Source organism: Carya illinoinensis, chromosome 12 (genome assembly GCF_018687715.1).
Source record: "Carya illinoinensis cultivar Pawnee chromosome 12, C.illinoinensisPawnee_v1, whole genome shotgun sequence".
Classification (NCBI taxonomy): domain Eukaryota; kingdom Viridiplantae; phylum Streptophyta; class Magnoliopsida; order Fagales; family Juglandaceae; genus Carya; species Carya illinoinensis.
Window position 1 is genome coordinate 27,912,209 of NC_056763.1, and position 121,777 is coordinate 28,033,985.

A 121,777-nucleotide genomic window follows, 5' to 3' on the forward strand; every position below is an offset into this window, starting at 1 on the left:
TCGAACAAAGCCCTAACTCTCTCTCATGACAACTCTCGACAAACCTTGTAATGGCTTTGGACTCTTCTCGTCACTATTAGGTATGATTTTCTCCCTCTCTTCATCTTCATTCTCCCTCTGTCTGGCTAAGTGAACAATCCCGATTTCCCTTTCTCAAAGTTCTTGATCATGAAATTTTTTTCAAGGGATTTGATCTTCCACGAGGACGGTGCACTGCCTCCATCGCCATTGACTTAGAAATCACCATGGCCGCTGCATCACCTTGTGTTTTCTGTATAGACTACCTAGGGTAAATTAAACATTGGTCTCTACAAATGTTATTTTACTAATTCTCTCTCTCTCTCTCTCTCTCTCTCTCTCTCTCTCTCTCTCTCAATGAGATTCATTTTCATCCCGAGACCTCTCTCTTCTCCCTCACATAGTTCATTTTCTCCCTCCCTCCCTCGACTTGAACAGAGCCCTAATGGAAATAAATAATAAAAAAAAAATTCATTCAACTCTCTCTCATGACAGCTCTCGACAACCTTGTAATGGCTCCGGACTTTTCTCGTCACTATTAGGTATGATTTTCTCCCTCTCTTCATCTTTATTCTTTTTCTATCTGGCTAAGTGAACAATACCAATTTCCCTTTTCCAAAGTTCTTGATCATGAAATTTTTTTCAAGAGATTCGGTCTCCCACAAGGACGGTGCACTTTCTCCATCACCATTGACTTAGAAATCACCATGACCACTGCATCACCTTGTGTTTTCTGTATAGACTATCTAGGGTAAATTAAACATTGATCTCTTCAAATGTTATTTTACTAACTCTCTCTCTCTTTCTCTCTATCTCTCTCTCTCTCTCCACCAATGAGATTCATTTTCATCCCAAAATCTCTCTCTTCTCCCCCACATAGTTCCTTTTCTCCCTCCCTCCCTCCACTTGAATAGAGCCCTAATGGAAATAAATAATAAAAAAAAAAAACTCGTTCAACTCTCTCTCATGACAGCTTTTGACAAACCTTGTAATGGCGCTGGACTCTTCTCATCACTATTAGGTTTGATTTTCTCCCTCTCTTCATCTTTATTCTTTCTCTATATGGCTAAGTGAACAATCCCAATTTCCCTTTCCCAAAGTTCTTGATCATGAAATTTTTTCCAAGGGATTCAATTTCCCATAAGGACGGTGCACTTCCTCTATAGCTATTGACTTAGAAATCACCATGACCACTGCATCACCTTGTGTTTTCTGTATAGACTACCTAGGGTAAATTAAACATTGATCTCTTCGTTTTGCCTAGAGATTTTTATTACATAGATTTCAATTTTCTAATTGTTCTTTGGATGCTTTGTTTAATCTAGATTAAGGTTTTGATTTCTGAACTAATTTTAAGGTTGAATTTAGGGTTTTGATTTTCTGATTTTTGTAAATGAGTCCTCTGATTTTTGTAAACATGTAGGAACATAACTAAGTATTTGATTGCTTTGTCATCTGGTTTTACTTAATCTAGTTTACCTTTCGATTTTAAGTTCTTGGTTTTAGATTAGGGTTTCGATTTTCTGCACCTATGTAAATATCTTTAACTTACTTCTGGAGCTCTCTGAAAATCATGTATGAATATAATCACAATGTTTGGCGTATCATATAAATATTTAATGTAATTAGCATGTGATGTATCATCAGAAATGTTTGGTATAATCACCATGCTACTATTATCTAATTAGCATGTGGTTCCTATAGGAATTTTTGGTGTATCATCACAATGCTTAGCATCATAATGTTTAGCATGTTTTAATTGGTTTGGAGTTGCTATTAGGAAACTGTTTTTAATCTTGAGGTTTTTTCAGTTACTATTTTGAAGATGTTTGATTGTAATTTGTTATTGGTTTTGCTAATGCTCTGATTTTGATAAATTTGTTTTGACTGTGTCGTGACATGTTTTGATATTGTTGTATTGCTAATTGCTATTAGATATAGATGTTTTGTGTACCTCTTAATGGAACTATATTTTTTTGTGGTTGGTTTCTAGTGAGTGGTTTCGATTGGATCAATTTTGTTATAGCTTATTAATGGTAGAGCTGCTAGAAGACTTGTAGCTAGTTGTTACTGGTGGAGTTGCTGCTTAGTATTGGTGGTGGAAATTTTGGTGAAGCTGATGCTTGTTTTGACTGTGTGGTGGAGTTGCCGCTTTGTATTGGTGCTAGAAATTTTGGTGGACATGCTACTTGTATTCCCTTTTGGTGGAGCTGCTACTTGTTTTGACTTCTTTGTAATAATAATAAAATACTAATATATTTGACTCAAAGATGTATAATCTAACATAAATTAAAAAATATATATATAGTAAAGTCAATCTCTAAAAAATGTAATTTTGCATAGACATATAGAAAAACCAATTCCAATCCTACGAGAAGACAACAAAAAAACAAGGACAAATATATCTTGTCATTAAAATGGTGTGCCCTGAATATTATAATAAAGGAGTGCTCCAAACCCAAAGTCACTGTCGAATTTAAGGTATGCATATAAAGTTGTAAGATCTTATGTGTATAACTTGTGATGACCCTGCTTTTATACATACGAGATGTTTGATCAGTAGTCAGGCAGTTCTATCAATGTTTTGAATACCGTATTGGATGGCGTACCGGTCAAGGCATTGGAACGAAATATTTCGATACCGGTACCGTTTCGTGTACCGTTTCGGGATAGTCGATATATAAATAAATTATATATATAAATATATATATAAATTATATTTCAAAATAATAATTTATATATGAATAAATTATACATGAATACATATGTATATATAAATTATAAATAGTCTAATATGAATTGGGGTAAAAAAATAAGATTATAACTTAAAAAAATGAAAAAAAAAAAAAAACATGAAGGTCGAAATACCGAAATACCGGTCGGTATAGGCCGGTACGGCCGGTATTTTAACCGGTACGAAACAGGTACCTTACCTGTACTGGCCTGGTGACCGGTACGGAATGTACCGGCCGTACCGGTACGGTACCAAAAACTATGAGTTCTATACGTCTCTAATTAAGCTCCGTTTAGATGTTAATAATATTTTAAATAATAACATAAAATAATTATATTTAAAAAAAAATTCTTAAAATTAGATGCTGCATGCGACGAGAGAGGGATATTTGGATTAGGGTAATGATAGGCCAATAACTCATTCACAATTTATAAATAATTTCAAATATAATAATATTTTTTTATTATATTTAAAGATTTCAAATCATAAAAACAGTCCAAATAAATTTTAAAATAATATTATTTTATTATATAGTAGTATATAAGTTATTAATAATATGTTAACTTATCATTTTCCTTTGGTTAATGCGAAAGGGATGAGAATTGCCCACAGGATATTACAACACAGATTTTGGAAAGCAACCCTTTATACACATTAATAGTCTAATAGATATGGGCATATTGTCAAAAAGTTGTAACTGTACAAATAAAATTACGTACTAATATATATATTAATGTAGATTTTTTTATATTTAAAATTTAAATTAGTATTATTTTTAATAAAATTTATTTTTTAATCAATTACATTATATTGATACATATATTAGTGCGTAGTTGTACTTGTAATTAGATTTTTTCTTAACTAGTAAAGCTATAAAATTAAGAGTACTAATTCTTAATTTACTTTAGAGTAATTTTTTTATCATTTCAATTCTCATCATTTTTTTATTATCTTATAATATTACATTATAAAATGATTAGAAGAAGCCAAATGAGAAGAAAATAGATAATTAATATATTTTTTCTTTGCTTTATGCCCGGAAGGAAGGGTATAAAATATTCAGACAAATTAAATTACCAACCCATATATTTGGCTAGAAAGAAAAAAATATATATATATAATTGTTACCATAAATAATTTAACAAAACAGTTCCGAACTTGCCAGGATATATTCGAGAGACATTAAACCAATAGGTCTCACGAAAAACTGGTATTCTAGACCCACACCTCCTGATTTACAGTACGAAGAGAGAGGTTCACACTCTCAGTTCTCCGTATCTGCTGACCAAATGTATGAATGGAATATTGATGGATTCTCTGAGCAAGAAATTCTCAATACTCTGAATCGTATGTCCATGGTTGCTATTGCTTACTACAACAACAAACTCAGTCAGACTGAGATTGTTGATATCCTGACCAGCGGATTTTCAGGGATGCTTCGTTCTTGGTGGGATAAACATCTCACTACCGAGGATAGGGAAACCATTCGTTCTGCTATCAAAAGAGACACAGATGGTTTACCCATATTGCCACCCGAGGAAGACCGAAGGGAAGGAACCCATGGGTCTCCTGATGGTGTCAATACCCTGATTTTTACCATAGTTAAACATTTTGTTGGAACCCCTTCCAACATCACAAATAGAGTTTCTGATTATCTGAATAACTTACGATGCAATAAAATGTCTGATTATCGTTGGTATAAAGATGTTTTTATGTCTCGTGTTATGCTTAGAGAAGATTCTCAAAAACCTTACTGGAAAGAGAAGTTCATTGATGGATTGCCTCGTTTGTTCGCCATTAAGGTAAAGGACTCACTTACTGATATTACGGGTTATCTGAATTATGATAATTATACTTACGGTGATATTGTAAGTATTATTCAGAAACTTGGTATTAGTATGTGCAATGATCAAAGGATGATTGCCCAACAGATGAAAGATAGAAAGAAAGCCAAATATGAGATGGGAAACTTTTGTGAACAATTTGGCCTTCCTCCTATTGCTCCATCTGTGCAGCGCAGAAAGAGTTCTAAAAAGTTTTCAAAACCTCGCAGGAACTATAACAGATCCCGTGAGGAGTTTTATAAAAAATCTGTTTCAAAACCGGTTTCAAGAAAGAAACCATTTCAGAAAAAGGTTTCAAAAGCCCCTGCAAAGGGAGCATGTTTTAATTGTGGCCAACCTGGACACTATGCGAATAAGTGTACAAAGAAGCCACAAGGTTTTAAGAAAAAGCTTAATGAGTTAAATATCAATTCCGTTGATCAAGAAGATCTGTTTCGTTTACTCGAACATGGATCTCCTACATCCACGGATGATGATGAACTTAGTTCAAGTGGATCTGATTACCACTCGGACTCTGATCATAGTAACTCACCAAATATCAAGTTTGGGTGCAATGATTCCTGTTGTGCTTCTAAAGTCAAAACAATCAATGTTTTAGACGGAGGAAGAGAACAAGGAACTGTTTTGAGTAAAGAGCAGGAACATGAAAACATGCTCCTCTCGATTATCTCACAAATTCAAGACCCTGAGCTTAAAGAGAAATATCTCAGAAAGCTTAAGGAAACGATGACTCGAAAAGAACCATCGACTTCCAAGGGCAAGATTTCTTTTGAAGAAACTTTGGGACGTTTTCAAAAACAAAAACCCAAAGATATTTCATTAAATGATTTACAACATGAAGTATCTCTTGTAAAAAGAGAGATTACTGAACTCAGAGAAGAGATCAAGAATATCAAATCTGAAAATGCATCTTTTAAACAAGATTTAGCATGTTTAAAGTTGGATAAAGAATTTGATCATGAAAGTCCTTCTGGTGATGAGTCAAACCAGTCAGACCATGCTGAACCCTCTAATCCAACTAAGGAATGTTGTTTGATTCACCGTTCTGTCCCGCAAAAATGGTTTTGTTCTATGATCTTTTTGGTTTCAGCAAAAACATTTTCATTCGGACCTGGATCCGAGATTTTGAAGGGCGAAGCTTTCACCTCAATCCCTTTGACAGAAACAAGGATGGTTTCTAAAGGAGGATGGCTGGTTTTCACAACTTTCCTGCCTTCTTCTTTAGTAAAACTGGTTTTTAAAACATTCAAAAATTTCTTTGAAACATAATGATTTTCAAGGAAGTCGAAGAATAAGATGTGCTTGCTATCTTTGTACATCTTTTTCTTCCATTCTTTTCGAATCTTCTGTTTCTCAGAAACTGAATAAATCCTATGATAAGTTTTTCGCTTATCACGGTTTTCTTTTGACATAAAATCAGCATGTAAATTAACCATATCAATTACAAACAATTCAGAATCTAAATCATCCAATGCTTTATCCAAAACCATTAAGCTGGAATGGACTGGAGCAACCATATCAGAAGCTGTAGGAGATGTTGATTCAACATCATCTTCTACTTGTACTTCTTCCTTTATGGATTTACCTTTGGATTTAAGATCCTCCTTGGTTGAATAATAAGCAGAGGTAACCTGGGACGAAGTTGAAATTCCTTCCAACTTTATGTCTTGGCTTGAGGGTTCTTCTTTTGAATGAAGTTCCCTAATCTGAATCGGACGATTGGGATTTTCGCGATCCCTCAAGAATCTTTCGAGATTTTTATCTCTTAGATCTTGGTCCGAGCTACAAGAAGACCTAGAACCAGCGAAAGAATTTCTCCTTTCAGACTGGTCAAAAGAAATCTTTACAGTACCATCAAGATACTGTTGGATGATCTTAAGGTCTGAGTTTTGAGCTGGTATCTTCCTGGGAGGAAGTTCCTGCTTGAGTACCCATTCATTTGGAAGAGTTACATCTTTCCAAAAGAGCATCTTGGGTGTTGTGATGTTAGAGTTCGAAGTTGAACTATACATCAAAACGGTCTCATTTTTTGGAGACTTAATCTTAGCCTTTGGCTCAAGGCTAGTACTTAAGACTCTGTAATAGATGCGGTAAACTAAGGATATAGGTCTGCTGCCTTCAACCATATCAAAACCAGAGGTCTTAATACTCAAAGTTAGAGAAGACAAAACATTCTTATCAAACAAATCGACAGTTAAATCAGGATAACAATTAAAATGAACTGGTCCGTCTATTAGGGATGTTTGAATGATCCCTAAAATACTATTATTGTAATTTAAATGTCTACCATCACGTAAACATAAAAGAACACAAGCATCAATACCTTTTCTTACTAAAGGTACGACTGCAATTTGAACAGATGCAATATGCATAAACTTATAACCCTTTTCTTGAAAAGATTTTATTGTTTTCTTTTCAAATAGAACACAATGTTCTTGTGTTCTGGAAATAGGAAATGTTTGTTCTATTGTTTTGACATGAAATAAACTTTTCATTTTAGATTGAATCCAAGTGCGGTGATAAAGAGAATCAATTTTGATCTTTGGCATATGCCATTGATCAGAACTATTTGAATCATTTTCAGAAATCTCACAATCTTCTTCATTAACAATATCAGGAGGCATACCTGACTGGGAACTGACAGATGAGTTAGATCTAAACATCTTACTCACCTTGGTAATTACTGAAACAAAACTCTTGGGTACATCCTAAATCTAGGTCTTTTCGTTTTCCTAGCTGCAGGACTCACACATACCGGAGGGCCACAAGACCAAAACACAACCTCTATATCCCTTCAATGTCCTTCACACGCCTACCCGGCTAATACGGACTACAAGGACTCCGGAGGTATCTCGTAGGGCCTATTCGACTGCGGTGGTGTACAACAGGAAAGAGAGAAAATAACTAGAAACAGAATGAACTTAGAGTGTTTCCAGAAAAATATATATATATATATATATATCTTTTTTTTATCGTAGATTTGTTATTTATAATTACATCCGTTAATATGATATATTTTAGGTAATTATTTAGAAATATCGAGTTTTCATGAAGAAAATCCGAGTTCTATCGATAAATGCTCTTTAATTTCAATATTTCACCGTGGTTAAGAAACGATTACAACAAAAAGAGAGAGGTTTCTTTCGCATGTAGTGGTTTATTTGCAGTATCGTACATTCGTCTTCGAGGAGTCTGGTTCGAGATCGAAAGAAGTGCTGGAAATAGCAAAACAGGGAGAGACAAGATCTTTAAGAATAAAGCATTGCGCCACCCCCTATAAATGCGAATTGGACTTGGATGTTGAAATCTCAATTTATCACATGGAATGAATTGGACCACCGAACCACCGGTGCTGCCAAATACATCACAAAAAAATTTTTAAGTTACTGTTGATCAAACAAATCAATATATTTAAATTGTCAAGAGTTTGATGAATTGTTTTGATGATTTGATGACATATAATCTGATTTTTTAAATAAAAAATTTAAATTTAAAACCTTTCATCCTCTTAAAAAAAAAAACTCATATCATACCTGGGTTTAATTTTTTTTAAAAAAATAGTTAATTATATAATTAAAATTATATTTAAACCAGAATTTCGTATTCTCAAAATAACGTGGAAGAGTCATATACCACCTATTTTTATTACTCGATATAGAATATCACATGCATTATTTGCTAGACAATTCCTTTTAAGAGATGGGGTATGGGAATGAGATCTTTCCTTTGCCCCCACCCTCACGAAAACCCTTTAATTACTTGTTTTGGACATGACCAGCGACCTCTGTGGTGGATTATGAGGTTAGGTAAAGGCTTTCAAATCAGCAATTGAGAATCCCTGAATTTCTGTAGTGTCACTTCTTTTCTTCCTTTCATTCCATGGTTTTTCACTTAATTTTAAGAAGCTTCCCGAGTTTTCAATATTTTCCTGTATTGCCCATTGGACTTTTTGGAATTTGCACTTAATTTAAAAAATTCCCAATTAAAATCTGACATGTGCCACGTTAACAACCTCGTTAAAAATAATGAAAAGCATTTTAAGAATTCAAAATTTTTGAAAAAACTAGAAGAAGAAGTTATAGGAAAGAGTAATATTATATATAGTCGTAAAATATATAAACGTTATGCAATTGTTTTAAAAAAAAATAGAATTCACGATTAAAAAATTTAGTTTTTTTTTTTCACTAGATTTTGTATTAATTCATTTTTTTTAAAGAGATTACGCAACGCTTGTATAATTATAATTACAAATATCATTTCTTTATAAAAAACCAAAAAAATTTGATGATTTCAATATTGAAAAAATAAATATTCTTTTTATTTGAATTCATTAATTTTGGTTAAAAGTTAAAATAATTTAAGTATAACTTCACGTTGAACTAAGTAAAAATAGTCAAAATAATAATATAATATTATTTTTTAATAATTAATTTTATTTTTCATATTTTACCACTATACTAAGTATATATTAATTAATAATTTAAAAATTATTAAATTTTTAATTAACATGTGATCAGTACTGTTATCATTTGCTAATCCAATCTCAGTACTCCCAAACGAAGACTCAACTGTCATATATAGTAAGCAACAGTTGTAAGGTTGTAACGACATGGCTTATGACGTATGCCCCTTTTCAGCCTGTAACCACATTGCGAACATAACGCATTTCGAAGCAACTAGAGTCTAGATTCACCCAACAATTTCATGTCATTGTACGCACACACTATTAAATAATTGCTTTAAATTTAATTAATTAATCAACTTCTGAATTATTTAAACTATTCATTTCCCATAATGTTTTGACTTCAAAATGTTTTTTTTTTTATTATTATTATATAATCGCATATTGCATAATCACATAAACGTGACTAAAAACCAACAATAAAATTAAGACATGATTACAACTAATCACAAGTCAATTATTCAAATGTAGTCTTGCAATTTTATTTATTATCTTGTATTTTTATTATTATAATTATGATATATTTTAAGTGATTTTATAAATTAATTATTTAAATAAGAAATTTTTTTAAAATATAAAACTTAAACCAGTTTAGTTTGATGAGATGATAATATACATTCTATTAAAAAAGATATCAACAATCTTTTCAAGTATATTTCATTGTAATATTTATTTAAGGTTCTCTATATCGTTTATTTTTTGAAAAGAAATGATATTTATACTATTAAAATAATCAAATTTTACACACTTATTTTTAAAAAATAAATAAATAAATTGATGGGTTGGTAATCATAAGCCAGCAAGAATAAATTGAGAAAAATCACCATTCTCTTTCATTACAATGGTCAAAAAGATGTCGTACGAACGAGAATCTTGGATTGTATGAATAACTCAACAGTGATATTTATGCTATTATTTTTAAATCAAAAGTATTTTGGAGTATGGGAATTATCATGACAGTAATATGTTAAGATTATTTCCTTAAAAAAGATATTTCAAATTTAGAAATTACATCATAAAAGGAAACGAGAGGATTAATATTGATATAAATAATTAAATAGGATTTATGAATAATATTATTCTCTAAAGAAAGCATATGCTATACAAGAAATATTTATAAAGGTGCCTCGTGATACCTCTTTTTGTATTTCATTTCTCGATCCCTCTCTGTCTTACATATCGAAAAGATTTCCCATCTCTCTCAAATATTCTTGTGCAGAGAGCCCCTCCCACCAAAACACTTTTCCATCTACAAATAACTTCTTGCTCTGTCTCTTCCAGTGCTTCTACTCTGGCTAGTGATTTTAGCTTGGGTGGACCGACTGCGTACGTGAGAGGGAAAGTGAAGAAAGCGGAAAAGAGGGGAGAGTTTTTTGAGTTTTGTTGTTATTTTTATTTGCTGAGTGTTCGGGCCTGTGACATAGATACGATAATGTCGGGTTGCAGAGACGAAGATCCTCGTATCCATGGCATCAAAACTAAGATTGGGGTCGTCCCCAATTTCCCAAAACCAGGTTCGGCTAGTCATTTCCTCTTTCTTTCTCTTTTCGCTCGCAGAGAAAATGTAGGAAATGAAACTACATGCAAGAGATTTTTTTTCCAGGTATTTTATTTTTCATATTTTACAACCCCAGAAAAGAAATTCAACTGGGCAACACTTTGTACGGCTATTTGGCTTGATTGAAGTGGGTTTCCATTTTCCTTTTGAAGAAACAATGGCCCATGTGTCAACAGAGTTGAACATTTTCTGTCCCAAAAAAGAAAGTAAATTTTTTTATATTTTTTCAGTCTCGTTTCTGTTTCCGCAAATTCCCGGGCTACCACATAAAGGGTTGCTTGTATTCGTATTCGTTTACTACTTGTTTTCTTTTTTTGTTTATTTTGTTTCGCATTTCTGTTATTCAATGGCCAAAATGGCAGGTATTATGTTTCAAGACATCACTCCTCTATTACTGGATCCGAAAGCCTTCAAGGACGCAATCGATTTGTTCGTTGAGCGATTCAAAGACAACAACATTTCAGTTGTTGCAGGTGAGAGAGATTCCTATATATTTATTATTTTGGTAAAAGATTTCATTTTTTTGGGGTTAAGATTTTGATCAAAAGATTTTTTGGAGAACTTTTTACATCACTTTGATTAGCTTGAAGGTGGTGGGCTCCATTCTTACGTCAAAGTAGGCCTGGATGATGCAGAAAGTGCTCTCTCTTTCCCTCTTAACTTTCAATTGCATAAGTTTCTGGTTGTCTTTTTTGAATGCTTTCGAGGGACATTATAGAATGGAAGTGACTATGGGTTTTTGCTGGAGTGATTTTTTGTTTGACTATAAACTTTGGTAGTGGGGTGGCCATTGATTACTCTCTCTGAAGTTTTATTCTTACGCGGCTCACATCTCTCTCTCTCTCTCTCTCTCTCTCTCTCGACATGTGCTCTGATTCAATTTGCATGAACGGTGGTTGGTGATGGATGCCCACCTTGTAAAAATGTGGACCCGCCCGATGCGAGGTTCAGTTGGGCGGGTGTTTCTGCTCCATTGTAATATGGTTTTCCATTTCACTGTTAATTGACTTGGTTCTATGCCTGTTTATTTTCTTCCTCTGTCGCGCTTTATTTTTTTCAAGGGGCTTGTCTCTTGCCATCTTTTCTCTGGTTTTCCCTACCTTCAGGTTCGACTTCTTGAGATTACCTGGAACTCTAATAACTAAATCATCCAACTATTTTATTTTTCTTCTTTTTAATCCTTGAATTTTCAATTGCCCTTCAAACGATAATAACTTGTGAGATCACAGATATTCCGATATTCCGTTATTGAAATTTGGAAAATATCGACGAAAATGAGAACCCCATGACAAAATAGGACTTGCTATTCTGGCTATAGTAGCTTCTTAATGAAATGCATGCCGCGTGCAGTGATGGTTTCACACTCTTAAGAAAATCTCTTATGCTAACCTTTCTCCCACAACTTGTGAGGAGTTGTAAAAGTTATATAATTTCATTATTGACGGGGACTTGGGCTCTCATTTTTGTTGTAAGTTTATTTCTTTTGTTGTAAATTTGGCCTCTCATTTTCTCTTTTTACTTATCAAAAAAAAAAATTTGGCCTCTCATTTTTGGCATATCGGATCCAACGATGATTTGATTCACAATCATTATATATATGCATTCTTTCCTCGTGTGCGCATCAGGATCTTTCCCTGGTTTGCTTATATGAACTTTGTCAAGTGCTCCACAAGGATAGTCCTAAATTACGGCGTTTTAGGTTGAAAGCTGAACCCTTGAAATGATGTGGAGATATGTTATGTTCAATCATTGCCAAGACATGTATCTGTTCCAATATCTTTTCCCATTGCAGTTTTTCAACACTATTCAGTCTTCTGTGTTAATATCTCTTAGACATTTCTGCAAGCGTTATCAATATTCTGTACTTTCAACAAGTTTTTAGTAATTTTATTTCCATGAAATTTTTTTATTGGGCAATAGTATTTTTCTAGAAGGAATGCTTAAAAAATTGAGAAATGATACATGCACAACATATTTCACAATACTTTACACAACCCATGTTGTAAAATAGGGGTATTTTTGTAAAGCTATGTTAATTTTATAAGATATTTTACGAAAATACCCCTCCTTTTACAACATTGTTGTGTAAGGTGGTGTGAAATATATTGTGTTTATCATTTTTCTAAAAAATTTGTATGCTATAATGAGCTAGGCTTGACAGTTGTCACCCTTCTGATGTTTGCCTTTATTACTAGTGCCACTACTACAAATACTAGTTTCGTTTGGTAGTGGACTTCTAATGGTTAATGTTATGTAATTAATTCCACTTTGTAGTTTGTATGAATATAAAAGTTAACTTATTGAGATAATCTGCCCGTTTATGTTGTCAAAATTATACAAGGCTCTCAGTGCTGCACCACTTGAATTGAAGCGATCTCTCTCTCTCTCTCTCTCTCTCTCTCTCTCTGTTCTAGCATATGGCTAGTCAATGGATTATGAATGAACTGTATATTTGCTACAGGGGGTTCCAGATTTACATGGTTCAAAAAGCTTTCTGCATTAATTCATGTTGTTTTTTCTTCTGCATAATTGATGTTACATGGATAGCCATTGCTTAGTTGGCAGTTGGAGTGTTAGACTGAATAATCTAATGTGAAATTGCACTTAGCATCCTTGAAATACCTCCGGTTTTACAATGTACACCCTCAACTATCAAATTGCTAGGGTGCTTATACCTTGAACTACCTCCGGTTTTACAGTAATTGATGTTACGTGGATGGCCATTGCTCACACATGCCATTTCTTGTAATTATTGTAATTATTGTCTTTATATGCAAAACTACTGAATTTTTTAACAACTTATCCTTTGCATTGTGTTGTAAAATAGAGTGCTTTCTTGTTTTGTTTGGGTTTTTCCAGGAATCGAAGCTCGGGGTTTTATATTTGGTCCTCCCATTGCTTTGGCTATAGGGGCAAAGTTTGTTCCCTTGAGAAAACCAAGGAAGCTGCCCGGTACTTTAATCTTGCTACTGTTATTTCCTGTCTCTTTCTGCATGAATATATTTATTCTCCAATTTAATACTGCCCAAAAGATCTCCACTTTTATGTATGTTTAAGACGCTTTTTCTTTACATGGGTTGTTGGTTCCTGGCAATGCTATGGATTCAATGCATGGCTTTTCTTCAGAAATTTTTATGTGTTGCTTTTGCCTTATTTTATTTATTTATGTATTTTAATGTGATCCTTGAACCCGTAATTTGGCCTCTTGTGGTTTGCAACTTTCTTTATATATTTTCCCTGATTACAAATTAGTTTACTAATGGATCTATAGAGTAATATTCAGATATGGCTCTTACAAAACATATCAGGGCTTATCCAAGATGTCTTTGAGTCTCTTTCGATTTTGCCTTTTGCCTTTGGCGGCCTCTTTTTCTCAAGAATCTTATATATATGTATGTATGTATGTATTTGAAATCAACTCTGAAGATGTTGTGGCTGCTACATAAATTAGTCTGTTGTTCATATTTTTCTAATTAAATCGATCTTAATGGCAGGCGAAGTTATTTTTGAAGAGTATGTTTTGGAATACGGAAGTGATTGTCTTGAAATGCATCTTGGAGCAGTTGAACCTGGAGAACGTGTTTTGGTGGTTGATGATTTAATTGCTACTGGTGGCACACTCTGTGCAGCTATGAACTTACTAGGTAATCACATCATTTTTTTAGGTCATTAGGCAATCACATCATAAACTCTAAATACAGTTTTTGTTGGGGTTCTTATGATTTTAAATACTTCACATGTGCATAAATATTTTCATGCTAATTTAGCATTGGTATAAATTTATGACTGATTCATATCTTGTAAGTTTTTTGAACATTTGGTACATTTTTTTGGGAGATCCATTTCATTTGATGGGACTGTCAGGAATAACAATGCTAAACTAGCATGACATTCATGATATTTAACATGTTAATGTAGCATACCCCCATAGGTTGGCTCAAGTGGTAAATGCCTTGGTCTTGATTGTATGCTTCCTTCAGATCTAAGATTCAAATCTTCTTCGGTACAAATAATTTCTAAGGGCCATCAGACTGCGGGAACTTCCCCTTGAATTATCCAAACCCGAGATATACTTGCAGGAAACTCTTTGCCGATGGCTTATGCATCCCTGGGATTAGTTATGACTTTGTTCTTGGACACCTGGTGCCATTAAAAAAATGTTAATGTAGCATTTAGACACTGCAAACTTAATCGAGCCAAAAACATCAGCAAGCAGAACCATTGGAGATGAGACCAAATTACATTTCCTATCCTTATAAGATAATGGATTGTGAGTGAGATCATGGATTCAGTCCTGTATGGGTTTGTACATTGTGTTTTATTTTATTTTTTATTTTTAAAAAAAGAAAAAGAAAAAGGAAAATATGTTGGTACTTTCTTGTGAGGGTTATCATTAAAATTGGGATACCGTCCTTTTTCTTAAAAAAAATGTTGGCACTTTGTTGGCTCAATAAATTTACTTGCTTGGTTGAACTTGGTGCGCTACTGATTTTCACATTCAAAGTCATATACTGAATGTGAAAATCTTTGTGATTTCGTTTTGTGGATGATGGTCAAATCTTTGTGCTGATTACTTTCAGTCAATATTGACATAATTGCTTTGCTCCTCAGAACGTGTTGGAGCAGTAGTAGTTGAATGCGCATGTCTAATAGAGTTACCGGAGTTAAAGGTGATCGTATTGCTTCAACTCTTTCTTATTTTGTTTCTTTTTCTTTTCCATTATAAGCCATCTAATGATTACAGAATTTGCTAATGCTACTAGTCATGCCTGTAACCTAGTTCTTCTTGAAATATTAATATATATTTGCATGATAATGTTAATTTGTGCTGGTTTAATTTTATTGGAAATTGAGTTTTCACACCGACATCTGTTATTATACGCATGGATGTAACTAAAACTTTCTGGACATTGCAGGGCCGTGGGCGTTTGAACGGTAAGCCATTGTATGTACTAGTGGAATACCAATGATCATGGCTGATGATGACAGTTTGCCCGCTTTTGCTCACCATGATGTCATTTACAGTAGGATATTATTTGGGTATTTCCCATCTGGAATCTGATTTTCAGATCCCCTCGCCCCCTTCCCTTCCCTTCTCTTCTCTTCTCTTCTCTTCGTCCTTGGCCCCTTTTTTCGGCTCCATTGTTAATGGATTTTGATGTACCTCATTTATTGATACCCTAAATTCCACCTATTAGCATAGAACATTGAATTATGGAAAGGGGTTGATTTGAGAAATGCTTGTAGTAGAGCCACATTTTTTGGTTGAAAATGAATTCATACAGCCTCTCAAGGGTTTCTTTGGGGTTGGAATAGCTGTCATACCATCAGATTGTAGGTCGACCTATTTGACTTTGAAACGGACAGAAACTTCGGTGCACAAGTCGTTATCTCTTGAAATATTTGCAGCCTGATAACTTGCTTCTTCAATCTTCAGTCATTCTCGTTGTTGCGCATATATATCAGGCTTGCTTGCTGAAAGTTTGGGACTCTGCAACAATGCAGAGATCAAGTACACACCACATCAAGGCTACTACTCACACTTTAAAATCTCCTCATTAACTAAACTTGAATGGGCCTGCACATGCCTGAGATGTTCAGGTTATGAGACAAAAGTGAAGAGGAACAAAAGGGAGCCTACACAAAGCAAAGCTAACAATGCTGCTCGATTCTTGAGGTTGTTTTCAATATGAGAAGTGCTGTAGTCACAAAGAAATTTTACAAAATTATTTTCTAACTCAACTGGAGTTCAGAACTTTAGGCTTCTGAATTTTGTATCAACCTTAAACAAGCAACTGAGTTTTGTGGTGAAATCATCCAAAATTCAGAGCAGCTGTGTTTGAGAGTTGCCAAGAGCTTGAATGTCCATATAAAGAAAGAAAAACTCCCGATTAAAGCCGCTGCATCTGATTAATTTAAACGTAATCACATCCACAGACGAGCTGTATGAATTCAAAGATAATCTTAACTAGTTAAGCAACTCATTCCCCAATTCGAGAAGTACAAAAAACGAATAATCGCATTCGAATTTAGCCGTCCCAATGCGCAATTCTCCTCTTTCTTTTATTTATATATTTTTATAAAGAGTTTGCACGGACACTGAGTCGCTGGTTTAAATGTTGAGCTGAGTTTAATTTAGTTTTTTATAAATAGTAATGAGTTGAGATGATAGAATGAGTGCCTATAAAGTCTATTTAAGATAAGTTTAGATATGTTTATATATTAAGATAAATTTAGTACTATTTATAAGAAGTTGAAAAATATTATAGATTTCGTATGTAAAGAAGTGTTGAATTAAAAAAGATTGTAAGTTTCACATGCAATGAGGTTTTAAATTAAGATGAATTTAATAATTTGAGAGTTATGTATTTAAATGTTAAACTCAATTTAAAATTAAACTGAATTGAATTGATCTTAAGATATTCCAACAATCAAACTGATCCTGAATGTCTATAAACAGGCATTATTAGGTACGTTTGAATATATTTTTTTTAAAAAAAAAAAATCATAAATAACACCGCTGATTGGTCAATTTAAATAAAAAAATAGTTTGCAAAGTTTTAAAGTACACAAATTTCAAGTATTTAAAAAAAATAGAAAAATTCAGAACTTATACAAAAAAATCTTACTTTTTAATTGTAGACTCTAATATTTTGGGCGGAAAACTTTTATATAAAATTCTTAAATCACATATATTCTAAATAACACGTGATTTGTGTTTTTTGTCATTCTATCTAAACGTTTAAATATGTTTTTTTTAAATATGAAGACACAAATAACAAATCACATGTTAGTTAAGCATAAGTGAAATGAAAAAATTTATTGTAGTATCTCTCTTTCAGCTATAAAAAAAAATACCATTGTTTTCAATATTTCCCCAGAGAATTGTTGCAATTAAATATTGATTCAAATAAAATAAATATGAGACGCAAAAATAAGAAAAGACAAAAAATCGTAAAATGGTTAATTAGCATTTATCAACCCAATTTTTCGTAACTTACAGAAAATATCCAAAAAAAAAAGGAAAAGAAAACGAAAAATTGTGTTGATAAATGCAAAGAAAGAAAAAAAAAAAATTAAATACGACGAAAAAACAAATGAAAAATATTCCTAGTATTTTTACAATTTATAGATGATAAGAAAGCAAGGCAGCACCGCACGAGAATCCAACACTAGCAACTCCCCATTCTCGCCGCTCACCGAGTCGAATCCTACTCGCCCATCCATTACCAAGTCGTTCACCCGTTGTTGCTTCGACACCCGACCCGCAATTACCCGGCACACCAGCATTGCTCTCATCCCCCTCCCACTACCCGCCCTCTCGTGGGCCCCACCGCTACTCGAAAACGTGCAAATCGCTCTGCCCTTCCGCCCTGGAAAAACCCACTCGCCGCCCCTTGAGTCATAAACTCCACCGCCCGAGGTGGGCCCCAGGCAATGGAACCGCATCACCTCGTTCCCGTCCGCAACGCACCTCGCGTTCTCCTCCCACGTAGCGCCAACGGTCGGGCCGCCCGAACCGGCCCGGGACTTCACCGTCTCGCGATATTCTTCGAACCAGGTCACGGTTCTCGAACCGTTCTGGACCTTGAAAATCATCTCGATCCGACCCGTAAAGGCTTTGGGGCTCCAACTAGTGTGGAAGATAATCTCGACGACATTACGGGAAGGATGGCCCTCATGCAGCTCCATCAGTGCCGGAAGGTACGGGTCCGGAGCACGGACAGGCCGAGCAGCAGAGTCACTGAGCCTAGAATGGTTGGGCGGGGTAGAAACCGGCTCGGCCTTATATTTGGAACCGGGTTGCCGCTTAGGCGACGAGGATTTCGGCTTCTTCTTGGGCTTGTGCTTGGTGGAATCAATAACGTCCTTAATGCTCTGAACGCTCTTTCTGCAACTGGTGCCCAGCATGAGTTGCTTCGGGTTGGGGTGGTGAACGTCCTCGAAAGCTCTGGACTTGCAGTGCAACGACTTGACCCACCCGCTCGCCATGCAAAAACCAGGGTTCGGATTCTCCTCCCTCACTCTATTCGTGTTACCGTGGTTCTTCTGCCGCTCTCATCTTCTTCTGTTATGAATGTGCTGAGCTGTGTTGTTGGGTGCCAAGTAAGAATGGGATGGATTGCCATGGCGCGATATTAAATGGTGGGTTTGACGTGGTTAGAAAATGCAGATGTAAAATGACTGAGTTGCCCTTCTGATGGCCTCAGAACTACCCACGTGGACGCTGTCTCTTTCTCTCTTTCTCTCTTCGAGAAGAGGAGATAATAGGAACAAATCTCATTTACTAGGGCAAACAAACAAAATTTCATCGATGGGTTTTGTCTGGTGTGTCTCGTCAGCTTATCATGTATTAATGCCAAGTCCAGCAGTAGAATGAAAGTAATCGAGTTTATTACTAGAGAATTAATTCAATTCATTTTTTAAAAAAATTTTACAATATTTATAAACTTTATAATTATAAATATTATTATTTTTTATTATATTTAACCTTATGCGATAATGCTAATTTTTCTTTTTGTTTTTCAAATTTTATTTTTACAAATTTATTTATTTATAAATTTATTTTTATAAAAAAATTTTGGCAGTTCAAACATCTTTCTTAAAAATCAGGAGGTCTTATTTTTGCCTCCTTCAATGCCTCAAAAACAATCCCTACACTGGTATTTCGTCGTCACAAGATAGAAGAGGAGAAGGAAAGAAAGAGAAAGAGAAAGAGAAAGAGAGATGATGTATACATAATACTCACACATGACTACTACTTTGATTTGATTTGCATTTAACTTGTTTATATATTCAGATGGAGGAGTAGCTAATCTGGTGAGGTAATTTTCTAATAAAAAGTTTGATGTGCCTTTGCCATCTTACTTTGAATGCTTCATTACTTTGTTGCTTCTTAAAATCAAAGCAACAATAATAATTAATTATTATTTCACTCGTAGGTTGGTGAGCTTTGAGTTTTCAATGAAACAGGAAAAGCCTCCTCGAACGAGTTTTCAATAATTAAATTTTTTTTTTTAATGGTAAGCTAGCTATTAGGAAATGATTATGGGGGTGGAATGATCTTGTATAGGAGTTTGAAATGAAATAGAAGGAACAGTTGGCAATTGAAGAATGGGAAGAGAATAGAAGATGGCATGCAGAGAATGCGTCTAAAAAAGCACTGAAATTTAAACAAGTAAAACGACAGATTTTCTTCCACTTCTTCTATATAATATGAACACTTTAATCCCTATTATGGGTTACAAGACAGCAATCCAGGGTGCCATTGGGATAGCGGCTTGTAGGTGGATTAGAAGGAGACAATTACATTGAGGTAATCAAAGTCTATAAATAATTTTATAATATTAATACTGCATTTCAAATTCAAACCCTTATAACTCTTTCAATCTAATTTTAAGTTAAAGCTAATATTTAAATATTTAATTTTTAAATAATTAAATTCATTTCAATTTAAAATTTTTTTATATGTGAAACCCATAATTTTTTCAACTCAATACCTGTTTATACGCAGAATTTATAACATTTTTCAACTTTTCATATATATCTAAATTTATATTAACTTTCAAACACATATGAATTTATTAAATGGTACACATAAAACTCACTCCTTAATCTTAACTCACTACTACTTTAAAAAAAAAAAAAAAACAAAATTCAATTCAGTTCAACGTTCAAACGGACCTGAAAACTCGACGATTCGTGATTGAAATGGGCTACCCGTTTTGGCAAGGTGCCAAAATTTTAAACCATAAAACATGTCTATTTGCTTTAATTTATAGTCATCATGAGGTTGTATATGCTGTTTAATTAAAAGAAGTGCATAGAGCAATATATGTCTATATGGTGGGTGGGACTGGGAGTTGGGGCCGCGGGTGGAGTTTTGCCAGCCTTTGGTCTCACGCCTCTTGAATCATCAAAATCTGAGACGTCCCGGGAACTGCGTTGTCATGTATGTGTATCTGGGCGTGCTGCAATTTAACAATCCCAGAACTTCACTTTCACCGTGGACAGTACGTAGTAATTCTAGTATTAAACCCATAACCTCTCACCTTTTGACTTTCTTTCTGTCAAATTTTACAAATTTTGTGGGCTATTAAATTAGTTCGGTTTTAGAATCAATATAACGTCTATTTGAATGGTTAAGAAATAGATAGATACTTTAAAGCAATTTTGACAACCATCTGTCAAGTTTTAATATAAAGTACCTAAAAAACATTTTATTGTAAAATAAATTTAATATATTATATTAAATTATATTAAATTTCTTTATAATAATAAGATTTTGCTAACATTAAATATAGTGGAATTCACATATTGCATCTATTTTTCTGAATCGTACAAGATGTTTGGGTTAAAAAACTGTAGTTTGAGTTTGAAAAAATGAATTTGTATTTGGATTTGAATTTTAAATCAAGAGATTTAAAATGTCTTGATTTTAAAATTAAAAGTCATTATAAACTATTTATTAGTATGATTTCAATTTCATTTTTCAATACATAAAATTTGAAATCCAAGATTTTATAGCAAAGAGGATTTTCAAGTGAGGAAGTTAATTAAGGAGGTTGATATGTATGTTGTTTGATTGACATGGAGCCGTGAACCCATTAAATTGAGTTGAAAACTTTAGTCCTGCGACAGAGAATTCAACTCAAATAAATGCACCTCTTCCTTCCTACCTTTGCACAATTATTGTGCGATTTTTCATACGTCCTAATCCCCGCCTCCCTCGTCGACAACGCCATTTATGCTGTCTGCAAAATTGACCTTTGGCCTTTGGTAGCCTCCTTTTTTCCACCATTTTGCTTAGGCTGTCAAAAAAATGTTTATAAATTCATTTGGAGAAAAAAACTCGAGGATTGACAGGGACCGAAGCTGTGTCGAAAAAGATTTTCCTGTCAGTTTATACAAACAAAATTGATTTCGACTAAAAAGGTTGAGAAATTATAGATCCCTTCTTTTAAAAGTTTTTGTTTTGATACAAGTGAAATTATTAATTATCTTAAAATATTAATAATAAGATATATATTTAATTATTTATGTTAATGACGTATTTTGTATATCTTTAAGTTGGACTATTCAAAAAATCGAGTCTAAGTATACTTGCACACACAAAACCATTCCCAACTCCAATAGTTCGGTAGGTCGCTGGAGAGAATCTCTAATGCTTAAGCCAGTCTCATTTGGAGGAAAACTTTTAGAAGAGTGGGAGTATTGTTTAGCTTACCTTCCTATGGTGCTTGAGATGGATACCCATACCTGTCCTCAAGGTAGTTTCGTACCCTCTCCTCTCGAGTGGCCTTTACCAGAATCTCATAAATGTGACTTGGCTTGAGAGGCGATCGGATAATGCTGTCCCATCAAGGTGGCGTGCTACTTCTTCCTTGGCGATAGGGGTGCTGCGTGCATTTTGGGTCACGACCCACCAGGCCCGTCAGCTTGACTAGCATCCTCTTAAGCTGGGGGTACCTACAATTACATAGCCCGGAGTTGGATGAGCTTAGGTCTTGCCTTGGGCTGGATGGCATCCCTACCTGGGTTGGGCCAAACTCCGAAGAGGAAATTTTTTCCTAACAATTTATATTTTGATAGTGAGTTGAATTAAGATGAGATGAAAATTAAAAATTGAATAAAATATTATTAGAATATTTGTTTTTAGAATTAAAAAAAATTAGTTGTTTATTATACTTTGTGTGAGAGTTTGAAAAAATTATAATGATTATATGAGATGAGATGATATCAGATAGTCTCTCAATTCAAACAAAGCCTAATAATCAAATAAAGACATTTCTTTTCGAGATCCACCATAAGAAAAATACTTATTTGTAATCAATATTTACTGTAAAAATGAGTATTTTCTATCAAAATGAATCTATTCTCCACCATAAATAATTACTCTCTTCGCAAATAATTCGTTATACATACTCATTTTTCTTGTAATAAATTGATGTCAATAATACATCCTATCAAGGGGTGATGATGAAAGAAAATTATAAATTGAGAGGGCATACACCCTAGAGGACGAAGAAATTAATTTTTGTAAAGTTTATATTATAAGAAGACCTCAAAATATTAAAGTTTTGGGGTAAAAACTTTTTTTTTTTTCCTAAGCAAGCTTGATAGGGCAAATTATTGACATACGTATCATCTAAAGATGATAGCGATGTTCAAAACATGGAGGCGGATGGACAGTCATCGAGGCGACGTGGCAATAGCCAACGTCGTAAATTTATTCGACGTGATCATATTCAAGGACACGAGCCGACGAGCGCCTATTTCGTGATTACTTTGCTGAAAATCCAGTATATCCCTCGAATCTATTTCGAAAGAAATTTCAGATGAGTCATCCCATATTTCTTCGTATTCTAAATGAAGTAGAGTCTTACGACTCGTACTTCGTCTAGAGGAGAGATAATGTCGGCCGACTCGATTTATCTTCTATGCAAAAAATTACCGCAACACTTAGAATGCTAGAGTATGGGGTTACTAGAGATTTTATGGATGAATACGTATTGGTGAAAGCACCGCAATGGATAGCCTAAAAACATTTACTGAGACAGTACTAACTGTTTTTTCAGAAGAATATCTAAAGTCTCCAACTGCTAATGATATAGGCCGATTGCTTGCAGTTGGTGAACAACGAGGATTCCCAGGAATGCTGGGAAGCATTGATTGCATGCATTGGAAGTGGAAAAATTGTCCCGCAGCTTGGAAAGGTATGTACTCCGGCCACATCGATGAACCAACTATTATTTTAGAAGCAGTTGCTTCATATGATCTCTGGATATGGCATGCATTTTTTGGTATGCTCGGTTCACATAACGATATTAATGTGCTAGAGAGGTCTTTTATTTTTACAGAACTTGCCCAAGGGCGTGCTCCTACAGTCAATTACACTATCAATGGCCACCCACTATACTATGGGCTATTACCTTGCGGACGGTATTTATCTCAAGTGGCGAACTTTTATGAAGACGATTCCATCACCACGTGGGAATAAGAAGAAAAATTTTGTGAAAGCACAAGAATCCGCAAGGAAAGATGTCAAGTGTGCATTCGGAGTATTTCAACAACGATTTGCTATCATTCATGGATCTTCCCGAATGTTTAAAGTGAAGGAACTAACGAATATAATGAAAGCATGTGTTATTCTATATAATATGATAATTGAAGACGAGCGTGATGATAGTGAGAGTCTGAACATTGAATATGATTAACTTGATGATAATCTTCTCGAATTGTCGCGCAATCATACAACTGAGCTTACAGACTTCATCCAGCGTCATCATGATATTAGAGACAGCTCAGCACATCATCAGCTTCAAGAAGATCTAATTAAACATCAATGACTTTTATATTCACAACATTAGTTAGGGTTGCTTTAGATTTTATTATTTCCTTAATGTAATTGGTGACCCATGTTTAAGTTAATCTGATTTGCATTTGTATTTCGTTATTGTTATCAATTTCACGAATATATTAATGGTAATCAAGTTTGTTTCTGAAAATGTCGTTGAGTCATTAATTGCACAACCCTATCATACTTCCCATATTATCAAATACAAAAAAGATTAATTACATGTAGTTTTACACATATATAATTGTTACAAACATAAAATAAGAAATCAAATACAAAATAATCAATCCAAATCGTCAGACCGACTGCGTCTCGCCATAACCTCCCTCTGGAGTTGCTGGAAAAACTGTCGCTGCAATTCTGGCATGACACTCACATCCATCATCATAATGCGCTGATCTGATTCCTTCTTCGCGAGCTCCACTTTCTCAGCCTCCAACCGCAGCCTTTCGTCCTCTTGACGTAATTTTCTGGCCTCCGTCTCCTTGTCATACGCCATCTTCTCGGCTTTAAGACGAAAAAACTCTTTCTCCTGAGCGCGTGACTACTCCAACAGAGTATACTTCATCTTCCTGAGTTGGAAGTTCTCCTCTGCATGCTGGCCTTGGGCCTTTCATTTTCCTTTCTCAGCTTTCCTTCCAATTGGTCGGTCGGGTTCGATAACTTCATTCTCCATCACATGATCCGCCTCGAGATCAAAAATTGAATCAACTATAGCTCCAGAACATCGAGTTGGGGTCGGGGATGGGTACATCTTCTTCCTCCACTTTGGATCCTCCTTTGTGGCCCGCCAAATCCACTTAGGTTGGTCCTTCAACAGGTGCCAACAATGCTCGAACTGGAATGGGCATTTCTCGAGTGATTGGTACATAAGCTTCGCCTTCTCAAACTTGCATGAGAAAAAAATTAAAATATTAAACCAATGTACCAATCGAGAAATTAAACTCAAATTACTGAAGTAATGATTTGGAAATTCTACCTTATCTTGTTCGGTCATGCCACTTTGATTTAACCCTTCAACTTGGGCTAGTTTCGCACAAAATTTGTTTGTAGCCTTTTGGATCACCGACCACCGGTGAATTAATGATTTTATTGTCTGCTCATTTGTGGTTTCTTTAAATTGTTGAAAGTACTCAAAATTTTTTTCCCAAAGTTAGGAGACAAGTAACTTGTCTTCCTCGGGGGTGAAATTCGCACCCCTCATTGATTTCCTAACGTCGATAGACTCGTTAGGGGGTAGAGGTGAAGAGTCATCAAGGATCAATAGAGATATTCCACATTGCCCACCATAAGTGGGCTCGAGTTGAGGATCTTCACTTAGGAGGTTGGTGAAGTACATATGACCAGGGTCTTATGAATCCATCTCTAATAAAACACTTATATGTTAGAGCCCAAATAAAATAATTAAGTTTACATCTTTTGTTCGGGGCTCAGGAACTGAATGGTGACATCAAAGATTTTTGGCCACCCACTCATGGCTGCAACACCGATTGCTAGTACTTGTTGGCCGTCCGGGTTACCTAGCCATTGAGGAGATGGCCAATCATATCCTGTATCCCCACATACGGTTGTCATCATCATAGCCGATGGGGTTTACTTTACACATTAATTATATTCACAACATAATACAAAACACCAATCAAAACAGCATGCAAATCACAAATAAAAGAAATAAGAGCATCCACATCCGAATCAAGTATTTATTATAATATAAAATATATTAATTAGTCAAACGGCTCAAAATGGTGTAAATATTGACAGTATGCGTAAGTAAGGCCCCGAACATCGAATGGCTACAAAACCCCATCCGAACCCCGATTGCATTTTGTGAAAAGTATCACAAACTGCAATATGGTCATCCAGATGAGGATTACCCCGCCATAATGATGGGTCCCTAATTAACACTAGTGAATTAACCCCCCCTATAACACCATCATCATAGCCTATTGGAATGCTTCCCTAACCCGATATATATGAAACACTGCAAATGATATACAAGAATGGAACAAAAATTAATTAACGGAAATGGCTATTAATATGAAAACAGAAACTGCACAGACCAATAATATTAACATGGAAGCTCAAATAAAATAATCTGAAAACAAATAATAACTTCCCCGATCTTCTCAGTTCATCACTGTATTCAACTATCAAATTTGTTCAAAATGAAGGGTAAATGAATATCCACCAGCCACAAAAAGTCACGTATGGACTGAGTACACATTTTCAAAAGAAATTGGAAAGGTATAAGTGCAAAAATAACTACCAGAAAATTTGGGCCTCAACCCATTAGATAGTATAAGTCCAAAAATCAATCGCTACATCTTCACATCTAAATGAGATACCAAGGAAAATTAATGGTAATATTGCACATGTTATTGGCATAACAAATATCACACCTATCAATTTAGGATGCAGAGAACCACAAAAATCAATAGAATTTAACTCAAATTTTGGAAGATTTCTCAGCTTGCCAAACTCAAATTTTCAGTTTATACAACTACATAACCAAATATGTTCCACATAGAAAGCCACAAATGAAATCAGTACAATAAAATAGTGGCATGGTAATCGAAACAACACTCCCAAAGTAGAAAAAATCTGTCCAGCGATGTTCAGAGCAACAAGGATATCAACAACCATCCGAATAACCCAAACAGAGTAACAATAGCTATGATTTTCAGACCCAGTTAAATTGCTCATCAAATCTAGTATTTTGAGCAAGAAAAGATTACTAAATACATAAAAAAAAAATCTGCATAGAAGAACATACATAACCACAAAGTTTCAGATCCAAACAATATCAATTTCGGCCCTTCAACAGATATTAGTAGAGTTATCAAATCTCAGAGAAATGGTAATCGAAACAACAAATTCTCAGCAACCCAATTTCTCCAACCATTTTCAGCGCCTATTTTGAGCAAGAATAGCTAGGGTTTTCAGACCATACATACAAAAATCTAGAGGTTTAAGCAATAATAGATCACGGTAAATCACTACAACCATGATGAAACCGAGATGAAGGATTTTGTTTTTAAGATAGAGAAGCTCGGTGGCCAACCATGGAGGATCCCGATTCTCACAAAGTCCAGCCATGGAAGGTGCCGAAACATAGAAAGAGATAGGCCAATAGGTGAGAATCTAGCCATGGTGGAAAGCGAAAGTTTAGAGATTACCCACATTCGGTGCAAGATTCGTGTGATTGCGAGGGAGGAGTCGAGGATGTGATTTCGCATGGCCACCCAACTGTCTAGAGAAGAGAAACGCGAGACCAAGAAAGAGAAAAACAATTTGGGGACAAACAGTAAATGCACAAATATGAGATATTACTGTACAAATCGGAAACCCAAACCGCATTTTAGGAATTGGGATGGAGAGCCATTTTTATCAAAACCCTAAAATTTATCCCCAAATTTTAGGGAAAATCTTGGTATGCAGATGCTGATGGGGATGTTCTAACAGTTTAATATCGAGTGATACGTGATAAGTATACACGTGTATCTTATAAAAATAAATTTATAAATTTATATAATATTAAATATAAAAATATTTTATAAAATAGGTTGACGCATCATTTTCCTGACAAAACACGTAGAGTGTGCACTCACCAACCTACTATAAAGATGTGATTTGGGAAGGCCATACCATACGAAAGATAGACACCTCGGACATGAGGTATACCTCAGTAGGCAGTATAAAAGTCGAGCACTAGGTCAGAATTGCTCTCTACATTCTCTCATATGTAAGAATTCTATCCAAAAGAGTTAGAAACTGATTTAGGTATCAAAGATATTTCATCAACTCTGAACCCCCAAATTTTCTTGTGTTGCAAATGATCAAGACCTAGTAATTGGAGTGTAGAACATGCGATTTACAATACGATAAAATTAACTTTGTAAAATTATTTTATGGACCACCCATTTCTGATATCCTATATCTAGCTTTAACAATCAAATCAACCAGAAGCATAACAACATAACATGATGGACCACTACATTAAAAATCTTCACAGCAGTCTTTTATGCCATACAAATGTAAGATGGGACCATTTATTCGAAGGAGCACTCAAATTGTTTTGGTTTTTAACTTTCTATTAATGGCATTCCAGTAAAATCAATAATGATATATTAAAAGACATACAAATGTAAGATGGGACCATTTATTCGAAGGAGCACTCAAATTGTTTTGGTTTTTAACTTTCTATTAATGGCAGTCCAGTAAAATCAATAATGATATATTTTTTTTGGGAAATAAGAATTGATTTTGACTGCTCAAAGGTGGAAATACTAGAAATCTTCGATAGAATGTGACACATGGAGATTTACTGTATGGGAGTGGGACCGTATCGGTATAATGTGAATGAAGGGATGAATGAAAGGAGAGGGTTTGGCTGGTGGGACCCGTGTTACAGATGGTCCCTGATGTCTACAAACTTCCAGGATGTTTACGTGTACCTTGGAAATGTGCTACTACGACTTTTCTCTTCTGTTACAGATCAATGGAAGTTGACTCGTGACATTGCATGATCTTACAGTTACAGTATTGTCTTTGCTTCCAACTTCTCGCTCGTGAACTATTCCAAAAATTTATGTAAAGAAAGAACAAGAAAAACAAGCTATCCAGCAAAATAAAGAGCCATCTTGTCGTTTTTGTTGGCTCTGCGTGCGTTTCAGCGTCTTTAATTTGAAGAAAAAACGAAAAAAAGATTTTGTTTTTCTTGACGCATTTGAATGTTGGTGTCCTACAATAGATCGTAAAAACAAGACAGCATTGAACGGGAAATTGCTGCAACTCTACATTTTCCAATGATGCCTGCCTTCTATCGGAAGGGTACGGTTGACGTGGACGCTTATATATAAAAGAATTGTTATGTAAAACTATATAATTTTAAATTTAATTTATAATAAACATAATTTTACCTTAAATTATAAATTTAATTTTATATGATTTATTTGTAGTAAAAAAATCTCTCTTTAAATTTTTTTTTTTTTTTTTTTTGAATTGTTGTGATTTGTATGACAACAAACTGGGCTGGGCTGGGTTGGGTTGGGCTTTTTATAAATAAAACGGTCACGTCTCACAATCTTTTGCCGGTTGTTCCCTTCCACTTCCGTATCTTCTCCCACATCACTGGCGACACCAATCACCAGTCGCCAAGTGCCAAGGTCTGCTGTTTCTCAAATATGGACCCACCACAACCAGGACCACCGGCGGCGGCACCCAAATCCTCTGTTACGCTGATCGGGCAACTGAGAAACCTGGACACGACCGTCTCCCGGCAGCTCCACTCCCTGACCCAACCCGTTCTCCCATCCTCTCTCCTACTCCTCCTCGAGCTCTCCGCCGACTTCCGCCTCTTCTTCCCGATCTCCCTCTCTCTCCTCCTATCCCCCTCTCTCCTTCGCCCCTTCCTTCCCCCTCTCCTCCTCGGACTCCTCCTCGATCTCGCCCTCATCGGCCTCGTCAAGATTCTCTTTCGCCGACCCCGCCCTCCACATAACCACACCCACAGCATGAAGGTCGCCGTTTCCGTCGATCACTTCTCCTTCCCCAGCGGTCACGCCTCCCGCGTTTGTTTCGTGGCTTCCCTCGCTCACCTCTCAGCTGCTGCCATTCGCCAGGACCATCACGAGGGTAGTAAGGCCGTGAATTTCGTTCTTCTCGTTGTTTGGGTGTGGGCGGTTTTGATCTCGGTGTCTAGGGTTTTGCTCGGCCGGCATTTCGTTTCCGATGTCTTCGTCGGGGCGTGTTTGGGTGTTCTTGAAGCTGTCGTTGCTTTCCGCTTTCTCAAGTTTTAAAGCATCTCAGGTACTGTAATCTCAAATTGTTGGGGAAAGATTGGTACTTTTTTTTTTTTCCCAAATCTATCCATTTTGTGAAATTGTCATCCATATCATCCGAGGCGATGCAATGCAGTGATGCAGGACCTCTTCTTATTTTGTGTATTTGTCCTTAAGAAAAAGGAAGTATTCAGAAGTGGCAGGCTTGTATGTATGAACTCAATCCGCGTCCACTGTTGGATTAGCTTCCTTGTCTTAAAGGAGGATCCACCTTTCTTGTAAGCTTCTTCTTTTCATTTTTTTCTTAGTTTCTTTCCTTCAGTTGACATGTGACCGCATAGCATTCTTCAACTTACACTTCTGGATAAACATTGTTTGGGTTTTTTTTTTTTTCCTGGTTAAACATTGAATGGAGTTGGTATTAACTGTTAGGGGTTACCATGAATTTAGCTTTAGGAAAAGTTGAGGGTTTAGGATTTCGAAAACCTGGAGAAAATGGTTGCTGGGCAGCTACAAAAGTTGAGGCCTTACTCTTAAAAGAGAAAAGGGTGCTTTATGTTGGATTGCTAGCGGATTGGTTTTCAAAAACAAAAAAATCTCATTTCATCTCATCATTACAATTTTTTCAAATTTCTATACAAAATATAATAAATAATTTAACTTTTTAAATTTAAATACAAAACTAATATTAAAAAATTATATTATAATAATATTTTATTAATTACAATTCAAAACATCTCATCTAACCAAACATGTGGTTAATCCAATGGGACTATCTTTCTATTAACTATGTAGATATAGCATCAGATATACAATTTTACCGCCTAAGAATTTTTCTATAAGTTCTGCCCCAGATTTGCTGGGGGAAAACCTTACTTTCCGTTGCCAAAATAGTACGCTGACTGATGCAGAGTGCTTAAATTAAAGAACCTGCCCAGATTTGGTACCAAAACATCTGCTGCACAGTGATCGATCTATGTTAAGCTTTTTTTTGACTTGTAAGAACTCTACTTGTGCCGTTGTTAAGTGCAGCATAGCTATAACATATATGGATTTGAAAAGGAAAATTAACCATATACCTGTGATGAGGACATCATATTTGGAATTTATGGTTGGGCTGGGATAAGCTGGGCCGGAGTCTGCCTGGGCCCATGAGGAAATGTCTGTCTTAATATCTGCCGAACACGTCATAGAGGACCATTCTCATAACCTGGGCCTGATTTTCCAATCAAGCTCTGGGATGACTTCTAGCCTCTCCACTCTCCAGACTGATGGAGAATGAAGTTATGAACTAGCATTTTGCCCCACGTGTCCAGCTGGATCAAGTTGAGAGACGGAGAGGGAAAAGATTCTCGCTGGAATGGCAGCAGAAGGATTCTTGAAAGCCCGTCAATGAGGTTTTTGGTTCCTTTTTGATAAATGTTTGATTCATTCAAAACCATAATGAACCTGGGGCTCACTATGAGACAGCCTTAAGAAGGTTTTTGATTCCTTTAGGAAAATGTTTGTTTCATTATGTCCCTAATATGGACCTGGTATTCACCATGTAGACAACTTCAGCAATATATGTATGTTATACGCCTAAGATGAGAAATCAGGATGTTACCTGCATGATTTTTTTATAAGCATGCGTCATCTTGTAGTGCTCAATTTACTTATAAAAAAAAATGTGTACGGCTTAATTTTTCAGAGTGAAAGCTGAGGTTACTGACCGGTGCAAAACTGCAAGTGCACAGTATCGTAGTTTTATAGTAAAGTAATAAGTAGAGTATCGTCCTCAGGGATTGGTACCTTACTCTTGCCAAATACCAAAATTTTACTAATCTCAATTTTATCTAGAGGAATCGCTAAGGTTTTTGTAGTTGCAAATAAACTTAGATCAACTCAAAGAGAAATAAGCAAAGAAAATAAAACTGACTTTCAAAGATCAAATTCAATGGGGAAGAAACCTTCTAGGAAATCGATTTCACCATAATTCTTCACTATGCTTTTCTCATCCAGCTAATTTAACTTAAACCTCTTTTGTCTATTAGCAGATCTCTAATTCATCTAAAAGCCTCTTTCGATAGTCAATTGGAAGTGATTCTAGTTTATCAATTCACACAAGAGTATGCAAATTAAATAATCAAGAACGCAATAAGACCAATGATTTAATTACTACACAGGTTCATACAAGTCTTTCGATCTCTATACTTACCTATGCTGAAATATCCAAGATCTACCCTATGATTCCCTCTTTCGATAGCAAATCACAAGATTAATAATTATCTAATCAATGGCCAGTTAATTAGAAGCATTAAACTCAGAATAAATCAGATAAACAAATAGAGAATTGCATTAAATTAGCATGGACAAACAAGCATAGTTCGGAATTAGGTTACATCGTTTTCCTAGAAAGAAGAAAGTTTAGCTCATACTAGAATTGGAATTCAACATAAACGAATTCACCATAATTGTTCTGAGAAGATGGGAAGAAGAAAATAAACACTGAAAAATCCTCCTTGCAGCCTCAACTGGTCGTCAAAAGCTCAAGAGAACGATTCAACGCCTTTCTCCCGTCCGTGCTCGTGTATGAATCCAACGTACGTGCAATAAATTGGAATTCCGTCTCCAAAACAAATGATTTGAATCCCTCTAGCTATGTTTTTCTCTCCCAAAGAGTGTTCTCCAGTCAAAAACCGCGGCTCTAGAGTGAAGAATGGCCTTTTATATGGTCCCACGGCGGAAAACCTAAAATCTGTCAAAATACGATGTTCGCTCGAGCGGGGTGTCGAGCGCGCGTCGAGCGTTCGACTCTGCCTGATTTCGCTCGAGCGTCCTATCGAGCGCACATCGAGCGTTCGACTCTGCCTGATTTCGCTCGAGCGCCTTATCGAGCGCACATCGAGCGTTCGACTCTGCCTGATTTCGCTCGAGCGGCCAATGTCTCCGCTCGAGCGATCTTCGTTTTTCAGCAACCTGCTCGAGCTCCCTGTCGAGCGGCAGTCGAGCGTTTGAATCTGCCTGAATTCGCTCGAGCGGCCAAAAGCCTCCGCTCGAGCGAACTTGTAAAATCTGCAATATGAAATTTTGCAATCCATCAAATACAATCTTGTCTGGGAATATGAACAAAATCCATGTTTGAACGAAAAAACAATTCAGATAATGATGGTTCACATTGGTGCTTTTCTTCGAGTGTGCCAATCAAATCTAGGATGATTTATGGCAACAGCTGTTTCGTCTATCTATCCCATGTGCTTAGCTGCTGTCAATTAGTCTTCTTTATTAGACATGTTGCTGACACCAAGGAAATACTGTGTTCCTATCGTTTAGGTTTTAGATCCCTTTGTGCTTCTCTGATTGGAGTGAAATTGATTTATTGCCTAGTCTTCTGTTATTAATTTGCCAGGTTTAGTTGATCATCAGTCCTACTTTGTTATAGAGGCAGAAAGTAATTGAAAGGAAAGAAATGCCAGGGAATCCTAGGGGAATAAAATCAATCTTCTCCTGCGAAATCATAGAAGTATACATCTATAAAGTGGTGTTTTAAAGTTTGGTCTATGAAAGACTGGCTGCGCAAGCTTTCTCGAGTTTAATTACGTACTCATACTGTGTTTCCCTTTTATTTCTAAATCGAAGTTTGGGTTAGACCCAAGTTATCAAGTGAGAGGAAAAAGAGGAAAGGTACATTGCATTGTGGACCTGTGGTATATGCTTAATGCAATCTAATGGTTGCATCATGGCTGTTACTATTACGATGGAAAGGTGATACATACCGAGACCAAAGAAAGCTAAAATTACCTATTCGAGTTAATTGATTTGACAAGTTGGTTGGACAATTCTTCGTGCAAACAGTTATAATCCTACCTATTTTACGCTGGAAAGAGGGGATATGCCATTACACTATCAGGTCATTGATGATTGAAGAGTCATGATTGTTGCTTTTTTTTTTCGTTACATCTTTTTCTTATCGATGTTGCTGAGAAAGAGATACACATGCATTCTTAGTCAAAGATATGCTCACTGTGCTTTGAAATTTCACATGCAGAAGTCTCTGTCCTTGGTATTTGTCTATCACAATAATTTAGTTGTAGCCTACATCCACGTGTGATGGGGGTCCTACCATGGACTCTACACTTTGAATATGAGGTCTGTGCCGAAAGGATTCTGGGCAATTTTGTTAGAACTATGCACCTTGTGGTTCGATCTTGTCAATTTGTTGGTCACTTGCATGCGTGCTTGTTTTTATTTTCTCTTTTCGTGATTGTGGGCTGGCTATATTGCCAACCAACCAATGTTTGATGGAACGGAGAGAATAGCTTTAATAGGAGCAGCAGTCAATCACTGAAAGCTAGCCTAGTTAGATTAAGCATGCGTCGAAGCTAGGATTGGCGATGAACAAGCTCGTCTGGAATGCAGAATAGGTTTGCTTTAATTTTAATATGGTCCAATCTTTTGTGAGCAAACAGAACTTTGGCAGTTAACCATAGGAAAAGGGAGGAGAATGCCTTAGCTTACAGCTTGATGTCATGGTTTTTTGTGAGCAAACAGAACTTGGGCAGTGAACCATAGGATGGGCCACAAGGGAGGGGAATACCTTAGCATGCAGCTTGATGTCTCGGTTTTTTGAACAACGAATTGTTAAATTGTATATCCGGACTCGTCAGGGTTGGTTTATTAACACTTCACTTCAGCTCATCTACTTTGCTCAAACTTAAGTGAACCATAACTTGTTGCTAGACTCCTTATTTTTCCTCTCTCTCCTTTGGATTGAATTGTTTTATTTTTCTGATATTATATTGAGATGGAAAAACATGAGAAATTGCCTACATTACCCAGTGATTGTATTTTTTTTTTATTTTTTATTTTTTAATATGGATCAGATCGAAATTGAATGGATCGATCTGAGAATGAGGTGGAGAGTGCATGAGGCATTGACGTAGAGAGTAGGGGTAACAAGCGATAATATTGTGGCTGAAATTCGAAACATCCTCACAGTTTGAGCATGTTGTCTTTGGAGATAGTAATAATAATAATAATAATAGAAATGAAGGAGAGAACCAGATCCACGGTAAAAAATAATAATAATAAATACCCAAAGAGAAAAGGAGATGAAAAAAAAAAAACTCACGGGGGAGGAAGACAAATTTATTTATATATTTTGGCTGATTACCAGAACAGGACGTACAAAAGGAGACAAAGTTTATGGAGAGAGGAGATGCATCGGAAGAAAGGAAGCTCCGGAGAGACAGCAGACCGGAGGAGTAGGTTCTTTAGCTGGAAGAGAGATGTTAATCATCATTAACTCACTTTATATATTTTGAAATAAAAAATAATTTTTAAATATACAAAATTGTAGTATAAAATAATGAGTAGCATCCATCTTCTTAGCTGAAATTGTTAGTTTGTATTAAATAATTTTAAATAATGTAAATTCTGCATGATACCTTCTTATTGATTCAGTTAGTGTGTCATTAACATAAAATAAAATTTCTAAATTAATCCCATTTGAAAAAAAACAATTTATTTAAAATTTTAGTATATTCTTTACCTATTTTATTAATATAATTTGTCAAAATAATTATTTTATATGAAAAAGTGATACAGTCATTTACATTAAAAGATAAATAAAAATGACTGGAAATTGAAATTTTGATATATATATATGGATCATGTTATGGCTACCGTTCCTCGCTCTCGTTGGGAGTTACCATTTTACAAGATTTTTTTTTTTACATTTTTTTAGATGTATTTTTTAAACATTATTAAATAATTTAAAAATAAAATAAAATTCACAACATGATTCAAAAATATTTTTTTAATTATTAAGTAACATTTTTTTTTTAGTGGTGGCTCAACGGGATGTATAGCATTTTTCATATATATATATATATATATATAAATGACAGTCGGCAGATTGTAGTATTTAATTGAAGGAAAATGATAGTATTACTGTTTCATTACTACTTATTTACTATTTTTTTTTATTTGATTGTTTTAATAATTTTTTATTTTACTTAATGATTAAGAAAGTGGATAATAATAATGTTATATATTTTTTTAATAATTATAGATGTTAAAAAAATGTTTAAAAAAATGGAAATAAATAAAAAAATTTAAAATATACATAATTAGTAGATAGATAGTAAATGAATAGCTACCCTATCATTACCTTGAATACCATAAATATTTAACTGTATAGCCTGAGGGTGGTTGTTCTAACTCGTACGTGTCTGTTGCTCCGACGCCTGGCATTAGAGCATGGACCAAATCCTTGTGCCTGAGCTGAGCTATATACTTACGTATTGGACCGGTCAAGCCTTATTGATTAGGCACCGAGTAAGGACAGCAATTTCGGAGCTGGGAAGCCTGCTCTGACTGTATGACATAGCTTGGGAGAGCAGCCACATAAATGAGAGATTCAAAAATGGGCGGTGCTACTCCCACGGTCCACTGCTGGGAGCTTTCGCTGTGGCTCCCCCGTTCATGCATTTTTAAGGTTTTTTTTTTTTTTTTTTTTTAATACATTTAAATATTTTAAAAATAAAAAATTCATAATTTATTAAAAAAATATTTATTTAATCATTAAGTAAAAATAATAATAATAAATAAATAAAAAAGTCAAAGCGATAGAAACCAATGGTGGTAAGATATCTTCCTCAAAAATTTATGGCTGTCACTGATTTTGTACACCAATATTTATATAGAAATATGTATTGGGGAGCTGTGAAAATGGCCAATGCAACTTCAAAAATGATTTTTGGAAAGGGGCTCATCGCTCAGAGTTTGATTACGTTAATACGTTGTGAGTTCTGACCAAAAAAGCTATACGACCACGGAGCCAAATTGGATTTGTAATTTGTAAACACTGAGGAGGACTGGAATTGCCTTACCGTGCATGTCTTTCTATTAAACCTGTGTACCATCCCTGTTGATTACTGCCACAAACAGAGGAACCTGGGCAGAGGGATTCAGAGAGCAGATCACAGAGACTGACTCCATTGAAGCAGAAGCGTTGAAAGAGTTCAGACGAGACGACGAGACTGCGCATCATTTGAAGCTCTGACATCTTTCCCCCACCATTTATTTATTTTTTTCTGGGCTGACGTAGTTTGCTCAGAGAGAGAGAGAGAAAAGGGGGGGGGGGGGGGTGTTTGTTCTAGGTTAAGAGTTTTAAGGGGTAAAAGAAAAAAGTGGTGTTACGTAAGCAACCAGTTCTAACCTAACCCTAAAAAAAAGGTGGGGGAAGGAAATATAAATGTCTGAGCCATAAAAGTTTGTTGTTTATGCAGAGCTACGTAAGTACAGTTTGTTTTTTGTTTGTGTCTTTAACATAAGGAACTCGGAGGTAGATTTTAATAAAAGTTATTACAACCTAATCTTGCAGTGCATTCAAGATCATGCACTATCTGTCAGATTCAAAGGCAGAGCTTCTTGATGAATACTATCCCGCTATAAAAAAAATTCAACAAGGCAATTCTTTCTGGCTCAAAAGCATAGAAACATTAGCTATTGGACCATTCTATGTCTGATAACTTCTGAAAGCTAGGTAGCCTTGATGATCAATACCGTCTTTCTAACACCAGGAATTAACGATCGTTCGTCATCTTTTCCTTGCCAATATGTGTCGGGATTTTTTCTGTGAAGTCTGTTTTTGTTTCTTTGTGGCTCAGTACTGATGACACAACTAGACAATGATATCTGTCGCCATTTTTTAGTAAGTTTTAAATGATGTTTTTCTATATATTGATTTAATTTTTTGTACGGCCATCATATTTTATCTTTAATTTTCATTTGAATGAAATTTTCTGCAGAATTATGTTAATTATCGAATTCGTGCGCGACTGATTCCACTTTTTATATTACTTTTTGTATTGTACCCAACAGCATGCATATGATTAGTATCGGTCACAAAGAAGAACCTAAGAGATTTCAACGAGAAAGATTCCAGTCCAATGTAGGATTATGTCGCCGGTAGGTGTCGTACGTGCAGCTAGAACTGTGTTTAGAGCCACTTTGGTTAATTGAATAATGATAGTCTGGTCAGTGGTTGACAACCAATTCACAATTTGAGCTTTAAAAAAATTTGAAAAAATTAATAAAAAAAATTATGTAAATTTATTTTATAATTTTGTAAAATAAAATATTACTTAACCTCCTCATTATTATTTTCTAAAGTCACTATTAGAGTATTTTATTTATTTTTATTTATTTATTTTAGTAATTAAAAAAGTGATTCTTAATAAAATTATATATATTTTTAAATTTTTTTAATGGTTAAAAAATGTTTAAAAAAATGTAAAATATAATAATAATAATAATAATAAATTTTATTAATAATAAGGTGATAAAATTATATTTTATTAGTTGTAAACTGGTTGTTAACCAGATGGAATGATATCATTACCTTTGGTTAATTAATCAATCTCAATTCATTTTATCTAATCATTACAACTTCTTCAAATTTTAATATAAAATATAATAAATAATTCAATTTTTTTAAATTTTAACATAAAATATAATAAATAATTTAACTTTTTTAAATTTTAAAATAATAATATTAAAAATAATATTATAATAATATTTTATTAATTAAGAGATCAGAAACTCTAGCGTATGGTCTAAAATTAAAGGTGGCCACACCGACCATTCAAGTCGATCAAAGACCCTGTCACCAACAAGGAAATTGAATCTCAACTACTGTACGTGGGCAAAAGATTGCTCGATCCCCACTCCATTTATTTTCTGGTTTTCGTTTTTGCCTCCAAAGAACGATATAAATTATAATGTATGGGCAGGCACATGCTATTCTGGCGAGAGACACGTTTTTAAAATGATCAAAAAAAAAAAAAAAAAAAGGAAGTTAAAATTGATATGATAGGGGAGCATAGAAGTATCGAGGACATGGGCAGCTGTAGCCTGTAGGGGCCGGTTGCAATTGGTCAAATGAGGTGCTTCCCAAGTGGAACTTTGGTGATCCCAATGGAGGAAAGTTGTTCGTTGTTTGGTACTCGAGAAACATGGATTTTATTGCCGGTTGTTCATTTGATCTTTCCGACTTTCAACCTACCGGCCTCCTGGTGGTTGCGTGCCATAATTCATCATCCCTTTTCCATAATTCATTCTTTTCATCGTCTTTCTTCTAAACTTCCATCGACTTTATTCTGTAAAAAGAGTTTATGGGTTTGGAATTAGCCAGTAGGTACCCTAAAGTTACTTAAAACAGCGCGCTTCAGCCCAACGCATGCATGTGCTTTTCAGAAGGCATATATGTATGCAGTACCGTTGAGAATACTGAAAAATATCCATCTTCAATATTTATGGAGCAGAAGGAATATTTGATCATCAGGGAAATGATTGATCCTCATAGACTTTTCATGATACTCCCCTTAATTAAACGGCATTAACTCATCGATCAATTTGTTGGAACAATATGGAAACCAGAACCCTAGATCAACTGAATTTACAGAGCTTAAGGTCTTGTGGTCCAATCCATTCATGGTTCTATATTAACCCATTAATTAATATATTTAAGTAACAGCTACTATATACAGCATCATTCATTAGGTATACGTACCCAACGTATCATGCGTAGTTAAAGCTGATTCTTATATAATTAATCATCCTAGTAATGAAATCATTCAAATAAAGCAATATCCCATATAACTTGGAAATGATATTCTCAGACTCGGTACCTCAAAATGGACAAACAAAACTAGCCATTTTCTCATTTAATTAAGACGTAGGCTAAACCCTTTTTCTTGTGGGAAGCAATCGAATGCTGCACTTTTATGACGTGAAAGTTTACCTGCCACCACGCATGTTAACCATCACGATCGAGAACATGATTTCCTCTACTGGAGAGGACAGCTCAACCGATATCACATCCCTTGATTTATGCCATAATCAATCACCAAATCGGTTCAACACCAATCACTCTAATTATATAGCATGATTATGCTCCGGCTTTGGCATCTTTAATTAGCTGTTTAGAGTCACTCACTTGCTGTAATCTCCTGTATATTTAAACTGATCTTCAAACTTTTTAATTAAGCCTTTTAACCATATAACCACATCTGCACCTCGACTGATCTCAAGATGACGATCAGTCTTAAATTATAACCATAGATGATAGAACCATCTCACTCTTAAATAACCATTTCAAGATGATGATCAAGTTGTAATGCTCATTAAAAAAATTATTCGTCATCCTGATCAAGCTTCGCGAATCCGGCCCTTGTCTGTTCAAAAGTTTGGTTAGATGACATGAATTGTTATTTTGTTATGACTGCTAATTATTTGAAGAAAATGTTCATCCATATATAAGGTCTAGCTAGCATAATTTATTTAATTGTCGATCTCAGCACAGACCTCATAATTTATGGACTGCACGTTTATCATCTTCGAAATTGATTTTGATTCCATTTAATCTTCGAAGATTGCCAAGATGAGAAAGGAAAGCGATTGAATATAAAAGCATTGTTGAATTCATGTCTTCCATCCTTATATGTAACAACTTTTAAAATCGAGGAGAAATTTAGAGTATCGATCTATGACTTTCGTTGTAATATTCTGCTACAAACATGTGCATTCACACCAATTATTGCTGTGTGTGAAATGGAGAGAGAGAGAGAGAGAGAGAGAGAGAGAGAGAGAGAGAGAGAGAGAGAGAGAGAGAGAGAGAGAGAGAGAGAGAGAGAGAGAGAGAGAGAGTGGTGGGTGTGGGGGGGGGGGGGGGGGGTTTGTGAAGTGGGATTTCGTGCTTATTTGTGACACTTTAAGAAACAAAGTTGGGCCATTTTTTTTGCTCCAGATGATGCCTCGGAAGCGACTCGTGATTGCGACTATCCTGATCTTTTTTAGGCCATACACTCTTTTTGGGTATATGCACGCTAGCTCTTAATACAGACACATATATAAGAGATAACTTTGATAGTTTTGGCCTCACAAAGAGTTGGACGTACACAATTATTTTTAAGACAAGTGCATGCATGTTTGCCATTTGATTGATGTGCTCCTATTGCTATTTAATTCATGAGCTCTTGGATCGATTCTGAGCTTCACGATCTCATTCTATTTGACCATTTGGATTAGGCATTGTATTTTTCTGCTAATTGGTTGGACATAAACCCGACCTACATTGATATAATACCAGTACTCCGAATAATTTTGTATGTCATGCATGCTTTGGGGTCTTGATTAATTAAACCTAGCTATATATGCACACTTCTTATTCCCATAATTGCATGCAATTTTATCGATAGAGCCAAATACAGCAATTGTCTACGTCAAAATGTCACATTGGGAATTTGTCCTGGACCAATGGATCCATTTATGACTTACTTTCTCACAAAGCATGATCACGTGGATTTTTTTGCCTTTGCCTTCAGTTTCTCTTTCTGATCAATGAAAGAATAACCCCTTTTGCCACTTTAGCACATGATGAAGGGTATATCCTCCATAAGGAATTGAGATTCTAAAATTATCAGAAATATCAGAGTCTCTGAATATACAGCCAAGCTCATAGTTAAGCAATTTATTTTTCATGTCCTTGTAGTGAATGAGTGGTCCAATTTCTAAGTTTTTTCTTTTCCTAAAGACAAGAACAGTAAAAAAAAGCGGTCCGATCCGTGTGTAAGAAGATTTAGCACACTTATTATTCCTGTGCAACCTCTTTTTATAGATGGACCACACTCGTTTGTTGAGAACTCAATTTTGTTCCATTTGACCAACTTTGAGCTAAAATGAAAATACGACAAGCTGGGGTCACGAGATGATGACATAGTTTTATCAATGAGACATATCTTATTATAGATTGATAAAATGATTTTTAGAATAAACACGTGTAATGTTTTTCATTGGCTTACACAGTGAGTTAGTTATTTCAGTTACAGCTTTACACGTCTGTATTAGTCTATAAATACAGACCTATTATTCTGTAATTGAGATCAACTCAATAAGAATACATTCTTTCAATTTCATCTCTCTCGTATCATACCTATCTTTCCTCTATCTTGGATTACTCTGTTACATGGTATCAGATTGTAAATGGCTTCCGCTTCTGAATCAAATGTGGAGAATATTCCAAGTTATTACCATTTACAAAGTGGTGATTCACCAGGGAACATACTAGTGTCAAATGTCCTCACCGGAGAAAACTATCATACATGGAGCAGATCCATGATGATGGCTTTAAAAGCCAAGAATAAGATTGGGTTCGTGAATGGATCAATTTCGCAGCCAAGTTCAACAGATTCTGCATATGAACTGTGGGAGAGATGTAATAATATGGTCTCTTCATGGATCATCAGCTCTGTTTCAAAAGAAATTGGAGGTAGCATCATATGTGCAAGAACAGCTCAAAATATGTGGGAAGATCTGAAGAACAGATTTACATAAGGAAATGGTCCAAGAATCTTTCAATTACAGAAAGATTTATCAGTTTTGACACAAGAGGACTTATCAGTACGAGATTACTATACAAGATTCAAATCCCTATGGGATGAATTGCTGGATTATAATCAAATTCCAACATGTACATGTGGAGCCCTAAGAACCTGTAAGTGTGATGCAATAAAAATTTTCTTGGATTATCAAGATCGCCAGCATGTGATACAGTTCTTAATGGGGTTAAATGATTGTTTTTCTCATATCAGAGGGCAAATTCTAATGTTAGAACCTTTGCCGAATATAAATAAAGTGTTTTCTTTAATTGTTCAAGAAGAGAAACAGAGAGAGATTAGCAAGCATAACATGATTGATACTGCTGCTTTTATGAGCAAAGTTCAAGATACAAATCCAGCAATGAAAAGGTTTGCTCCTAGAAAACAACAACAGAAAAGAGATAAGCTGTTCTGCACTCACTGTGGTACGAACAACCATACAGTGGACAAATGTTACAAGGTACATGGTTATCCTCCAGGCTTCAAACAGAACTCAACCAATTTTCGACAGAAGGGAAGATTTACAGCAACTGCTAATCAGCTTTCGGGTCAAATCTTGAGTACTCCTTTTGAGAATTTTAATCAAATGCCTTTCTCTCAAGAAGACTATCAAAAATTGTTATCATTAATTCACCCACAACCTGATGATAATACCAATCATCAAGCTGCGAATATCATTTCTAATTCGATTGCTCATTCTACTCAAGGTATATCATCAAATTCTATCTTTTCTTTAAGTGCTTCAGTTTCAGCCTTAATATCTGATAATACATGGATTGTAGACACAGGTGCTACAGACCATATTGCTCATTCAATTGACATCTTTACTTCAATCACCAAAGCTTTAAACACTTCTGTTAAACTCCCAAATGGAAATACTGTACCAGTAACTCATATTGGTATAGTTCAGATATCTGAAAATCTAATTCTTAAAGATGTACTTTGTGTACCATCTTTTTCCTATAATCTACTCTCAGTGAGTAAACTCACTTCATATCAGAAATGCTCATTTATATTTTCATCTGATTTTTGCCTTATTCAGGAACTTACCCAATGGAAGATGATTGGGATAGCTAGAAGATCAGCTGGCCTTTATCTACTGCAGAAATCAGGTGCTAGTGATGTTGTTATTCCACATAGATCCAATTCTGTAAATTCTATAATAAGCTCTCAAGTCTGGCATAGCAGATTGGGACATCCTTCAATGTCTAGACTATCATTTCTTTCCAAAAATGTACCAGATATTAGCCTTTCCAATAAATTTGTTGATCATCATTGTACTGTTTGCCCATTGGCAAAACAGAAAAGATTACCATTTGAAATTCATTCATATAATGAAAGTGGTATTTTCCATATTGTCCATTGTGATATATGGGGCCCTTTTTCAATTCCAACCCATAATGATTCCAGATTTTTCCTTACTATAGTTGATGATCATTCAAGATTTACTTGGGTATACTTGATGAAAAACAAATCTGAGGTCAGAAACATATTCAAAAAATTTTACAACTTAATTGAAACACAATTTGGAAAGAAAATACAATGTATAAGAAGTGACAATGGTTTAGAATTTAAAATGACAGATTTCTATGAGTTAAAAGGAATAATGCATCAAAAGTCATGTGTAAAAACACCTCAATAAAATTCTATAGTTGAGAGAAAACATCAACACTTGTTGAATGTAGCTAGAGCTTTAAAGTTTCAGTCAAATATTCCTTTAGCTTTTTGGGGAGAATGCATACTAACTGCATGCTATCTTATAAATCGCATACCATCTTTGGTTTTAAATAACAAATCTTCACATGAAATTCTTTATAATACAAATCCATCTTATAATCATTTGAAAGTTTTTGGTTGTTTAGCTTACGCATCAACACTTCTTCAAAACAGAAACAAATTTTCACCAAGAGCCAAAAAATGTGTTTTTGTAGGCTATCCACCTAGTATAAAAGGATATAAGTTGTATGATCTAGAAAATAAGAATTTTTTTGTTTCTAGGGATGTGGTTTTTCATGAATCTGTTTTCCCTTTTATGTCAAAGAATGATTCTTCAACAACCAATTCAAATCTGGACATTACTATTCATTCATCATCAGATAACATCGTTTTTCCAAAACTAGTTTCTGATTCTGCTGAAAATATACATGTCTCCATACCTTCTAATTCCCAACAACAATTCAATAATCATCCTAGTCCAGAAAACACAGATTCAATAAATTTAAATGATGAGAATCAATTTCCTACTCTGAGAAGATCAACTCGGCAACACAAAGCACCTGGTTACCTGCAATCATATCATTGCAATCTGGCTGACTCTACTGCTCAAACATCTTTCACAAATCCTGCTATTACTACAGGTACTAAATATAGCATTTCTGATGTTCTATCATATTCTAAATTGTCTAAATCTCATAGAGCTTTCTCTGTTGCAATATCTTCTGAAGTTGAGCCAAATTTTTATCACCAAGCTGTTAGGCATACTCATTGGAGAGATGCCATGGCTGCAGAGTTATCTGCACTTGAATCAAATAACACTTGGGTCCTTACACCACTTCCTCCAAATAAAAAACCAATAGGTTGTAAATGGGTATATAAAATCAAACACAATTCAGATGGTTCTATTGAGAGGCATAAGGCTAGACTTGTAGCCAAAGGGTATACTCAAAGAGAAGGCCTAGATTTTTTTGAAACTTTCTCACCTGTTGCAAAAATGGTCACTGTTAGATGTGTCTTATCATTGGCTGCTATACACAGTTGGCATCTTTTTCATTTAGATGTCAACAATGCTTTTTTATATGGAGACTTAGATGAAGAAGTTTTTATGAAACCACCTCCTGGTTATCTACCTAAAGGGGACTCTCGGGTATGCAAATTGCAAAGGTCTCTATATGGCTTGAAACAAGCAAGCAGACAGTGGAATTCGAAATTTAAATCTGTACTACTTGATATTGGGTTTACACAATCAAAGGCAGATTATTCTTTGTTTACTAAGAAGGAAGGAAATTCATTTGTGGCTTTATTACTTTATGTGGATGATATCCTGCTTGCTAGCAGTGATTTAGAGGCAATTGACTCTGTAAAAGCAGCTTTAACTCTTCAATTTAAATTGAAAGATTTGGGACCAGCCAAGTTTTTTCTCGGGATGGAGATTGCAAGATCACAAAGAGGCATTTCTTTGTCTCAAAGAAAATATACTCTAGAGTTGTTAGCAGATTTTGGATTGTTAGCTGCCAAACCTGCTTTGTTCCCAATGGATACTCATGCTAAACTGTCAAAGGATGAAGGTGATTTACTAGATGATATTACTGGTTATCGAAGATTGATTGGTAGACTAATTTACCTCACCCATACCAGACCAGATATTACATTTGCAGTCCACCATTTGAGTCAATATCTGGACAGTCCTCGAGTACCTCATCTTCAAGCTGCAATGAGGATTCTTAGATACTTAAAATTAGCTCCTGGACAGGGTCTTTTATTTCCAAGTGATTCCAAGGTGCATATAAAGGCATTTTCAGATTCGGACTGGGCAAATTGTATAGATACCCGCAGGTCTGTTAGTGGCTATTGTGTTTTCATTGGTGATTCTCTGGTATCTTGGAAATCAAAGAAGCAACATACAATTTCTAGGAGCTCAGCAGAAGCTGAATACAGATCAATGGCATTTACAGTTTGTGAAATAATTTGGATTCGAGCATTGCTGAAGGATCTGCATCAACCACATACACAACCAGCTTTATTGTTTTGTGATAACCAATCTGCCATTCATATAGCATCCAATCCAGTCCATCATGAACGGACTAAACATATAGAGCTGGACTGCCATATGGTGCGTGACAAAGTTGAAGAAGGATCACTGACTGTTCTACATATTACTTCTGCTCATCAAATTGCAGATTTGATGACTAAGCCCCTTGGTTCAAAATCATTTGATGCTTTACTGTCCAAGATGAATGTGTATAATATATACACATCATCTTGAGGGGGACTATTATAGATTGATAAAATGATTTTTAGAATAAACACGTGTAATGTTTTTCATTGGCTTACACAGTGAGTTAGTTATTTTAGTTACAGCTTTACACGTCTGTATTAGTCTATAAATACAAACCTATTATTCTGTAATTGAGATCAACTCAATAAGAATACATTCTTTCAATTTCATCTCTCTCGTATCAGACCTATCTTTCCTCTATCTTGGATTACTCTGTTACATATCTCACTGAAATTTTTGGACGAAATAACTTTCCAAAAGAAGTTTTCATTTTTAAATGCAACAAATGGTAGTATTCATTCTCAATTCATTAATTTTCATTTTCTACGATAATATTCCCATGAAAAATAGCCAAGGATCTTGAGGTCACGTAGGATTCCATCTTCGATACTAATTAGGTAAGATATGGTTTAAACATTAAAAAATGGTGACTTGCCTGTACTTGTAATCTATAAAGTAAACATCCTTTCATATTTTTAATAAAAAAGTTTCCTCGTAGATCTCTCACATGAGAGTTTGTGTAGGATTTTATACCCATATAATTTCTCTTTTTCTAATCCCATTTAGGCATATTGCTTGTGCTTTAAGTTGCATCAAGAATATTTTCAAATTTCAACGGCAACCACTGGGCTAAATCAAAAGTATTCATTTGGGTACATGCATCGGGGTTGGCAATCTTAAGGCATTTTAGGGTGCTGCTCAGAGATTCACGTCACGTATGATGCCAGACTTGGAGGACAATTATTGTCCTCTGTGAAAACATCGAATGTCAAGTTTTGCAGGCACACTCTCCTGGCTGTGCAGATCAATGTTGCATGCTATGTATCTCGTGTGGATTAGATTTTGAGTTCATATCTGAATCGTTAAATGTAATTTAGAGTTGAAGGAGATTCTTATATCTCGTATGAACAAGATTTTTGACGTTAAAAGAGAGCATGCGCAAAACTCATGAGTAGGCATGAAAAGAAATGAAGACCTCGGGAGAAAACAAGCATGTATGAAAGAAGAGAAAGTTGGGGTGGGTGTGTGTGTGGGGGGAAGCGTGCGTGGGGAGTCGAAGGCCGAGCCGCATGTGCGCGCAGAAGCGAGAGAGAGAGAGCAGACTATTTATTCTTCTTGTTCCATCTGTTGCTGACACTTTTCAGTGCCTTAGCTTCACCGCCTCCTTTGGCGCCTTCCTTCCCGCCGGACAACCTCTCCTCCTATTCTTCTGCGCATCATTCAATTTCAGTATATCACTTGAATGAAAAAATTAATATTCCGTTCACTTTTCTGCATGCAGTAATGATCTGGAACTTAGTTCTTTCGTAGCTGTCCTTTCCTTTCTTCTCTGTATACTACGTATCCTTATAATTCTCTTGTCCCTTCCATCTACCCGGTCAGATTTTAATCTCTTGATTCAAATTATTGATCGATTGTTGATCAATACTTATCTTATCGTTGTTGCTTGTTTCATCTCCCACCAAATTTTAACCTTTTAGACACAAAAATTAATCAGACGACATATATTCTAGCGATCTCCTCGCCTAACAAAAAATAGGATGCGATTTTCTTTATTTCGCTTACAACTTCCTCATCATCATGTTAGAAACATGATAAACAAAATACGTGCCTATGTTTTACATCATTAATTTAATTGCCCAAAATCTGTATAAATTCATGTTTTAGAATAAAGAAACAATATTTGCAGTTATAAAGTGTTGAACCCAAGATTTCAAGATTTGTGTGATTATATATCTACATATAGATTTTGATGATAACAAATAAATTCAAAAAATAAAGGAATCTCAAGCTCAAATTATCTACACAATGGAGTTAAGCACATCAATAAACTAAACATGAGTAAGAAGGGAACAAGTTTACATTAAAATCATAGAGTGATGTTGTAAATCTCTTAAAAATTCAAAATTAGTATTAAGGTTCAAAATTAATATTTTATCATAAAGCATTAAAATATATTTTTCACATGTGCATGAATATTTTGAAAATTTTGAAAGATGATTGATTGTCATCTTTCACATGTGCATTACATGATTAAATGTTTGAATTTTGAAAATATTAAAAATGATTGATTCTCATCTTTCGCATGTGCATATTTTATTTGAATATTTTTAAAAGTGATTGATACTTTTTTTGACTTATGCAAAAGGTAGATATTTTTGTTTGAAAATTTTGAAAAGTAAAGTGTGCTCCTTTTGACATATGCAAATAGTAAAAAGATTAGATTTGAAATTTTTGAAAAGTTCTGCTTTTGGCATATGCAAAAAAGTAAAAAGATTAGATTTGAAATTTTTGAAAAGTAAAGTGTGCTCCTTTTGTCATATGTAAAAAGTAAAAAGATTAGGTTTGAATTTTTTGAAAAGTGAATGATGTTGTCTTTGACATGTAAATCTTTTTAAATTTAAATATGAAATCTCATATGCCTATAAATAGATCATTTGAGAGCTTCATATTCACAACACCAAGAGCATATACCATTCATTCAAAACTTTCATTCTTCATTCTCTAAGCATTGAGCCTTAATTATTGTTTATTTTGAGAGATATAGTTTGCACTATATTATTCTTATTTCACTTATTGATGAGTGTTTTCTGATAACCTACCTACTATCAGCTTTTGTATCAGTAAAATAGTGTGTATAACCCTTGTGCATGCAGAAAGTGTTCTACACAGGGAATAGTTGAATCACCACATGTAAGGTGATTGCAAGTGTAGAGGGTGTTCTACACGGATCTTTTGTAGCGGTGTTGTTCAAATATATAATAGGTTTCTATCTCCACCTTAAGGAGGTTGAATAGTGAATTTGAGGATTTTCAGGGGTAGCTTAATGCCAGGACATAGGCAGTGGGGCCGGATCTCGTCAACATACTGAGTTTGCTTCTCTCTTACCCTTACTCTTTATATTTATTGTTGTTTCGTATTTTGTTTATATTTCATATTGTATATTTGATTTATAATTGTTATTTTTTTAATACAATTCAATTTATCCCCCTCTTATATTAGTCATCTGGGTAACATAAAGTATACAAATTAGAAACTTTTGAAAAAATGAGTAAATTTAGGATTTACATAAAAAAAATTTTAATGATGGACTAACTTCTTTTTCAAATGAAATATGCAAGACTTGCAGATCCTAAAATTGTATGTAAGATTACTCTATAAAAATTTAATAGAATTCATATACTCAAGACCATGTTGTCTAAAGAAAATTTAATTATATTGATATTCAAACTCAGAACCAAATACATAAGAAACTAAGTGAGACTAATTTAAGAACTATTGAGCTACCTCTTGAAATCTAATACATATCTTCAAACCAAGTAATCCAAAACTACTCACTGTTTATTTGGTAGATAAATGGCCAGAAGATGGTACAGAGGTTCGCCCAATTATATGTTGTAATGGCTTAAAACCAAGTACGTTTTGGGTTAAAAACTTTTTTCTTCGTTGTAGATTAGGAATGAAAATATATTACACGATCCAAGAATATAAAATGAACATATTACAAAATTATTGAATTTGAGTTTAATATAAATGGGTACAAGTTAAAACGACTTAAGCTGTTAAGATACAATTAATAAATATGTCAACACGCTTAACTTAAAATCAACTCAAATAAACTCGTTTGAATCTTATTTCAAATTACAATTTTATAATTAGTTGTTAAATTTTAATATTACCATCCACAAACACGAATTACCATCTGTGTATATTTGATAATGCGGAGGTTGGTTTCCTTGCAAACTTCGTTTTGTGCAAAAATTTCGAGATTGCCGAACGTTTTATTTAAGAAAAATGACAATATGGTTATCAAATATGTCTATTTATATATATATATATTAATTTTTTAAATAATGAAGGATGATTAAGAAATATTTAAAGAAAAATAAAAATAAAAATTATTTATACTAATATTCATATTTAGTAGACACGTAGCATTCTTCTATATTTAAAGAAAGAAGTGATATATTGCGAAGTCTGGCTTTTACAACAGATGTCATTTTATTGAAGAATGGGAGCGAGTCTAACGGACCTTATTAGAACACGTATTGCCAGATATTTTATTTAACTTTGTGTATATATATTTTATCGATTTCATCATTAAATTAAAATGATAATAAAATATAACTCAGTTACTCTTTATCCAAATAACATCAAGTCTTCAGATAAATTATAACTGAGATCTAATTGTATGACTATAAATAAATTTTATAAATGGATATAGTTTGACATAATATGTAAAGTTAATTTAATTTTAAAATAGATTTAACAGATTACGTAAATGCACGTTAATTTATAAAATTATTTTGTAAATATAGTAATTCTAAATAAAAAAAACATTGCTATGTTTTTTTATAAAATTAAAAATTAGATCACTCAAATTCTTAGAAAATAGATAACGAAAAATCATTGGAAAGGAGAGAGATGAGAAATGTGTGAATAATGGGCAAGCCGGCATTGACCTAATCAAAATGCTAATAAATGGATTAAATGGCATTGATAACAACGCCTCAGTCGCTGATTGTTATATTTACTGTGTGAGCAGCCTTCCTGCTCCTGCTGCTACCCACAGCCACACTCTGCCATGGTCTTCCCTTCATAACTCACCCAACTCTCCAATCACATTGTTCATCATACTTAGATACCCAAACACCTCCCGATAATTAAACCCCTTCTCTCTCTCTCTCTCTCTCTCTCTCTCTCTCTCTCCCCCCTATATACAATTTTTTTGCTTCTCTTTCACACTCGCTATTAGTTGCACTACCGAGCTCTGCACCTACATTTTCGACTCATCCTGATTTCTTTTGCTTTCTGCGATGGATAACTGGATGTGATAAAAAGGGATAAATTTTTATCTTTTATGTGAGAAATCGAAAAATGAGAGTGAAAGAATTGCACCCACTTTGCTGTATCTCGCTCGAGAGTCCCAGCGGTAGCCTCGGCGATCAATCCGCGGAGGTCGCAGCCTCCTCCCTGTCCAGGGCTAGGAGCTTGCCGGCCAGTCTGGCTTCTGTTCCCGGCCGATCTGATGGCAATGCGGGACGATCCGAGGCCACGGTCGCCGGAGTACTGCACAAGTGGACCAATTATGGCAAAGGATGGAGATCCAGGTGGTTCCTGCTGAGGAACGGCGTCGTTTCCTACGCCAAAATTCGGTACCCTGAGAATCTCAACCTCCTTACGCCGACGACCGATGACGTCAGACTGATTGGAGAAATCTCCACTAATCGGCTTTCGAGGATGGACAGTGGGAGACGGAGGCACGGGAAAACTGTTGGCATTGTCCATCTCAAGGTATAATCAGATTCTAAGAAGAATTTGCGAGCCATGCAAGATGCATCGCTACGTTTTGGTTATTTTGGCGTTACTGCACAAAAGCATAAGTTCCATCATAGGGAAGATAAAGATCCCCAAGAGTCTCTACCAATCTTACCAAAAGATCATATAGATTTCGATCAACCTTGTCACTTTTTATCTCTTGAGATCTTATTCCCCTCTGGTCCTGAATTCTGCCAAGGAAGAAAATAAAAAAATAATATAATGAAAGAGCAAAGAAAGGCTCTGGCATCCGAGCGAAGGAAAGTATGAACCAGAGGTCTCTGGCACTTTCCCTCTTCGCGGGGTTTGGTGATTTCGATTTCAATTTCAATTTCAATTTTCAACTGTTTTTCACAGTTTTAACTGGTTGTCAATGTATAGTGGGTCACATCAGCAGGTGGTGAGAGTGTGTGTGGATAGGCTGCGTTGGAGGCCTACGTATTATCCTGTGGTCACATCAGCTGTCGAACAAGAACTGTGTTGGGTGGACTTGATCTGTCTCTATCTCTCAGAAGTTCCTTACTTTGAATTGGTCTTCCCCATTTTTCTTTCTTCAATGGCTTAATTTCTTTCTTCTGAGATTCTTCTGTATTCCTTCACATCGTGGTCTCATCGTTGTTTAATTCCAGTCGCCTTTTCCTTGTTGTAAAGCTTCCGACACTGTTTCTTTACTCAATGTGTCGAGGAAGCCGAAGCTGCGTTTGTTCTTAAAGTACGATATTACCCGCAGATGGAAAGACGTGAAAGCTTTTTATTAAATTAGAGAAAGTAAAAGTTGAACCTTGCTGTGATCATACGGTAGAGATCATAAGTTTTCTTTCTGTGAAAATGAAGCTGAAGTGGGGTTTTTGTTTTGTGGGTTTGCATTGACCATATTATGAGGTTAATTGCGTGGGTCTGAATTGTAAATATATAATTAACAGAATTTAAAAATGTAGGGAACTTTGAGAACATCCCTTCGCTCGCGTTTCAGTAACTCATTTTTTAATATCGAATGGAAGTATAAGCTTAGCACTGTAGTAGTCCGAGCAGATTACTCCTCATCGCGTTCTTTCTAGCTTCTTTAGCCTCTGAAAATTCTGAAGCTTTTAGGGTAGGGTTTTGGTTTGGGTTTACCTACTTGGATCTGTATGCCGGCCGGCGTGGGGAAAATACTGTTATTGTTGTTAGGAGCTTGGTGTTATATTCGAGTCAGAACTTTGGGCTCTACTAATTCAATTTCATTTGTTTCCGGAATTTATATCACTTTATAAGATACTTGCAAAAAAAAAAACGTCATTTATAAGATAATTTATAGAGATTCTTTTGAAATTTTTATTTTCATTTAGCAGATCTCATCATTTCGGGAGAGCAAGTCGGACGACCGGAGGTTTTACATATTTACTGCCACAAAGACCCTTCATCTGAAAACTGATTCAAAGACGGATCGGGTGGCTTGGATACAAGCTTTGGTCTCGACCCGGAGCCTATTTCCACTTCGACCGCTCACTGACAATCTCTCCCTTATACCAAAGGATTTGTCTATATCAACAGAAAGGCTCAGAAAACGCCTGCTTGAACAGGGAATAAACGACAACCTGGTAAAGGATTGCGAACAGATCGTGCTTTCAGAATTCTCTGAAATTCAAGGACAGCTTGAACTTCTTTGCGAAGAACGATCCAATTTGCTTGACACTTTGAGGCAGTTAGAGGTAAACTGGTGATGAGTAAACCATTTTAACCAACTTATTGTCTCGACTTGTCGTCGTCCTCGTCCCTTTGTTCCCCGTTGAAATCTTCGCTCTTAACCTTTTCAGTTTTCATTATCTACTTATTCCGCATACTTATCTCATCTTTATTCTGGTCGTGCTCATTTTATGGGCATTTTTTATTTTTTATTTTGTTGGGGGGTGGGGGGCCGGGGGCAATGTAGGCGTAGGAAGTCCTTGATCCCCGCTGGTGTCTTTTTGGCCCGTATTATCTGTGTATTTTGTCATTATGAAAAATCCATTACATTTTCTTTAAAAATATCTAGTCTTTCATTACTCTATAAAGGAAAATTTTAAGTGTAGAATTAGCTTTTTTATCTACTCTATTTAACTTTTTTTGATAAGTAAAAGTTATTTACTCTATTTAATTTGCATGTGCAGGCAGCTAATATCGAACCTGAAGCCTCTGGAATTCATGATAATGATTACCAACTAACAAAACACGAGTTTTCTGGTCTTGAGCGTGGAAAATACAGTGGTATATATGATTTGTGTTGCTTTTAATGGCTTTAATTATATTCTTCTTACGTATTAGTGAAATTTTAGTTTGGTTGTTTGTGGCAATAAGACTATAGTTCATTCTACTTATAAAATAAAAAATAACACACTAGTTCATTCTTGAGTGAGCAGATTAAGTTCAACCTATATTCGGATGATTATGATCAGGAACTTTGGAAATGGAACATTATGGCATAGTCACTGCACATATCTTTGCTTGAAGTGCATTATCATTTGACAGCGCATTTCGCTTGAATTATGTACTTCCTTCACTTGCTAAGCTTTTAAAGCGAAGTCTGCATTTTGCAAATTTGTAAGGGCATATAATTGTTATCTCCCTTTTTTTTTCAAGTACATAGATGTCCTTGTTGAATTTCACCTTATGTTCAATCCTTGTTGAAATGACATTTATCTGTTTCTAGTTAAGATCATGCTGATATAATGTTAGAATCAAAATGGTTGTAGTTTGAAAAATATTTTTTACATTTGATTACTTGTTCATGGACTCTCTCTCTCTCTCTCTCTCTCTCTCTCTCTCTCTAAGAACAAAGATTTCCGACTTGCTTTAGTTCTTAACTTTGCCCTTGATTGATTTAATAAAAAATGGTTCGAAGTTTTTTTCAAGTTTAATTCAATGCCATTTCTGATGGATTCCTCAATGAAGTCATCAGTGGATGATGCATGGATAATGTTGCCAATTTTCCACAGCTTGCGAGCATTAACATCTAGGTTTATATTATTGCTTCTTAGCACGGCTACATGTATCTTGACATCTATGGTTTTTTAGAATGCAGCACGACTGAATCTTCTGATGATATTGAGAAACAAGAACTTGAGGAAGTGTCAGATGGAGATGAAATGTCCTTTCATGACACAAAAGAGTACTTTATTGAAACCGCCGATAGTTGTGGGCCTATGAAAGTAGTTTTGAATCACCTTGACAATTATAGAGAGACTGAAGATTTAATTAATGTGGAGCAAATGCATACTAAGAAAGAAAGTCCGAAGTCCGGACATCTGAACTTTGAAAGGCGAACAAAGCTTCCCGATCCAGTTGAGAAGGAGAAAGGGGTTAGCCTCTGGTCTATGATCAAGGACAATGTCGGAAAAGACCTCACACGTGTTTGTCTCCCTGTTTACTTTAATGAGCCAATTTCATCTCTTCAAAAGTGTTGTGAGGACATGGAGTACTCTTTTCTTTTGGATCAAGCCTATGAGTTCGGAAGAGAGGTCAGATTGATGTACATTGCTTTTTTTTGCAGTAATTGATATTACCTATCAGTTTATTGCTGTACATGTTACTTGCAATTTGAAATAATGTGTTTGTGCGTAAGTAGTTTTACAGTTAGCACGTGTGGGCATTCCAAGCTTGGTCTTACCATGATTTTGATTTTTCCATGCTTTTAACTGTGTGAAGCGTTCCTGATCAATTGTGTCAGTTACATCTATGTCTTCGCCCTGTAGTCCTTGGAGGTGTGCAACTTGGATTGGTATGATTTGGTTTTACAAAACACAGCTAGAAAATGAATGGAACTGGTGACTGAACAGATTACTAGCATGTTAGGGAAAGAAAGGGGCTGATAGTGGAACAGATATAAGAGAACACTTTAATATTTGAAGTGGCAGAAAGTTCTTTTTTGATTGAATGCCTGGTGGATCTCTATTTTCATATTGCGGCCTATGTAATATTATAGGACATATCATAATAAAGATATTATACATAAAAAGTTCAGTGTGGTTGGAGTTGGATAACTTGAACCCCACCCTCAAGAACTGCTTTGAATCTTTTGGCTCCAAATCACAAAACGATTCATTCCAGGACCAACCAAACCAACCTGAATTAATCAGTTTGATTTGGGTATCCCAGAATTGAGTTGCACCCCTGATTCCTATAATGGGAGACGTTTTCATGTACCAGAAATTTTTTAAACTTTGCACCTTTTTAGCCTCTTTTACATGTTTAGTGCAATTAAATGCTTCATGCCAATTAAAGGTTATAACTGTTCTGAACTTTGTTGAATCTGACTATTTGCGTCATGGGCCCCACATTTTGTAATCAGGGGAACAGTCTCCAGAGGATTCTTAATGTTGCAGCTTTTGCAGTTTCTGGTTATGCTTCCTCTGAAGGTCGACACTGTAAACCATTCAATCCTTTGTTAGGGGAAACTTATGAAGCTGTCTATCCTGAGAAAGGAATTCGCTTCTTCTCTGAGAAGGTACAGTAAGTATCAAACTATTTGCTTCCTATCTGAGAAAGGAATTAACGAAGTTTATTTTAGTTAAAGCATAAAACAGTAGTTAATTGAGTTGAGGTCAAGATATGATGATAGTTTCAGTCAATCTGGCTTAAAGAGAAATTCTCTAATTTTGATAAGATATTTTTGTTGGAAGTTCCGCCACAATAAAAGAGAAAATTTGTCTGATGCAGCATTTTCCAGAAGCTGTGAAGAATGACTGGTTATAAATTGCGAGAAAACATTATTTGGGATTGAGTCCTCTGGACAATAAAAAGGGCAGGTGGAACTACCTTTATCTAAAGGGGCAATCAAATGACTAAATGCAACAGATCACTATTCTTACGCATTAAAAAAGGGCTTCTATTTAAACTCACTAGAGGAAAAAGACTTCTTTTCAGTCTAATGACTGTGCATTTTATGACAAGGAAAACTCTATGAAATTTTCTCTCGGAAGTGTGAATATCATGTTTGGGGTTCTCAGGAATAGTGAAAGAAATAAATTATTTAAATGTGAATATCTTCTTTGAGGACTTTAGAAATAGAGTGGGATGCACAATTTCTCTCCTTATGAAATATGGCAAGGAAAATTTTATGAATATTTTCTCTAGGAAGATTGAAGTTTATGTTTGTGGTACTTGGGAATAGTGAAAGAAATAAATTAATTAAATTGTGAATGTCTTCCTTGGGAACTCAAGAATATGAATGGGGGGAGGCACAATTACAGACCTTTGCATATTTCTGTTGTATGGCCATGTATGTGGTTAATCAAGCCCTAAGTGTACACTTTGATTATATGTTACCAGAGGTATGTAATCGCATAATTGACTGTAATTTTCAACCTAAAATAATTGGATAGTATGTTGCTTGAAACAGGTCAGTCACCACCCAACACTAATTGCCTGCCACTGTGAAGGAAGAGGGTGGAAATTCTGGGGTGACAGCAACCTCCACACAAAATTTTGGGGGCAGTCAATTCAGCTTGACCCTATTGGAGTTCTTACCTTAGAGTTTGATGATGGTGAAATTTTCCAGTGGAGCAAGGTGTGTACTGCTGCTTGTTTGTGTTTGTGCGAAATTACTGCTCAATTTCTTGATCTTAGTTGAAATGGGAAATGGTGCTGCCTTGTCAATATTGATATGGCATCATTCTTTTGGATATTTGGTCAGCTTTATTATTGATTCAAAGTTCAAACCATTCAAATATCTCTCCAGAAAACAATGGTTGAAGTTTTGCATGCTGAATAAATTATTAAATTAAAAGCATCGAGTTTATGGTTTCAACAATTGTCCTCTCATAGTTGTTCCCCTTGACCTATTGAACGTTACAATTAGAAAAAGCTGACTTAAAATATGTTAAAATAGATGATGCCTGTCGATCTTGGTTGGAGTTTCATTCTGTCAGTTTATTCACCTTCCTTTTCCATTTGTATTTTAGAGATATTCTAAAACATGATCATTCTATTCATAGGTCACTACCACCATATATAATCTTATCCTTGGTAAGGTGTATTGTGGCCACCATGGGACAATGCACATATGTGGTAATCGCCGATATTCGTGCAAACTCAAGTTTAAAGAGCAGTCTATTCTTGATCGAAATCCTTGCCAGGTTTGTAATAAATTCTATTTGTTGAGGATAGCATTTCTGTGGTTGCATCATGAATATTACTTATCTTCTCGAATTATCTGGAAAAATGTTAGAAACCGTTAAGAGTTCACTGCTTGGCCACCCTACTGCATATAGGTCTACATGCTTTGCCACTTGTCAGGATACTAGATTCGTTAAATTGCATCTTACATCTACGCAGGTACATGGATTTGTTGAAGATGCTATTGGAAAAAAGGTTGCCATGCTATTTGGAAAGTGGAATGACAGCATGTATTATGTGAATAGCGATGGGAGTGGCAAGTCAAAGGATTTCACTCCCTCTTCTGATGCATCCTTGCTATGGAAAAGGAGCAAGCCCCCTCCTAATCTTACTCGATACAACTTAACTTCATTTGCAATTACATTGAACGAGCTGACACCTGGACTGCAGGTAAACATGATGAATAAATTCACCATTTTCATATGCATTTTCACTTTCCTCTTATGCATATCTAATTGTTTTTTATAGTTGTCTGATCCTGGGTATTTGATCACGGATTAAGGGGAAGCTCCCTCCCACGGATTCGAGGCTTAGACCAGATCAGCGGCATTTGGAAAATGGAGAATATGAGAAGGCAAATTTGGACAAGCTGCGTTTAGAGAGGAGACAAAGAATTGTATGCTTGGGTTCTTTCTTCTCAAATCCTGCACAACTATCTTAACTTCATTTTCTAGTTTTTGTTCTAGTCTTCTTTGATTTTTATATTCTGAAGATAAAAAATGTTCAACCACGTTCCAGTTTCTTCTTGTTTTGCTCATGTTGTTTTCCGGGACAACCTATCGAAAAGAAAAAAGTTGTTTTCCTGGACAGCTAAATAGAAAATTCACAAAACATAATAGCAAGCATATCTAGCTTTAGGCAATACCTGATTTATATTTATGTGAGACATTTTGTCAAAGCATTATTATTTTTCTTCCATTGCTGATCCATCATTCTCCTCATTGTTCAGTCAAGGAAATTACAAGAAAATGGGTGGAAGCCCAGATGGTTCCAGAGAGAAGGTGAAAATGGCTCCTTCTGCTATGTCGGCGGATATTGGGAAGCTCGTGAACAGGGAAAATGGAATGGATGCCCAGACATATTTGGTGAATTTAATGAACACCTTGTTGATCTCGTACAAGTGTGAAGGGCCTTGATAATAGTTGAGGTGTGTGCATTCTCTCAGGCAAGCGATTATCTTTTAGTTTCTTTACTTTTATATCTTTTGCTCTGATATAGCTAACAAACACGTATGTGATAAAAGCCATTGAGTCTGATGAAAGCAGCATAATTGTAATCCGAGCTGTCTCATTGTTTATGCTGAAAGGGAAATCCAGAGGCTGAATACCGTTACAATGGTTGTTTCTCTTCAATGAAAGTTCTAAGAATCTGTCCTCAAGTGCCAGTTGAAACGAAAAAAATAAAAAATAAAATCACCTTGCCCACATCATATTTATTCACCACTAAATGAAAATTGCATTTTATGATAAACTTTGGTTGCTAGAACTGCGTGGCTAATGGTGGGTATTGTGTTATTGATGATGCAGGATGAACAGAAATCCGTTACCACTGCGAAATGTCGTATTAATTGAGCAAGAAATAGCCTCGTTTTGCTCAGATAGAGCTTAGTATGAAGTTGGTGAAGGCGATCCTCAGAGGCATTAAAAAGTACTAAGCTTTCAAGTCTGCTTAATGGTTAGACCGGAGGGTCTCTAATACTTATTTTTTTAACATTTTCATTATCTGCAGTGGGGTAGTTTGTGCAATGTAATCACACACACACATTCTCTCTCTCGCTCTCGATATACTTTACTTGTCAAACCGTACTAGCCACTGGCTAAGCTTTTATTTCATATTCATGATTTGTATCCCATCTTTCATAATAATAAAAGAAACAAGTTTGTATACTTGTATTCTTCCAATCATTTTGGAAGTGTTGGGTATTTAGACCAAAGCTTTCTCCCCCTCCACCGTCAGTGTCCCAACAATCTACCAATAAATCCGGAAATTATGGAAGCTGATTCAGGTCTCTGGACCTTGGGTTCTTCCCTCAATATATGCAAACAATTCTGACTTTATCCTTCATTCCTCATTATTTCATGGGCTCAATTCTCAACCTTATTAATCGTAAGTAACGGAGGAAAGCACCATTAGGCCCAAAAGACCGAGGAAACCATGGGTGCCTAAAGTTTGGGCTCAATAGAAAGACAAGGAGGCCCTAGCTGACTAGAACGAGTAATTCCTCCACATCTTATCATCTTGCAGCATGCAATTCTATTTTTGTGCATTTATAACGTGCCTAATTCTCTTTAATTTTGGAATTCTTTGGTATTTATTTATCCAAGTGGCCTGACCTGGCTGAGAAAACCTTGGTAGTTGACTAGTTACCGCGGGCAAGTACTTGTTTGTTAATTCGTCATTATTTGAGCCCTTGTTTACGAAATATGTGTTTTCTCCAAAACTATCTTTGCTTGCATTAATTATTTAATGACGAATGCCTGGCGTGATTTTTATTTCTTTATTGATTTACTTTGCATGACTGATTTTAATTGGTCTCCTCGCTATTTTTAAGTCAGTATATACTATATAGAGCACATAATTATTAAGTACTATGCTTAACATACCGACTTGATTATAAAGTTTTTCCTCCTTCAATTATTGGGGTTGTTGCATTATTGTGAGAGAGAGAGAGAGAGAGAGAGAGAGACAGGATGACTTTGTTTTCGGCTTTTGGTTATGGATGGCATGGCCCTCTTTTCAGGTTGCTTGCCGGTATCGGGACAAGAACCTCAAAAAAACTAAAAAAAAGCGTTCCATGTTCTCGATGTTATAAATTAGTAGTGGCAGTAAGATGAGATGATCATGAGACAATTAGTAGTGGCGTGCTGTCGTATTTTTTATTGTATCCACAGTACTTCTGCATGCACGTGTCGATATATATATATATATATATATGATATTATTGGGCTTTTCCTTTTCGCTCTCCTGTCCCCATATTTGTTTATAAATAAATGCCTTCGCGTAATTTCCTCGCTAGTCAAACTGTGGCATACAATATTGTTTTCTTATTTGATTTTTTCGAACAAGAATTTGAGAATCTTTTTCTCGTATATATTAAACATGACTAATATTATATACAGTCATATCGTAAAATTATAAATACCGCACAATCGCTTTAAAAAAAGGTAAAATTCACGATTAAAAAGTTATTTTTTTTATGTGAGTCCTATATTAATTCATTTTTTTCAAAACGACTGCACGCCGCTTGCACAACTACAACTTCAAATATCATCTCTCTATTAAACATATATTTGTACCATATATAATATTATTTTTATATATTTGTAATACTATATGGTATTTTTCCTGATAGGGTAACGATATACTTCCTACCCACTACTACTCTTTCACTATCCAAGTGCCCACAAGGCTTTATTTATTTATTTATTTTTCTCCTCCTCTACCTTCTGCTCGACCTCTGCCTTCTGCATTTCCTCTGGCCCGAGATCCAAAAACTATCAGAAGCTTTTGGGAGAAGTCTCCCGCCGTTCGCTCGCCCAAAATTCATGTCTCCCTCTCAGAAGCTCAGCTCGACCAAACGGTTTCCTCAGACAGAAGCCCTCCCTGGCCGGCCTCAGACCAAAAGCCACCCAAATTGTAATACATGAAGGGAGGGATTATATCTTGCCGAGATTCTTGCTACGTACTTTCCATTCTTGATCTTTTTGTACACATATATATTAATTACAGGCACGTTGACGGTAGATCGAATGGACTGGCCGCGCTTTACAATGAAAATAAAAATATTAGAGCTAGTACAACAACTTTTACTACACAAGTTTTACTACTGTACATATCTTATAAACTCAAGTGCATGGCAATCTAGCTACGTACGGACCAGTGGTACCACGCATTGAATAAATTAAGAAACTAAAAAAATCCCCAAAACAAAGGTGTGGCTATCCCGGCCCCCAGTATGGGTAGGGTGGCATAGACGCACTACTCGAGACCACCTCTAAATTAATGTGTCTGCCGGTCTTAGCATTCTAGACATGCATGTGAATTATGATCCATGTCAATTTAGTGGCTGATTATAGATACGTATGTAGTAAAAGTCGTACGTGAAATTACCTACGTACCGTGCAAGATAAAATGAAAAGATCAGAGAGATCAAACCGTTATGCATGGCACGTAGGCTCGGCCACTTCCTCCAACTCTATACCCTCGTCCGCAAGCCTCTTGTCCTTGTACACATACCACTTAGAACAAACCAAATATAGGACCAAATTCAAAGCACTCAAGATTGCCAAAAGCCAGTAAAAATCGTAAAGCTTCCCTTGGTTGAGATTATTCGCTAGCCACGGCCTCCTTTTCCCTGTCACCTTGTGCACGATACTAACCAGTACAGAGCTAACGAAAAACCCTAGCGAAAGTGTGCTCAAAAAGAGTCCTGTGCTCATTGTCTTCATCCCTTTTGGACACTCCCTCAGGAAGAAATCTAGCTGCCCTATATACGTAAAGGCCTCCCCAGATCCCACAAAGAAAAACTGTGGAACCAGCCAAAACACACTTAATGGGATCTCTGCGGTTGGATTTTCCGTCAAACCATATGATCTTGCGGCTCGCAAACGCTTTAGTTCAGTGAGTGCTGCTGCCACCATTGCAAAAATTGAGAAAACGAGACCAACCCCTATGCGTTGCAATGGGGTTAAACCTTGTGGGTTTTTAAGCACTTTCCCTGCAATGGGAGCAATGATTCGGTCGTAAATTGGGACAGTCAAGAGAATGCTACCGACGAAGAAGACTGTTAGGGAAGCTGCGGGGATTTGAAACGAGCCGATATGGCGATCCATGGTGGTTGCTTGAGAGACTGAGAATGTGGACATTTGAGCATAGATCGTCCAAAACATGATAGTGGTGGCCCATATGGGTAACATTCTGACGATCAATTTCACTTCTTCAACATCTGTTAGGGTTGAAAGATACCATCTGTTTACTGCAGTACTGGTATTCCCACTACTAGACATTTCCTGGTCCTTGATTGCTGCCTTGTCCAGGAAGCTGCATGTATAGGAGAAATTAGAACAGTAAATTTAACCACAGAAACAAGTTGTATGCATGAGCAGTGAACGGTTTCTTTGGTGCATGCCTACACAATTAAAACGGATTGGAGTTTGTCTTATAATTTATAAATATAATTTTATTAAATCATTTTATAAACAAAAGCAATTTTCTATAAAAATAACAACATGAGTACGTAGATAAATATCGGCCAACATCGATCTATGAAATTAATCGACCGTATGATGTCATGAATATTACTAATTTATTTATTTTTGTATTGATCTTCGTGCAATACACAGCTCGTAGCGACAGTTTGATCTAAATAAAGTTTTTGGCTAGAAGGGAAGGAAACAGAGCTAATATACGTGTCCGTGACTGCTCTATGCGTGGGAGGTGGGAAGCACTGAGAGTAAAAGAGGCGTTGAGAATTGATTCGAGCAGATTAGAGCCTTTCATCCGTCTTTGATTCCTTTGTAAATGGCAGCATCGATTGAGATAAATTAATGTCGTCACAGCATATAATGCTATTATATATGTTTATAGATATAATTAAAAATTGAACGGATGGTAAGTTTTAGATGTCATATCTGACACTGAGCGGGACATCATGTGACAACATGCATATGAACAAGAAACGTATTGATATGAATTTGAGTCTGAATACGATACGACATAAAAGCTAGCTTTTTTTAGTTTCGAGGTGGAAAAAAAGAGAAGGATATGGAGAGGAGATGATAGCACAGCGGAGCGGACAAATTGCTAGTCCCAACTCCTAGCATCAAGCTAGCGTGGCAGTCTACTCTTGTTTTCCCATCAGTTGGCATTCACACCCATTCACACCGCCCTGAAAGGACATCGCGCCTAACGCACTAAGTGTAGGTTTGGTAAAGGGGAATAAGACATAAAATTTTTATTTTATTTTATTATTATAATTTTTAAATTAATAATAATATTAAAAATTAAAATTTTAAATTTTTATCTCACTGTTCCAACGACCCCGCTGTCTTGGCGTTAGTAACTAACTGGTTGGTCACTGATCTAAGCATCTTGGAACGTAGAAAGACTTTTTAAAAAAGTTTTTATCTTTCTATAAAATTGATATGGTAAATTAAAATTTTTAATTGTTTATTTTTACAAAACTCTCATCTCATCTCATCTTATTTTAATTATTATAATTTTTTTAAATTTTTATATAAAATAAAATAAATAATTTAACTTTTTTAAATTTTAATATAATTTTTTCAAATTACAATATAAAAATAATATATTTTAATAATATTTTATTCAACTTATTTCATCTCAATTTATTTCATTTTGAAAATAAATGAGACCTATCATTCTGAAAACAAACTAGACCTAGATTAGTGGATGATTATATGTCAATTTTTTTTATTGGCAGACACATAATGTTTTTTTTATAAGTTCTTATATATATATTTTTTTTTAAAACTATCATTTTTCATTAAAAAAATAAAATAAAATCTGTACACAGTGTTGATGGAGTATAATTATATATATATGTTTATCTATATGCCAGCATCAATTCTCCCATTAATTTTTTAAGAATCCTAATTTCCAAACATCACTAAGAGTCCTAGATTAAAAAAAAAAAAATGTGATCCAATTTTCTAACAGATATGGCTATGGCAGTAATTTCTGCAACAGGGCCGCTAGATTGAAGAAATAGGAGAAAGATAAAGCAAAAGTTAGGGAGGAAAATGGAGAAAAAAAGTTTAGATACAGTTAATGAGTTAGTTGAGGTAGCTAGGTCGAGGTGGTTACTTACCGGAACTGCTTGGTATGGGGCAAACTCTGCTTCTTTTTCCTCCGTCCCTCGTCTTTTATGTCCTCGACGTTGAACAGCAACGACATATCCGAAGGTAGCTCCAAATGCCTCTTTCTCCACGCAGCGATAAAAACCGCAGCAATCTGCGTAAGCGGGCTACCGACGAGCTTCTTGAACCGGTACCGCCTCGTGCCCGACAAGAACACAACCAGGCCAAGCAGTATGGCACACGCACATATTCCATAACCCCATTCTCTCCCAAGGTTGTCTTGGATGTACACAAGAACGGTTACGGCCAGAAGTGAGCCTATGCTTATAAAGAAGAAGAACCAATTAAAGAATTTACTCATTTGGGCTCTTTCTTCTTTGTCAGAGTCATCGAACTGGTCTGAACCGAAGCCCGACACGCTCGATTTTACACCACCGGTGCCGAGGGCGGTGAGGTACAGCGCTAGATAAAGAACTTTTAGTTGCATGCCGCTTGCGGGGATGCAGGGCGGAACGGTGTCCGCGGCGCATTTGGGTGGACGGAGGCTGGGAATCACGGTCGAGATTGTCAAGATTGTGACACCCTACGACCAAAAAGAATCTAAAATTAATAAATAACTTCCAAATAGCAAGCCGAGATTCTTTATACATTACAACCAAGAAAGTTAACAAGAAAATATTACGTACAGTTGCTTGAACGGTGGCGAAGATGGCAATCGTGAGATACCTGCCAAAAGAGGATGCAAATCAAGCAAAAAAATAAAAAAAAATTAGCAAGTCTTGAGCCATTTTTTTGAGATGGAACAAGACGCAATAAACTGAATTTTATTGTGAACCTGCCAAGAAAGGTGTCGGCAATAAAGCCGCCGAGTAAACAGAGAATGAAAGAGGTGCCCAAGAAGTTGGTGACAGTGTTGGCGGAGGTAGCATTGCCCAAATGCATGGTTCCAGTCAAATAAGTCACCAGATTGACGGCAATACCCAGCGTCGTTAACCTTTCCATTGCCTCCCCACCTGAATGATTAAAAATCATAGAAGGAAGAGTCTTAGATTGAGAAAAGGTTTAACACAAAGTGATAGGAGAGAGTGAAGGGGAGTGAGACCTAAAATCATGGCGGCAGCGATCCAACCACCGGTTTTAGATCTCTCGACCGGACGGCCTTTGTAGTCCCAGGCATCTGGGAGGGTTTGCCCTTGTGTATGAGGCAGGGCAGGACTCATCCTTCGCGCTCTGGTTTGTGCGCGCCTGTAGCCTGTAGGAGCTCTAGTTTAATTAAGGCTTTTACTAATTGGTGGGGGCACCGAATTGGATGGGAAACTTGAATTCGTGGCTCAATTGGTGCAGACCTATTGCTCTATTTATACTCAAACTTTGCATCCATTAAAATAGATATATGTTGGGTGAAAGGACACCTGTTAAGACTTCAAAGGATATTGTAATGCGAATTAACAAGTTCTTGATTTCTTTTCAATTCAAGTTTTTAACCATAACAATTAGTTCGATTGTGGCGATTTCTACATGAATGAGGATCATTATAATTGAGAGGTGTGACGTCCCACTTAATGAAATGAGTTGGACTTTGACTTGTCCTAATCTAATGAAACTGTTTGCCACACTCTCTCTTTGTAGTTAACCAAATTATAAATTTACAAATTGATATAGTTTAACGTAATACGTAAGATTGTAAAATTATTTTTTTATAAAATAAATTTAACAGATTTTATGAAACCACGTCAATTTGATATAATCTCTTTAATATTCAATATATTTAATTAGCTTAAAAAAATAATACTCAAATGATTTACTTGTAGAAAGGTATTGAAGACGTGAAGAGAAAAGCCTTTCTTTTAAAAATATATCCTGATGTCTCAAAATCTACATAGGTACGTTCTTATAAACCAAGGTAAGGCTGTCATTTGGCAAATGCCATAGTATTACTAATCAATCATGGAGGGAGCGTTTCTTGATATCTCTAACGCGCAGACTAGTGCTCATGACGATAGTGAAAGAAGAGATCACATGTTTCCAATATTGATGTCCTCTCTTTTTGTAGCACATTTCACTGTCGATCTCTTTAAATTGAGCTTTAATCGGCTCAGAATTAAGAACCACGCGATGTTATTGAAACGTGAGCAGATGAAACTCATAAGGTGCCAAACAAACCGATCATGAACAGTAATACGAGACCGTGTCAAAGGATTGGCTCACCTGTGCCAGCTAGCAGCCTCATTTTTCCACCCACACTGCATGCAATAGCCTGGAGGGCCAGCTAGCTTTGCAATCAGATGACCCATATCATTATATTATTCCAGCATTCAAGGCGACATGGGGCTTAAATATGGTGGCTGGGGGCCATGCCATCATAGCTTATATATATATATAAACATATGTGGGTAACTGCTGTCCCGTATTATTGTACGGTTGACACAAGTGCTAGTACTGAGAATTAACAGAATCTGGAAAGGGTCATATATATAATCCCAGATTGAGATTCCTTGATTTCAAACAAAAGTGTATATATATATTCAGGAGTTATTTGGACCACAAGATTGGTCATTTGAAAAATGATTCTAATTGATTGGGTTGTTTGAATAATTAAACGTCTGTGACGTTTTTTATCTTGGAAATATATATATATATATATATATTTATATATTTATCAGAAAAGAAAAGAAAGTGGGAGATTCAATCGTGCATCAATTATTTAGTTGTGACTTTTACCTTTAATCAATTAGTTGGGATGTTTGCATGACATCTTTTTCTTTTCGTCTGTCTATTGTTTCTTTCACTTTTGGTGATAAATATGCATGTTTCTAATTTTCTCACCAGACTATTATTACTTGGACGGTAGTTGGACCTCCCTTTGCAGCATAAAAAGATTTGCTTGAGATTCGTTTGTACGGTCCGGCCCATAATAGCAGAAAGCAGGCCCTGTTTCTTCCCGCTTTGGGGGCACCTTGGGCTACTGAAAACGGTGGGAGCTCTTTCCTTTTCTCGCTTGCTTATTATTACTGTCCTGTTTTCTTTGATGGGTAATGAAACACCACTAATTTATTTATAATTTATAAATAATTTTAAATAAAATAATATTTTTATATTATATTTAAACACATCAAATTATCAATAAAGTCAAAATAAAATTTAAAATAATATTATTTTCTACATAGTTATATACAAATTGTAAATAAAAAATAAGTTTATTATTTTTGTTCGATCTTTTATTCTGTCTTTGTTAACTTTTTAATTCTAGTTTTTTGAGCTTTGTCATCTTTGAGGTGCTCGATAACGAGTTAAAGACATTATCAACTGTACTAATAGACATGTCTTATATGGAAAAATAATGATAAATAATGCTATTTTGCTATTTTAAACTTATCGTTCAGATTACTTTTTAGACGTGGCATCAATATATAATGCTATGTAATTTATTAAATAAATTAAAAATAAAAACATAAATGAGCAGAAAGCATTAATCTAGAGTTTTAATCTTTCATCTTTTTATATATTTTCAAAACTTCTTTTTTTAATTTTAATAAATCACTTGGCACTACGTGATGATGCCACGTCAAGAAGGTCATGATCTGAGTGCTAAGACCCAATAGAAATATATATTAAAAAAGAAAAACTATATTCAGTGGTCCTACATCACACAGTTGTTTTTATTTATTTATTTATTTATTTATTTTAATAGATGTATGGTGTAGAGCTGCTGAGTAGAACAACTATTAAAAAAATAATAAGGTTAAATATTACAACTAATTAGGACTTGATATGTCAATTTGATTGATCTCCGTGAATCTTCCCCATGTGGATCATGTGGATCAGATCCGATATTATAGATAATCAATATTCCTTGTAAATCCAAATCTTGCTTACAAGTGGCTGGTCAAAGTCCAAATCGCATTTGGACCTGCAAAAGTTAATCCTTTTTCTAAGTGTCACATGAGTTGTAGAACGTACTGTTGATTCACATGTTGAACTTAAGCTATATATATAGTTGGTAAAACCCCCCTGGCCTTAATTTCTTTCTCGATCTGCAAAAAAGAACTCGTGACTAAGGAGTTCCCATTATAAACTAGTTTTTTTTTTTATTTTTATTTTTATGTTTTTATTTTTATAATTAACGTCTTGATCTATCCTTAATCATGAATGAGATTTTTGTCGGCTAATTCACTGTGCTTTCCTTGTTCATATAATTTCATAAGCTGCAATTAGGACTCGCTTTATATTATAAGAGCCAGCTTAGATGTCGGTCCAAAAGAATCTTTCATGAAGGTAGATCATCTGGGGATGCATTACAAGAAAACTGTTCAGTTGTGACTAATTATTTCCTATGAAAATGATTATTTTCCGTTAAAATAAATCTATTTTAATCTTAAATAGTCATTTTTATTGTATATAATTCATCATAAATGGTCATCTTTCTATAGTGGCAAGATTAATCAACATCATAATTTAGATAAATACTAATTCATATATGGGAAATATATACCATTGATAATTCAATTCAGAACTGTTGAAGAATAAATCCCTTATTATTTGTTAATAAGGTCTTGGGTATGTTTATAAGTAATAAGTAACTCTTTTTTGTTGAACCGGTTTTATGAGATGGGTTGAGCTTATGAATTTTTTTATAATATCAAAGTCTGCCACAGGACGAATAAAGGTCCATACTACTTACTCCGTGACAAGAAGTAGAAAAAATATTGGTTTGTATGTAAAAAAAGGTGTTGAAGAATAATCCTACATTGATTGTAGACAAGGTCTTATGTATGTTTATAAGCAATGAGCAACTCTATCTTATTGAACCAGTTTTATGAGATAAGTTAATTCATCAATTTCTTCATAAACAAATAGATAGCTGCAATTAATTGGTTGGCAATGGAAGTCGATCATGACATGTATATATACATACACTACAGCACATACAAAAGAAATATTTTAGAATGTAACCGCTGTAGATGGTTTCTACGAAACTACAGCCTTAGACTAGTATTGCCTTTGCCAACAGAGATATGAGAAGACACAAGGGAACAATTTAGTTGAGGATAACGGAAGTTACGGAACTACTGTGCAGATGAGATTTTGGAGTAATGGCTACGGTCTGCTATCCGTTGAAGCAGTTCTCATGATGATATTAATGATCAAAGTATTAGTCACGGAGATTTACATATCCCTGTAAAAATCATATTTTTCTCAACAGCAACTGGACTCGTTGGGAACTGCATAATGGTGGGGGGAAAACTGAGTATCATGGGGAATATATATATTTATATATGTGTAGTATACAGGGTTTCTAAGAAACTAGTGCCAGAGCCCGTTGTTTTGTACAATATGATCACGCACAATAGCGGCCGGTTTGTGATCGTATCAGTATCTTTCTTGTTTGCACTAAAAAATATGCACAGCCCATTTGGGCTTCTCGCTCGGGATCAATGATGTCCATGCATGTAGCACTGCGATTAGTGCAGTTAAATGTAGTACAACTGCTATATATATCGTCATGACGTTTAAGGTTTAAGTTTTACCCTTTGTACAATTAAGGATGTCTTATTGCCATTGCGGTTACGTAAATCACGGCATACGTGCTTCATGTACATACTATATATATATATATATGCAGATCATTAGTCGACGGGCACATGCATGTATTGTATGAGGAAAAAGAAAATGTTCACGAAGAATGCTATTTTCCTTTAATTTCATTCAAATTTGGCTTAAAATAGACAAGCCTAGCCTGGACAGTTTTGTAAAGTAGAAATTGATGCATACGGACGTACCTAGTACAATTATTAATCAACACTTGCTAGTAGACAATTAACAAACACTTCATCATGAAGGAGAGAAAAACGTACACAAATTAACAAAAAACAAAAATACACAGCAGCGTTGTAAATCAGATAGATAGATCTAAAGAAGTCATGCGTAGCCAGCTAGGCACATTGGAAGCCAGAGGGGACGTTCTTCCCACAAGTATTGATGAGCAAGCTAAGGGAAACGGGGATGTTAAGGTTGATGCCAAGGATGTTAGCCTTAATGGCAGTGCAGAGGCATAGTGCAGCTTCAAGATCGACAAGCCCTTGGATTAGAGAGCAGCATGGGGCATCTGGTGGGGTCCCGACAACTGCACCGACCGTTCCATTAAGTAACTTGGCACAGACTCCCAGCTTCAGGGCGTCTCTGGGGCAGCTCTGCGTGGCTGTAGGAGTACTACTCGGGCTTGGGTTAGGGTTTGGCTTAGGCTTAGGACAAGTGTAGCAATTACCACTTACAAGGGTAAAGAAGAGAAGGTTGAGTGAGATGAAAAGAGCAGCTTGCAAAGATATCTCCGAACCCATCTGATGATCTGAAACTTTTACCCAAGTGCTAATCCCTACTTTTAGTGTCGATAATGCGTTAATGGTTTTGTTATGGAGATGTAAAGAGGCGCTATTTATAGCAGAAATTTAAGAGCAATACATGATCAGTTGTTAGCATGCTTAGTAATTGGTCTTACTTAAGGTATAAGTTTAGCTAAATATAGAGAACAAGGCAGTGAACATGCTACATCATGTGAAGCAACATTGACCGAGAATTTAGCTGGCCGCAAGAAAACAAGGGATTCTACGTCCGTAATATTATATATGATCAATGGAGGAGTTCTTTCGAATCTCTATAGATAATGAAACTGACGGCCACTTACATTTTATATACGCAACAACCTAAAGTTCTTTTTCTTTTTTTTGAACGAATACTGATGAGGGAGTTTTAATTCTTAATTATTAGCTAGCCCCAACTACGGATATATACAGTACGTACTCATCAATCAATGAACTGATGCTTTTAATTAATTAATTAGTTGTTTAACCCAAATTAAAGTCTCATTCAGATTGAGTACTACTGAGGTCTGAAAGTAGTGCTTAATTCCAAAAATTCATGACTCGAGATATATATATATATATATATATATATATTATATATCAGAGGGATAGGTCCGGGACTAAACTTATAAATATACAAGCCCGGCCAATATGCATGCATGCCTTCAATTCCAACGCCCAAGAGAAACTGATCACATGAGTATATACGTACCCTCACTTTTGTACAAGCTAGCTAGTTATCCATGTAAGCCCGATCATCTATACCTCATATTCAAGAGATTATAATAACTCAATGGGTCTATCCAGTACGATGATGATCTTGTGCTAGTACCTTATCGTTTCATGTAAAGGGAATTAAATTTAAATGGTCTCCAAATTCAGTTGGTATTAGCTGGAAATAAAACTTGGGGCCGTCACCTACACATGATCAAGACAATATAGATCAAGAACTTAATTATCGTACTGAAGGGACCATCGATCTAATTTATTATCAACTTGGGCTCTGTTTGAATAGTAAAAGTGTTTCACCTCATTTTATTATTATAAAATTTTTAAAATTTTACATAAAATATAGTAGACAATTCAATATAACAATTAATATTCAAACAATATTTTATTTAATTTTTAATTTTTTTATCTCAACTCACTATCTAAGCAGCATCTTAATTAATTCATGAGAAATGATATTTGCAGTCGTGATTGTGCAAGCGTCGCGCAGTCTCTTTGTAAAAAGTGAATTAATACGGGACTCACATAGAAAAAAATTAATTTTTTAACTGTGGACCCCACTATTTTTCAAAATGATTGGGTGACGTTTGCACATTCCACGACTGTATATAGCATTACTCTTAATTTATAATAATTAACATCGCAATTTTCCTCTTCACCAAACAAAAGACTAGTATTTTATATTATATATAGGGGACAGGACGCACGCACGCACGCACCCTGGACATAGCTTTATATTTATCTCATAATTTGTAGGGTGAAAGATGGCTTCACCTGGTGTGAATCGAAGAAAATAATTTGCAAAGTCCCGACATTATTGTTTGACTTGGGCCATTTTAGGCCGGAGGCCGGGGAATCCTATAAATATTGTTTTTGAGGGCTGCCCGTGATTCTTTCATCCAGCGGCAAATTCCGCCCATGGAACATGCCGACATTAAAGAAATTATGCACGCTAAAAACACAACTAAAATTAAAGAAGAAGAAAGTATACATATTGGAATTATAAAATCACTGTTTCAAAATTTTAAGTTAATAAAAAGATATCGATTAAATTATTTATATTTTTCTTAACAATATGGGACCTCATGTATGGACTAGACTCATTCTCAATGATTAGGTCCAACATGCATTTAGAATCATCATTTATCTAAAAATTTAAACTGATGTAAAGAGATAGATTTAATTATATATATATATGTGTGTGTTAACACTCATAGCTTAGTTGATTTGATAATTGATAAGAAAGAAATATATAACTAGAACCTTTGTTATGGGGTGAAGTCGGTAGAATTTTCTTGATTTCAAATTATATATATTAAGATAAATGATATTTGCAGTCGTGGTTGTGCAAGCGTTGTGCAATCTTTTTGAAAAAAATAAATTAATACGGGACCCACATGAAAAAAAATTAACTTTTTAATCGTGAACCTCACTCTTTTTCAAAGCGATTGGGTGGTATTTACATACTCCACAACTGTATGTAACGTTATTCATATATCAATCTCTTTTGTTTTCAGAAATGAGATGAGATAGTTAAGATTAAAGTTGAAAGTTAAATAAAATATTATTAAAATATATTATTTTAATATTATTTTGGTACTGTAATTTAAAAAAATTGAATTATTTATTTTATTTTGTATTGAAATTTGAAAAAATTGTAAGATTAAGTAAGATGAGATGAAATGAGATATTTTATAAAAGAAAACAAGGCTGTCTTTCAATCCTTATATAACTTTTGTTTTTTGAAGAGATTAGGTTCAAAAGTGAAATAATCATAATATATAATATAATATTCATGATATTATGATCCGTTCATTTGAATTGTTTCTCCAACATATATGCATAAAAACCTAATCCATTTATTTCACGTCTTTGCCCAAAATACACACACAAACACAAATTAATAAACCTAGTTATCTAGCTATTAAATGAAGTTAATCATGAAGTAATGTTATATAAAGTTATAAAGTGTGTAAGCGCTACATAATCTTTTTAAAAAAGATTGAGATCTATTATTAAAAAATTAATTTTTTTTATATAGGCCAGTCTTATATTTATTCACTTTTTTTCAAAAAAATTGCGCGGCACTTACACACTCTACGACTGCAAATATTATTTATCTTAATCATGATTAGTCATTAATTAAGTACATGAATACAGTAAATATAAAGTAGAATATTTGTGAGAAAGAGATCGAGATCGGTTAACAGGGTGTGAATCGACATCCAAGTAATGACTTACGAGTCCTTGGCAGTATCCTATATGATTTAGCCTGATTTGAAAGGAAGCATTTAGAGAAGAAAATTGCTTTTTTTAGAAGGAATTAGTGGGAGATGATCCAGTCTCTCGTCATTAATATCATCGATTAAAAGCTACTCCCGAAAATTTCCCCAAGCTGATTGCAACCGGTAGGCCTGAACCTGATGTGGGAAAATTTTCACAGGCTAACCGAGCGATTCTATGGATGCACGCGCTAGGATAGATCCAGAGGGATATTATTGATGCTAGCTAGGAAGGCCGCATGAACATGTCAACTTGCAAAGCCCCACCCCACAAACATCCAAAAGTTAGCCAAAATTTGCTTACTTTAACATCTAAACTCCGAGGACGACACATGGGTCTTTGCCTTTATTTTTCTATATTTAAGTTCTCTTATGATAACATCAAATTTGGGAGCTCGATCGCCCTCCTTGCAGCCTATAAAAACCCTCCCTTGCACTTCAAATCCAATATCCTCACAAGTACTTCTATAACTTTTCTAGTATATATCTGCTGTATACCTACAATTAGGGTTTGGGATATGGCTTCCAAAAGCTCTGCCTCTCTTGCTCTCTTTTTCTCCCTCAATCTTCTCTTCTTTGCACTTGTCACTGCATGTGGCACATGCCCTAGTCCGAATCCAAAACCAAAGCCGAGGCCAAAGCCCAGCCCCACCCCTTCCCAGGCCTCCTGCCCTAGGGATGCCCTCAAACTAGGAGTATGTGCTGATCTGCTTAGTGGTTTGCTTAACGTTACCATCGGCACCCCTCCTGTAACTCCCTGCTGCACTCTCATACAGGGCCTTGCTGACCTTGAGGCAGCTGTCTGTCTTTGCACTGCCATCAAAGCTAATATACTGGGCATCAACCTCAACATCCCACTTTCCCTCAGTTTGCTTCTCAATGTTTGTTCAAAGAACGTTCCATCTGGATTCAAGTGTGCCTAGAAGTGAAAATTTGATCATTTCCTGTCGTAGTATGGCTTTCCCTGGCTTTCAACTATAATAATATTTTGTAATATTTCATCATGTGTGTCGTAAGTAGGAAATATTGCTCGGTTTCCTTGCTATAGCGGTTTTCGGATTTGACGAGTGATTATGAATAAGTTTTCATATTGATGTTTGCTTGTGTAATTCTATGGGAAATAGAAAAATATTTATCTTTCTTTCGTACTTTTTCCCTTTTTGTATTTTTTTTTTCTCTTCTCAACTCGATTCAAAAGTATCTTCCTTTTAATTTTGGTGAAACCTCATCCTAGAAGTATAGGTGCACTGATACTGATTTCATACAAACTAAATTTATATTAATAGTACTACTGATGCCTATCAATTTGTACAATAATAAGCATGCATGCCTTCATCAGCTAGGCGGCCTGCGAGCTCCACAGATCAAAGAACTAAACGAAAGGATCGAATTCTGAACTCTGGAACTCAATTTCCCGGGTTGCTAGCTGCAGTACTAATTATCACATGACTGTTGCATTTGATCTAGCTCATGCATGCAGGGACAGCAAAATGGATGGTTACCGCTCTGCAGGCATCGATGCATCATTTGTCTATATATGCTTGAGAAAAATGATTGATAACGTACAATATCCGAGGACAACGTAACCGAGCCTCTTAATAGTTAAATATCCTCTCACATTTGATCCATTGTAGATTGCTATATATATGGGGTTCGAATGAGTGATTTGATAGGGAAGTATTTTGATTAGATGCGCGCGTACTCCATATCTTTAGACATGTATGCATGCTCATCCACTAAAAGGAAGTCAGATCATTGCAATGGTAAAACCAAACATATGCGGCCCACAAAGTGGATGGTAGGATCGTCAAAACACGCCATGGCTGTTCTAATATGTCGTTTATTCCTTGGATTACTAAAGAAGAAGAAATGAAGTCCCGGTCTAGGTTTTATGCACTGCTGTACTCGATCCTTCCTTTAGTCCTTTAGCTTCATTTACAAGCCATGATGATGAAGTTTGTGGCGCGCGATTGGCAAGTGGAAACCACCAGAACTGTTCTCCCCGTGACTGATAGTTTGGTGAAGAAAATGCAACCCCTCTCACATGGAAAAAGGAAGACAGAATATATATGTTCATTGCACTCCATGATCACCGTGCATGTAGGAAAGAAAGATTCCCTGCCCCATTAATTAATCTCAACTAATTATAAAAGTATTCTCAAATCCAATCTATTAATCATGCTGATCATCCGAAAGCTTCGAAACTTTCTAGAAACTTCCAATCGAAAAAATCATAAGATTAAAAATGGGGGAAAATTAATATATTGAAATTTACTACGTCATACGTCCGATCGACTTGATTAACTATATATATATATATATATATATATATGAGTAATGCTACTTATTATTCTAATTCTCATTATCTTCCAATCATCTTATTATATAACATTAGATGATAAGAGATTATTTATTATATTTCACTTATGAACCTATCATCTAATGCCCATTATAAGATGATGAAAGGATGATAAGAATTAAGATGATGAATAGATTTTTTGTATAAATAGATATGCTTTTATATAATGATGAAAGTATGAAACCTTTGCTTTTAGTTTTTCAGAGTCTCATGATCACAATGCGTACTGTTTTCATTTTGGGCTATCATATACACAAGATGTGGGGACGTTGACATGAACGTACGACTAAAAACCAAATCTAATTTCCGGCATAATTACTATTCTTGGTAGTAATAATTAGGTGAATTAGATGGTAACCGGCCAATAACCATCATTTCATCCCGTGAGCCGTTGATTTTAGTCAAGAAGCTGCTTATATAATAGCAAACAAACCAATAGATAAATGACTAATTATTAGCTCAAACCCCTTGAATTAATCAAGCTCACTCCAAATGAAGTACATTATATATATTATACATTATCTATACCTTTCCTTTCAAACCCTAGCTACGGCGACTTACACCACAATAATTGATCGATCATTTATAGAATACATGGCGTTAATCAAAAAACAAAAGCACCGGACAGTACACCAAAGTACCCAACTCTCTAATAAGATTTAGAAGCATTATTAAAGCTAGAATGAACAACGTAACATCCGTCAGTTGGCCACGTAATCCATATTAAGGATATATATATATATATATAATATATATATATATATATATAAAATGATGATTTTACACTATATTATAATAGAGATTATGAGTTCATATCCTGATTTTACATTTTATCATTGATAGAGACTAATCTTTCCTATACGTGAAGGGAGCGTCAAAGATATCAAATAAATTCTAAAATATATATATCCCTTCCATGAGCTTAAACTTTTGGGATATAATTAAACAGATATATCCATTTTGAAAATGAAATATACTTACACAAGTTATTCAGAGTACTTCATGAAGATCAGCGAAAGGAATGAAAGAGTTGACGTCTCAAGCCTTATGGTAGTGCCAAGATAAACAACTGCGCGCTTCAAGCTCAAACAGACGTTTAAGCACCAGCACCGGTCACCTAACTAGCAATATGCATTCTCAACCGGTTTGCCTAATCCAGCATATATGCACCAAAGCTCCAAGCACATCTACGAAGAAAACCCTAGTTTAAGTGGCATCGATGGGATAAAATGGTTGAGTTAAGAAGGCGGCTGCTGCGGGTACACGACCGTCACCACCTCCAGGAGGGTTGCCTGTGTAAGCTTATAATCGAAGGTGTAAGATGGGGTATATTCGGATGGCTTGGGCAGGGGGAAGGTGAACATGGAGCACAAGGCATGCACAAGCAAGTGTTGCTGGCAAGGCGTCCCTTAACGGACATGAATTAGTTGAAAATCAAGAAGATGAAAGAGCATGCCTTTTAACCTTTGGACGGTCAAATTAATCGAACCCGTGGCTTTGGGTGTCGTCTTCAGGGCTTAGTACTGCCAGCAATTCTGATTGGGTCCTAGCTAGGGTCATTAATAGCTGCTGAATTTTATGAACACCCGTGACTATTTTATCTGACGTAGAAGTCAAGAAAATGCCTATTATTAATTGAAATAAAAATTTTATATGTATTTTTTTACACTTTATTAATAATATGTTATAAAATCATTGAAACTATACAGCATTCCTCTAGCTAGTTCCAAAATTAAATTGGCAGTTTCGGGGCTTTTGTCGGTTGTCCCATGAGCATTATATTCGATTTTAAATCCGTGAATGCCTCGGTACAACTTTGAACATGGCTGCTTCCACTTATTACCTCTCTTGCGTAAGTTTTGTTGGGATGTTAGGTCGAATTAAGATTAAAGTTAAAAGTTAAATAAAATATTATATTTTAATATTATTATTATTTTAAAATTAAAAAATTAAATTATTTATTATATTTTATGTTAAAATTAATAAAAAATTATAATAATTAAATAAGATAAATTTAGATGAATTAAGTAGACAAACAGACCCGGCTTCTCTGATTTCTTTTATTGTCTTTATGGACTGTCCTCGAGGGTGATTTTCATGGTTTAAAACCATTTCTGAGAGTTATATATATTTTTTTATTGGCCATCCGTACATAATTTATTCGTGTTGGCATATATATATATATATATAGATAAGGATAAATTATTGTAGCCTGGCCGAATCTGAACAGATGGAAGCATAGAGCCATAGGGTTTGCAGTGCGGATATGCGTTATTGTCGAGTTCATTTCACGATGTAAACACGTGAACTTCCTGAATCAATATTTTTGCTTTTGATTTTCACATTTTTCCTAGAAAACAAATATATATATATATATATATATAAAAGAACGCAGTTTGATGTCTATGATCTATCTAGCCGCCGCTACTTGTGAATTCATCTAAGACGATCAAAAGTAATTTATCATTACTGAGGCAATTAAATCAAGCGCAAAACCCTCGCCTCAAAAAGATTCATGCTCGAGACACTCATTTAAATTTAGAGATGAGATGAAATAATTTTAAATAAAAAATAAAAATTAAATAAAATATTATTATTATTATTATTATAAAATTTAAAAAAATTAAATTAGAATTTAAAAAAATTAAATTATTTATTATATTTTATTTAAAAATTTAAGAAAATTATAATTATGAAATAAAATGATATCATTTTCCAATCCAAACGAGGCTTTGTTTAGCTAAACATTTGTTGAGTACATTAGTTTATCAAAGTTTAGCAGAAGGAAAAGGCAGAAAAGTAAAACTTAGAACATTCAGCAGTCCAGATCACGAGGCATATGGGCCCCTGCTGCCATCGTTGTATCTTAGCTAGGAAGTGAAACAAAAGCCGCCCTTGCAACCGATAGTTAATACACTCAAATTGCAAAATAGGGAGAGACTAGCTATCACAACAGCTCCTCTCGACTTATCACTTATGGCACACCAAGTAAAAACATGGAATTAGGCATTTAGTCACGAAAACTAAAATTAATGCGATTCAGACAGTACCAAACTTTGCTCCATGTTTGAAGATGTCTGTTTTGCTGACATAGAAGCATGGTGCATTATTTTAACCATTCAATCTCCAAAAGCGTACAAATAAACAAATGGATATGTAGAAATGGAACGACAAGAACTGTGCAATTAGTTGCCCATGGATCTAACTATGGTTGGCCACCAAGCTCCACTCGTAGGTTGTCATATGGATAGACTTTTGGGGTCTGCTCCATAGAAACGGATATGTCATGATTCAGGATCAGAAAGAATAACAGAAGTATCAGGAGAAGATGAGCAGACGACATTATAAATCAGGAGGGATTAAATAGAAGGTGAAGGCATAGATGCTTCTCAACATAAATGCACTCCAAGGTGTAAGTAGAATGATTCCATAAGTCTAAAAGAAACTGGTTTTAGCATCATATTGGCACTGGATCTTGTAGTGCAATCAAAGTTGTTTTCTTTTTGAATGAGTCGATACCCCAAGTTCGTCACATTTCAAGCAGTCGATTGGCAAAGACCAGCTTTACCCAACCTCCAATAGTGTTTGAGCTGCAGATTAACTTCAAAATATATACCAACAAGATTCTTGCAGTTGATCGTCCTTTCTTACAGAAGAAGATCACCCTCAATTGTAAATAATGTTCAACAAGGAAACATAGAGTGAATCCGTTTCCTACAGTTGTGTGTGTAAAGCATATCGTCAGTACTAATTGATGTCAACTGGGGTACATGCAAGTTTGTGACTCCAAATTTGCTCTACTATCAAGCAAAATCAACGGTTTTAGTTCTTTTAACCACGTAAAGTTTCTGTTCAAGTTCTAGAAACATCAGGCTGTCTAGTTAATCATGGGCATTCGCTTAAACAAGTGCTACAAGACTATTTTTATCACCTTCATTGTCTCAAATTAAGATCAGCACTGAATTAAGATCAGTTTTGTGACATTTATCAATTTGGCTTAGAACTTATTTTTCAATGGGTTATGATACTCATCATCCTACACAATATATTTTACATATTTTAATTTTTTTTTATTCAACGTTACATACTTGTTATGGAAAAAAAAAATAAAAAAATAAAAAATAAAAAATAAAAAGGTGTGGTGTGTGGGATACTAAATAGAATTATTTTTTGCAATAGGACTCGATAAGCAACCAAGGACAACAAAGTCAGACCGTCAGCCACATGAACTGTTCTAATTGATGGATTCATTGCAATTATTAAATAATCCTATATTCGGTAGTATATAAAGACACTTTTTGCGTATTTCAGGTGTACTCAGTTTCATCCATTTATCGAGATTTTCTGTACATATTCCGTTACTTACAAAAAACCCACCCTTTACGCCATCAGAAATGGGAAGAAACTCATCCGAGAATAACAAGAAGACAGCAAATTCACTTCATCAAAAATAAATTGGGATATAATAAAGCAGAACTAAGTTTCATAAAATAGACAAACTACCTTTCAAACTATTACAGAAGAAAAAAGCGTATTTGAAAAAATCAACAGAATACAAATCAAATTTTCCGGTTGGAGCTTTTGACTTACAAACGGTATCTTAGAGGCTTTATCGTTCCACACAACCAACAATCCCAAAGACGTGAAAAATCCTAAGCCCCCGCACAACCAAGCCAATGCTTCATACTGTTTCCAAATTCACAAAAGAAAAAAAAAAAAAAAAGCCCACGATCACACTTAAATCCATATTTCAGACAATCAGAAATGGAAGCTCAGCAATAGATAAAATTTTGTTACCTTTCCAACTGTATCGGCAATGTGATCTATACAGGGCTCGGGATATGCGGTTCCGTTGTCCCAAACTAGCTCGTCATTGATAGGAAGCCGATTCAGGGGAAAAAAAAAAGTGTTCATAGGGCCTCGATGTTTTTCTTATTAACAAAGCTTCCGAAAATCATAAGCAAAATGATAAATTTTCAGCCGTGTGTGAGAGTGAAAACATAGGGATTCAGGTGAAGTGGTTTATACTCACGGGTTTGTCGGGGACGATATGTTTGCCGACGGGGAGGCCCATCCCAGAACGTTGGCGAAGAGAGGAGGCCACAGAGCCGCAAACGAGGCCGTTTCCACCCATGATTCTGGATGCTACGTTGCTCAATCTCCCTGCCATTTATGTTCCCCGATGATTTGCTCGTCTCTCTGGAACCGAACACCCGCTTTTCTCTATACTGTCTAGTGTCTCCGTTGCCGTTGGTTCATGGCATTGGTTGTGCATCTCCCAACGGCAGGCAAATGGCAATGCATTTCAACGACGCCGTTTCAAGTGTTACCACCCTTGTATTTGCACACCGAAATGTATTGGGCCAGACTCAAACAATGTGACCAAATTGCTTGGCCCAGTTTTGCCCCTACAGTCTCATTCCGGAGAAGAAACAGTGAAAGCCTTTTTGACTCTGGTTGGGCTTCATTTAAGGGCCCGTCTGGATACCATTAACAAAACTAACATTATCTAAAAAACATTATTTTCAGGAAACAGTTCTTGACAAAGTAAATAAATCTTTGTTTGGTCGGAAGAAGAAAAAATATTTAGTAAAAAACAAAGCAAAACTGAATTAGCGAACTCGTAAAAACCAAAATTATAATATTCACCGTGAATGTGGCCCCTCCTTTCGCCACCACCACCAATGGATATCACGAGTCACTCCAGCAAGGCGGCAGTGTGTAGAGCAGCTTTTCAACTACTTAGACGGGAAAGGCATGGTCACGTCATTGATTGATAAATTGTTATTTTGTATCAGAATAGTTATTATGTCTAGAATCCAATGATCTTTTCTTCATAATCATGTGGGTTCTATGTCTCCAAATTCTGGGACATTGTCTGAGAAACTTCCTAGGCCGTTGGGGACCCATATGGATCGAATCTAATTTCTTTGGATTTAACCTCTAGAACTTGTAGAATGAAAATCTCGTATTTTCAGAGTTACTCCCTACATCGATTACATTAATACAGGTTTCTGTTAGGCTGAGAAAAGAGTGCAGGGAGTTTTTGTTGGAGTTGCATGAAATGTTCTTCTAATTGTTTCTCAATAAGATTTCCATTACTGAAAAACGGGGGATGGTTAAATGGTTTTGCAAGATCAAAATAAATCTCGATAGCCATGCTTTATTAGTGACAAACGCGAGAAAATAGGAAATCGAAACTGATTCCATATAAGTAGGAAGCCCGAAACTAAATAAATAAAAAAAGTGATCCTTATGACATGCCGGTTCCTAATGGCTGAAAAAGCCAAACCGCAAAAAGCCAAAATACGCGCAAAAGCAAATCAAAAGTTAGGTGCCAGACCAGGCCAGGCCACTCAGATTTATGTCTCGTCATATATTCAGCTGGTTTTGGACCTCAAGGATGGTCTTAGCCGAGTCCCTGAGCTGTTGCGCCTCCTCCTCCGTGAGATGCACATTGGTGACACCCAGCACCCCACCCCTACCGAGCTGGGTCGGCAAGCTCAGGAACACGTCCCCACCTTCAACCCCATAGAACCCCTTTGCAAGGACCGAGATGGGGTGGATCTTCCTCTGGTCCCTAAGTATGGACCGAGCCAAGTTAGCAACCGAGTATCCAATTGCCCATGAAGTGTATCCCTTGAGGCTGATCACTTCGTAAGCACCACCTATGACTGCTTTGTGAATGTTCGCCAAGGCTTCCTTCTCGTAGGCGATTTGTTGTTTTTCTAGGAAGCTCAACACCGGCACGCCACCGACGCTTATGCTCGACCATAGTGCAACCGAGCTATCGCCATGCTCCCCAACTATGTATGCCTACACACATTGGACCAACCGATCGAACAGAAAAGTTAGCTAAGGCAATAAGATAAAGGACCACAAGTTGACTATAAATTGTAAAAGATGCTTTGGTCGTTTTCGATGCAATTTAAAAATCTATCGAAAACCTAATGGACCAACCAAAATCAAACTGTAAACACTCTCGGAGAAAAAATCCAAGCCATAAACAAATCAAATATTCTCCTTGGGGTATGATAAACAAATGTTCTACTTGAGGTTGGAATAAACAGATATTTTTTTGACAAGTATATTGTTTTTAAATAAGACTAAAATGGGGTACGATAATGGTTGGAATAAACAAATATTAAGAGAGTTAACTTTTAGGAATGAACAATAAGCGACGGAGCAGTATCTGCTTGGACGGATCTAGAGCACCGCCACTCACCTGCACATCCTGAGCATTGACATCGAGATGATCAGCGATGAGGAACCGAAACCTAGACGAATCCAAATTAGTGCCCGACCCAATGACCCGATTCGAAGGGAATCCAGACAGCTTCCACGCCACGTAAGTCAGCACATCCACGGGATTGGAAACGATCAGCAGAATGGATTCCGGGGAGTACCGCGCGAGCGGGGGTATGATTTTCTGGAACAGAGACACGTTCCTCTGAATCAGGTTCAGCCTAGACTCACCGGGGATCTGGCGGGCCCCCGCCGTGACGATGCAGAGATCGGATCCGACGGTGATTTCGTAGTCAACGGATGCCAGGATTTTGGTGCGGGGGAGGAAGGCAGCGGCGTGCTGGAGGTCGAGCATCTCGCCGCGGAGCTTGTCGGGCTTGGCATCGACGAGGACGAGCTCGTCGGCGAGATCTTGAGTGAGGATGGTTTGGGCAATGGCCATGCCAACGTTGCCAGCACCAATGACGGAGATCTTGGTGTGGCGCTTGGTAGGGGAGGGAGGGGCGGCGCTCTGGATGGGCTTGAAGAAGGCCTGGGTAAGGTCCAGTCCTCCTGGACCCAGGGAGGAGGCAGAAGAAGTCTTGTGCATGGTGACAAATTGACGATGAAAGCTGGAAACAGAGAGAGTGGTTTCTCCTCTGTTTTGGGATTTGTGGGGTAGAGGCTAGAGAGCGTTGGTGGCTCTGTGTGGATTTATATCGGCTGGAGAGAGCAGTAAAGACGGGATGCAGCGGTTCCTGCCCCTTGTTTCAGACTAATCAATACTCTTTATTTTCAGCCAATCACGACTAATCGTAGTCTTTACTTTCAGCCGATCACAGCATTTCCAATAGATCATGCATAGCTGACACAATATTTTGTAAATAATTTATTAATAATGTATATAATTATTATTATTTTTCCCTAAAATATTCTACCTTTTTTGAATTTATTATTTTGTCTACCTACTCTTCTATTTCTTTCTTTCTTTAATGAAATAAATAATAATTTTGAAAGAATGTTAGACTGTGTGCATAAATAAATAATACGATGGAATATACTTTTTCAAACTTTAAAAGTAGTTCGTATATTCAATCTTTTGGCAGCAGAGAAATCACGTGACATCTCCTTGAGAATTTCTTATATGAGTTTTCGTTACAAATCTTTCTATTCCGATTGTAATATCTGAATCATATCAAACATGTGCAATAGTTGTCATCCTAATTATAAAAAAATAACACATAAGTGCTATAATTATAAAATTTTTTTATAAAAATAAATTTATAAATTATCATGTATTTATATGTTATTCTAACTTTATTTTATAATAAAAGTAACGTAATATATAAAATCATGTAAATTTATGAATTTGATTGTATGATATTAGTGCAAAGTATTTTTCTTTTTAAAAGTAAAATATACACGATTATTTGTCACGAAAATCGTAATAGAGTAATTAGGGCTGCAAAACGGTCAGTCTGGACCGAAAAAACTAATCGGATCGATCGATTTGGTTTGGTCCGGACCGGACCAAAAAATTTAGGGTTTGGGTTCGGTCCATGATTCCTTGGACCGAATTAGTTCGGTCCGGTCCACGGTCCATGATTCCATGAACCGAAGTGGACCGGACCGACCGAATTAAAAATATATATTTTTATTTTATATATATATATATTATTTTATATAATTAATTATGTAATTTTCATCTAACCTATTCCCATTTATAATATAAAATTTTAAATATGTAATTACAAAATAATATTCTATCAATTAAGTAGTGTATATTATCAATTAATTATAACCAATTCACCATTAACTAATTACTAACATCTACATTTATATCTAATTAAAGTTATTAGATAAATATTTTGTAAAATACCTAAATTATAAGTAAATATAAAACAATTGATAAATTATAAATTAACTAACCTAATACGAATTTCCCGTTATGTATATATGTATATAGTATATATATTATGATTTATATATAAATATAATTTAGAATTTAGAATATGTATTATATATGTATATATAATTTATAATACGTATTATTGACCCTATAAAATTTCTTTTTAATAAGTTAGTTTCATAATCTATATTAATAATTTATTTAATTTTAATTTAGTAATTTAAATAAAATATTTAATTGATTTATTTAAATAAAAGAATAAAAAAGAATAATTGGATCGGACCGAATGCTGACTGGACCGAACGGACCGACTAGATATTTGGTCCGTTTCGATCCGAAAAAATGATAGATCAAAAAAATAATAGACTGAATCTGACCGAACCGAATCTGACTGGACCAAATCTGACCGGACCGGACCGTTATAGTAATTAAAATCTTCCTTTTTCTTGATACCCACGAAAATGCAACAAAACCAGCGGCGAAGAGGACCAACAACTTTCAAACCTTCCAGAATCAAAATTCAAAGTCAACGAAAAGTAAAGTCCGCATGAATCGTTGCCTCAAAATTCCAACATATGTTATGACATTTCATCCCATGAAAAGTTTACACGCTGAATTAATGTCTGATGACGACTTATTACTTTACAATTTGAAAAGACATCAATTTATAAAATTAGTTTTATGTAATTTCGGGTAAAGTATTTCTCTATACCTACCACGATATTCGAAAACACTTTAATGGATGATAATGTTTGCAGATTTGGACGATATTATTCTCCGAGGATCGAACTGTTACACAAAAATGGTCAATCGATTACGTTTTCAGAAATGGGTCACCATCTCACTGATCACAGAAAAATGCATCTGACTTAACATGTGGGGTACAGGAATACTTGAATAGAATCTGTTCCTGCTTCCGTGGAATAACGAGATTATGGATCGGTCTACCATTTTTGTGAACTGACCATGCCCGCGTTGTATTTGTTATTGCCTTAGATGTTGAGGAAGGCTAGCTGATCTGCATAGAAGGGCTACATTGACAACAAGTACAGAAATGGAGGATGAAAATTCAAACTAGAAATGGAGGGTGAAAATTCAAACTTTAGGGACAAAATCGATGAAGTTACCCAAGCTTGGAAGTGCCAAAATGTGTTTTAACTTTTAACCTCTCAATAGTAATATTAACCACGAACGATCATCCTCTATTATGTCTTGGCTTATGAGCACGTAGTGGGAGTGGGAAGAGCGAGGCCGAGGGATCTTGGATTTATAGGAAGTGTCCAAATAACGTTTTTTTTTTCCTCATGCTAGTGGGCGTGAATCATTCATGCGTGTTTTTGTACTTTATAGTGCGTATCAATGTATGTAGGGTGTTTACTAATCCGTCTTATTATTATTATTATTATTATTATTATTTGAATTTACTTGTTAACTGAGTTACAAAGTTTATCAAAGTTCACAGATTTCAAAAGCTCCTATGGATGATCCTCCATCTAGACTCTCTCTTCCTCTACAATTAAAACAATTTTCGCAAGTTCATGTGCAACACTATTACAAACTCTATTAACATGTAAAACAGACCACTTCTTTCTATTCTTCAAAACAGACTTCACATCCTCTATCAATTGACCATGCCATTCCCAACATTCTTCTACATTATTAACTGCATTGATCACAGACATTGCATCTCCCTCTAACTGAATTTTGCTGAATTTCAATTCCTCACACAACTTCATTGCCCTCCATAGAGCATGAATTTCTACTACTACAGGGTTTGGAACATTCAATCTGCAACAGCATAATGAGACTAAAACATCACCACGGCTGTTTCTAATCACCACCCCCATTCCACATTTACTATCATTACTTCTTAGAGCTGCATCCCAGTTTACTTTCACGATATCCCCTTCAGGTGGTTTCCAATGAAGAGCTCTACTGCATTGAGTATTTCTTTGTTTTGATTGAGCCTGCTATTTCTCCTGTGCCTGCTGATATTCACTCAAGCAACTTGTAGCTTGACTAAATACATCATTAGGCCCCTCAAATCTGTTTTCAAAGACCCAACCATTCCTTCTGAACCATATCCTTCTCAACACCACAGCCATCAGTTCCATTTGATCCTGAGTCAACCTTAAAGACCATTCATACCGAAGTTCAAAAAACTCTCTTTCATTGGCTGACCATTTCTGCACTGGACTCCACTCACACGCTCAAACATCTCCTGCTCCAATGCAACTCCACAAAGCATGACAAATTGATTCATCCTCTTTTCTGCATACTGGACATAAAGCTTCTTTTACAACCTTTCTTTTAAACAAATTTTTCTTTGTTGGAAGACAGTTTGTAATAGTCTTCCAAACAAAGATCTTTGTAACCCCTGGTATATTTAACATCCATAACTTCCTCCATATTTCATCTGCACTTTCTGAAACCTCCCCCTCATCTCTTCTTTTTCTATTTACTTCTACATGGTAAGCACTTTTAACATTGTATATACCATTTTTCAAGAAAGCTCAGATTTGCTTATCAGGAAGTCTGGAAAAACTGACAGGTAAATTACATACAATGGCAGCCTCTTCTTTATCAAGCACTTGCTTTATAAGTCCCTCATTCCATCCTCCATTCTCAACTGAAAGTAATTCCTCCACCCTGGCCTCAGCATTCAGTATATGTATAGGAGATTGAATTTTAAAAGTCACAGCCTTTGGAACCCACCTATCTCCCCATATTTTTATACTTTTACCATTCCCAACTCTCCATACCAACCCTTCTTTCAACAAACTCAATGAATCCCACAGACTTCTCCACATAAAAGAAGGTTTAAAACCCAAAGTAGCATGTAACATATCAGTGTTTCTAAAATACTTATCTTTCAATAACATTGCAGCCAATGATTGAGGGTTCATCAAAAGCCTCCAACACTGTTTTGCAAGGAGTGCCTTGTTAAAAGCTTCTAACTCTCTGAATCCCAAACCTCCCTCATTTTTTGATAGCCCCATCTTAGACCACTTCCTCCACTGAATTCTGTTCTCCCTCTGCTTGAAGCCCCACCAAAATTTTGTCATTTGCCAATTCATGACATAACTTCCTTGGCAGTTTGAAAACACTCATATAATATATAGGGATAGTCTGTATAACTGCCTTTAAGAGAACCTCTTTTCATGAAGGAGAGAGAAATTGATTTTTCCAATTGCTTAACTTTTTCCACACTCGATCCTTCACACTATTAAAAGCTTAATATTTGGATCTACCAACCATTATTGGCAATCCAAGTTATTTCTCACGATTGTTCTGAATTCTAGCCCCACAATCCTTCACAATATCACCTTTCACATTTGCACCAGTTGTAGGACTAAACAAAACGGTTGTTTTATGCTTATTCAAACTTTGTCCAGATGCCTTCTCATAGGTATCAAGTATCCCACTAATTGTCTTCCATTCATTCCAAGTAGCTTTCCCAAAAATCAAGCAATCATCAGCAAATAATAAATGTGTCAACTTAAAACCCCCTCGAGCCACTGAAACACCTCTTAAATCACCTCTGGCTTGGGTTTTTTCAAGCATAGAACTTAAGCCCTCTGCACATAGAAGAAAAAGATAAGGAGACAATGGATCTCGTTGTCTTAAACCTCTAGTGGGAAAAATAAAGTCACCTGGTTTACTATTGACAAGAGTAGCATAAGAAACTATTGAAATACATTTCATGATCAGACCTACCCATCTATCTCCAAATCCCAGTCTTTTCATAACAGTCTCCAAGTAATCCCATTCCACCTTATCATAAACTTTTGAAATATCTAATTTCACTGCCATGCTTCCAACTCTACCTTTTGTCTGCATTTCATCGAATGTAACATTTCATAAGCTACTATGACATTGTCTGATATCAATCTCCCTGGAATAAAGGCACTCTGACATTTGGAAATAATGGCATCCATTACCAGTCTATTAGCAAGAGTCTTTGCAATGATCCTATAAAACATATTGTAAAGACTTATAGGTCTGAAGTGATTCACACTTCTTGGCTCATTAACTTTTGGGATCAAAGCAATATAAGTTTGATTTATCGAGTCTTGCATTCTGCCCCCATTTAAAAATCCCAACACAGCATTGCTTACTTCCTTTCCTATCACATGCCAAAATTTTTGAAAGAAGCATGCCCCATACCCATCAGGAGGACCCGGGGCTTTCAATGCCCCCATCATATTTATGGCCTCCTCAACTTCCTTCCTTGTAAAAGCATTTTCCAGAAAGTTATTCATATTAGTTGACACCTTGGGCTCCAAAGCCTTTACACCTTCATGGATATCTTGAGTAGATGGCTGTGCACTAGTATAAACCATAGAAAAATGGTCTCTGAAAGCTACTGCAATTTCCTCTTCTTTTTCTCTTAGAACAGATTGACCATCCAATATTGACACAATCTTATTCCTTTTTCTTCTCTGATTAGCACACTCATGGAAAAACTTAGTGTTTCTGTCTCCCATAGTGTACCAATTCCTCTTTGCACGCTGCTTCCATTTCACATCCTCCTGGTCAAGTAACAAGCCCACCCTCTCCTGCAATCTTTTCAACTCCTTCATGTTATTCTGACAAAGATCCCCTTGTATCTCCCTAATTTTCTTTGATACCTGCTCAATTTCCTTCCCCCTTCTTTTGTCATTTCCTTTAAAGCATGATAATAAAGCCTGACTACAAAACTGCAATCTGGTTTGAACTTGTTGTATAGGTTCTGAAGCTAAGAGACTCTTCCTCCACCCCTCTTTAACCACTTGCTCACATTCTTCTTGTTGCATCCAACAAGCCTTAAATCTGAAAGGAATGAAACCCCTCCTTCTACCATTTCCTTCATTAATAGTAGAGATTACAATAGGCAAGTGATCTGAGCATCTCCCTGTTTGAACCATCACCTCCACTTCCTTGAAAAAGGATCTCCATCTATTATTCACCACAAACCTGTCCAATCTTTCTTTAGTAAAAGATTGGTCCGAATGTTTATTAGACCAAGTAAATCCATTTCCCCTATAGCCAACATCAATCAAACCACAATCCTCTAATGCTTCCCTGAACAGGTTTATCTGACTTTCAGCTCTCCTTTTTCCCCCTACTTTCTCATTATGCCATAATATTTCATTAAAATCTCCCCCTACACACCAGGCACCATCATTTATAGATTTCAATTGTCTCAATAGATCCCATGGTAACCTTCTTTTCCCTGACTTAGGATGACCATAGAAACCTGTGAAGCACCAGTCCTTTTCTTGCCTTTCTCCTTTTACAAGAACAGTAACATGCCACTTTGAGTAGTTTACAATCTCAACACCTTTCTCATTTCTCCAGAACAGAACAATACCACCCCTTCTTCCCTCAGAATCAACAGCAAAACATCCCTCCATCCCTAACCTCCTTTGCAAACCAACAATTTTACATGAACTAATTTTTGTTTCACAAACAAACACCAGAATGGGCTGCTTTTCCTTAACCATAAGGCTAAGGTCTTGAATTGTCCGAGGGTTCCCAAGCCCTCGGCAGTTCCAGTATAGAATTTTCATGCTTCCAAGTGGTGCTGCTCAGCAGCCACCACCCTTTGTATATTTTCATCACACACTACCTCATCACTCCTCTTAACTCTCTTGCCACCATCAATCTGTTCACTTACATCTTCCATAGCATCAAAATTCCTTTTTAATTGAGAATAAGAGCTAGATAGCTTACCTGACTCAGGCCTAGCCCTAGCCCTTGTTTTCCACCTTGATAACCTCTTGCTATCCACATCCTCATTAGTCAATTGCAGCATTTTGTTTTCAATCACTTTAGTCTTCTCATCTTGTACATTCACACAAGCATTTGGTCTATTATCACCTTCCTCCTGCACTTTCATCATAGGTTGAAACAACACCTCCTGCACCTTCATCTTTGAATTCACACCAATCACCCCTTGCTCTACTAACTCATCCTCCTCCCTTCCCTGCTGAGATTCCCCTTCCTTCTCTATTTCCTCATACTCCTGCCTTGAATTATCCATTTTTTTTTCTTTTTTCTTTTTCATTTTTTCCTCCTCCCCCTTAGTAGTTGCTTTTCTAATTAGAGGCCGTGCCCTAAGCCACACTCCATATTGACCAGAATTTTCATCACTCCCCTTGCACCCCTCCTTTTCATGCACAATTCTTCCACAATTAAAACAAAGTCTAGGTAGCTTCTAATATTGAAAAGGCACCCAGCTTCTCCTCCCATCCACTAAAATTGGCCTTCCTCGAGCTATAGGTTTTTTAAGATCGCACTCCACCTTAACTCTTAAGCATCTCCCCCAAGCCGAGCCATCTTCCTGCACATCCACCTCCACAACTTCCCCTATCGATTTTCCTATCTCCTCTCCCATCCTCTTTGTCATATAATTCAAAGGTAAATTTAACATTTGCACCCATAGGCAAGCATGATCAAAATCAAATAGATTAGGTTGCAATTTACCTTCAAATTCTTTTCGAACAAATAGATGATTATCAAACAGCCAAGGACAATCATCAAGTACTCTCATCTTGTCTTTTCGAGTTACAAAAGTTATAACATAACAGTTACTTCCAATCTCATGGAATTTCACTGGTTTTCCTACCTTCCAGATTCTCTCCATCATAGATCTGTTAACTTCCTTCCCAGTCCGTCGCATTGAAATCACCTTCCCAACCAAGCTTCGTTCACTCTTCAGATTCATTATATTCGAATCAGCAGGCTGTATTTCAATCGGCCCATCCTCCTCATCATTCAGCTTCAGTCTCTTCCATACTTCCTCCATGTCTTCTATCGCACTCCTCTGCTTACACTCGCAAATAGAGACAACACTCCTTCAATCGAGGAAGAATACTAACTGCTTCTCCTCAGTCGCTTCCCAAAAGAAGAAAGCAGTTGAGAGAGACTTTTTAATCCGTCTTATTATTAAGTTTTGGTAAAGTGGATGGCGGTTGAGAATATTATCAAAATTTGCAATAAAAAATCAAGCTTTTAGAAGCATGGACGAGTTGAGTCAACGGGAAGAGGAACAGGCACGCATTTAATTTTCTGAACTACTCGAAGTGGTAACAAGAAAATGCGTGCGTCATAGTGAAAGCTACACTCATCGCATGATTAGGCAGAGGAGGCACCGCATCGCGACTTGTTGTAATATTGTTTCCTCTTAGGAAATGCGTGCGATGCAAGTTTGTTGGAAGTCAGGGCCTGGTGTCACCTAAACGGATACAGCACTTGTGATATATGCACCATAACGTGACAGTCTAAAATTTGTTGATTATCAGTGTTTTTGTTCTTCAACATTAGTCTTATACGGTGCCAAACAAAATGACTTCTTCATATCTTGTATATTACTTGATGATATTTAACTCACTGTACTAGTTCCTGTGAGGATGAATTTTTTGTTTTTCTTTGGGTCTAAAGCTCTTTCTCTTCCATCAGGTTAACACTCCAGTCCTGTCGAATGTTATTGCTTCGAGTGATCGAAACAAATTCAAAGTATTATGTTGCTGTCATGCAGTTGCTTTGTCCCTCGCTTGCTCTCCACTTCCCTCCCACCCTCCCTTTTGATTAATAATATGCATTTTGGACATTTTCTATTCAATGCTGGAACTGATAAAACTCTGTATTTGCAAAACAATGGCAATATAGTTAAAAATAAATTCAACAGCAAGTTGTCATCTGCTTAATGATCAAAAAGTCCCCAAGTGGTTCTATAGAGATTAAATGCATGTGCATTTAATTGGAGCAACTAGCCATGGTGTATTGAATATATTTATCACATCATCTACTCAATGCATGTGCATTGATAATATTTATGACCATTCCAAAATGGAGCAGCTAACCATGGTGTATGTTGTTGTCTTACCGTAATAAAGCAGAAAAAGGGGATCTTTTTCGCTATGCCAAATACACAATTCACCAGTATTTTTACTTGTATAAAAAGCAACAAAAGAAAAAGAGCGTGCATTGTACAATACATCCAACATATACGTTTTCTGCTTTTGCTCATTACTCTATTAATTAATACCGTTGCATTATGTACTGGAGTATATATTCTCCTTTTATTATATCTGTTAAATTTTTTTTTTTTGTCTTTTTGCATTGGAATAATGCTTGAAAATTTTCTTTTATGTTGGTTTTGTGTGTGCGCGCGCGAGCGCGCATGCATATTTTAATGATAGCTGAGGTTTTCAAATCCGGATCTACTGATTTATTATCTTTGAAAGTTCTCAACGGAGAAGATAATAATGTTATATTTATCATCATGCAGGGAGACTTGCTACTGAGGAGACATCATTAGAGCTAACCGGATACGAGCACAATGCAGTGACATGTATTGGCATGATAACAGCAATTCTGGTAAAACACTCTGTGCAATTATTTTGTAAGTGTTCTCATATCTCATCTATCTTCCAGCTTGGTTTGATGGTTGAGGTTAGTCCGAAGTCATGCAATTGGGTTTGATCTTTTCAATTTTTTCTGTTTATATCTACACATTGGTAATTTTCCAGCCAAGTACTTGGCTGTAGGTTCAGAAATCTGATATAATTAACATAATAGGTAACAGGGATGGAGCTTCTATCTAGAATTAATGGTCACTGCTCTTCCAACAAGCGCAAGTTATGAAGCTTTATATGAAGTCTTTTGGCATGACATGCACCTGACACATGTTCTCTAGACAGTTCTTTAGGAGTGTCCTTTTCCTGCAAGATTTAGCAGCAACACATTGGCCCCTTAGGTTCATTTGCCTGGGCTTGCTTAAAGCCATGCAGCTGGTGTCTTTAAACAGGAGTCCAATATGTTCTGGTTGGAAAATGGAGCGTTATCCATGTTCAATATGTTTTTCAGCATACAGATCATCCGCTTATGATGTAAATCCTTCCAAACTGGGCACCAGCTGTTGGGTAGGTCCACTGTTCCAGTGTCATTTCTGTCATTGTTCTATCCCTATAGGTGAAGGTTAGGATTCTTTATGTATATTCTGGAATGTATTGTGGTGGACCATTTTATTGATTGACCGCATCGATCCTTTTCTACCAGTCTGCTACATCTGCTAAAGTGGGTTGTTTAAAGGAATCGGCTTGCTAGCTTGAAACTGTATCATTGGTTATTTGGAGGCATGATAGCTAACTAGACAACGCTTGAAATGGAATGAGGGAAAATTCCCTCATTCTGTTTTCGTTATTGCTTTTTTCTCTGCGGTAATGAAATTAATAGAAATGAAATGTACGGATGTTAAATCTGTTGTTTAGAGAGCACGAATGACATGCATTTTGATAGAGTAATGTTTTGGTCATATCTGATTCATAGTTAGAAACAGCAATTAGTTCTGAAATCTGATGGGAAATTACAGTTTTTAGTAAAGGCTTGCAGCATCAGGTATGCATAGATGGGAAAAAATGTGGGTCTACCCCATTGCAACATGTTGCACAGATAGATAGGCCTTTATGGGCACTTGTTGACACTGCAGCACATCCAATCCCGAATTTTGGAACATGATACTGAAAACTGCACCTGTAGATATTAACATAGATGAGTCGATGACTACATGAGTTTGTTTACAATTGACTTGTGTTGAAAATTAGGTGACATTAGATTTCTAGACTAGACTGACACATTGTGCATCAATTTGCAGTATTAATCTGGTGGGTGGACAAAGTCTTCATTGCTCTATGATAAAATGGAGCTGGGCCAGGGAACCATTAGCTTACCATATTTCATAACAAAACGCTTGGCAGGTGGCAGTTTGAATTGCAATTAAATGTGAAGAAAGGAGAACCAATAAAATCTGTCATATCATAGCAGAGGCTTTTTCAAATGATTTTTCATATCATCTTGTTTGCCACTGGGCCGCAGCAGTCATACTCGAAATCCTTTTCTTTGAGGTGGTCTGTGGAATAGAGTGGAGAACGCATTTCTTTATCTCAATTATGTCTTTTTTCCTATCCGTGGAAGCGAGAATCTTGTAATTAAGGTTATCAAAGTTTAAAAAGGTTGAAACAGAGTGACTTCCTTTGATGACCATCAAGTTGGAAGTCCATTTCTACCATCTAGCCATATACAAGATTTTAATTTCAACTATATCAGTCATTTCAAAATGATCAGATCCATGGCTACGGAAGTCACCCTTCTCTAAAAGCATTATAACTTGAGAATTATTTGAAAATCCATCCTGCGATCATTCTGAAGATTTGAGAAGTGATAACTGGGGTCAGTTAACATGCACTATTGCAATCATCTTTCCATCTCCCCGTCACAGCTCCTAGCAGGATTAGGGTCTCTTCACTCTTGCGATTCCCTGCCCTGATTGCAGGCAATCCGAGCATGGGAGGGGTTGCGAGCCCCACGATTCCAGGCAGCTGTTCGGGATTAAGGCCTCTGAACTACTAAGACATGGGGGGATTGCGGCGACTCACAGTCCTCTAACTACAAAAACATAGGGGATTTGGCTTTTCATTTTGAACTAATCAATTATCTTCTTAGAGAAGTCGGCCAAGTTTTTTATGAAATGAAAAACAGCCTCCTTTCATTTAAGAAGAATACCAACCGACATATATTTACAACGATGGCAACTCATCCACGTTACTCTTTATTAGTATATATGTTTCATCTTTTTATTCATACATCCAAATCACAAATAACACAAATCATATAATAAAACGATATAAGAAGCCATCATCCATCAATTCTTCATATTCTTCCTTGTTGACTCTTATCAATATTGCTTGTCCAGAGGGAGATAATATTTTCCGTACTTGAGCTTTTTTTTTTTTTTTTTTTGGGTTGGAGTTTTTATTCATGAAAACCTGAAATTATGACGAAAATGTTTACTTCATACATTACAAACACTGTTCGAAACATTAATCCTATTAAAAAGAGAGTATAAGTGAACAAAGCTTTAAAAACGAAATACAAGGTCTGATTTTCTACAATTTTTTGGTCCAAATATCTTTTACAATTCGGAGAGAGATAAACACAGAATGTGGATCTCACTGCATTAAAATTGGCAACATAAAATACCGTGACATCAACATGATCATGTGTCTACCCCTCTTTCCAAATTATAAAAGATATTTGGGGCAGAAAATTATAGGAAATCTGGATTCAAAAAGGAAAATGTCCGATAGTCTAGGGCTTTTCATTATGAATGGGTGGTTTCCGATGGGGTTGCGCATAATCCATCACTACAATGTCTTCCACAGCCTCAATTTCCTGAACATCTGCTGTTTCTACAGAATCATGTTGCACAGATCCCTGCAATGACCGCACGTTCCTCTTCAATCCCTTCACGAGAACATCATTATACCATGTTAGACCACCACCACTTCTCATATGTGCATGCGTTTTCATGCAAACAAATATATGGTTATTGTCAGTATATATGGTCAACGATGTGATCACATGACTCGAATTACCTGATCTTTTGCTACATACGGTTATTGTCAGTATCATGCATGCATGGATTCATGGCATGATACCCTTTTCCTGGACATATGTAGTGGAGATCGATAGAAGGTGGGCCATAAGTCTTAGACACCATCTTCCCAATATACAACTGACAAACAACTAAGCTATGCGAATCCATCTAAAGAAACAAAAGCATTGAGTAAGTTATCTACCTTTATATTTCTCGCCAGTTGCAAATCTTTTTGGAAAGATGGTACTTTAGTATTCTCATTTCCTGCACAACCGACACTATATATATCAATATAATCACTCTAGTCTATATTAGTTATGAATATTATATAATATGATGATGATGATAGTGGTAAAAACAGATGGTCAAATCCTCCTAATTCACAGACTAAGGCATGCTGCTGTTTCTCTCTGCACAATGCCAGCTATTTGCGCAGAGATTGTGCAGATCATGTGTGGTTTTTTTTTTATATATAAGAGACTAAGAAGAGTATAGAAGTGGAAATCGCACTTTTTCCCATGTTTAATATATATACCTGCGGCTTGCCTAGCTAGGAGAAGAAAGGACCCAGAATAGTCTTCTATCTTGCTTTGAGAAGAGGTAGCAACTAACAAAAGATGAAGGTTGTGAAACAAGCTATCCAGATTTTGTAACGTTTTCTCTCATGGTAAAGTATAGCTAGCTAGGAGTTCAGTTCTTCATTTTTGTATCTCCTGTGGCATGAATGCATACGCGCAAAGAATTCAACAAAAGCCTCAATTTGAAGAGAACCTGAAGTAGCTCCATTTGTCAGGTCTTGTTTCTTATAAAGAACATTTGGATCATTGATCTGCTTGTGAACGCCACCCCGACTGTGGACATGATTGTTGTTACGTCCACTAGTTTTGACTTCTCGTTGTTGTGATATGCACTCCTCTAAGGTGGGAGGCCTCAAACTTGATGTGATTGATGTCTCAAAAGCCTTTGATTTTTCTGCATACTACAACGAAATAACATATATAGAGTTTAGAACATTCTTCTTCAAATGTTTTACAAGTTATATATATTAATTACTGCATATGAATGAGAAAAAATTTAGTCAAATTAGTATAGTAGTTTGATCAAATATGTTTACCCCTGAAGGATTTTAGGTCATTTCTGGCTAAATGAACAAAAACATAAATAAATTAAGTGGTCGCTTCCATGGAATGAAGAGATTTTCATGGGATTACAATCTCATGTATACGATTGCTCGTTATTTGATTTATAAAGAATAAACGTAGATTATAAAAGTTTAATTAAAATACCAACCTTGCTGAAATGGTAAATTTGTTTTCCATCAACGGCCTTATCAGAAAGCCGTAGACGGCGGGCATCACATGCATGCAGAGTAAGACATAGGAGAATGAGGAGAACAAGAGAAGGCATGGTGACCAGGATCAGCTAGCAGTGACTTTTTGAACTGGATAATTTTCAGGTTAAAATTAAGTCAGAGAATAGCAAATGAGGTGAGAATTTCAGGGTTAGGTTTCCAAGTATTTGTAGTGGAATTGGCAAGGAGAGCATTAAATGCAGGTTTTGTATGGAACGAGAGACGTTCTTTAAGAGAACATGCAGGTGTTTGGGTGGTGAACCTTGAAAACGAAAATGAAGATATTTGGGGCCGACCTTGTCCCCCTGCTCTCTCACTTTTTAATAACTGGGGGGGCCTTAATATTGAAGAGAAAGGTACCACATATGAGTTGCGTAATATTGAACATATGAATATATTGATATGTATGTTTGCGCAGAGAGAGAGAGATCATGAGAAACTTTTGGATTTTCCTACGGAAATCATAGAAGCCAATGGATCATAAGAAATGACTATTGCACACTTAAAAAGTAAAAAAACAAACAAATAAATAAATTATATAGCTAACACAAAGACACTTTTGCACTACTTGTCTACAAGAATTTGATTTGTAAGATAATTTAATTTTGAACTTAATAAGTCAAATTATGCACAGTTGGCTGCCCTCCACACCGTTTTAATGCCACGTTATAAAATAATTGGATGTTGATGAGAAAATAAATGATGAGTAGATTTTTTCAAAATGAAATAAGGGTTACATACATATATTCATTCATATTTCATTGGATAAAATATTAGTGAGATCTGGACTTAAAAAATGTTTCACCAGGGAGAACTAGGACCTACCCATGTGTTTCTGTAGATCAAGACTGCCATTCTTTGTCTGCGTGTTCTATACAAGTTACTTTTGCATGAATTGCGAGTTGCAGCTATATCTTTGTTCTTATAACCTGCGGTCAAATAGTCAATTATATACAAAATTGGGGTGAAATTTAATTTAAATGGGTATGGATGATGAGTCAATTAATGTAAAAATGAAGGTTGGACGATGTGGGACCTGTAGAGGAGTGGAGTGGTGATAGGGATAGGGGACAAAGAAGCATGGCAAGACCGTCTCATGCGCCTCCTCTTTGGAACATCAAAGGGTCGAGTCCCCTCCCTCCCTTCCCACCACCGTCTGTATCGAGCATGAATTCCACGTGCCATGCTGCCCATGTGCCTTTTACATACTACGTACTACATTGCCATGTCATCTGTCTATAGTACTAATGTCTTAAATCTGAAAAACGATATTCATAAGTACTCTTCTCTTAACCAATTGGAAATCTAAAACAAGTCATCTCAGCAGGTCAAATTATTAGCAAATGGATGAAAAATCATGCATTTGATGTGAGTTGCAATTATCATTCCAATTTTATTGGATGTCCCCGAGGGGACAAAAATGGTTCCCACTAATTAAGAACTTGTCCCTGCTCTGATACATTGAACTTCTTGTACCAATTAACGTCCCTTTAAATTTCTGTTTGAAGTAGTATAATGTCTGGATTTTGAGAGCATGTGGCTCCCACGTATTGTTATTTTTCTCCAAATCTTAACTCTGGTCATAAATTATAAGGAATTTTGATCCTTGCCTTGCAAAGAATTAGGCAATATTTTTAGTTTTCAAGCTCTGGTTCTCCAGAATTCTTCACGAAGGAGGTCAGCCTGCATGTACAGTTGGATTGTACATTCCTTATGCCAGGTTGCAGAAGACTATCTCAAAAAACCAACACCAGGACTGACCCCTCCCACTTTTCCAGAATCAACGCAACTTTGGGAAGACCAGGAGGAGGTCCTTTAACCATGGAGGGTTTAGTCCAACGCGTAGCCTAATATTTGATTTAAGAAACATACACGCAGACAAGTACTCCCCATAAAAGGAGTGATTATGGTTGCTTCTTTTTCCTGATTATAACTCAAAGGAACTTCCAAGAGAAACACATTAGAGAGCATGATCGTCCAAAGCGAGCAGCATGAAATTTTAAAATGCGACTGGTTTGGGGTTTCAAGCTGTACATATTATATATACACTTATGCTAGGCTCTTGTAATTCATCCTGCATGGACGACAAGAAGCATATGAAATATGGCGAAACCTTGAAGAAAAAACGCAACTTAAATATCAACAGTAGATTCTAATGCCCAAATGTGTTTTCGCCGCTGTAAGTAACATAGAGAAACCCATCTTCATCCTTCTTCTCCTCGTATATAGCAGACATAATTGCACCTGCAAAAACCAAAAAAAAAAGTGGGCCATCTCAAATCAAAATGCTTAAATAGAGCATTACTTGTAGAAGTTGTTATAATCAGAGCAAGGTTTACCTGTTGGTGGAAGAACATTATCCACAAATACAAAGATTGCCTTTTCTGCACTCAGTTTAATCCTTTTGCGAATGACATAGACAAATTGCCCAACTGTCAGGTCAGCCGGAACAAGGTATCTGTGATTGTATCAAGGTGAGAAGAAGGTGGAAAAACTACCGAAACAAAAATATTTAACACAAGGGGGATGACCATAGTCCTTGGTATAAATTTTTATCCAACTGATGTCTATCAAGAGTTTCACAACGGTTCCCTCTGAAACACCGATGAATACAACTTCCCTAGAGGTTTTTTTTTTTTTTTTTTTCCTTCTTTTTTTTTATTTATTTTTATTTTTTTATAACTAACCTTTGCCAGGACTGAAATTTCTTTTTTTTATTGGCATTGGGTGTCCAGGAAGCAGAGTCCCAACTAATCCCGGACTGAACTTAAACAAGATCATGGGCGTTGAAAAAGAAATGGGGAATGTGATGGGAAATTCCAGAGAAAGTAATAGTAGGAATTACTTACTTTTTCTTGTCGATGCTTGGGATATCACTTCTCTCCGCCTTCTCCACGATAACCTTAAAAATTTCAAATTATATGATAAAGTTTCCAGAAAATTCAGCTTAGAAAACCAAGAGGGTAGAATGCTGATTCAATCCATGTTAATGACTGGACAGCTAGTAAAGCAGAAAATCATCATTAAGAGAAACAAGAAGAAAAAGAAAATCATGTCCTATATATATATATATATATATTTTTTTTTTAATTGGCACCGGGTGTCCAGGAACAATGTCTCAACTAATTCCGGGGGTGCATAGGCCTTCGGCAAGGAATTCCCACAAGTGCACATCGGGTAATTCAATGAGAAAATTCTCCAGTCTGATGGCCCCTAGAGATTGTTGGCACCAAGGGGAATTTGAACCTTAGACCTGGAGGGAGCATAACCCCAAACCCAAGGCCTTTACCACTTGAGCCAACCCCTAGGGGTTTGGGTCCTATATTGAACCCAAACAATCATGGATATGGAAGAATGAGAACAGTGTACTACCTGACAGACAATGCCATCCACCCGAATATTCAGAAATTTGTTGCTTTCTATGGTGACAGTCATACAGCCACATTATCGGTAGTATAAAATTCGATTTCTAAAGTATGACCTTGCAACACTATCATCTAATTTTCATTGATCAAAGCTTTCCAACTTACAAGGCAAAATTAAACTTGAACCAAAATTGAGAACAAGAAGTAACACGAACTAAATATCTATAATTTCCTATAGACCTACAAAAAAAATCTATCTATAATTTCCTATAGAGATCCAGTATCAGCCTTTTCTTCCTCGGATAAAATAATAGTTTTCAAAAACCTTTCTGTTTTAACCCGACAAGCAAAATTACATGTCAGAGACTATATAAACTTTGCGAGAAGTACAGCAGTAAACAGCCTTCATACAGAAAATCTAGATACACTACTCTGTTATGGCACGCCTGAGCCAGAAATCTTAAGGATATGCACCAGAAATGATGAAATGAGACTACTTAACTATACCCATACCAGATATAAAATAAAAGAAACAGAATTAAGCTATCTTCGGTCTACACAGGAATCACATCTGCAGTTCCCAGACCAAAGAGAAAAAGTGGTGTAGTGCAATTTTACTAGATCATCTGGCTAAGACATACCCCAAGCAGGTGCTCAAATTCCAAACATTATCTTTCAAGGCTTCATAAATCATCAAGCCATAAATCACTGACAAACATTAATCACTATGCATTGGCACACACATCCTTCAAATGCAAATTAACACATTGCTTTTTTCTTTATATTGCTTGCATTCATAACCCGGAAAATACATAACCGAAGACATACTTCAAATACAATTACAGCATCCATATGCAGTTAAATCAAAACTTTGGCATCTCAATTAGCAATTCGAAAAAAAAAAAAAAAAAAACCGAAACTGTGAGAGTAATTGAGCTTAAAAAGTAACAATTATTACTCACCGGAATCCTATCAGGATATTTCTCCCTAATCCTGGCAGCCTCTGCTCGTCTCTTCTCTGAAGACAACATAACATATACTCGTAAATTCAACATGTTACCCATTCTGCCATACACAATACACGGAAGATAAAAAATGAAGAGTACATTTTCTCCAAATAACAGTAAATACTACATACCAAGATCATGCTCTTGCTTGAAGTAACTCTTTGCCATTTTCCCTGAAATTACCATCAAATTCTTTTAAGTTTTTCACTATTCTTCCAATCAAGGGATGATAAACTATTTCTCTGACAATTAAGAGCCATAATAATGTTAAAGAAGAAAAAATTGATCAAATGCAAAACAATGCAGGACGGAGTTCACCAACCGTGACCTAAATTACAACACACCAACTCTATAGTTTAAGTTCTTGCAATCATTAATGAGAAAAATGTTATGATCCTGAGGATTAAAGGTTTAACCAAATTAGTATCCAACAATCTTAGGATTGTTAGATTAATGGCTGGGTCTTTAACAATTGATATCAGAGAATGGATCACGTCACTCAAGTCACGGGGGGCCACCTATAGGTTGGATTAAAATATCTTAGTACTTTGTATGGGCATAGTGTTAAGTCATTGAATACTAATAGAGGAGTGAAACTGTCAAAAGAGAAAGAGCTACCATGGGTCAATGTCAACGAGTTTTGCTACGTACAAACAAAGTTGCATACTAATCTGCATACCAATACTGATTCCTTCATACTTAAAATTTTAATTAGCACTGTTTTCAATAAAATCTACTTTTTAATCAATCACAATAAATTGGTACACATATTAGTGCACAATTGTACTTGCAACTAGATTTTTCCTTAACCAAATTAGTATCCATTAGTCCTAGGACTTTTGGATCAATGGATGGGTCCTTTTAAAAAAAAAAAACCAAAATGTCAAATTGCATTATTTTTAGCAACAACTTTTACCCACAATTGCACCCAGGAGAACATGATCGATAACAACAAGCACATGCATATACCCAAAATCAAATGATTCAGATAATACAGTGCACGAGCTCTTTTGAAGGGAAAATGAAAAAACTAAGAACCCAACTAGCTTTCTCAATATCGAACACCCTATAATAGAAAAATCTTTAATTAAATGGAAAAAAAGAACTAAAGTTTATCACAAATGTACGGAAAATACAGGGGCTTTGCGTTGATCAGAAGATGAATCGATCTATAGACTATTCAAACAGATTACTAAGTAAATGAAACCATTAAATTAATCGAGAATATAATTGAACAATAGAAAGCATAAAATCAAAGAAAACAAGGACAAAAATAGAAAGGATCTCGTGAAGACGAACCGGGCGAAAGGAGATAACTTTTTCAGATAAGAACTCAACGAAGCTCGTGGGTTTGGTTGAAGATAGAAAACGAGACGGCTTTGCTTTCGGTTTTTGGAGTATATATACAGATTAATAATACTATCATATCCTTAAGATACCAACATCATCAATATTCTAAATTTTAGTAAAAAGCCGGAAATTTAAGAATGCGGTTGCTCGTAAGGCTCTATATACTTGGGGAACAAGGCTGGGCGCCAGGATCAAACTCCCAGTGGACCCTACCTTTGGGACTATTTCATCTGTAAGGACGTTCAGGATGCATCTTCGGTACGGCACGGGTTGATCTGATCCGTGAAGACGCATTCGATTAAGATACCTCCACGTGGAAGGATGAGAATATGCTTGAGAAATGATATTTGCAGTCGTGATTATGCAAGCGGCGTGCAGTCATTTTAAAAAAAATGAATTAATATAAGACTTATATGAAAAAAAATTAACTTTTTAATCGTAGATCCTATTTTTTTTCAAAGCGATTGCGCGACATTTATAATTCTACGACTGTATGTAACATTGCCGACTTCCTGAATACTCTTTTACCTTCTATCCAGGACTCTCTCTAAGCCCAGCCCAGCCCATTTATTCGGAGATGGAAATTGGAATCCCAAAGTCAAAGTCTTTCGGAGACGAGCGGTGTTACGGCCCCGTTTGGTTTGACATATTTCTGATTTCAGTTGGATTTCTTGTGAGGTTATTAAACGACGTTGTAAGATACATTAAATCGATCACATAATTCACATTATAGATAGAATTAATTGAGTTCTAAAATTAAATAAAGCTAGAAACTTCTCGAAATTGGGTTTTTTTCTTCTTCTTTTTTTAATTAAAAAAAAAAGAAATAAAAAAGTGAGAGAGGAGGAAAAAGAATAGAAAAGAAAAGGCTTATGGCTGCGAATAGTGGCTTGTCAGTAGACCAGCCTCAGGAGAGATTCAATCATCCGATGGGCTTGGCTTTCTAGGCCCTTTGGGCTGTACGGTGCTTGGCCGCTTGCTAGTTGCTTGGGAAAGAGGTTGACTCTCAGGAGGCGGCGTGACGTCTGAGGACGAGAAAGAAGGCACAAAGCCATTCCAATTTCCAAGTTCCAACCTCACATCGGCACCGTAAAGTCTCTCTCCCCGATCCGAAACCCTACCCCCATTCCGGCTTCCGTTGACCCACCTTCGGATCCTTTCCTTTTCGTTTTAGAAGGAGAAGTAATGGGTTTGATCAAGAGCACCTTTTCGTTCATGGTGGGCACTGTGGTCGGAGTTTACGTGGCCCAGAACTACGCCGTTCCGAACATCAAGAAGCTCGCCGGAACTGGGCTTCTCATAGCGCGGCACATCGAAGAGACTTATCGCAAGCCAAAGAAGAGGGACGAGGATGATTAGTTTCCTGGTTTACAACAGCCAGGTTTTCCTTTTCCCTTTATTGGTGGGTAGGGCTTTGTGTTGGAGGTGATGGTCGTTGTCAGTTGGGGAATTAGATAAAAATCTGAGCAATTTTTTGCCTTTTGGTTCCAAATTTGATTGCAATTTCTGCTAGTTCGACTCAATTTTTGGTCTTTGAGATACTAGACAATGAAAAAAAAAAAAAGACTGGAAGTTTTATAGTCGCTCGTTTATTTGTTATATTCACAATAACTATTTAAACTTAATTGCCTAGAGATGGAATTGAATCGATTGTTTTGACATTAGAAGTATCTTTGTGTTAGACTATTATTTAAATTGGCCCCAACAGCGATGGTAATTGGAAGTATGTTATCATTCCCAGCATTCTGGAAAGTGAAACACTTACTGCTGGATTATCAACTTCAAGTTGTTGATTGAGTGATGGTTTTTGCAGTCTTGTGAACCCTGATGAAGGTTATACAGAGTTGTTGTACAGATTTTATTTAAATCATTGAATAGAGTTGTTAGAAACAGTCCTAAAGGTTCCAGGTTGCCCTGTATTATATGTTGAGCAATTGGTATTCAGTAGTTACAACTCATTGCTGCAAGAAATGCAATACATGATGGAAAGCAGTTGTTAATCAAGCATACGGGCAATCATTCAACATTGTCCATTCTAAACAAAAAACCAGTTCGGTCAATAATTGGTTGCACTATTGATACCATGAAGCAATGAAGATTACCATGACCTTCATTGCAATCTGTCACTGCATCAAGAAAATAAATTTCGATTGCATGTCTATAGAAGAAATATCGATATGGATAAAGAAATTATGGTACTCAGATCAAGGTAGGACTTATTTTCTTGATGCAAATACAGATTCATGCAGGGTACGAAATCTTGTTTTTAGATAGCAGTTTCAGTTCCTGTCAAGTATTTGTGCAGAGAGAAAAACAGAGTGAGAGAGAATGCATTGGTCAAGCCTGAGGATCATGGGAAGGCTGTAATTGTGACCATTGTATTCCAACTTCTTATAAATAGAAAAAACAAATTTCATACATGAGTCAATGAGGCAACTAATTCGGTTGGAGGGGGAAGCGAGTTCCAACTTCCAAGCAAAGACTAAACCCTGAGAGGTAGATCAGTTGGTCAGACCTTGGATTTTCTCCCCAAGGTTACCAGTTCGAGTCCCCTCAAGGCTATTAGAGGTTTACTTAGTTATTAACTTCAGGTCCCGTGAGATTAGTTGAGGTGTGCTCAAGCTAGACCGGACACCCACGGATATAAAAATAAAAAATAAAAACTTCCAAGCAGAGACTAGAAGTTGGGATTGGATCGCACTCATGATGGGCGAAAGAAACAATTCTTAATATTTAAAACCAGAAGTTTTTATACAATTGGAGAAGAAGCTTTTGTTGCGGTACTTGCAAACTCATGTTATGGGACTTAACATGTCTGTCTCCACTCTTATCAAAAGAAAAAAGAAAAAACATGTCTGTCCCAACAATGGATTTGTTTTTTGTTCTTTTACAAATAAAACTAATTCAGAGTCATTTTAGTAGATAAAATAAAAATCCCTTGATCGGTTTAGGATCCATTTATTGAACTGTACTTTCGTATACTGAAGGAGCTTATACGGTTTTCCGTTCATGGTAGTTTAGCTGCTGATAGAAAGTTTTTATTTTTCATAAATTTTGGTACTGGAAATAAATAGAAATGTTGTTAAGCACCAATCATATTTGTTATGGAATACGTTTCAAGTAATTATCATTTAAATGACTGACATATGAAACTAATTATAATATGTCGTATAAACAAGTATAATTGAGAATAATAAGATTTAGGATTAAGAATATCATTGCTCGAAAATAAAAGGAATCATGGAATCCATATACCGTAGTTTTTCCTTCTAAAAAAAAGACTACTTATATATATATATATATATATATATATATGTATGTATGTATTACATAATTAAGGATAGTTGCTATATTTACAAAATCATCGTCTAAGAGGCAGAAGTCATTTTCTACCTCTACAAACTTTGCACTGACATTTAACCATAAGCCGTCTGTTTATCAACTACTCCACCCTTGTTGATACTTGATTCTACTCGATGGTAAGGTACAAATCATTTGATTCTGAAGAAGAAGTCTCAGTCTCTAACGGAGAGGGACTGAATGGCGAGGGCTTCTGCATGTAAAATGAACGCCATTCGTCAATGCATACCATTTGACAAGGATCCAAACATGGAACTCCTCTCTGTTCTTGAAGGTTTAGAATGCTTTCAGTTTTGCCAAGAATCCGAACTGCATTCCTCACGCTCTCTTCCCTCTCTTCAATGGCACTGCTCAAAGCCTTCATGCGTATAAAACGCTCCATGTTGGCAAGGCAAGCACCCAGAATATCAGAGATCATGACAACAACAGCTTCATATAATTCCTCACCCGTCTGGTCATTGGCGCTGTGTTTGTTTCGAAGCATAGTTTCACTTATTCTGTACATGGAATTGGCAGCTAATACGTTGACAGGCCACTTCGAAGAGAGTTGCTTTAAACATTGCGCTGTGGGGTTCTTGAGGAACTCCGCAAGCCTGTTCTTTGCCACATCTGAAAGTTCTTGAAGTGTTTCCTTAGGACTTTTTCCTTGAAGGGACAGTTTATGTAGATCCACATCGAACCACTTGTGATAGAGTTCCGCTTGCATCCACACCACCTCTGCTGCTCTTTTGGTGTTGATAAAATCTTCCTTTGCATGCAGGTTATTTTCTACGAGTCTTACATACATCAGACCTTCATTCACACCAGATATTAGTTCTTTAACTGATTTGGGGCTGATGCTTGGAAGTGCTAATGCGATACTTGTTAGCGTCGCCACAGGAAGAGCCCAACAATTTGGTGGTTCTTCAGAATCTAGAGAGGGAACTTGGTTACTGTCAAACTCTCCAACTCCCTTGAATCCGTGTGTAGATCTCTCCAATAGTTTTATGACGTATTTGGGCCGATTCTTTTCCCCCATCCGAAACCAATAAGTAGTAGGATCACAATGGCATTTCATCATCCTCCCAACCAATGCTTCCTCGCCTTCGAGATGCAAAACAAAACAGCTAAGATCCACCTTTGAGGAAGGCTGTGATCCCGAAACCGATTCAGTGTTTGAAACTTTCTCGACTGTAAACTTCTTCATCTGTTTGCAGCAGTTGCAGCATGACAAGATCCAGCTTACTAAGTAAATGGAAATGAGGCGAATCGCTTTGCTCATTAGCACAATTCCAATCTGCACTCTGATACACAAGTTTAAGAACTGATCTTTCGCATCATGAGCAAGTTTCCTACAGTGCCTGTTACGAATTGGTAACAAAGTTAACGGGCACTCTTTCATCTCTAATAGGCTCTGGATCCAATACTTCTCTACTTTAAATTCATTTTTGTTGGCTTGAGTCCTTGTGTTTGTGCACCTGAAACTGATGGCGACGAACCATCTACAAGCTGGGCCAATAGTACCGACTGCTACTGCAATAGTCTGTGTAACAAGAACTAAACTGGCCGACCACTTATAATCAGACTCTCCACTGCAAAATTTGAAAGACCAGGGCATGAAGTAGGATCTAATCATGGCTTCCGCTAAAGTTGCGGCGCTCAGAAGACAGAAGGCTCCCGAAGCGGTGCACGTCACTGAACGCCCCATCACGAACTGGGGGCTGCCCGTATGAGCCATCATCCAATGTTTCATAAGATCCTCTCTAAGTTTGTCAACAAGCGGTTTATCACTTTCATTCGAGCCTTCTTTCAGAGCTAATTGGTACTTTTTATTGTACTTGTATTCCAAATACTGCTTGGTATGCGGGACAGTTAAAGCAGAAAAACTCAAGAGAAGAAGCAAAACAAGCATGATAAACATGATGAAAGCATGTTCTTTCCAGAAAACAAAGATTACCCCGGTACCTAATTGGATGCAGATATTCACAATAACAGTAATAACAAGAATAGCCAAAGCCATAATGTTCATAAATATTTCTCTGTTCTCCATGGTTCCAAGAGAAGGCATGGAATTACCCATTACCGTACAGATGAAGACCGCGCTGCTGAGTTTCGCAAGCTGATCCTGGCGGCGAGGCATCGCGGTATTTAGATCGACCGACAGTTTAATTGCCACAGCTAACAAGGTCAGGGAAGTGGCGTTGAGAGAGGAGAATTTGGTAGGGAACCAGAACTTCCGCTGGCGGATTCCATGGATGGCATCCACAGCCATGGAGAAGAGAAAAGCCAGGGACGCAACTGCAACGTAGATGCCAATCCATGGCATCGGCTGGCTGAACTTTGTGACATCCAGATTCCCATCAACGTTGCAGCCGAGCTTCCCCATCTTTCTTCCGTTGCCCTGTTCGGCAAAAGGGTTTGAATTTGCTTGTGCTATCGAAATATGTAATTTATAACAACCTCATCTGGACCTTTTGACCACATATATCACTGTCTTCTTGTTGGACGTCTCCGAAACACGAATGAAATTCCTTTTCGTTTCATAGGCACCGAGGAATCTGATTGGTTTTCATTCTCTTGGGCAGGTTAAGCTGTTTTGTCTTCTGTCAATGGAGTGACTGGACCGGCAGTGGAGTGGGTGTAATCGTTGACTTTTGAATGGAAATAACTTACGAGTTGGAGTGAAGTAAACTTGGAGTAAAAGTAATGTCGGCATGTTGTTAATGAGACTCATCCAGCAATTCGTATTCCACTACGTTTACAACTTGGAAGATTTGGTTAACATTGATTATCATGGAGACTGTTATAAACTAATTTATATTGTATAATCACGTTTAGCCATCATAATTAATCAAGTTTTAGCCATCAATTAAGACATTTGTACCCTTATATATATAGATATATTTCTAGATTCAATATACAGAAATATGAATTCTCTCTTATGCTCTCTTTCTTTGTATTTGAATCTCTCTCTTTTCATTGATTTTACAACACGTTATCAGCATGATTCTTATCATCTTCCTCCTCTCTCCCAACTTCATCTTCTTCCTCGGAAAAACCAAACAGTCGGTAGATTTTTATTCATCTGGAGCCAAATCGAAACGGAGACCTGTCTCACAAACGCTGAAGAGAAATTCGAAAAATTTCTTGTTGTTTTGATCCACCAATTGCGAGAAGCTTCCTCTGTCTCTGTAGGCAAAGAACACGTCATGATGAGCGGGGCGCAAGCCGAGACCGGGTCACCTCCCTCTCACCATAACAGCGTCATCGGCTACAAGAAGTCTACGATCTCGTAGCTTAAGCTACGTGAATCGTCATCAACGGCAAGATCTCTGAGTCGGAGCTCGGTGCCGTCCTCAGCATCGCCTTCACAGACGAGGGAGAACTCCATCGTATCATGGCAGAGCTGGACTCTGATAACGATGGCTTCATCTCCCTCCCCGAGTTCATGGCCTTCTGCCACTCCGACTCTAAGGACGATGGCTCCTCCGAGCTCTTAGACGCCTTCCGGCTCTATGACCAGGACCAGTGTAACAACCCGCTAGAAATTTAATTTAAGGAATTTCTATTAGAAACCCCGTGAAAACTCTATAAGTTAGCTTATTGTAATATCCGCTCGTTTCTTCTTCTTCTTTATGAGCCTCGATCCACGTGTCAGGGTTCGGTGTAGGTGCTGAGCCTCGTTCTACGTGTCGAGAGTCAGTCTATCTGACGAGCCTCGATCTACGTATTGAAACTTATTCTACGTACTGTATCTCGATGGCGTGTTCTGAAAACTATCTTGCGGATTTCAAAATAAGATAGATATTTTAATGCTTACGAATATTTTAAATATTATGAAAATATCTATAGAATATATTTTCAGTATTATTAGATCAGTATGTTTTAATGTAGCACAATTATAATATTTTAATGAGATCTGAAAATATTATAATTGTGGATAATGTCTTATATTAAATATTTTAGTTGTTTTAAAATATTAAGAGGTTTAACTTTACGTTGAAAACTCTTATTTAAATTAAATGGTTTTATCCTCTTTGAGTGATTAATGATACATTATCAATTTAGATAATGATGAAGAAATATTATTTTATAAACTTTAGTTTATAAAATAATATTCTATCTTAATTCCTCTCAGTGTTTTGTTTAAGTATTTTATGCACTTTGATTAATTAATGATACTTTATCATTTTATATAATGATGAAGAAAATATTATTTTATAAACCTTAGTTTATAAAATAATATTCTATCTTAATTTCTCTTAGTGTTTTATTTAAGTGTTGTATTAAAATAAAACACTTACGCGTTTTCAAATCAGTGTTTAAATTCATCGTTAGATCCTTTTGAAAATTTCGAAACGTAGGACTAAGATTAATTATCCAAGCCTCTTTCTTTTCTTCCTCATTTTTTCTATTTTTCTTTTCTTTCTTTTTCTCTTTTCTCTCTCCTCCCTTTCTTCTTCATGGCCGACGTGAACTTGCTCCTCCATGTCCATTCGGTCCAAGCTTCCAACCGGCGCCACCTCCGGCCGCCGTGCCTCACCTCCCACACCGGCGTGATCCTCCCTCACCGGCGACCTCCACTGCACCGGTGGTGTGCTTTACCGGCCACCGAGTCTCTCTCTTTCCTCCTTCAAAGAAATGGGTCCTCAACCTTTTTTCACCTCTTTGGACCACCATACACGGTTGAAACGGCCACCAAGCACCACCATTAGAACCACCATGTCAAGGGCTTCCTCCCCATGTCCTTCTTTTCCCCTAACTCTCACTTTTTCTCCGATGGGTCTTCACACACACACGTTCGGTTGCACCGCCGTGCACCACCGTACACGGCCACCCATGGTGTTTCACCACCACCACCTTGTTCCTCTCATCACCATGAACTTCCCCAAGAAATTTCATGGCCAACGGAGCTATGTGGAGCTCTCACTCTCCCTCACTCTCCAAGGCCGAAAATGGCTTCAAATGGCCGATCCGCCGCCGTCAGCCACCGTATGGCCACCACCTCGCCACCACAGCTTCACCACATGTTCCTCTACCTTTCCCTAGCTTCCCATGAAGTTCTATGGCTTTCATCCACCTCAAGCGAACTCCTAGCTTTCGGATTTACTGTTCACGGCATGATGCCGCCGTGCTCCGCCACCTTCGACCACCACGAGGCCACCATGAGCCTTCCAAGGCCACGCCTAGCTTTTCTCAAGCCCAAACTACCAATTTACGTGGTGGACAGCCACCGTACGCGGTGTTACCGCCACGTACGTTCCTCCGACGCTTAACCGTGACGAGCAGCGAGCGACGCACGGGTTAGCCCGTCGATGGTATAACCCTCTATCTCTAATTATTTACGTTTAAAATAGTTGATTGATTGGATCGTAGAATGCGTAATTAATAATTGTGGAGTTCGCTGCGTAGTTGTGAAGCGAAATGTAATTGTGAAGTGTTGGGCTTAAATTGTAGTATTGTGGATTATACCATGAAGTGTGGATATGAGAGGGATGTCGTAGTTGTGATATGGCATGATGTGTGAAGAGAGTACGCGTGGAGCGTATTCTGTGTAGTGCAGCGACGCGTCATGTGACGTGTGCTGTAGTGATGTGTGGCGTAGAAGGAAGGGAGTACACGTGGAGTGTACTCCGTGTTGTATGGCGATGCACCGTGTGATGTGCATCGTGATGGTATAACCTTCTATCTATAGTTATTAACATTTAAAGTAGTTGATTGGTTGGAAACTTTTGGAGTTAGTATGCAAAATCCTTAAGTTATGGGTAAAACGGTCATTTTCCCACATGTAGAGAGTAAAATGAAAATTTTACTATTTAAGTTAGTATTTTCCATATTTCAAATTATTAGTGATTTAGTTCTAACTTTTAGAATCACTAATTACAGTTCCTCGTGATCGCGCTTGAAGTTTTATAAGAAACGCGGAGATCGAGGTAAGTTAGCTTTTAACTTACTAGCAGTCTACTGTGTATGTGTGCTAAGTAAAAGAATTACAGTGTATGTATGTATGTTATCATATATGTCATGCCATGCCAAGTTATCATGTAATTGTCTATTATACAGAATTTATTCTGTCATCAATTTTTATCTGTTACACAATATATTCCGTCATGTATTACTATACATTACAAATATGTCATGCTAAATATGTTGTCTATTATATGTTATGCCATGTTACGAAATGTTACTATCTCAAGTTGGTTATGTATTTCAAATTATGTTCAAGTCACGTTATGTTACGTCAGGACTTCAGTCCTTTCGTATTCCAGTCACATTTCATCTTGAGTACATTATGATGTGTAAAATACATGGGGCCACAACAACTGTGGAGTATGTATTTAACTACAAATGTGATGCGTAAAATACATGGGGCCACAACAACTGTGGAGTATGTATTTTTCATGTTAAGTCAAGTTTATGTAGAATACATGGGGCCACAACAACTGTGGAGTATGTATTTAACTGCATTGTGATGTGTAGAATGCATGGGGCTACAACAACTGTGGAGTATGTATTTACACATAGAATACATGGGGCCACAACAACTGTGGAGTATGTATTTTTCATGTTAAGTCAAGTTTATGTAGAATACATGGGGCCACAACAACTGTGGAGTATGTATTTAACTGCATTGTAATGTGTAGAATACATGGGGCCACAACAACTGTGGAGTATGTATTTAATTGCATTGTGATGTGTAGAATGCATGGGGCCACAACAACTGTGGAGTATGTATTTACACATAGAATACATAGGGTCACAACAACTGTGGAGTATGTATTTTTCATGTTAAGTCAAGTTTGTATAGAATACATGGGGTCACAACAACTGTGAAATATGTATTTTTCATGTTAAGTCAAGTTTGTGTAGAATACATGGGGCCACAACAACTATGGAGTATGTATTTCCATGTTAATTCAAGTTTCAGAGCAAGTTCATGCTAAGTCAAGTTGCAAGTCAAGTTCAGTTCATGTTTCAATTTAAGTTATGTCAATTATGCTATGTTGTATGCCAAGTTATGCTTTAATTAATTATGAATTTGATTATGCATTTATGCTTTTACTATCATCCATGCATCATTAGTCTGTGTGGAAGTTTTTTTGTTAACTTGCTGAGATTTGTAATCAAATCTCACTGTGGTAGTCCCAACTACCATTCCCCCCGAATGGTAGATCTTGTTACAGGACCTGAAGGAAGATCAGGAGCTGACCAACTAGATACAGTCGACTGAACGACGGTGCGTCGTTAATGTTAATATAGTAGTTAAATTACTACTTGTACGATGGAGTTGCATCTCCAGTACTATTGGATCATAACTATTTTGGAATAGTGCTGTGATCTTAGTTATTCAATGGATCTTTATGTATGAAGTATGTTTCAAGTATTGGGATATTTTCAGTTTGGTGCATAGTATTGCTAAAGAAAAAAATTATCCGCTGCGAATATTGCATAATGTTAGATGCATGTTAGGATTATTGCATCTTATATGTCATGAACGGGGGCAGGTAACCTTGTGTTGCATGTCTCGACGCTTCAAATGTCCGTCTAATCCCAAACGGAATTTGGGGGCGTCACAACCAGCAGGTGGCCGAGTCCGAGTGGAAGTCGTCTCTGTGCGCTATCGCTGAGGACAACACTATGGTGATGATGATGGAGGAAGAGAAAGTCGGTTGCGCCAATGATTCTGGATTTGAGGCTCGGAGATCTGCGAAGAGGTAGAGCGGGTCCGGAACCGGAGTTCATGTCCGTAGCTACGGTGACGATTACGGGCGAACTCATCATATTCCAACTGTCATTCCAGCATTCGCTCCGACTCTGTTCATGTTTTGATTAGCATTCACTCGAGACTCCAAAAGCTCGCCATCCCCGACCTCGCCCATGTGAGTTGCATCTGTCAGATCTAGAGCCGAAATTGAAAGAAAGAGGTTTTATGCAAAAGCTCAAACAAGATGCACGCTTTGCGGTATCACTCATTAATGGAAGATTGGATAGAGGCGCAGGCAAATTTTTCAAGCATATAGAAATGGAAATAAGGAGGTGGGGTGTGTAGCTTTCCAATTCCTAGCAGGCATCATAAGATAAGGAAATTGGTGGCCTTTGACGAAATGAATTCATGGGATGGGAAAAGAGTGTCGGTGAATAAGAGGTCGATCTTTCGAAGCACAGAATTGGGCCACTTGTTCAGCTGTTTCTTGATAATCTCCCCGCTCGTTCTAAATCCATGGAGGCACAGCCAATAACTCCAGAAAACCATTAGTCAAACATGGCATGCCAACAACCCCAGAAAAATTGATGGAAGCCATTATTCTCTGAAGTGAAGAGAATGATACATTTTATTTAAAAAAACTAAGAGTTTGGACGTGGTAATGAATATTTTTATAATGCTTTTATGATTTCGGGCCAGAAGCTCGTATTGAAAAAACCACCAGCTTTCTTTTTGAGATAATATTATACAACTATTGAATTAAATATTATGATGCATCAAAAGTGATATGATTCAAAATATTTGTATGTTTTTCATGATTATCTTGATCATCCAAAATCAATTACGATAAGTCAAATAAATTTCATATGGACGTCCATAAAAGAACTAGAAGATTCTTTTACTATAAAGTCTTCCCACCAGGAGTGGAAAGAAAAATTTGCTAGAAGCAAATAAAATGAAATAATTTAATATTATCTTAATTATCATAGGTGAACTGGAAGTTCAGATGATAATTAATTTATGGATGTAATAAGATAAAAATATCTCATATTCTAACTGCTAAAATCTCAGCAATGATTAAAGTCCACGTAGGACAATTAAGAAATTTAGCAGTCTAATGAATATAAGACATGTCTAAAAGCATATGAGACCTATTGATACAAAATATAAAGCATCCCAAAAGAGAAAAGCACAAATAAAAGGAATTGGTGCTCCTGAAGGGGCCGTACCCACAAAACAAGCAATAAGATCCATCCAAACTTTCTATACAAAATTTTTCCATAAAACTCCTGAAGAGTATAATCCTCCTGAAGAGTGCCTCATGAAGATATTTTTCATTAAATGTGTTCCCTTGAAGAGTGATAGGTACCTGAAAATAACAAGATCTCGATACATTTCATGAATATTAGAGAAATCTTTAATAAAAATAAAACCGTTATCGACAATATATTTTCATATAAGATAGCATTACCAGAAGTAATGAAAAAAGTGAGTCAAGAACCGTCGAAAAATACCGACATAAAAATATTAGCCAAAATAGAAACAATTCCTAGAGAGTTGATATCACTAGTAAAATGTGATACATATGGACTTGTAGTCCAAACACATAAAATGTGATACTTTTTAAATATCAGTGGGTATTTGTATAAAGAAAAGAGAGTTTGGATATACATGATTCACTGCATATTTATATGGATCATTAGATCATTACATATATATGAAAATTCCTGAAGGATATAAAATGTCTAAAACTTCTAATCTAAAAATGTGATGTGTATATATAAATCACGAGTCGGTTTCTCACAAAAATAATATTGATATGTTTTTGAAGTTGATGAAATTATATTGAGGTTTTTATTAGTTTTACCGAGAGTTTGGATATGTATGATTAACTACATATTTATATGGATTACTAGATATGAAATGCATGAAGCAAATAGTCATGAAATACTTATTCTATCAAGTTTCAAAAATCCTTATATGATTTAAAAAAATCCAAACATACGTGGAACAAATTTTTGTCAATATATTTTCAGTATCTATATTAATTTTTATTGCAATTTATATAGATAATTTAATTGTCATTGAGGCTCTAGAAGTGCTCATGAAAACTGCACATATTTGAAATATAAATCTGAAACCCTTGTGGCTTCAAGGAGGAGATGAATGAAATTATTAGTTCTGAAATATCATTTCTTAAATGTAATTAGTATTTCAGATTCATATTACGATTTTATAAGAAGTGTGCATTATTAAAGAAGAAATAAAATAAAGCACACAAAATATCTACTAGAAGATAGAAACACAAATATGAATATTTGTGAAATATTATTTTATTATCTCGAAACAAAATTATAGAAATTTGAGACTCTTCGCCTCATTTTTTAAACGCTATTACTTTTCAAAAATCTGCATGGCATTCCTATCTAAATGAGTAGACAATCAAAAAAAAAAGATTTAAGCAATGATTTTAAATTCTTATTCTCTTACTTTATTTCTCCTATCTTCATGTTGGACTCCAAAAGAAGTCGATAAAGGATAGAAATATTCTCATTGAGTTTGCCAACTCCAAAAGTTTTGGATTGTAGTCGTTGAAAAAATGCAACAATAGTTTATGAGTATTGGGTACCGAGATTCACAAGCTTGTAAATAGTTTCATTATCTGACTTATTAGTTAAATTATTATTGTATTGCATTATAACACCTACAGTAGAAATAGAAATAACTGGTGAACGAGATGCAGAATACCTCATATATTGATCATGAGAAGATTGCTAGCCATTGCAGAGTAAGAATGCAGACTAATTATAGAAAAGTGAAGAAGATGAGATGTGAATGAAAATAAGCTGAATATTTCTTTTATAGAGAAAATTATGACAAAGCATCTCTATCGTTTTACAGCATCTCTTGTGAAGTATCTCTCTACAAAAGACAAGAGATGTCGCATCATAACTCTGCGGCGCCTGACAGTTACAGAAGAGCTGTAAAATCCTGCAGTGCTTGTCTTGTCTAAAAAGATGACCACCGTTTTTGTTGAATATGGAGGTTAGCGGCTTAATTTAGATGAATTTTTCACTAACTATGTTATTTACAAGAACTTTAGAATAGCACAACTCCAGAAAAGTAGTGAATTTAATAATCTTGAGTCAATATGGTGAATTTGTTTACCAAAACATTATCAACTGCATCATTTAAAGAGTTGGTACACAATATTGAGATATATCAATGCAAAGACCTTCACTATAAAGTCTTGAAGCACTTTTATATGGACAAAACTCAACCCTTGAGTATTCCAATAGTTACTCGATCATTTGATGAGCAGAAAGATCCATTCCGTCCTTGTAAAGATAATGAATAAATTTTTGGTCCTAAAGTACCTTATCTTCAATTCAATTAAAGTCCTGAATATGTGATTATTTTATCAACATGGATCAAGTCCACAATTAGTTGGATATACAGATACAGGTTATCTTTCAGATCCACACAAGAAGATCATTGCAATTCATGAGGAGAAATGTGAAATTGATGCCAAGCAGATACGGTCAAGTAATAATTTGGCAAATTTATTCGCTAAAGTATTACCAACTGCAACATTTGAGAAGATTATGCAAAACATTAGAATATAGAGACTTGAAGACCTATTATCATGCACTTTTCAAGGGGAGTAATGTCTTGAAGACTTGTACTGATTGTACTCTTTTTCCTTCGTTAAGGTTTTATCCCACTGGGTTTTCCTTTGTAAGGTTTTAATGAGGCAATCCTAAAACACTTGACGGTACACATGAATACTGTACTCTTTTTCTTTCGCCATTGATTTTTTCCTACAAGGTTTTTCCTTGGTAATGTTTTAACGAGGCATATTCTTTAAATATGGTCATCCAAAAAGGGAGTGTTATAAATCAACTTGTATTATATGACCACATTTAACTGTCATAATTGACTAGATCTTAGCCGTTAATTAATACCTTTGTATCTCTATATATATGGATATATTTCTAGGTTCAATATACAGAAATATGAATTTTCTCTCATGCTCTCTCGCTTTTCATTGATTTTACAACGAGAAATGCTACGCTTAAGCCCCAACCTTCCGCCCACACCACACACCGCCGCTTTTATTTTTTATTTTTTTTAGTGTACAGTAAAAAAAATTTTAACTCCCTTTCCCAGTTTCCCGTACGCATTTGTCTTCCCCCCTTTCCCCGGTTTTCGTCATCATCACTAGCTCTTGAACTAGCTCTTTCAGTCTCAACGTCCAAATCTCTCTTGGTTCGTCCACGGTTCCTAACACTGAAATCCATCTGAAACGAGGAAACTGTACTGTTCGGAGAGGACAGATCCGCCCCATCGTCTACCTCGTCCATCGCTATCGCCATATCGGGAAGCGATTTACATCCAATCCTCTTCCCATGCCATCTGACGAACCCGGTTCGGACACCACTGTTTAAAAGCAAATACATGTTAAACCAAAAAAGTGAGTACGAAGATCCTACCAAAACCCGTATCTTGAAAGCTGACTCTTTTAATTAGTTTGCTTAGCGAAAAACCAAAAAAATAAGCATCTTTGGCAGCGTACTAAGAAACTTTGAAGAGAACAAGAAATCAGAACCGGAATCAGGGTTACTTTACTTTTAGTTTTTCAGTCTTTCCAAACGTTTTCTTAGAAACTAAACATAGTTATAAACAAACAATAGGGCAAAGTGGGCATTACAGTTATCAGTAAGCCAAGGAAATAGAAGCTGTGCTGGAGGCTGGCTGCGAGGAACAGGTGAGAAAGGTAGAAGATCAAGCTGAACAAGTGGATCTGAAGAGATTTTTTTGTCACCCTCGCCTGATCTGATCACTTCTCTCCTTGGCTTACTGAAATGGGTACGGGGGAAAGGGGGGAAGACGAATGCGTACGGGAAACTGGGAAAGGGAGTTAAAATTTTTTTTACTGTACACTAAAAAAAATAAAAAAATAAAAGCCACGTGGGCGGTGTGTGGTGTGGGCGGAAGGTTGGGGCTTAAGCGTAGCATTTCTCTTTTACAACAGAGACCCATTATTTGTGGCTGCTAATTATACATATGGTGCTGCCAACCTACGTGTGTATATATTTTTATAATTGCTAACGTATTTGATGACGTGTTGATTCAATTTTTTATAAATATTTTATTTAAGAAAAGAGAGGTGTACTATATAAACAAATTTTATAATAATAAATTCATAAATTAATATAATTTCATATGATACGTTATATCTACTTTACAATTTAATATATAACACAAAGTTAAATCACTTTGTGAGTTTACTTTTATTAAATCTGTTTGTGGCATAGGTATAACCACTTCGTCCGGATTTAGATAAATTTTACAACCAAATCAATATACATATGTTTTAAAATTTTAAAAACAAATATGAATCAATTCATCATCAAAATTAGAACTTTCATTTGTTTAGTTCGGTCCTGTATTTTCAATTTACTGTTTACACATGACACTACATAACTTGAGACTTAAAAGTTAATACTGTTGTCCTCAAAAATTAAATTTATATTAATATTTTAATATTAATGTCGATATTTATGATTTTCTCTATCAACTTTTTCTTTTTTGAAGAATAAAAATTATTAGAGAACCATAAACATGTCACATTTTATATTATGAGATGACAAAATATCATATAATATTATTTTTAATTTAAAATCCTGCTAATTGATGCATTAAACAAATTATTATGTAGAAACTTGTAACGTCAATTAATATAAAATATTTTTTATTGATATTTTAGATAATATTAAGCTGGCAATCCGGTCGGCCAAAGACGGGGTTGGGCCTAACCCAATCCGACCAGGTTTCATTTTAAAAGCACACAAACCCATCCTGGTTGGGATCCGAGTTTAGTTTCAATGGATTCTCCAAAAAGAAGAATGCGATTACACCACTATATTCTAAGGAGAAATCAAATGAAAAAGAAAATAATTAGATGCAAAAAAAACAAAGGATCATTTGTCAATGCACATTAAACATATGTTCTTCTCAAAACATATCCGAAAGACCAAGGTTTTCTTTCTCGATTTTCAACCTTTTTCTTCTTCTCTAATTTGAGCTACGACTTCTTTTGTGGGATCAAGCATACAGATGGGTTTCATCTTCAATTGAGCATGGGTTACGACGGGGAAGGCCTCACTCCGCTCACACCCACGTCCAAGCACCCCCACACCCACTCAATTGCGTAAGAGATGGATTCTGGAAGCTGGCAATTTCACTCTGGAAGATTCAAGCTCATGCTTCTTTTTTGAGATCAAGCATATGCATGGGTTTATGGCCTCACTCCGCTCACGCCCACGTCCAAGCACAGCCACAACCACACCCACTCAATCATGCAAGAGATGGATTCTGGAAGCTGGCCACTCAATTACGCCTACTCAATACTGATAAGGTGCTTCCTTGCTTCTACAGAACCTCTCCGCACTCTTCTCTAAAATGCCTAGTGACCCACTCTCATCCCCCCTTCCTTAAGAGGCCATAATAGAAACACACTCAGTAATCTTCATCGTTCTTGTTATCGTGGCTAAGGGCAACGTTGATCAAGCCCTTAATCAGACCCTCCATGTTTGCTCAGCGAAAGAGAAAAATATATTCGAGTGCGGCTAGGGTTTGAGAATTGAAGATATGAACATCAGATAGGTTGACACCCAAAATACAAACCGTTACTAGTAACGGGATGGAGACCCGATAAGATTCAAATTGATAAAATTTAGGTCGGGTCAGGGTATTTGACTCGAGTCAAGTTGACTTTCAGTTCATATGCACAACCCTAGATAATATATTATACATGTAACGATCATGCTACTCTATCGCTTAGTAAGTACTGCTTGGTGTGGTTTTCGTATTTTTTTCTTTCAGATACTTTTTAAATATTTTTAAATATATATATTTTAAAATACAAATTAACT

At 36.0% G+C, this 121,777-nt stretch overlaps 13 protein-coding genes across 23 annotated transcripts; 5 read left to right on the forward strand and 8 right to left on the reverse strand.

The window, feature by feature from the left end:
• Window positions 1-10,202: 10,202 nt before the first annotated feature.
• Window positions 10,203-15,943, forward strand: LOC122290458 (adenine phosphoribosyltransferase 3-like). Its single transcript, XM_043098185.1, has 6 exons — window positions 10,203-10,572; window positions 10,979-11,089; window positions 13,476-13,568; window positions 14,111-14,260; window positions 15,228-15,286; window positions 15,533-15,943. Exons 1-6 carry the CDS (start codon window positions 10,491-10,493, stop codon window positions 15,584-15,586), a joined length of 549 nt encoding a protein of 182 aa, XP_042954119.1. The 5' UTR covers window positions 10,203-10,490; the 3' UTR covers window positions 15,587-15,943.
• Window positions 15,944-17,551: 1,608 nt separating this feature from the next.
• Window positions 17,552-18,737, reverse strand: LOC122289109. Its single transcript, XM_043096050.1, has one exon. It carries the CDS (start codon window positions 18,606-18,608, stop codon window positions 17,736-17,738), a length of 873 nt encoding a protein of 290 aa, XP_042951984.1. The 5' UTR covers window positions 18,609-18,737; the 3' UTR covers window positions 17,552-17,735.
• A 10,313-nt stretch (window positions 18,738-29,050) lies between these two features.
• Window positions 29,051-30,104, forward strand: LOC122290443 (probable lipid phosphate phosphatase beta). Its single transcript, XM_043098124.1, has 2 exons — window positions 29,051-29,781; window positions 29,890-30,104. Exon 1 carries the CDS (start codon window positions 29,157-29,159, stop codon window positions 29,769-29,771), a length of 615 nt encoding a protein of 204 aa, XP_042954058.1. The 5' UTR covers window positions 29,051-29,156; the 3' UTR covers window positions 29,772-29,781; window positions 29,890-30,104.
• Window positions 30,105-50,704: 20,600 nt separating this feature from the next.
• On the forward strand, window positions 50,705-59,506 carry LOC122289941 (oxysterol-binding protein-related protein 2A-like). Of its 7 annotated transcripts, none has more exons than XM_043097380.1 (11): window positions 50,707-51,464; window positions 52,817-53,179; window positions 53,618-53,714; window positions 54,522-54,964; window positions 55,795-55,950; window positions 56,845-57,012; window positions 57,440-57,580; window positions 57,780-58,010; window positions 58,123-58,236; window positions 58,570-58,785; window positions 59,147-59,506. In XM_043097380.1, exons 1-10 carry the CDS (start codon window positions 51,048-51,050, stop codon window positions 58,744-58,746), a joined length of 2,307 nt encoding a protein of 768 aa, XP_042953314.1. In that variant the 5' UTR covers window positions 50,707-51,047; the 3' UTR covers window positions 58,747-58,785; window positions 59,147-59,506. The 7 variants fall into 7 exon arrangements, 6 of the variants coding, with proteins under 6 accessions (XP_042953316.1, XP_042953314.1, XP_042953313.1 ...); XM_043097379.1 differs by having other exon boundaries at window positions 58,570-58,767; XM_043097381.1 differs by having other exon boundaries at window positions 50,708-51,464; window positions 52,820-53,179; window positions 58,570-58,767.
• A 1,358-nt stretch (window positions 59,507-60,864) lies between these two features.
• LOC122289673 (protein NRT1/ PTR FAMILY 6.3-like) lies at window positions 60,865-65,779 on the reverse strand. 3 transcript variants are annotated; one of them, XM_043096872.1, is made up of 6 exons: window positions 65,541-65,779; window positions 65,274-65,451; window positions 65,125-65,164; window positions 64,450-65,021; window positions 61,776-62,660; window positions 60,865-61,383 (listed from the first exon to the last, which is right to left on the reverse strand). In XM_043096872.1, the coding sequence occupies exons 1-5, from the start codon at window positions 65,656-65,658 to the stop codon at window positions 61,778-61,780; spliced, it is 1,791 nt and encodes a 596-aa protein (XP_042952806.1). In that variant the 5' UTR covers window positions 65,659-65,779; the 3' UTR covers window positions 60,865-61,383; window positions 61,776-61,777. The 3 variants fall into 3 exon arrangements, with proteins under 3 accessions (XP_042952806.1, XP_042952804.1, XP_042952805.1); XM_043096870.1 differs by having other exon boundaries at window positions 61,739-62,660; XM_043096871.1 differs by having other exon boundaries at window positions 61,731-62,660.
• Window positions 65,780-70,109: 4,330 nt separating this feature from the next.
• Window positions 70,110-70,917, reverse strand: LOC122289972 (14 kDa proline-rich protein DC2.15-like). Its single transcript, XM_043097441.1, has one exon. It carries the CDS (start codon window positions 70,774-70,776, stop codon window positions 70,372-70,374), a length of 405 nt encoding a protein of 134 aa, XP_042953375.1. The 5' UTR covers window positions 70,777-70,917; the 3' UTR covers window positions 70,110-70,371.
• A 3,324-nt stretch (window positions 70,918-74,241) lies between these two features.
• LOC122289970 (14 kDa proline-rich protein DC2.15-like) lies at window positions 74,242-74,956 on the forward strand. The gene has a single exon (XM_043097440.1). The coding sequence runs from the start codon at window positions 74,327-74,329 to the stop codon at window positions 74,729-74,731; it is 405 nt and encodes a 134-aa protein (XP_042953374.1). The 5' UTR covers window positions 74,242-74,326; the 3' UTR covers window positions 74,732-74,956.
• A 7,354-nt stretch (window positions 74,957-82,310) lies between these two features.
• On the reverse strand, window positions 82,311-84,153 carry LOC122290341 (L-lactate dehydrogenase A-like). The gene is made up of 2 exons (XM_043097978.1): window positions 83,393-84,153; window positions 82,311-82,983 (listed from the first exon to the last, which is right to left on the reverse strand). Exons 1-2 carry the CDS (start codon window positions 83,999-84,001, stop codon window positions 82,540-82,542), a joined length of 1,053 nt encoding a protein of 350 aa, XP_042953912.1. The 5' UTR covers window positions 84,002-84,153; the 3' UTR covers window positions 82,311-82,539.
• A 7,346-nt stretch (window positions 84,154-91,499) lies between these two features.
• Window positions 91,500-92,090, reverse strand: LOC122289388. The gene has a single exon (XM_043096360.1). It carries the CDS (start codon window positions 92,088-92,090, stop codon window positions 91,500-91,502), a length of 591 nt encoding a protein of 196 aa, XP_042952294.1.
• A 4,027-nt stretch (window positions 92,091-96,117) lies between these two features.
• LOC122290298 lies at window positions 96,118-99,893 on the reverse strand. 3 transcript variants are annotated; one of them, XM_043097929.1, is made up of 5 exons: window positions 99,110-99,893; window positions 98,899-99,002; window positions 97,494-97,701; window positions 96,925-96,986; window positions 96,118-96,589 (listed from the first exon to the last, which is right to left on the reverse strand). In XM_043097929.1, the coding sequence occupies exons 1-5, from the start codon at window positions 99,153-99,155 to the stop codon at window positions 96,434-96,436; spliced, it is 576 nt and encodes a 191-aa protein (XP_042953863.1). In that variant the 5' UTR covers window positions 99,156-99,893; the 3' UTR covers window positions 96,118-96,433. The 3 variants fall into 3 exon arrangements, 2 of the variants coding, with proteins under 2 accessions (XP_042953863.1, XP_042953864.1); XR_006236352.1 differs by lacking the exons at window positions 98,899-99,002; window positions 99,110-99,893 and adding an exon at window positions 98,013-98,358 and having other exon boundaries at window positions 97,258-97,701; XM_043097930.1 differs by lacking the exons at window positions 98,899-99,002; window positions 99,110-99,893 and adding an exon at window positions 98,013-98,323.
• Window positions 99,894-100,043: 150 nt separating this feature from the next.
• LOC122290299 (autophagy-related protein 8f-like) lies at window positions 100,044-103,939 on the reverse strand. The gene is made up of 6 exons (XM_043097931.1): window positions 103,745-103,939; window positions 102,577-102,618; window positions 102,401-102,456; window positions 100,923-100,975; window positions 100,413-100,531; window positions 100,044-100,317 (listed from the first exon to the last, which is right to left on the reverse strand). Exons 2-6 carry the CDS (start codon window positions 102,611-102,613, stop codon window positions 100,226-100,228), a joined length of 357 nt encoding a protein of 118 aa, XP_042953865.1. The 5' UTR covers window positions 102,614-102,618; window positions 103,745-103,939; the 3' UTR covers window positions 100,044-100,225.
• Window positions 103,940-104,728: 789 nt separating this feature from the next.
• LOC122289719 lies at window positions 104,729-105,465 on the forward strand. The gene has a single exon (XM_043096938.1). It carries the CDS (start codon window positions 104,981-104,983, stop codon window positions 105,152-105,154), a length of 174 nt encoding a protein of 57 aa, XP_042952872.1. The 5' UTR covers window positions 104,729-104,980; the 3' UTR covers window positions 105,155-105,465.
• A 1,622-nt stretch (window positions 105,466-107,087) lies between these two features.
• Window positions 107,088-109,956, reverse strand: LOC122289718. The gene has a single exon (XM_043096937.1). The coding sequence runs from the start codon at window positions 109,518-109,520 to the stop codon at window positions 107,265-107,267; it is 2,256 nt and encodes a 751-aa protein (XP_042952871.1). The 5' UTR covers window positions 109,521-109,956; the 3' UTR covers window positions 107,088-107,264.
• Window positions 109,957-121,777: the final 11,821 nt, after the last annotated feature.

What these genes read in the sequence shown, in the direction of transcription:
- LOC122289673 (XM_043096872.1), bottom strand. Translation starts at nt 65,658, where the DNA reads ATGAGTCCTGCCCTGCCTCATACACAAGGGCAAACCCTCCCAGATGCC. An exon ending in CGCTGCCGCCATGATTTTAG is followed by an intron (nt 65,452 to 65,540) that starts GTCTCACTCCCC and finishes TTAATCATTCAG; the next exon opens with GTGGGGAGGCAATGGAAAGG. An exon ending in CCCCATACCAAGCAGTTCCG is followed by an intron (nt 62,661 to 64,449) that starts GTAAGTAACCAC and finishes CTATACATGCAG; the next exon opens with CTTCCTGGACAAGGCAGCAA.
- LOC122289388 (XM_043096360.1), bottom strand. Translation starts at nt 92,090, where the DNA reads ATGGAGGAAGTATGGAAGAGACTGAAGCTGAATGATGAGGAGGATGGG.
- LOC122289970 (XM_043097440.1), top strand. Translation starts at nt 74,327, where the DNA reads ATGGCTTCCAAAAGCTCTGCCTCTCTTGCTCTCTTTTTCTCCCTCAAT.
- LOC122290299 (XM_043097931.1), bottom strand. Translation starts at nt 102,613, where the DNA reads ATGGCAAAGAGTTACTTCAAGCAAGAGCATGATCTTG. An exon ending in AATATCCTGATAGGATTCCG is followed by an intron (nt 100,976 to 102,400) that starts GTGAGTAATAAT and finishes GAAATTTTTAAG; the next exon opens with GTTATCGTGGAGAAGGCGGA. An exon ending in CCAAGCATCGACAAGAAAAA is followed by an intron (nt 100,532 to 100,922) that starts GTAAGTAATTCC and finishes ATACAATCACAG; the next exon opens with ATACCTTGTTCCGGCTGACC.
- LOC122289109 (XM_043096050.1), bottom strand. Translation starts at nt 18,608, where the DNA reads ATGGCGAGCGGGTGGGTCAAGTCGTTGCACTGCAAGTCCAGAGCTTTC.
- LOC122289719 (XM_043096938.1), top strand. Translation starts at nt 104,981, where the DNA reads ATGGGTTTGATCAAGAGCACCTTTTCGTTCATGGTGGGCACTGTGGTC.
- LOC122290458 (XM_043098185.1), top strand. Translation starts at nt 10,491, where the DNA reads ATGTCGGGTTGCAGAGACGAAGATCCTCGTATCCATGGCATCAAAACT. An exon ending in CCCCAATTTCCCAAAACCAG is followed by an intron (nt 10,573 to 10,978) that starts GTTCGGCTAGTC and finishes CCAAAATGGCAG; the next exon opens with GTATTATGTTTCAAGACATC. An exon ending in TAGAGTTACCGGAGTTAAAG is followed by an intron (nt 15,287 to 15,532) that starts GTGATCGTATTG and finishes TGGACATTGCAG; the next exon opens with GGCCGTGGGCGTTTGAACGG.
- LOC122290341 (XM_043097978.1), bottom strand. Translation starts at nt 84,001, where the DNA reads ATGCACAAGACTTCTTCTGCCTCCTCCCTGGGTCCAGGAGGACTGGAC. An exon ending in TCAATGCTCAGGATGTGCAG is followed by an intron (nt 82,984 to 83,392) that starts GTGAGTGGCGGT and finishes CAATGTGTGTAG; the next exon opens with GCATACATAGTTGGGGAGCA.
- LOC122289718 (XM_043096937.1), bottom strand. Translation starts at nt 109,520, where the DNA reads ATGGGGAAGCTCGGCTGCAACGTTGATGGGAATCTGGATGTCACAAAG.
- LOC122289972 (XM_043097441.1), bottom strand. Translation starts at nt 70,776, where the DNA reads ATGGGTTCGGAGATATCTTTGCAAGCTGCTCTTTTCATCTCACTCAAC.
- LOC122290443 (XM_043098124.1), top strand. Translation starts at nt 29,157, where the DNA reads ATGGACCCACCACAACCAGGACCACCGGCGGCGGCACCCAAATCCTCT.
- LOC122289941 (XM_043097380.1), top strand. Translation starts at nt 51,048, where the DNA reads ATGAGAGTGAAAGAATTGCACCCACTTTGCTGTATCTCGCTCGAGAGT. An exon ending in AAATTTTCCAGTGGAGCAAG is followed by an intron (nt 57,013 to 57,439) that starts GTGTGTACTGCT and finishes TTCTATTCATAG; the next exon opens with GTCACTACCACCATATATAA. An exon ending in TTGATCGAAATCCTTGCCAG is followed by an intron (nt 57,581 to 57,779) that starts GTTTGTAATAAA and finishes ACATCTACGCAG; the next exon opens with GTACATGGATTTGTTGAAGA.
- LOC122290298 (XM_043097929.1), bottom strand. Translation starts at nt 99,155, where the DNA reads ATGCTTCTTTGTCCCCTATCCCTATCACCACTCCACTCCTCTACAG. An exon ending in TGATCTACAGAAACACATGG is followed by an intron (nt 97,702 to 98,898) that starts GTAGGTCCTAGT and finishes ATTTCGTTGTAG; the next exon opens with TATGCAGAAAAATCAAAGGC. An exon ending in GACAAATGGAGCTACTTCAG is followed by an intron (nt 96,987 to 97,493) that starts GTTCTCTTCAAA and finishes TCGGTTGTGCAG; the next exon opens with GAAATGAGAATACTAAAGTA.